At 39.0% G+C, this 144,179-nt stretch overlaps 5 protein-coding genes across 8 annotated transcripts; 4 read left to right on the forward strand and 1 right to left on the reverse strand.

The window, feature by feature from the left end:
* Window positions 1-22,743: 22,743 nt before the first annotated feature.
* On the forward strand, window positions 22,744-23,752 carry LOC143862166 (putative ubiquitin-like-specific protease 1B). The gene is made up of 3 exons (XM_077373162.1): window positions 22,744-22,939; window positions 23,016-23,113; window positions 23,197-23,752. Exons 1-3 carry the CDS (start codon window positions 22,766-22,768, stop codon window positions 23,345-23,347), a joined length of 423 nt encoding a protein of 140 aa, XP_077229277.1. The 5' UTR covers window positions 22,744-22,765; the 3' UTR covers window positions 23,348-23,752.
* Window positions 23,753-31,259: 7,507 nt separating this feature from the next.
* On the forward strand, window positions 31,260-36,015 carry LOC143861083 (mogroside I-E synthase-like). The gene is made up of 2 exons (XM_077371978.1): window positions 31,260-31,942; window positions 34,951-36,015. Exons 1-2 carry the CDS (start codon window positions 31,316-31,318, stop codon window positions 35,692-35,694), a joined length of 1,371 nt encoding a protein of 456 aa, XP_077228093.1. The 5' UTR covers window positions 31,260-31,315; the 3' UTR covers window positions 35,695-36,015.
* Window positions 36,016-38,194: 2,179 nt separating this feature from the next.
* LOC143861085 (endonuclease III homolog 1, chloroplastic-like) lies at window positions 38,195-78,933 on the forward strand. 2 transcript variants are annotated; one of them, XM_077371979.1, is made up of 9 exons: window positions 38,195-38,431; window positions 39,439-39,502; window positions 59,944-60,065; window positions 60,520-60,586; window positions 60,708-60,799; window positions 77,069-77,206; window positions 77,287-77,391; window positions 77,746-77,829; window positions 78,425-78,933. In XM_077371979.1, the coding sequence occupies exons 1-9, from the start codon at window positions 38,213-38,215 to the stop codon at window positions 78,560-78,562; spliced, it is 1,029 nt and encodes a 342-aa protein (XP_077228094.1). In that variant the 5' UTR covers window positions 38,195-38,212; the 3' UTR covers window positions 78,563-78,933. The 2 variants fall into 2 exon arrangements, with proteins under 2 accessions (XP_077228094.1, XP_077228095.1); XM_077371980.1 differs by lacking the exons at window positions 59,944-60,065; window positions 60,520-60,586.
* Window positions 78,934-81,511: 2,578 nt separating this feature from the next.
* On the forward strand, window positions 81,512-85,221 carry LOC143861352 (uncharacterized). The gene is made up of 4 exons (XM_077372280.1): window positions 81,512-82,458; window positions 82,501-82,910; window positions 83,843-84,168; window positions 84,898-85,221. The coding sequence occupies exons 1-4, from the start codon at window positions 81,512-81,514 to the stop codon at window positions 85,219-85,221; spliced, it is 2,007 nt and encodes a 668-aa protein (XP_077228395.1).
* A 5,043-nt stretch (window positions 85,222-90,264) lies between these two features.
* Window positions 90,265-96,094, reverse strand: LOC143861847 (S-adenosyl-L-methionine-dependent methyltransferases superfamily protein). 3 transcript variants are annotated; one of them, XM_077372791.1, is made up of 8 exons: window positions 95,921-96,094; window positions 94,699-94,894; window positions 94,394-94,456; window positions 93,637-93,703; window positions 93,450-93,550; window positions 92,751-92,795; window positions 91,675-92,145; window positions 90,265-90,761 (listed from the first exon to the last, which is right to left on the reverse strand). In XM_077372791.1, the coding sequence occupies exons 2-8, from the start codon at window positions 94,831-94,833 to the stop codon at window positions 90,591-90,593; spliced, it is 1,053 nt and encodes a 350-aa protein (XP_077228906.1). In that variant the 5' UTR covers window positions 94,834-94,894; window positions 95,921-96,094; the 3' UTR covers window positions 90,265-90,590. The 3 variants fall into 3 exon arrangements, with proteins under 3 accessions (XP_077228906.1, XP_077228905.1, XP_077228907.1); XM_077372790.1 differs by having other exon boundaries at window positions 95,761-96,086; XM_077372792.1 differs by lacking the exon at window positions 95,921-96,094 and adding an exon at window positions 95,110-95,475.
* Between the last annotated feature and the right edge of the window lie 48,085 nt (window positions 96,095-144,179).

The raw sequence follows: 144,179 nt of genomic DNA on the forward strand, positions 1-144,179 counted from the left end.
TCACCACAAACAACCATTAATACATACCATTGCATTTCATATGGACAGATTTCTGCGGAGGAAACACCTTGCCAACTCCAACTGGTTTTCCATCACCACTTCAGCTCTGTATTGGAGTCGCCAGATGCTCTCATGGATTATTCAACTCAAATCTTCTTGCAGCTCATCGAATAAAATGTGGAATCCTAACTTGAATTTTTGTTTTTTCATGTTGATCTGATGGTGGTAAATAAATTTACATGTGTTCTTTTACTTTTCTTTATAAATCTGTTTCGTTGAGCAGCATACTTTGTTTGTTTTTATAGCCGATATGTACTCAACTCATCTAAACTAAGCCTTTGTCCCAAACTACTTGGGGTCGGCATATGAATCCTTTAAAAAAATAGCCGATATGTAACAATATATAAATAACGGCAAAGGAGCTTGAGTACATGTCCGAAGCTTCGTAGACTTGAAATGAATCAGTACCTAGCTTTTCCAAATCTTCACTACAAGTCCATTTATCTTCACCATGAATCTCATTCTCCCACTTCACCAAGTATTGCTGATATTTTCCACTGTCTCATAATCATAGTCTTCACCCACATTACTCGCTCAATTTACTCATGTTTCTTATGAATTTGGTAGTCTATATCATTCACAATCTCAACTTGGAATTCCGACAAATCTCCATGGAGTATGACAGCTCTGGGGTATGAACTAGGGCTGAAGTATTAGGATTTTAGAAAAAATAAAATTCAGGTTTAAGGACTGATAGTAGTTTTCAAAGGGAAACAACTTGTAGGCTGAGGTTTACATCACTGGTGCATTGGTAAAGTGTAAAGGCTGCAAGGGCAGGGTTTTACGTAAAAAGTTAGAATGGCAGATCGGTTGACTATTAAGGGGTATGGGCAGATTTTCAACTACAGATTTACAAAGGATAAGGATGCCGATGAACTGTTCTCTTTTTTTTATCTACCGTACAAGTCATCTTCATTCGATTAATAAAATACTCAGAAATTATTATTCCACTTTTTTGAAGCTCCTTTGCCGTTATAAATAACGGCAAAGGAACTCAACATTTATGTACCAGCACCGTGAGAGGAGTGCCAGAAAATATAAATCATACTTTCATAGTGTTTTTTTATGCATCTTTTTTACTCTCATTTAGGTTCCTCATTAAAGGCATTGGTATAATATTTATCTTTGCATGTTGATTCGTAATAACAGAGGGATGTCCCCACAAAAGGGAGACGCCTCATGAATTCTCTCTACTCATATCTTCCTCTTTTACTTCTCATTCTTCCTCTTCCCTTTGTATTTCACATAGTTAACCTTGATACGAGTTCCATTAGAATGCAAAAGAATTTTTTTTTTAAAAAAACACGTGTTTTTGAAACCATAGCCAATTTTGTTCCATGATGGCATTAGAGAGACAAGCAAAATATCAATAACATGAACCTGTAGTGTTTAAAGGACTTTCTTACTAGGTTTATCAACAACTGTGAAATTTACTCTGCGGAAAGAAGCCTTCCACTAATCAAAATCGCTCTTGATCGTAAAATGGATTCCACTCATGAATTGCTGCATACCAAAAAAAGAATATCCAACAACTTGAAATTAGCATGACTTTTAAAAATAAAAAGGAAATTGCAAAGATCAGCAAAATAGTGCAAAACAATTCAAACTCTAAAAACCTAAACCATTCAATGCCATTCAAACCTTAAATGAAAACCTAAACCATTAAAAGCCATTCAAACCATAAATGAAAATATTTACACCCTCTCAAACCCTAAATGAAACCCTTTAAAACCCAAAATAAACCCCAAACCGACCTTCGATAGGATAGAATGGAAGAAAATTATCCATGTAGACGAACCCAACTAGTGTCAGGAGTAGACTTAGTCAATTTGACCTGGGTAGATCCTTTCACCTTCTTCATTAAAATTTTCTAAAGGATTCATTAGCTGACCCCAACTAGTTTGGGACAAAGGCTTAGTTGAGTTGAGTTGAGTACTAATGACATGATCTTTTCTTATAATTACTTGAATCCTATTTCACTACTCATCTTTTGCCTAACTTCTTTCATCCAATAATACTCTAGCATTCACGTCGTTTTCTGTAAACCTTCCAATAATACTCTAGCATCCACCTTATTTATAAGAAAACTAACTTGAGTTTTCCTATGTAATTCCTGAATACCCAATTCTGAATGTCCTCAAATTCCAACCAAGCTCTCTTAAAAGTTGAGCGTGAGTGCGTCGATTACAGGTTCTTTCAATGTTTCCACCCCCCTCCCCCCTAATTTTTGTCCATTTCTTGTTCCATGGTTTCCTTGAACATCTCCTTGTCCGGATCCGATTTAATGATTCATCACTCATCCTTTCTACAACCTTCTACTTAGGTGGCATGCCTTTCTGATAAAAAATTGTAGATTCATTGAGGAATCAAAGTCCCAGAGCTTCACCTTCCTCACTAATTCTGTCACTTAATTTTTATCCACAACCACGGCCATAATATCTTCTGGTATATTTGCTATTTTCATGCAGAGTGAAAGAAACACATAAAAACAACAAATGGTTTTTCTCCTACACATCTCTCATCATGATCTTCAAAGACAATTTCTAGCATTCTATAGTAAATTTCTCTTGTTTTTTAGAATGTTCATTAAAGATGGTTCTTTGTCGAACTCTGATTCCTCCACCCTAACACTGGATTCATCTCCTCTTTTGTGATTGGGAATACATTCTTTGTCCTTCTCTATAACACCATCAATTCTTCCTTCCGTTTGATTGTATCCCCCCCTCCCTAAAAAAAAATAAAAAATAATCTCTACAAAGATTAGTCAATCATAAGGAGAAACCATTAAATTTTCTTCCTGTTTTTCTAGGAAAACAAAGAAAAGTGTGAATGTTGAGTGTCTATATCAATAATATGGCACCTTTTTATATGCTTATAATAACTTAAGGCAATCACAAACACCTTTCTATTTTGCCTTTCTACTATCTTGCGACAAATTTTAACTCCTACCTAGACGTCAATGGCTTTCTAATATCAGTCACATTCACTCTTGGGAAGCATGCTATTTTCTAACTTAGATAGTCAAATTCAACCTAATAAACCCTTTTTAAACTCCAAAAACACAACTTCCTCTGTCTGGACTTGAATCATTTCCTAAGACAACTTCTGTATAACACTTTAACCACTAATTCAAAAGTAAAAGCAAACAACCCTATCACCGCTATTCTTGTTTTTCTGGGTAAGGCTCACCAAATGCAAACGTAGACTCAGCCAATTTCAAGCAAAATCAATAAATCCAAATATATCAAACAATACCACCCTCTACTTTTTTGTCCTAACCAAGACGTGTGTGCCCAAAAGTTCTGCGACATTTTTTATTTTATCAGTCAGCCCTTCCTTCTTTTGGTATTTTAATTCTTCTTGTTCACCTTTTTTCACTATTGAGGAATTGGGGCCGTGGTTTATCATGAGTTTCACCATGGAGAGCTTTTCTTTCCTTCTCCAATTTCTTGTCTGAAGGACTTATGACTTTGTGCTGCATCATCTATTTGTGTTCCAAGTCTTGTACGTTGATGTCTCTACTCCCTTTCATCACAATTTCCTATGAATTACTAGCATCTTCATCTCCAGTAAGGATGTGCCTTTATCGCTAAACGATCTTCCGTTCTCTTTTCAAGTTTTTGAACAAAATGACATAATAGCATATGATATAGTTTTCAAAAGATGCGCCTTGTTATACGGTTAGTGGCCCTCTCAACCATCCTACTGATGAAATATCATCTCATGCGGAAAGATTGAACAATGAATGAAGAACTGGTTCATCACCTATGCTGCCTTCGTACAAGAGTTCACCAATTTGCCAGATGGATCTTCCTATTTTGGTTATGATTGCAAGTTAGAATGTTATTTGTTGCTCCCAGGAACTGAAAGCTTCTCCTCTTTGAGGGATACAGACATGCCACACTTTGGCACCAGGTGATAGATTGCCCAAGAGGAGAGGGGACTTTATAAAAAGACATGATTGGAAACTGGTAAGGACTATTCCATGCCCGTACTCTTCTCTCCTACCCTTGGGATTTAGATCTCCTCTGATTTTCCTACTCATTATTCCCATTTAAAGCCCTCAACGAAACCCTTTGAAACACAAAATCAAAGCCCAACCATTGAAAACCTATAAACCCTATATCAAAATATTTTGTTTTTAACAATTAATGGTTCCAGCCCATTAAAACCCTAAAATTTCTAAATCTATCCAAATGAAACCCCTTGCAAAGCATTTCAAAGGCTTCAAAACTATATACTCATGCAAATCCCTCTCACAAACTACCAAAGAGGTACTTAAAACAGGTTCAGATACCAACAAACATGGTTCGTGGTGTCTGAGATCCAACCCATCACGAAAAAAACCCAAAATTAACAAAACCCTAGATGAAATGTTTAAAAATTACCTTTCTATAGTGGACGAAGCTGATTTCCGGCAAGAGGGGATGCTTTCCTGCGAGTAGGTCGTGCGTCAGCGAGATTGCCGCCGACGTATGACGGTGAGAAGTCTCGTCTGAGAAGAGAACGGTAAAAAAAAACAGTGTAAAAAGTAAAAAACGAATGTAAGAAAAAAAAAAGTAAAAAAGGGTATATTTGTCTTAAAAGACATTTTCTCTCACCTCACACCCCTTATTTTATAATTTTCAAATCCCTACCCTTTTTTAACAATTTACATAAAACTTTGCATTTTTTTAACCATTTGCCCAAAAAAAAAGAAGAGAAAAGGTTTGCACATACCCAGCTGTCTTCTTTAATCAGCTCTTCTTTAAAATGCAAACTCTATTGAAGATCAAGGTGGCAACTGGGCCGTGCCGGCCCGCAGCACGCCCGGCAAGGCACGCCACGCTTGCTACAGTGAGGTGGGCCGTGCCGGCATGGCATGAAGACGTGGACAGTGCCGGACTGAGGGTTTAGGCATGCGGCAAGAAACGGCACGCCCGGTACGACACGGTACGCCCGGCAAGACAAAAAACATTGTAAAAAGGGCTTTGTGTGGTTGTTTTCTCGTGCCGGCACGGCACGACACGGGCTGTGTTGTGCCTAACCTCAGGCACATTCTTGCCGGCACGGCCCGTGGCCGAATCGTGCCTTGCCTGGCCCGCGGGCCATGTGGGGGGTAAAATTTCGTGCCGTGCACGGCCCGTTTGCCACCTTGAATTGAAGAGATTATAGATCTCATCCGAGAAATTGGTCCCTTGTTAAGGCATAGAAGACATACAGCGAATTCGATGGCGGACACTTTGGCAAAGGACAGTGTAAGACGACAAGTGTGGAAATATTCTTCATTGAGGATTCGAGGATTTCTTAAGATATATTATGATTGTTTTTGTATATTCACAGGGACCACACAGGGACAACTTGTCCCGTGTGTTAATATGTAAATTTTATACTTATGAATTGAAATTGTTACCTTTCAAAAAACAAAATTCTAGGCAATTTGATATTTGCAAGGGCTCACTTTTTAGCAGATTTTGTCGTATTGATTTAATTCATTGATGTGGTTGTTCTCTAGTGCAAAGGTCAGCTGTGAAATGGCTTTTCCACGACAAGATGGTTTGTGAAAATATCAAAATATTGTTGTGATGGAGATAAGGCAAGGTTTAAAATGACAGAATTACCCACAACATCTCTCACACACCCACCGATGCGCACACACACTGTCTGGTCTTTTTAAGGTAAATCCCTTGGTAGGGCCCACACCTGAATTGTTTTAGTAAAGTGATATATTCAACCCATTTTATTCCTCAGGCCACCCCTCTATTGTATCTATGGCTGCTCGTTTTACACCAAAAGAAGGTGGCCCATGAAAGAAAAGGAGAATATATCGTTTTCCTTGTTTAGAGACTTGAACAAGGTATACCCATTGTATTTTAAAAAAAGTAAGTACTCATATGCACGGACATCATATAATGTATATTTCAAGAAAAATCACCTGGACCCACTTTGTTCGATTCATTTGTTGGGCCCCAATGTAAAAATGCCTTGCACCAAAAGATTATCTCCATAGGGTGATCCTAACCCTTTCAATATGTAGAGAAACATAAATGGTGTATTACATCGACATATTGGAGGGTTAGGATCATCCAATTGAGATGATTTTTGAAAGGGTTAGGACAGTACTATTTCCATGACTGTATAATAGCCAATATTTAACAAATATTTCTTAGCAATATATTATCCATTTGAACCAAAACATACAAGAAGCTATTTAATATGAAATCATATACATAAACAAAAAAATTACTCAAAAAAATTAAAAACAAAACATTTCAGAACAGTGAATGTGTCCATGTTGTTATCTGTTTCCTTTTAAGAGAGTGAGTGTATCCTTCCAAAGTATTATTCCTTAAAAAGAGGGGGAAAATACACGTAGACCCCCTGTGGTTTCTGACACATTCAACTTGACCCCAAAAGTTTAAAAAGTTACAAGCAGACCCCCTGTGGTTTCATTGGGTTTTTTTAACTGGACGGAGCTGATGTTGTGGGGGAAAAGACCAAAATGCCCTCGTCTTTCCCAACTGAAAATTAGGGTTTTCAAACTTGAAAACTAAAAATTGGGGTTTGATTCAAACCCACCCTTGTTGACTTGTCAACATAAACCCTCCATTTAGGAGTTTTATTTGTCTTCATTCACATCATTATAATGATTTGCACAAAAACCCTAATATTTTAAGGCTTTATTTTTTGTTTTTATCAAAGTTTTTTTCTTGAAATGTGGATTTGATGTAGCAATGGGGTGGGGTTCGATTGTCTGTGGTGGAGGTGACGGCGGTGGCCGGAGATGGCGGCGGTGGCCGAAGGTGGCGACAAAGGCGGTGGCTGGAGGGGCGATGGTGGAGGTGAAAAATGGTGTAACCCTAATCCCTCTGCAAATTAGGGTATTTTTGTCCTCAAAATATTAACCATGGTTAGTTTTAGTCTTTCCGTCAGGTTAAACTGATGGACAGTTGACGGAGGGGGTGCACTTGTCACGTTTTGAAACCACAGGGGTCTACTTGTCACTTTTTAAACTTTTGGGGTCAAGTTTAATGTGTCAGAAACCATAGGGGGTCTAAGTGTATTTTTTCCTAAAAAGAGATACAAGTTACTTTAGAGAGATGCACACGATACTTAGGATGTAGACATGCACTATATATTAAAAAGACAATATGCACACACATTACCTTGAAGAAAGGCACAATTAATGCACACAATACCTTGGATGTAGACATGCACTACATATCTATTAAGAAGACAATATATACACACTATGCTGAAGAAAGGTACAAAGATTACCCTCAATGTAGGCACACACTACCTTATAAGGTGACAAAGATGACCCTAACAGAGACAAACATATTATCATATAAAGAGACGCACACTACACTAAAAGATTGCACATATTGCCCAGAAAGGAAGACAACTAAAATATTTTAGGTAGTTTTTTTTTTTTTTTTTTAAGAAAAAAGTACTTTATTTGTTGTCCTCAAAATGTGGTGTGTTGGGAGTTTCTTCAAAAGTTTGGCAACTTGATAGATTTATTAATGTTGTTTAGCAACTTGGTACTCTTTCCTTTCTTTTTTTATCTCTAAATTTTTTATTTAATATTATTATTTGGGGAATTATTTTTACTATTAGAAGCCTTACTGCAAGAAGCCTGTGAGAACCGTTCCATGGCCACCACATGATATTAGTATGATCCCAACTTTCATTTCGTGAACCCAAAATAAAGGTGACATAACTAAAAAAAATCATACGGATCAAACTATCCCAACTTTCTATCAATGGATTGCAACTAGACTAGTTAAGAAAACCTGAGCAATTCCCCACATTGAATTCCATGATTGAATGAATAAAAATGCTCAAGTAGAGTGTTCATATTATATCATCAACAAGTTTGGGCCCTCAAATTGAGGATCAAGATCACATTGACAACATGTCAGTGGGCCACCACTCAAGCTACGTCTATTTGGTAAAAGTGTTGTACTCTAACCAAGTGGTCCAAGGATCAAACATTGAGTGGTGTGGAGGAAGAGGAACATGTAGGTGGTTCCAAGACAAGCTTCTACTTAACTTCTTATTTTAAGAGATTTTTAAGATATCAATTTATTCCTAGTTGTATTTATTTAGTCTATTTGTATTTTCTTTCAGGTTGAATTTAGATTGCTAAAAATCAAATTTCTATTCTTATTCCTATTTTGATTCCCTTGTAAATGGAATGGAAAAAATTCAATTCAAAAAAGTATTCAATAAAAATTTCATTCGACCGTTGTTGAATAAAAAAACCACCTTTGGGGAGGAAAACATATTCTGGCATTCCTCCCTATACCACCTCTAGGGAGGAAAACATATTTCGGTATTTCCTCCCTTTAGTTCCCCCCTAGTGTCATTTCCACTCCCTTGATTTTGTTCTTTTTTTAACCAAATTCTAGAATAAAGAGGAATCATAATAGGATGTTGATTCGAATACGTGATTCCGACAATCCAAACCAAAGGTCCTAATGACAAACGAATAGAGCTCATAGCCTTCAAATCCATATCATTTCGGTTATTATCTGAATGTCTGCAGGTTTCTTGGACTTCCTTAACAGTGCTTTGATTAGTTCTTGTTGAACCAACAAATCCCTAACATCGACTTGCCACAAATTAAAACTATTACTTCTTGTCAAATCTCTCTACTTCAAACTTTGCACTTGAAACTGTCATCGTCATTGTAAAACTTGGATCTGATATCATTTGTTATATGTTTAGGCGCAAAACAGCCCACAACGATGACCCACTAAGAATCCAAATACAAAAGTGTGTTTTCAATTTTTTGTGTCAACAATATGCAACGTTTGTTGAACTAAATTTGCAAGAACAAATAAAGCGAAGTTCAAGACAATCCTAAATAAAAAAGGTTATTTTTCAATTTTTATTTTTATTTTTCAAAAAAAAAAAAGGACAATCCTAAATAAAGCACGTAAGATATACCTAATTCACCACAATGTGTAGACATCAATGAGAAGACTTCAAAATATTTCGTCAATGTGAAGATAAAAAATGATTATACAAGAAGATCTCAAAGGATTATACAAGTCACCAATCCGATGCAATCGATGCTTGAAAACACATGTATCAGTGACTGTGTATTGTAGTCTCGTTATACGACAAACGGCTCCCGCTAGCCCTTTTAGGATCCAAGCATCAATGCTCTTTAGTTGGATATGCTTCTTCAACCTTCTTCAAGCTATCTTCAATCCAAGAGATTCAAGTCTCACACTTTTCCTCATGAAGTGTTAGTCATTTTTCTCATGTGTCCTGCGTCAAGACCTTTCACCTTTTTTTGTTTTTTTAGCTTGAAGATGTTTAACACGTTTTTATGGGTTTTGCAAGTCGTGCACAACAACCTTTTTTACATTATACATTAATGGACCACATAGATAAGATACTGTTATTTATAACTAAAAAAAAGCCTTATGGAAACCCATTTACGTAAGTTACTTTCTTTCAGAAGTTGCCTACTAAAACCTAGGCCTTTTCAATTCATTTTCATGGTCTTGCTCTCCGTACATTGTTTCTGCTAGTCAATTGTGTTTTATGCTACCAGTCTAACTCCATGTGAATGGCAACAGCAAGAGACCAACGTCACATGGTGGAGATTTGGCATGGGCAAATTACAATATCAAGTGGCATTTAATAGAGGCCAAGTAGGGGTGCAATATGGGTCAGGCTAACCTGAATCGGATGGGTTTCAACCCGATTGCAGCTCGGTTTGGGTTGGTGCTTACTCGGGTTTGGTTGAGAAAAGCCAACCCGATTTAATTTCGGGTTGGGTTAGGGTTGAGGTCTTGGATAGCTCAGCCCTACCCGTCCCCTAATTTTCTCTGATGCATAAAATCCCCCCTTTAGTGTTATTCGTAAGTTTTAAAGGCAAAGAAAAACATTAGGGGCGGTGAATTTATCCTCAAGCAGTGAACCATTCTCACAGAAACCGTTACGGGAGGGGGGGGGGTGTTTAGATGGGTAGAGTTAGGGTTGACCCTCGGGTTAGGGCTGAGGGAATGCTACGTCATGTTGGGCTAGGGTTGGCCTCAATCTGACCCAACCCAGCTGGATTTGCACCCCTAAGGCAAAAGTGCAACAACAGCAAATTGGGTAGGCAAAGAGGCCATTTCCTGCAACTAGATTCCGATTCATTCCCCCTATTAAGGCTATCTTTACTTGATAGTCTGAGGTCCTAAATTTTGATGAAGTTCATCTTCTGATTTTGATTCAAGTTTGCCTTGTCTTGTAGGTTAATTTCTAGTCTGGAGTCTTCCGTGCTTTGAAAAAGCAAAAGACCGTGACATTGTCTCACATGCAACAGACCATCTGTGAAGTGCCTTTTGCCATGGACGCTAGCAAATCCCACAAAACAATTATAAAATAAGATATGGAGATGATTTTTTCACGCCCCTTAGGATTATACGCCCCCCTTTAACTTGATGTGACAAAAAAAAACTGCCACAATTCATGTTAAAAGGGGGGCGCATAATCCTTAGGTTGGGGGGGGGGGGAATTATCTCCCTAAGGGCCCATTTGGATGCAGTGAAGATTTTGATTTGGATTTCTCACATTTGCAGCCATTTTTGCATTGCAATTTGGATCGGGATCAAATTCTTGGATTTCCAATTCAGCAAATGACAGTGAAAAAAATCAGATTTCCAAATATGCTGTGCAAAAAAGAAATTGGAAATCCACAGGTCTGCCAGTTTCCTTCACCCTCTTTGCTCCTCAACCTCTCCCTTCAAGTAGGAAGTACCCCCTTGCCTCTTTGTCTCCCTCAACATGAGCTGGCGGATCTATTCATTTTGTATTCAAAACTCAATTCCAAATCCAAATACAAAATAGGAGGTATCCAAACGGGCCCTTATTTATTATAAATCCCAGCTTGTTCCTCGACCAAGAGCCGTGTGATGCACGGGCCGACAAAGAACTGTACGGACCACGTCATAGGTTGATCCAGACCGTCCATGTGATGGAACACAACATAAATAGGTTGTGCCCCAAAAATCATTTCCACAGGCTGATCCCAGCCCTCCAATCTATAGAGGTTTTCATAATATGTTGTTCCTCTTAAATCGGATTGTTAAGATCACCCTATAGATATTAAGAAAGCATAAAGGAGGGGGGTAAGATTGAAATTATGTGGCTTTATAGGTTGATCCAAACCGTCCATGTGATGGAACACAACATCAATTGGTTGTGCTCGTAAAATCATTTCCATAGGTTGATCCTAGCCCTCCAATCGATAGAGGTTTCCATAATTGTTGTTCCTCTTCAGGTGCCCGGAATCCGTCAATATTTTGCAAGTGTCCTGCATGAGTAATATATAGTAGTTCTTTCGTCATTGTCATATGTCTTTACCTCTTCTCGGTAGTTTTTTTCCGTAATTGTCATAGACAGGTACCCTGTGTCGATACTTTTCGTATATAAATTACGATTTTACCCTCACATAGATAGCATGTACATATATGTGGGGAGGACAAAAACGGTAAAAATCATCCCCATTGACGTGTTAAATGGACAATAATTCTCCATTTTCTCTTCTGCTATATATATATATATATATATATATATATATATATATAGGAAAGTGAAGCTACACCGCCAGTGTAGCTAACTTAGCTACACCGCCGGCTTAAAATACAATGGGCCCACATTGTTTTGGTGATCCAAAGAATTCATTTGATTGGCCCTCACATAGATAGGGTGTCCACCAAAAATTAGCTCCATAGGATCATCCCAACCCTATGATTTGTGGAGGCAAAAATGAACGTGTAAAAACCTTCACAAATTTGTCCATTTTTGCCTCCACAGTTTGAAGGGTTGGGATGATCCTATGGAGCTGATTTTTGGTGGACACCCTATCTATGTGAGGGCCAATCAAATGAATGGTTTGGATCACCAAAACAATGTGGGCCCATTGTATTTTAAGCCGGCGGTGTAGCTAAGTTACCTACACCGGCGGTGTAGCTTCACTTTCCTCTATATATATATATATATATATATATATATATATATATATATATATATAGAGAGAGAGAGAGAGAGAGAGAGAGAGGAAAATGATTGTGAGCTTGAAGCTTATATAGCTTATATGAGCTTGAGGGCCCAAACACATGTGGGCCCACATTGTTAGGATGATCCAAAGCATTCATTTGAAAGGCCCTTACATAGATGGGCTATGTACAAAAAATCAGCTCCATAGGATCATCCTAACCCATCCAAAAGTAGAGGGCAAAATGGACAGACACTGTTTGCCACAAATCTGCCCATTTTTGCCCTCCGCTTTTGGATGGGTTAGGATGATCCAATAGAGCTGATTTTTGGTACACACCATATCTATGATGGGGCCTTGCAAATGAATGGTTTGGATCACCACAAAAAAAGTGGAACCCATGTGTTTGGGCCCTCAAACTCATATAAGCTATATGAGCTTCAAGCTCACAATCATTTTCCTCATATATATATATATATATATATATATATATATACTACAATAAGCTAGGATGAAAAGAAGAGAGTTTTTTCCATTTATTTGAAAATTACATGAGATTTACACATCACATTTTTTGACTTTTTTGAACAAATGAACCCATTCAACTCATATAATTTCAATCCTACCCCCTCCTTTATGCTTTTAACAAAGGCACCCATTAAATCATATAATTTCAATCCCACCCTCTCCTTTATGCTTTTAACAAAGGCACCCATTAAAGCATATAATTTCAATCTTACCCCCCTCCATAGACAGTTAAGCATACACGTACTCTCTCTCTCTCTCTAAGCTTCCGCTCTGTCAGCTTCCCCTTTCACTCCGCCACCGCCTTCGGACCGGCACCAGTATCGTCATCGCCGACGGGAAAACACTCTCTTTTCTCAAATTAATTAATCACTTCTTACTTCCATCTCTATTTCTGGTTTTTTACAGGAAAGAGCTTCGGGTGGCAACAATGGATGAGATTTATGATATGAAGTTTTTTCCATCTCTATTTCTGGATTTTCATCAGTTCAACAACAACAATATTACAATAGCAGGGGATTTCAGTCTATCTTAAACGGGCTGGTGATCAGTCATGTACTCTTATAATTTTATTTTCCTTTTATTTTACTTCATCTTCAGGAATTTGATTTTAGGGTTTTATTATTGTAACTCTCTTACGAGAGGTTTTTAATTATTTATTTATTTTTTGAATGATTAAGAGAGCTTTTACTGTAAGAACTGAGATAAATTTTGTTTTATTTCATCTCTCTGTTAGGGTTTTACATTTTTTTTATTAGGGTTTGACTCGGTATTGCTCTTTCTTTGTCATTTTTCAGGATGTTTCATACTCTTAGTCATAAATTGAAGAGAATTTTTTAGGGCATTTGATAATGGAACTGACTCTCTTCATTTTACAATGTATGCATGCTTTGGGTGAAAATTGATGTTAGGTTTGTGGTTATATTTGATGATATTGGGGATTAATAGGTGCTTCTTTATGGAATTATTACCATTTCATTTGAAAAGTAGTTTGCTATTGTAAGTGGTGTTTTTGCTCTTCTGATTTGTACTATCTAATTATAGATAAGGTGTAGGTTGAGGCAGAGGAGATTCTCAACTCCTAACATGGAAATCATGGTTTCAAGTTCCTTCACAAATTATGGTTTTTTAATAAAAAATCTATAGGGTGTTCTTAACCATCCGATTTAAGAGGAATTATGGAAACATCTATAGATTGGAGGGCTAGGATCAGCCTATGGAAATGATTTTTGGGGCACAACCTATTTATATTGTGTTCCATCACATGGACGGTTTGGATCAACCTATGACGTGGTCCGTACATTTCTTTGTCGGCCCGTGCATCGCACGGGTTTTTTACTAGTATACAATAAGCTGGGATGAAAAGAAGAGAGTTTTTTCCATTTTTTTGAAAATTACGTGAGAATTACACGTCACATTTTTTGACTTTTTTGAACAAATGCATCCATTCAACTCATATAATTTCAATCCTACCCCCCCCCCCCCTTTATGCTGTTAACAAAGGCACCCATTAAATCATATAATTTCAATCCTACCCCCTCCTTTATGCTTTTAACAAAGGCACCCATTAAAGCCATATAATTTCGATCTTACCCCCTTCCTTTATGATTTTTTAATTAAAAAACTATAGGGTGATCTTGACCATCCGATTTAAGATAAGAGGAATTATGGAAACATCTATAGATTGGAGGGCTAGGATCGGCCTATGGAAATGATTTTTGGGGTACAACCTATTTATGTTGTGTTCCATCACATGGACGGTTTGGATCAACCTATGACGTGGTCCGTACAGTTCTTTGTCGGCCCGTGCATCGCACGGGTTTTTTACTAGTATATCTATATAGTAGAAGAGAAAATAAGAGAATTTTTTGTAGAATTACACATCACTCTTTTTGACTTTTTTTAACAAAGGCACCCATTCAACACACATATTTTCAATCTTACCCCTTCCTTTATGCTTTTTAACAAAGGCACCCATTAAAGCCAAATAATTTCAATCCTACCCCCTTCCTTTATGCTTTTTTAATAAAAAATCTATAGGGTGATATTAACCATCCGATTTAAGAGGAACAACATATTATGGAAACCTTTATAGATTGGAGGGCTAGGATTAGCCTATGGAAATGATTTTTGGGGCACAACCTATTTATGTTGTGTTCCATCACATGGACGGTTTGGATCAACCCGTGATGTGGTCCGTACATTTCTTTGTCTGCCCATGCATCGCACGGGATTTTTTACTAGTATATATATATAAGCTGGATGGAAAAGCCCAAGCTTTTTTTATTTTTTTGAAAAATCTATGGAATTTACACCTCACCCACATATTTTCAATCCTACCCGTCCTTTATGCTTTTTAACAAAAGCACCCATTCAACCCACATATTTTCAATCTTACCCCTCCTCTATGCTTTTTAAAAATAGCACCCATTCAACCCACATATTTTCAATCCTACCCCCTCCTTTATGATTTTTAACAAAGGCACCCATTAAACCGACATCTACCCCCCCTCCTTTGTTAAAAAGCATTAGAAAAATATATTTAGAAAAATTTAAAAAGCATATATTTTTAGAAAAAGTATATGATACTTTATTTATTTATTTTTAGCTACTTTTTTATTTATTTTTTCTACATATTTTTTAAATAACATTTTTTCATATCATATACTTTTTTTTGGCCGTGTCGTACATATTTTTATTTTTTTTACACAAGAATTAATTACGAAATTTTGTATCATATACTTTTTTTCTACCGTATCGTACCTTTTTTTTTCTAGAAAAAAGTAATTAGAAAACTCTTTCTTTTGCATTTTTTCATTACTTGGTACGTGGTTATGCATACTTTTTTGCTTATTGTTTCTACATATATTTAACTAAATATTTTTTTTGTTATCATAGTCTTCTTTTTTTGTTGTGTCGTGCATTGCACGTCGGGTATCATACTCCTTTTTTTGGCCGTGTTGTGCATCGCACGTCGGGTATTTGCTAGTATATATTATAGCAGAAGAGAAAATGCGAGAATTATTTGAATTTCTCCCAAAATTCTATGAGAATTACACATCACTTTTTTTTAACAAAGGCACCCATTCAACCCATATATTTTCAATCCTACCCTCCTTTATGCTGTTTAACAAAGGCACCCATTAGAGCCACATAATTTCAATTCTGTCCCCCTCCTTTATGCTTTTTTAATTATGGAAACCTTTATAGACTGGAGGGCTAGGATCAGCCTATGGAAATGATTTTACGGGCACAACCTATTGATGTTGTGTTCCATCACATGGACGGTTTGGATCAACCTATGATGTGGTCCGTACAGTTCTCTGTCGGCCCATGCATCGCATGGGGTTTTTTACTAGTGTGTGTGTGTGTGTGCATACATACATATATATATATATATATATATATATATATATATATATATAGATATTAAGGAAAGTGTTTCTAGTCCGGCCGACTAGAGATCATTCTCTAGTCCGCCACCCAAAAACACATGGGTCCCACATATTTGGGTGATGCAAAGCATTCATTTGATGGGCCCTGACCTAGAGACGGTGTCCACAAGAAATTAGCTTCATAGGATCATCCCAACCTGATTTGTGGAGCTTAAAATGGACGGCTATAAACCGCCACAAATCTGTCCATTTTTTAACTCCACAAATCGAAGGGTTAAGAAGATCCTATGAAGCTGAATTTTTGTGGACATCCTATCTATGATGAGGCCTATCAAATGAATGCTTTAGATCACCCAAATATGTGAGACCCATGTGTTTTTGGGTGGCGGACTAGAGAATGATCTCTAGTCGGCCGGACTAGAAACACTTTTCTCTCTCTCTCTCTCTCTCTCTCTCTCTCTCTATATATATATATATATATATATATATATATATATATATATATATATATATATATATATATATATAACAAGGGATTTGGTAACCTCCATCGCAAAAGGCTTTTCACGGCTGGTCTGTTGCCCGTCAGACCAACCACCTCGTGAATGGAGATAAAAGTTGTTGTCTTCATTAACGAGGTGGCTAGTCTTATGTGTGACAGACCAGCCGCGATAATCCTTTTGTGATGGACGCTAGCAATTCCTATATGACAGTAATGTAATATTTTGTGTGTTGCATTCTAATTGAATTAATTAAATTTTTTTGCAAATATTTAAGATAATCAAAATAATATTACTTAAAAATTACAATCACGGCAACTGAATATTTTTAAACAAAGATATAAGTAATCAATAAATATTTAGATAAATAATAAAGAGTTATGCTAAACCCAAGGACACGCTTTCAAAAATAGGCTAAAAGGGCACCCGCAATGGCTACAAGTCGCCAAAGTGCATTTAATACTCTTTAGTCTTTAACGTGCAGCCATCGTAAATGGACGACGGTGACTTGCAGCCATCATTTTTACTAGGGCCCCTCTGAGTTTAGCCTCACTCGTTAATAAATGTTGAATTAATTAATAATTAAATTGAGTGCTATTATAAATATTAGAGAAAATGACCAAAAAAAAGGTCTTTATTATGATAATGACGTGTCCAGAGGGGAGATTTGAAAATGACTAATATTGAGTGATAGTGACTTGTTTGGGTGTTTTAAGACCAAAGTACCCCTCAGTTGAATTTATTTTTTTACTTTGGGAATGAGTAAAAAGATATTTTCACAAAGATATTTTCACCTCTCTCTCTCTCTCTCTCTCTCTCTCTCTCTCTCTCTGTCGCAATCACCGGCCTCTCTCTCCGGCCTTTCTCTCTCTTTACTCTCTCTCTCTCCGGCACTCTCCGTCGACGGCACGGCACTCTCTCTCTCGACCTCTCGACGGCCCTCTCTCTCGACCTCTCGACGGCCCTCTCTCTCGACGGCCCTCTCTCTCGACGGTACCCTCTCTCTCGACGGCCCTCTTCGTCGACGGCACGGCACCCTTTCTCTAGACCTCTCGACGGCCCTCTCTCTCGACGGTACCCTCTCTCTCTCCGGCCCTCTTCGTCGACGGCACGGCACCCTCTCTCTCGACCTCTCGACGGCCCTCTCTCTCGACGGTACCCTCTCTCTCGACGGCCCTCTTCGTCGACGGCACGGCACCCTCTCTCTCGACCTCTCGACGGCCCTCTCTCTCAACGGCACCCTGTCGCTCTCCCTCTCTCATAGGTTGGTACTCTCTCCCTCTCAGTTTTTTTTTGGGATTTTAGGGTTTTGAAAAATTAGGGAAACCAAAAATTAGGATTTTAGGGAAACCAAATTTTTGGAAAACCAAATTTTTAGGATTTTAGGGAAACAAAAAATTAGGGGTTTTGAAAACAAAAATCAGTTTGAAAATCAGTTTTCTGAAAACCCCTAATTTTTAACCCCTAATTTTTTAGTAAACCTATGGTTTAAAGTCCTAAAGGTTGGTTTAAACCCCTAAGTTTTTACTAAATGTATGGTTTAAAGCCCTAAAGGTTGGTTTAAACCCCTAATGTGTTACTAAATCTATGGCTTAAAGCCCTAAAGGTTGGTTTAAACCCCTAATGTTTTACTAAATCTATGGTTTAAAGCCCTAAAGGTTGGTTTAAACCCCTAATTTTGTACTAAATCTTTGGTTTAAACCCCTAAATGTTCGTTTAAACCCCTAATGTTTTACTAAATTTATGGTTTAAAGCCTTAAAGGTTGGTTTAAACCCCTAATTTTTTACTAAATGTATGGTTTAAAGCCCTAAAGGTTGGTTTAAACCCCTAATTTTTTACTAAATCTATGGTTTAAAGCCGTAAAGGTTGGTTTAAACCCCTAATTTTGTACTAAATCTATGGTTTAAAGCCCTAAAGGTTGGTTTAAACCCCTAATGTGTTACTAAATCTATGGTTTAAAGCCCTAAATGTTGGTTTAAACCCCTAATGTGTTACTAAATCTATGGTTTAAAGTCCTAAAGGTTGGTTTAAACCCCTAAGTTTTTACTAAATGTATGGTTTAAAGCCGTAAAGGTTGGTTTAAACCCCTAATTTTTTACTAAATCTATGGTTTAAAGCCGTAAAGGTTGGTTTAAACCCCTAATTTTGTACTAAATCTATGGTTTAAAGCCCTAAAGGTTGGTTTAAACCCCTAATGTGTTACTAAATCTATGGTTTAAAGCCCTAAATGTTGGTTTAAACCCCTAATGTGTTACTAAATCTATGGTTTAAAGTCCTAAAGGTTGGTTTAAACCCCTAAGTTTTTACTAAATGTATGGTTTAAAGCCATAAAGGTTGGTTTAAACCCCTAATTATTTACTAAATCTTTGGTTTAAAGGCCTAAAGGTTTTTTTAAACCCCTAAATGTTCGTTTAAACCCCTAATGTTTTACTAAATTTATGGTTTAAAGCCTTAAAGGTTGGTTTAAACCCCTAAGTTTTTACTAAATGTATGGTTTAAAGCCGTAAAGGTTGGTTTAAACCCCTAATGTGTTACTAAATCTATGGTTTAAAGCCCTAAATGTTGGTTTAAACCCCTAATGTGTTACTAAATCTATGGTTTAAAGTCCTAAAGGTTGGTTTAAACCACTAAGTTTTTACTAAATGTATGGTTTAAAGCCGTAAAGGTTGGTTTAAACCCCTAATTATTTACTAAATCTTTTGTTTAAAGGCCTAAAGGTTGGTTTAAACCCCTAATTTTTTAGTAAATCTATGGTTTAAAGCCCTAAAGGTTGGTTTAAACCCCTAATGTATTACTAAATCTATGGTTTAAAGCCCTAAAGGTTGGTTTAAACCCGTAATGTTTTACTAAATCTATGGTTTAAAGCCCTAAAGGTTGGTTTAAACCCCTAATGTTGTACTAAATCTTTGGTTTAAACCCCTAAATGTTGGTTTAAACCCCTAATGTTGTACTAAATCTTTGGTTTAAACCCCTAAATGTTCGTTTAAACCCCTAATATTTTACTAAATTTATTGTTTAAAGTCTTATAGGTTGGTTTAAACCCCTAATTTTTTACTAAATCTATGGTTTAAAGCCCTAAAGGTTGGTTTAAACCCCTAATTTTGTACTAAATCTATGGTTTAAAGCCCTAAAGGTTGGTTTAAACCCCTAATGTGTTACTAAATCTATGGTTTAAAGTCCTAAATGTTGGTTTAAACCCCTAAGTTTTTACTAAATGTATGGTTTAAAGCCCTAAAGGTTGCTTTAAACCCCTAATTATTTACTAAATCTTTGGTTTAAAGGCCTAAAGGTTGGTTTAAACCCCTAAGTTTTTACTAAATGTATGGTTTAAAGCCCTAATGTGTTACTAAATCTATGGTTTAAAGCCCTAAAGGTTGGTTTAAAGCCCTAATGTGTAACTAAATGTATGGTTTAAAGCCCTAAAGGTTGGTTTAAACCCCTAATGTGTTACTAAATCTATGGTTTAAAGCCCTAAAGGTTGGTTTAAACCCCTAATGTGCTACTAAATCTATGGTTTAAAGCCCTAAATGTTGGTTTAAACCCCCAATGTGTTACTAAATCTATGGTTTAAAGTCCTAAAGGTTGGTTTAAACCCCTAATGTATTACTAAATCTATGGTTTAAAATTCCTAAAGGTTGGTTTAAACCCCTAATGTTTTACTAAATCTATGGTTTAAAGCCCTAAAGGTTGGTTTAAACCCCTTAATATTTGAGAAATCAGTTGGTTTAAAGCAGTTGTTAACTTTTTTTCACCACATTCTGTTTCAACAGGTCGAAATCTGATTTAGTGGATTTGATTCCATGTTTTCCCCCTAGTGATCATCTCATCAAACCATGGTAATGCCTCCGTTATTCTTTTAGGCCTTGTATTTTTAAAAATGTTGTATATATCTAATAATGGTTTGTTTTGCAGGCGTCTTATGCTACGTCGAGATGCTGCCCCTCTAAGTTTGACGAATTCTTCAGGTCCCTTGACTTGAGGAAAGCACATACCGATATGCTAGAGCGCGGCCCATTTGGGGCCTTGCTTAATTTGGAAGGTCTGAAATTGCACAAGGCAATTTTGACCGTCCTCGTGCGATGTTGGATACCCAAGTCAAGGGCATTTCAAATAGGTGGCATATTACTCCCCTTTGAGGTAAGGGATTCAGCATTGGCATTGGGCCTAAGCTTGGTAGGAGATAGAATACGAATAGACTGGGATTCGACAGAGGAGGTCGAAGGTTGGAGGTTTTCCGGTGCTTGGGCGAGATTTAGTGAGATTGCAGATGTTATAAGGGCGGAGTCGAGATCGGATGAGATTGCATCCGTCCACGCAACAGTGAGACATTTGTTACTGCTTCTGTGCTGCTGTGTTCTTTTTGCCCGAGCTGACCCTGTGGATCACAGGACAAAATCCTGCCTCTTCCCTTACTTAGGAGCAGAGACCGTGGGAAGAATTGCTTGGGCATACCCTGTGTACGACTTCCTGGTAGACTCATTGGATTCATATTCGAAAAACGGGAAGACAGGATATATCACCGGATGCGCTATTGTGCTACAGGTGAAGAGTACATATATTATATACATGATTACTCTTTTGTAAGTTTGGTTTTTTCTTCTCTAAAGGTTGACTGTCTGTCTTCATTCCAGGTGTGGCTCTTTGAGCATACTACCTTGTGGGCACCTTCAGCACCAGATGCACATCCACGCCTATTAAAGTGGATCACAGGGATCGATACAAGGCGGACTGACCATGCAGCCTTTATCAGACAGATCCGTGATGGGAGGCTAAAGAAGACCCAGGTAAGACCTAGAGCGTCTGTACTCCCCTAGTACTCACTTCTTGTAACCGAGATTAACTATTTGATTTCAGGTTGTGAGGTGCCTACTACCTCTTCCTCGAGAAGAGGGCCTGCTATCTTTCACGGCAGATGAGGCTGATACTGTGATGGGAGAGGTAACGAAAATGACTCTCTTTCTTGCATAGGGTCGTTATATTCAAGTTATCTAAATTTTCTGTATTGTTGATACATTTATAAGAAAGAAGCTTCTGCGACCGCCCCAACAGTTGAGGAATGCCTCCAAGACATTCGGATTTTAGAGGAAGAAACGATAGCGTCTCTGAGTGATATGTTACGTAAGGTACTGAATTTTAAGTCTATATTCAATTACTATATAGTACATTCTCTGAGTGATATGTTAATAATTTTCCATTTCCACTTTTCAGAGGAGCATACCTTTTAAGGGGAGGACAGGGAGAAAAAGACATGTTGATAGGGAAGTGAAGGAAGACCATGTGTCTATAAGCAAGGCTGATTTTGATTTGTTAGTGGAGAGGGTTAGAGACCTTGAAAGGAGGTCAGTACGACATGAAAATGAAATAGCCGAGCTTAAGAGGATCATTGCCTCGGGTGGAATGGAGGCCGAATCACAGGATGAAGGAAAGGGGGAGATGATGGAAGGGGATGACGGAGGGGTGGCCGAATCGCAGGATGAAGGAAAGGGGGAGATGATGGGACGGGATGACGGAGGGGTGGTAGTCATCCCCAGCCACGATTCGTTGGAGGAGGAAATAAAACGGAATGTCATTTCCATCCCCGACAGTCCACTGAAACCTGTGGCAAAAGTGATTTGGAGTATTGAGAGAGGAGTGAGGCTGCGTTTGAGGAAAACTAAACCCTCTAAACATACTACTTCGCCGTATACGGCTTTCGGGACTAATAAGGTCAATGATAAAGCATTGCTGGTGGCAGACCCGCAATGCCATCGGTTGCTCCCAAAGCTTCTTGCGCTTCCCCCAAGGTAAATTGGATTTAAGCCCTTTTCCAAAACTATCATTTGTAAATCCTAAACTATCTAGCCTTTGTAAATCCTAAACTATCAGGTGTTTTGCAGCGAACGAGTTATACAGGTCAACGACGACTTCCTGTGTGCCGAGGACTTGGTTATTCTTAACAACCCCAATGAGTGGTTAAGTTCTCCGGTAAATAATTTGGTTATTTATGCTAAAGCTGAATTCTTTCACCATCGATATTTGTCTCAAATCTCTATATGTTATTTTACGTAGATTATGAATGTATACGCCGAATATCTAAACGTTCGGGACGAAAATAAAAGAAAGCCTGCAGAAAGAGCCTGTGTGGCCATTACTACCTTCCTCTTTGTAAGAATAGATAGTTTTTCATTCCCAATCACAAGTTATTTTTTAGAGGTGGTTGTTCACAAGGTTTGAATTTGTTTTCGTCACTCCATTAACTTCTCTTGTATTATGTTTTTAGGATTGTCTAACTAGCAAAGAGTACACTGGCGGAGATAGTCTTATGAAGTATGTGAAACGATTAAACGACTACCCGCCGGATACCCTAAAAAGAGTCTTATTCCCGCTGCATGTCCCTAACCATTGGATTCTCCTGGTCCTCGATATGGTGGATGAGAAGTTCTACATCTTCAACTCCTTGCGAGAGCAGATCTACTATAGAGATGTTCTACCATTGGTGAGTTCGGGTCCCACTTTCCTTCGTTATATTTCAATGTATATAAAATCCTTAGCTTGTATGGATTGTTTTATAGATACGATACCTTGAACGGCTATACATAAGTATGTGGGACTTCGATGTAAGCAAGTTTAGAGTGGTGGAAGTCGAGAAGAGGCCCTTACAACTCAACAGGTAATAAAGTTCACTTAAAATCAGTTTGGAAGTTTAAATTTATTGTGGAAGAGCGTGGTCGATGATGTGTTGTTGTTTTGCAGCAATGATTGCGGGCTGTTTGTGCTTAAGGAGATGGACTGCCTCGCACGTGACGTTCCGCCTGAGTTCAGTCAGGCAGATATAGCGCTGATGAGACGACAATTGTTTGAGGATTTCTTAGAGGGCCGGTGTGGCACGGTTCTGAACTTGTAGGAGTTCATGAACAGGCAGGCTTGGCGAGGTTGAATTCCATTTGAAATGTAGGTTTGTAAGAAAAAATATCCTTGTAATGTTTATATGTGGGTAAAGGCTCGGAAGAATTCGAAATCGTTTTTGATATCAACATTGTATTTGGTTTGTCTTTTTCTACCAACCAGCAGAAAATGCTGTTGTAAATAAGATAGGCTGTACACGGATATGTAAGTGGTACACATTCCAACACGAAAACATGTCATCTCTGTTGTTCTATATGTGGATCTTATCAAATACATGGATGATGGTTTTTACTCTATAAATTTGTTTTAGATTTTGAGATCCAATGTAAGCCGAAAGTTGATTACTTCAGTCAGTAATAAATTTGTGACCAATAATCAGTTTTGATCCCAGAATTCCGTGGCCAAAAATCAGATGACAAATTGTGGGCAATAATCAGTGAGAAATTTGTGAAAACATTAAGCAAGGAAAAAAAATTCGTCGGAACCTTACTGCGGAATTCCGAAAAATGCTTCGGAATTCCGACTTCGGAATTCCGCAGTACCCATATCCCAAACGTCGACATTCGAGTTGCGTACTACGGAATTCCGCGCTATTTTTCTCGGAATTCCGCACTAACCGAAATGACAAAAAAAATGTCTCGGAATTCCGCATGTTTTTTTCGGAATTCCGAGTTTCGGAACAGGCGCGCATAAAGAGTGGACCGACTCGTTTTTCTCATTTTTGTTTCTCCCTTTTTCTCCTCCATCTCATTTTGTTTTTTATTTTTTTTCCCCTAAATCCACCATCCATACTCCCTCCATCCTCGATCCTCTTCTTCCTTACGAAACCCTACATTCCTCTCCTAAACCCTACCCACACCATTTTTCTTGAAACCCTTTTCTCTTTCTCTCATTTTTCCATCTTTTAGGTGTCCCTTCCTCTTCTTTTCCCCAATCTCTCCTCTCCATCCTACATGCAACCCGTTTTTCTTCCTTCTCCCCCCTTCTTTCGTCATATTCTTCCATTTAGGGCTTCAAATCCCTCTTTTTCTCTCTTTTCTTTCCTTCTCTTCAAACCCTAATTTTCCAACCATGCCTAGAACGAAAAATCCTAAGTTTGGCCGTTCCTCCGGCGGCCGAGACGATGAAGGACCATCAAGAAAGAGAGCCAAGGCTAAAGCTCCGCTTCGGGAAACTGAGTTTATTTCCGATTCATACTTCTCCTCCGCCCAAGCCAAGAAGACATGGCCAAAACTGGCTAATCGGGGCATCCTCACCGGCCGATTCATTGAGCCCGACGTTCTCCACCATTTCGACCTTCAAGCGCGATTTGATGCCGTTGGGTGGACCCAATTTCTTCATCTCAACGAGCTTGTCTACCCTCGGTTAGTTCGTCTTTTCTATACCAATCTCACTATCACTCCCTCTTACTTCGGAATTGAATCTCGTGTCAAGAACACCCCCATCAAACTCAATATTCATCAACTTGCTGAGATTCTCGCAATTAGTTCCGACGGCTTTGACCATTACTTTTGGCCAAGCAATGGAATCCATTCCCTCCCAGATCTTGATCACGACACTGTGTTTGGCCGAATTACGAAGCACTATCGGCCCAACATGCTTGTGCGAACTTCTCACCTCATACCCGTGGCCAAAATGCTTCATAACTTCATGTTCAACAACTTCACCCCACGCGGTGGCATGACCGATGCCATCCGACCCCTTGAGGCATACATCATATATTGCATCCTTGAGGGTCGCCGGCTTTGTCTACCATACATCATCTTTCGCTTCATGTTCCAGACTCTTTCTCGACATCGCGCCTCATTGCCGTATGGCATGCTCCTTACCTATGTATTTCGCCACTTCGGTATCACTCTGGAGAGTGAGGCAACCGACACTCCCACCGCTCCTTTTGATGATCGGACCTTCCGGCGCATGGCACTTGCGAATCAAGAAGTTGCCGTTGACCCTGATGAAGAAGTTGCCGTAGACCCTGATGAAGAAGAAGACGAGGACGCTCCGGACACTGAGGCCCCTGCGGCGCCCTATGCCTCTTCGGATTTGTCTCAGGGTTTCGCAGCCATGCAGGAGGCCCTTGAGCGATCTATGACCACGCAGTTTGAGCGGCTCACTACCCATGTTGACGCAGAGATGTCTACGCGTTTCCAATCGCTCTCGACTCACGTTGACGCCCAGTTCTCTACCCTTTATCAGTACCTCACCGGTGGTCCGTCGAGTAAGCACCCGGGCAATTCCTCTTCTTATCCGCCACCACCTCCTCCAGACCAGTAGATGGATGCAGTTATTTGCTGATGGCTCAATTTTTTTGGTCCGACTCCTTTGCTATATTGTGAGTCTCTTTCTGGATGTTTTGGGCTGTATTAGCTTTATATTTCTACAGCTGCTATATGATGGTTGGATATTTTTGGAGCTTTATATTTCTACAGCTGCTATATGATGGTTGGATATTTTTGGAGCTTTATATAGCTTTATACTTTTTGACAGTGAGTGTGCTTGATCAAGGATACCCATTTTAGGCAGAACAAAACTTGCATTCATAATTGCCCCCATTTGCAAATGGCATGAAAGTAGCATCTAAAATGAAACCTGTGTTGCAAACTTCATTAATCAACCATTTTGTACGTACAAATTGAAGGCTGTACATTATAGGGTATCAAACAGTAAAATTTCTCAAAAATAGACTACACATAATTCTAGGCCATTCCCATATAACTTCATAATCTTCAGATGAATCCAAACTTCTGAATTGCGCAGTGCTTCATTGGTCCTTAGACCAGAAGTTTTCGATAAAGCATTAGATGACGACCCTCGAAACAGTTTCTATCAACGAAATCCAAGTCCCTTCAATTCAAATGATCCGAAAAATAGAACAAAAGAATCCTACTTAAAAGAACGGAGGTGGGCGGGATAGGACGGGCCTGCAATCAAATTTAGTAGAATAGTTTCAAGATGGGGCACGGATTATATTGAGGATCATAATATAAGAGTAAACAGAAGTTCAAAAATTACATACCAATTTTCCATTGCTGCGGAAGGCCCGATTGTGACCACGTTTGGTTGAGGAGTTACGATGGGCGGATTCTTGCACGATCTCTTATTATGTCCAAGTTGACGGCAAATACCGCACTTATGGTGCACTCCTCTTTGCATCCCTCTCTCCGTTCTCACTTTTTTCGGTCGGCCTGGCTGTCGTCTTGATTTTGGCGGCAATACCAACGGCAAAGGATGGGTACACTCCGGCCATTGCGATCGGTCTAACGTGGGATAAATTGCTCCATCGTAAGTCCTCCGATACGTATCGGCATGATACCATTCCCCGCAGTAACTGTATGGGTCTCGTTGGTCCAGTCCCATGGCTGCTATTGCATGGGAGCACGGCATTCCCATCGTTTGAAACAAACGACACGTACATGTTTTCTTTTCTAAGTCCACCTCATCAACGTGGTACTTGGACTTCACCTCATATACGGTCCAACCACACTGGTGCGCCATATAAGCACCTGCTAGAATACATTGTTCGGCCAACCAGTCTTCCGCGTTTGGGGTCAAACGAGTCGTCCACTTCGTACCTGCCTTCTGACGGTAATGAAAGAAGTCAGATAGTTTCCATCTTGTCTGTTCCACAAGTGCTGCAATAGGCAGCTCCCTTGCGCCCTTTAAAAGTGCATTGAAGCTCTCAGCCGCGTTAGTTGTCAGCACGTTATATCTACAACCTTCAAAATAAGAGCTGGCCCAATTTTGTTTAGGAATCTCCGATATCCATTTCTCTGCACTTTTACTCATGGTTTTAATACTCTCCATCGCATCCTTAAAAACACCCTCCCTTAGGGAATATGCAGCATTCATAAAAAGTTTCCGCAGATCTTCACTCTTAAATTTTCCATGGAAGTTGGCACTGAGGTGGTGGATGCAATAGAAATGGTACAACCCTGGGAGAGCTTCCGCTACGGCTCTAGGCAACCCCTTCATCCGGTCAGACCCAATCGTGATGACATCTCGTCCTGCCGAAATGAAATTCTGACGGAACAAATGCAAAAACCATACCCAGCTTTCATACGTCTCGGCCTCGACTACTGCAAGTGCCAGCGGGAATAACCCATTGTTGCCATCTATCGCAGTTGCGGCTAGTAGAGTCCCCCTGTACTTCCCCCGCAGATGGGTCCCATCAATTAGGGCGAGGGGCCTAACTGTTCGATTGAACGCACTAATGCTAGGGCCAAATGACCAAAAGAAACGCCCAAATGTATCATCCCCTCTTGGCCGCAGGTCTCGAGTTCGGCACAACTGCACTACTGTGCCAGGATTCCTTCTTACCAACTCATCAGCATATGCAGGCAGGATGCGATATGACGCTTCGGCATTCCCACACATAATTTCCTGTATGATCATCTTTGCCATGTGGGCTTTTCGATACGACATTGTTATACTCCAGTGGGCCTTGATGTACCGTCTTATCATAGGAGCCCTAACATCTTCTGGGCTTTCGAATAAGGCTAGAGAGCACTCAGCAGCCCACTTTGCTGTGGCCATGGGATGATCGTTCCCTTTCATTGTGCTTGAGCATGTGTGCTGAGGGATAAATGTTTTTACCTTAACATAATATGTATAAGTGGTCCCTGTGATACGCCATGGGCATGTACGATCCTTGCATCTAACGCCGTACTTTGTGGGATTTGTCTCTTGTGGGACAAACACAAACCGATGCCGGATTGCGTACTCTGTGACTTTCTTCTGAAAGACTTTAAGATTTGGGAAGATTGCCCCGACCGTGAAATCCTCAGGTCCCACGATCACATTTACTTCATCACCCCCTACAACCATTTCATCCGCTTCCATCGGCTGCCTTATATTGGTATTTCCCAAAGCATCGCCTACATAATTACTAGGTTCATCCTCCTCCTCATGACCCAATTCATCATCGTGACCGAAGTCCTCTTCATCATAACGGAATTCCTCTTCATCATAACCGAAGTCGTCTTCATCATAACCGAAGTCCTCTTCATCGTCGTCATTACTGCCATCGTTCGGTCGAACCAAATCAATATCATGAATATCACCTCCAAAATCCCTACAGAAGTCCCAATCGTTTATGCCTGGTTGGCTTTTCTCAAAGTCGGTCTCAATCGCGCCGGTCTCATTCAAAGTGGGATCTTCAAAATCCTGATTCAAGTCCACTTCATACCTGCAGATCGGTAGCCAATTAAAGTTAAAGTAATTGATGATCCAATGAAAGGAATGAATATTAATCGCACCCAACGTTCAATACTATAATTTACCGATGTATGGTATGAATACCGCCAAGCGTTCTTTTCTCTTTTCGACCAACGGCCGTTACAATCGGTGATGCAGAAACCACGGGGACAGTACTAATATTCGGCCTCGAAGCCTCTGCAAATGAGGAAGGAATCGTAGGCTCCGGAGAATTGTTCCCTCCGAATCTGAACTCTTTACTTACATATAGGCTCACAGTGTTAATGACCGTACTATCAAAGAGCATCATTACTAGATCAAGGTCGTTGTCATCTCGAATATCATATAAGATGATATGAGATGAGTCGAAAACATATCGACACTTTATAAATAGAGAAACGTCACTTCTATTGGTCCCAATTTTCCTATGAATTAGATTCTCAAAATCTCTATATTTTGCTCTCCGACCAACAATAAGAGGCAACATCTTGCCGCCCACGTATTCAAATGATAGCACATCCTTTAGAGTGCCGTCGATGTGTAAGACAAAAGAAGCCCTTCGTTCCTCTCTCCTGTAAAGACAAAATTAAACACTTATTAGAAGTTGTTTAATGCAATTTAAATGTGCTAAAAATGGAAATAGAGGAGAATGGAAAGGGAACTACATACCTTTTCATGGAAGGGAGGTTAGTATTGGTGCAATGCAATAGAATGATACTTTGGAGTGAACCAGTCGAATGGTGGTTTATGCCCCTACAAAGGAAGCAATGGAATGGGGTGTAAACAAATAATGTGTGAGGAATTATTGATTTAAACCATTCATATTTGAAAAATGAGGGGTTTTCTCAACTGAGTTCTAAATTATTAGGCGTGTAAACCAATGATATTCCACACATTATTGGTTTAAACAATTGATTGTTCAAACTTTAGGGTTGTAAACCAATAATCTGTGAGAAATTATTGATTTAAACCATTGATATTTGAAAATTTAGAGGTTTTCTCAACTGAGTTATAAAATATTAATGGTTTAAACGAATGATATCTCACACATTATTGGTTTAAACAATTGATTGTTCAAATTTTAGGGTTGTAAACCAACAATCTGTGAGAAATTATTGATTTAAACCATTGATATTTGAAAATTTAGAGGTTTTCTCAACTGTGTTATAAAATATTAGTGGTTTAAACCAATGATATCTCACACATTATTGGTTTAAACAATTGATTGTTCAAACTTTAGGGTTGTAAAGCAATAATCTGTGAGAAATTATTGATTTAAACCATTGATATTTGAAAATTTAGAGGTTTTCTCAACTGTGTTATAAAATATTAGTGGTTTAAACCAATGATATCTCACACATTATTGGTTTAAACAATTGATTGTTCAAATAATCTGTGACAAATTATTTGAAAAATTAGCTGTTTTCTCAACTGAGTTGTAAAATATTAGGTGTTTAAACCAATGATATCTCAACTTCTTACAAACTGTAGGTTTAAACCATTGATTTTGCAGAAATTACGAATTTTCCAATTGATTTTCTACAAAATTGTGGTTTAAACCATGCAGATTATGGGTTTCAAAATATACTTCTGACAAACTATTGCTTTAAACCATCTCTTAAACCATTGATCTTTGAAAAATGAGAAAATATATTAAGGGTTTTAAAAAACGATTTTTCACAAATATTGATTTAAACCATTTTTTCCAAAACTCTATTGGGTTTTACCTATTGATCTTTGACAAAAGAGAAGGAGAAAGTCACGGTGAGGCCATTTCCAAAAAAAAAAAACCCATCTCAAAAAAATAAACTCACAGTCAGAGGGGTACCAGCCTCTTTTGTGCCGGTGGCGGGGAGAGAGAGGACCGGCGAGAGAGGTAGAGAAGACCGGCGAGAAGACCGCCGGAGAGGGAGAGAGAGGTGGGTGGGTAAAGTGCTTTGCTTTTCTGAAATTTATATTTCCAACAGCTGAAAGTAATCATCATAGTTCTCAGTTGATTTGATAGGGGAGAGAGAGGGAGAGAGAGAGAGGGAGAGGGAGAGAGAAGAAAAACGTATGTAAGGAAGGGTATTCTCGTCAAAGTCACTCTATATTAGTCATTTTCAAATCTCCCCTCTGGACACGTCATTATCATAATAAAGGCCTTTTTTTTGGTCATTTTCTCTAAATATTATATATGTATGAGTGCTAGATAGATAAATATACCAATAAAATAATATGATGTGCAAAGAACGATTGAATAAGTGAATATGATGTGAGGATCACGTGAATACTGATGATACGAAGTGTTGTACTAGGGTGTAACATTGAAGAAGAAAATAAATTAGATGGAGCCTAGGTTATGAAGAGTGTTTAATGGTTTATTGCTTCTAAAGTGGATGGTGCTCTGGTATGTGCAACCAAAGTTGTGACTTGTGAGAGAGAGGTTCCTTTTTTATAAGATTATGAAATATTTTTAAATTGGAATTTGCTAGGGACTTTCACACAAAGGCATTTCGAGGCTGGCTGTTGCACGAGAGAGCAGCCACCTCAGACCATTAATTGAATCAGAAAAAAAATGCTGAAAAGTGAGCCTGTGTGGATGCTCTCTCGTGCAACATTCCCCCTACCAAATCCCTTTAAATTATCTTTTTTTTGATGCTACGTAGGTTTTCATTCACACTGACAAAAAGCTATCTTCCTCCTAATAAAATTCCTGTTTTTCTATAAAGAGTCCTCCTACATCCTCACGACCCATTCACTAAAATCTCTAGAATAGTTAGTTTCCAAAGAGATGGAGAAGAAAGATAGAGCTCACATGGCCCATGTTCTAGTCCTTCCCTTTCCAGTCCAAGGACACATATACCCAATGCTCCAATTCGCTAAGCGCTTAGCCTCCAAAGGCCTCAAAGTCACAGTAGCCACTCCTATCTACGCCCCCATGTCCATGCATATTGGAAGTGGCTTGCTCAAGGTCGAACACATTTTGGCTGGCCAAGATGTGCTAGCAAAGAAAGAAAATTCTGACTTCTTAGCCAATGGATCAGGAACCTTAACCAAGTTGGTAGAGAAACATGAAGGCTCTAGTGACCCATTTTGTTGCTTGGTCTATGACATCATTCTTCCTTGGGCTCTAGATGTAGCCAAGCAACTTGGCCTATATGGAGCTTCTTTCTCCACTCAGTCTTGCGCGGTTGATGCCATCTACTACCATATGAGCAAAGGTCACTTGACCCTCCCTCTAGAAGCCACCACCATTTCCTTGCCTGGATTTCCTGACCTTAGAATTTCCGATCTTCCTTCGTTCATTTCGGAGCCAAAATCCCACCCGAGGATACTAGAGATTGTTTTGAACCAATTCTCTAACTTGGAGAAAGCTGATTTGATCCTTGTTAACACCTTGGACAAGTTGGAGGATGAGGTAGGACTTCAACTTTGCACACTTTACACAAAGGGAAATGATATTATTAGCACGACCTTGTTTACATAATTGCACTAACCCATCGTGTCTTTTATTATTTAATGTCAAAGGTCATTACAGTTCCAAAAAGTTATCAGAAGCCAACTAAGAAACACATGACAAGCCTAGTTTGTGCAATTATTAAAACATGGTAGTGTCATTAACAGTGGCCTAAATTAATTATGGGGCCTTAAAAATTAATCTGTTTTGATGAATAACAACACATATCTAGTATATTTGGCATCAAAGAATATCAATTACTGCAGACATAGGAAAAGTATTTTTGATTAGACGATTCTAGAAGGGATAGAAATGTTTACGCATTTATTAGAAAATTTGTAAAGAAAATTCAAAAGAAACTCCATATTATGGGAAAGATTCAAATTGAGGAACTAAATGGTTGTTAATTTTTATATTCATAAAAATTATAAGCATAAATCTTAGTGGGCATTGAACCCATGATATGAGGCCCAAATTACTTCATCCTTTGGTTCAATTTTGACTTGATATTATTATTATTATTATTATCATCATTATTATCATTATTATTATTATTATTATTATTATTATTATTGTTATCATCATCATCATCATATCATTGCTCGAATTTTTGTTGTTGTTTTTTTGAAAGATAGATATTTTGTTAAAAAGAGACGAAGAAGATCCTGATCGATCGAGGGAGTCGGAGCTACATAACAAGGGAGTTAAAAGCTGGAGCTAACCTGTTTGGTTGCCTGTTAAATTTTTGTCCCAGGAAGAGTTAGTTAAATTTTGGTCCCATCCCATGTTTGGTTGCCTTTTAGCACTAGGTTTATTTTAATCCCACTCTTGTAATGATTACTTGTGGGGTGAATTTTTTAATCCCACTTTTGTAATGATTGCCTTTTCATCCCATCCCAAGATAAACCCAGGAACAAAAATAAACTCAGGAACCAAAATAAGCTTGAGAAGTAAGGTTTTCTACCCAACAGTTCAAGCAACCAAACAAAGGTTTTTTTTTTCCCCACCATAATCCGGTCAACCAAACATGGGATTCTTATTTTACCAGGATACTTCTAGGACTTTTTTTCCCAACTATCTCCCAGGGTATTTTTTTCTCCCACATAACTCCCAGGAACAAAAAAAACCTGGCAACCAAACAGAGGAAATCATTGTAAGTTGAGCCCCTGCAATCCAGGATCTCATCAATGTACGTTGCGAACCTCCAAGGGGTATGTGATCCGTCCATCCATTTGATGATGTTGATAGAGTCTCTCTCAACCATGAGATGATCCATGTCAGGCATCTTCACCATCCTAATGGCTTGAAGAAGCGACATGATTTCCGCCTCATTAGAATCTTTGAATCCAATGGGGCCGAAAAGGGCCCATCTAGTGTCTCCTGTGTCATCTCTCAGAAGACCACAAATCCCTACTGTACCAGAATTACCAACGCTAGAGCCATCGAAATTAAGGTTAGCCACTCTATTTTAGGGGTGGAGCGGTTCATCAAGGGATCAATTGATCTGGCTTTTTTGTGATTTCGTCGAACTATTTCTAATAACGTCATACATCCAACCCCAAGTAAAGGCTAAAGCGTGGGATGCAACTCACTCAAAAGACTATAAGGTTTACAATATGGACATGAGGGCTTTTACCTGTTCGTTCCCGCTTACTTTAAAGCTCGGCCCTATCTCTAAAGGGGCTTACTCACTGAACTCTTGTAAACATGGAGAGGGATTTTTATAATCTCTTGAAGATTCGAACATTTCTTTCCTTCCAAAACATCCACTAATAATGCAACCCTCTAGAGTATTCCCCCTTTCTTGGGCTATTGTACAGAGTACCATGACTCAAGGTGATTAGATAGCCTAAGGATAAAAACCTACGTCATACCAAATCTGTCCAGGATACATCATACCTCTCTGGCAAACCTACCGTGCAAAAGCAAATGGTCTATAGATTCTCACGCAAAGTATGCAATAATCAAGAATTCTGTGATTTTGAACGTGGTCCACAGTCAGAATCCAATTCTGTGATGCTGCCCAGCCAGAAGCACTAACTCTAGGAGGTGCTGGGATGCTCCATATATACTTTGGCAATGTGCGAGGATGAGGGGTATGAAGCGATGTAGATGTAGAAGAACTTAACAGTGAACTCTCCTGAAGAGGTGAATGTCCATAGTCTCATATCTCCTCCACTACTCCCAATGTATTTGGCATCTAGCATATCTACAAAGTGGGCAACTCTCTCTCTCTCTCTCTCTCTCTCTCTCTCTCTCTCTCTCTCTCTCTCTCTCTCTCTCAAAGCAGTTACGTCTAAAATCCATCTTCCAAACTAGCCGGCCATCTTCCCTCCCAAAGCATTCTCATGCCAATATATCTATAAATTGTTAAGTTACAACTTCTATAGTTATTACGAGAGTATCAATTGCCTGGATGGGCTCCATTCTTTCCTTAAATTACTCTAGTCCACAACATTTGTCTTTCCTCACCAAATCTCCACAACCATTTTCCTAGTAGTGCCTTCTTGACATTCTTTATGTTGCCGATCCCTAGTCCCCTAGACTTGATTAGTCTACACACATCCTTCCATCTTACAAGATGGGTTTTCCTCTTATCATTAGCACCCTCCATAGAAAATTCCTCTAAATCCACTTTATGTGCTTGACCACCTCAATGGGACACCTGTGCTTAACTGTCAGGCCTTGTCATGGATGGGACACATACAAAAATAATTTCCTTTTTGTCCCCCCACCTATTCTGCTCTCTTCTCAATTTTGTTCTTAACAAATCTTTGGGCCCTGTTCATTTAATATTATGACAACCTATTGTGAGTCCAAAACCAACTATGGACTCAAAATTTAATCCAATAATTGGTTCTGGACTCACAATAGGTCGTCATAACAACAAATAGGGCCTTAAGAGTAAACATTTTTTAAATTTAATAATCACTTTCTAACAAATTTACCATCTAATGACGTTTCGATAGGTGGTGCGTTGGATGGAGGGGCTTTTGCCTGTCATGATGATCGGGCCGACTTTACCATCTTTATACCTAGACAACCTTATTGAGGGTGACAACAGTTACAACATAGATCTTTCGAACCCCAACAGCGATTTGTGCAAGAAGTGGTTAGACGAGAGGCCAACTGCGTCGGTTGTCTATGTATCATTTGGGAGCGTAGCTAACTTGGAAGCAGATCAGATGGAGGAGTTGGCATATGGGTTGAAAGAAGGTAACAACAATTTCTTGTGGGTAGTGAGGGAGTCTGAGCATAACAAGCTCCCAAGCAAATTTGTAGAGGAAACAATAGAGAAGGGATTGGTGGTAACTTGGTGTCCACAATTGGAAGTGTTGGCTCACAAAGCAGTAGGATGCTTCCTCACACATTGTGGGTGGAATTCCACACTAGAGGCATTGAGTCTAGGAGTGCCAATGGTGGCAATGCCACAGTGGACAGACCAACCCACTAATGCCAAGTATATAGAGGATGTTTGGGGAGTGGGACTAAGAGTTAAGATGGGTGAGAAGGGGGTTGTGAGAAGGAAAGAGATGAAGGATTGTATAAGGGAAGTAATGGAAGGAGAGAGAGGGAAAGAGATTAGGATGAATGCAAATAAATGGAGGGAATTCGCAAAAGAGGCCCTTGCTGAAGGTGGGAGTTCAAATAATAACATTGAAGAGTTCGTAGCTAAGGTGTCAGTCTTCAAAGCTTCTCATTCTCTGCTCTGAGGAGCGTGGAACAGAATCACTTGGAGCGACTCAGAATTTGGCACAGATCCAAGCCAAATAATGTTTCAGATCCTGATATATAAGAAATGGGAAGAACGGTTTAGATTTATGGAACACTACTCTCTCTCTCTATCTCTGTTCCTTTTCTACAAAGCAAAAGGAGCAGAAGAAGCCAAGAAGGGTTAAAGAATGCAGCATAAACTTATAAATAAGTAAGATTTGAGACTTGCCATTTTATCTGCATTTATATTCTTCCAAATAAAACAGGAAAGAAAGGTTGTAGTATGTTGTGGTTAAATTAGAATTTATGAGATTTTATATCGTGTAAGCCCTTATAGAGTTATAGTTCCTTATTTTTCAGAAAGTACTGTACGGTCGACAGACATCATAGGATGATCCAAACCGTCCATGCCATGGAACACTACGTAAATAGGTTGTGGCCCAAAAATCATTTCCATAGGATGATCCTAGCCCTCCGATCTATGATGAACTGCATATTATGGAAACCTCTATAGATCCGAGGGCTAGGACCGTCCTCTGAAATGATTCTTAGGGCACAACCTATTTACTTGGTGTTCCATAACATGGACGTTTGGATCATCCTATGATGTTGACCCTACAGTACCTTTTGAAAAAAGTTCATCTTTGTTGTTGTTAATGATAGCAAAGAGATATTTCCAAGCATATCCGAGGCAAAAAGAATTGCACTTCAAGGTACTCTCTCTCTCTCTCTCTCTCTCCGGTATCCATAAAAAAAACTATAATTACCGCACCACTTGTTCTGGTTGGCCCCAATAGAATGGATTGTTGTGAAAAATATGAGATTTTAGGCCATTTCTGGCAGCCAGAATTTTTTTCATTATAAATAAGCATCTCCAAATGGTGTGATAGGGGTGTGGTTTCAAATTTCGGTTTTGGAATGCGTTTCGGGCCTCACCAAAACTGAAATTTCGGCCAAAATCTGAGGAAATCAAATTAACGGCTATTTTATCTCGTATAGAATTTCGACTGAAATTACAGAAATTTGGCCCAATTTTTGGTAATTTCGGCCTAAATTTCGAGATACTATTAAATAATTATTAAAAATCGAGACTAAAATATCTTAAATTTCCGACGAATTTCGGGGTAAACAAAATTTCAACAGGAATTTCAAAATTTCGGCCGAAATAAACTACCATTTTGGGTATTACTGATTTTGGTTTTGGTTTGGACCGAAACCCGAAATTTCGGATTTCCGTTGAAATTTAAAACCATGGATAAGGGTTGCGTTGGTGGGAGAAAGAGAGATTGGAGAGGGTAGTAGGCTAGTAATTCATGTGTTTGACAACTATTCTGATTTTGTTTTTGTTTTTGTTTCCTGATTTTTATACTAATTTTAAAGAATCAGAATCGTGTTTGGTAATTGACATAAAAATTTGAAAGCATTTTTTAAAACAACCTTCGACTCTAAAAACTACAGGGGATACGACATGGAACCCCATGAGTATATTGATTTCTCACATTCGAGGTGTTCTTTCAATTACTAATGAAATGCAAAGCAAGTTGAGTCCTCCTAAATTTCCTGACTTTTCAGGCTTTTCTTGGGCTCTTCTCACGAGTCCCTCCTGTATCCGGAAAATAAATCCCTCTCCGTCCCTCACCACCTGAAGAAGCTAATTTATCATGAAAATAAATTCATGGTAGCCAAACATGCCCTTAGAATTTATAAAACTACATGAAGGAGCAACGGACACACTCAAATGGCAACTTCACTAAAAACATGGAGTCACAAAACATATATACTTTTGTTGGATTTACTAAGGACCATCGCAGCAGCTGGCTATCGGCTATCGCATGTGAGAGCCGCCACACAGGCTCACTTTTCAGCAGATTTTGTTTTATTCATTTAATTAATCTGAGTTGGCTGCTTTCTCATGCAGCAGCCAGCCACAGAATGCCTTTATGCAAAAGTCACTAGCAAATCCTTATAAACATAATGATTGTAATAGTGTTAGAAATTATATACATTTAATGACTTCCAGCTAGGAGTGGCAATGGTTCGGTTTCGGTTCGGCTTGACCCCCAAACCGAACTGAACTGAACTTTGAATCGGTTTGGTTCTACCGAACCGAGATTTGAATCGGTTTGGTTTAACCAAACCAACCAAACCGACGGCCAATTTCGCCAACCCTTACTCATATTCATTGGAAATCGGAGGAAACGACCGAAATTGGAATCGGTTCGGTAAAAACCAAACCGAAACCGAATTTTCAGCTCAGTTTTGGTTCGGTTGGGCCAATTTGCCACCCCTACTTCCAGCAACTTGTTTGAATCCAGATAAAAGAAATTTAGCGAAAATTATATTTACGAAGAAAATTAAATGTTATTTTCCATGGAAAATAAATTTTAGGAGTTTGCAGTTTTCCATGGAAAAGATTTTAGATTTTTTTCTCCCGATGGTCTATATAAATATCTTTCGTGAAATTACTTAAATGCCCACAGTATTAAACACTAACCCCAAGAATGCTAACAAAAGAAAATGACTTTCGTTCTGATTAGAAATTCTTTGTTTCCATTTTCTTCATTACAGTTCAAGTTCAAGATGTCACGGACAAGATATTCTTCTAAAAAATCTCAATCCTCAACCCTAATCCCCAATTCAGAAGCTGAGACTCACGTGTATGTGAGGAAAAAAGGCTTGAAAAGGACACTGGAAGTTGGAACAGAGAATATGAAAACGGAACCTCCTGATCACAAAGTATGGGTTTAAAATCTGAAACTTTATTTTATTTTCTGGGTCTTTTTTATTGTTTTTGAATTTCTGTGACTTGGGTTTGATCTGCTAATTTTTTAGGACTCATCTTAGTTTAGTGATTTAAGAGAGGGTTTGCATTATCTGATGAGTTCGCATTTTTTCTTGGTCTTTTAACTTAGAGATTGTTTTATTTAAATTTTATGAAGTTTATGTGTTGGGTATTTGGTTTGTTTATGGATTTTCTTATCTCCCCATCAGTTTGTCCTTTTTAATTTATAATACTTCTCAATATGTGCAGCATTCCTCTCGTGAATTTCCCTTGATCTGCATTAATGTCTCAAATTTAAATTGGGTTTATAAAATCATTACAGGCCATATCAAACCAACATAAAACTGGAAGTTAAATTATGAGATTTTTCGGGAATTGGTATTGACACCCACAAATTTAGTATAAATGTAGTAATAATGTAAGGACTATTTAAAAAGGAAGAAGGAGGGGGGTGGGATAATACATGCCCAAATTGCTCAAACACTCGTACTCTTAACAATCCACGCCAAATTTCTAATGTATACCAAATTTACAGAGTTTCTACATTGTAAAAAGCTAAATAAAGCATCCAGACCAATTGGGCATGTGAATTGAAATAAAACCAACTTTTAAACAATCAAAGATATGAAATATTGACATCCTACTTCATTCTATTTTCATTGAGTCTCATGATGCATGTAGATTTAAAAAAAAATAAAAAATCAGATTCAAGTTAAATCACAGGCTATTTTCCATCAAATTCTAATCAAGTTGTAGGATTTGAATATATAAGGTAGGGTTGTAACAACAATTCACAGGTTCTGCTTATGTCTCGTAGCTTGTATGTCATATCATTAGAGGTCTTGTTGTTTCAGATGACATGAAAGGTCACATCTTTCCCATATTTTCTTTTCATTTGTCACATACTGTCATGCAGTAGTAAATGTACAGCTTCTGTTAGTGATGGTCTTAATCCATGCAGCGTTCTGGTTTTCCTGACATTGAGGAGTTTGCGTATGAAAAGATCAATGTATCTTCCCATTCAGGTAAGATCATATATGTTTGCTTATGTGTCTATTGCTATCTTCCAACATTAAGAATCATAAGGTCATGAACTTTAAATAATAACTTTCTGCATTTAGGAAGCTTATATATTGACATTAACCCAATTGAATAGGTTGTAAATGTATTAATCATCTTGTCCTGTTTGTTCTTTTAAATAAACGGTGTAATTGAATTTTGCTTTGTTACCTCAAGAAAGTCTAACAATATCACTGTGCACAAATCTAGTGCAGTTGTATTACTTGCAACTGACTGAATTTGCTAGCATGGAATACAGAGTCCAACCATCTTTTATTTGGAATGTGCTCTACCACACTCTCCAATATTGTCATCGGCCATGGATGATGTATGTTGAATGTAGCTTCAGTATGTGACATCCATTGGATTCTTTTCCGTTAATATGCCCATTATTTCTTTTAGTTTTGTTTCCCAGTCAGTTGCTTCTATATATGGTTTAGACACGGACAAGTATGTGAATGTTTTTTTTTGAAAGTTTACTTTTATTGATAATAGAGGAAAACAGTACAAGAAGGGGACAAGATGTTCCCAAGAAGAAAAAAGAACAACGAAATGACTGAGAACAGCCACTCTAAGCGGTACCCAATTCAGGCTGATATACAACTCTAATGCCTGATAAGTGGGTACCCTCTTTAGCCAACACATCAGCTTCGGAATTGGCCGTCCTCAAACGATGTTGAAGGGACGGGTGGATGTTCCGCACTAGATCCCAAATCTCAACTATAACAGCATGAATTCGCCATGGACCACCCCCTTCACACCTTGCCCAGCCGATGACATTGCTGGAATCACCTTCAATTATCAGCGGTCCAAGTCTATTGATGGCATATCATTTGAGGCCCGCCAAGAGAGATTTTGCATCCGCCTCGTTCTCATCACAAATTCCAGCCGGTCCCGAATATGTCATAATAGTGTGACCCTCGCTATCACGAAGAATCCCGCCAATGCCCTTCCCGGATTTCCAAGAGAGCTGCCGTCGAAGTTAAGCTTCAACCACCCCTCCGGTGGTGGATCCCAACGAGGAGTAATTTGAGATGTCATCTTCTTCTCTTTCGATACAGTGCCCCATTGTCTGGGTATAGATCCGGCTGAATAAGGAATCCCTCCCTTTGAGCGTGCCCATACAACAATAGAAAGTTTCACTTCCAATAGAATGTAGAGCCATGATTTTTCCTTACCGCGGAAAATTCTGGAGTTGCGTTCTGCCCAAATGTGCCACAAGATCGCGTAAGGCTCTGCCGACCACATACATTTTCCTAGACAACCATTAAACATGCCGACCCAATGAATGATCGTCAGGAATATACGATACTCCATCACCCATTTAACACCAAATAATCTGAAAATACCCATCCAGATTCGGTACGCGAAAGGACAGTTAATGAATAGATGGTCAAGAGATTCTTCGTCATTGAAGCACATTACACATCTATTGGCTAGATGAAAACCAAGACGCTTAAGTCCGTCTACGGTATTAATACAACCATGAGCCACAGTCCAAAAAAAACTGAAATACGCGGGGGGGGGGGGGGGGGGGGGGGGGGGGGGGGGGGGAGGGGGGAGGGTTGGGTAGGGTTCGAACCTTCATTCATCTTTTGAAAAAAAGGAGTCGATAGAGAATGATCCTCGAGGGTCGGGGCACCAAATCTAATATCCCAAAAGACACTGCCAGTTTCTTCATTTCGTGATATGTAGTCAGCAATTCTGGCCTCTTTGTTGGATACCACATGAAATAGCCCTGGGAATTTAACTTGAAGCCGTTGATCCCCAATCCAGAGGTCCGACCAGAATCGAATAGACTCCCCTTTCCCTGCTTTGAATCTAATGTGAGGTAGGAAGGAGTCACATGCCGGGCCTATAGATCTCCAGGCCCTGGATCCCTTCCCCGCGGCAAGTGTCCCACAATTCCATCCACCCCAATCGCATCCATATTTTGATAACGACGTTATGCTACTACGCCTCTTTCTCCGTCCCGAAGCGCCACAGCCATTTACTGAGCAAAGCCCGGTTCCTCAAACGGATTTTTCCAATTCCCAAGCCCCCCTTTTTCCGAGCTTTACAGACCAAATCCCATTTTAAAATATGTTTTACTTTCTTACTTACCTCTTTACCTTCCCAGAGGAAATCCCTTTGAATTCTTTCGATTCTGGAACCGACCGAGCCAGGGATCCGAAATAAAGACATGACATAGACGGGCATATTCCATAAGGCAGCTTTGATAAGAGTTATTATGCCACCAAATGATAAATACCTTTTCTTCCATGATGCCAATTTTCTTTCCGTTCTTTCAATAACAGGATCCCATAGAGATGCCTTCGGGATTCCGAACCCCAAAGGTAGCCCCAAATATTTAACAGGTAAGTCGGTTTTAAGACAACCAAGAGCATTAGCATGCTCCAATACCTGATCTGAACCAATATTAATCCCAGCCACTACGCTTTTGGTGAAATTGATTTTTAAACCCGAAATTATCTCGAACCACCTGAAGAGTCTTTTGATATTTCGCATGCTATTGACCCCTACATCTACCAATACAAGTGTGTCATCAGCGAATTGGAGGTGAGATATCGATTCTGAATGTTGGCTAATGCGAAGACCTGAGAGATACCTTTTCTCTTCAGTTTTGCGTATGGTCAAACTAAGCACCTGAGCCACAATAATAAAGAGATAAGGGGATAGAGGATCCCCCTGTCGAAGCCCTCTGGAACTCTTGAAGTATACAGTCGGTGACCCATTGATCATAATAGAGAATGAAGAAGAAGATAAGCAAGCTTTAATCCAACCTCTCCATTTTTCACGAAATCCCATATTGGAAAGGGTAAAATCGAGGAAGTTCCAATCGACGTGGTCATACGCTTTTTCAAGATCTACTCGGACAATTATCCCCCTACCCCATTCTCTTTTAACCGAGTCAATGACCTCATTGGCGATTAAAATACCGTCGAGTATCTGGCGGTTAGGAACAAATGCACCCTGATAATTTGGATATGATTACCCGCATAATAGTAGAGATTCGCCTGGCAAGAACCTTAGCCAATAGCTTATACATGCCGTTCACCAAGCTGATTGGGCGATAGTCCTTCAGCTCAACAGCCCCCAACTTTGTCGGTATGAGAGTGATAAAAATAGGGTTACACCCATCATTGAGAATGCCCCGCTCGTGAAATTCCGACATGATTGCCAGAGCATCATTTTTTATCACGTCCCAATATTTGCAGTAGAAACCCATCGGAAATCCATCGGGGCCCGGTGATTTTTCCTTCTGCATGGATCCCATAGCAGCTTCGATTTCTTCCAAAGAGAATGGTCTTTCGAGCCATGTCCTTCTTTCTACCGATATTGTTTTGAAGTTCAGCCCTTCAATACTCGGTCTCCATCTATACTTTTGAGAATACAAGCTCCGGTAGTACTCTACGGCAATTGCTCTGATGCGATCTGGATCTTCGATCAAGGCACCCTCAACTAATAAGCTATTGATGTTATTAATCCTCCGTCTTTCATTCGCCATTCTGTGAAATTTTTTTGTGTTGCCATCTCCTTCTTTTAGCCATAAGGCGCGAGATTTTTTACGCCAACTAATTTCCTCTCTTCGAATATAATCTTCATATTCGATTTTAAGATCCGTCTGTTGTTGTTTCTGCTCCGAACTCAATATGGTATTTTCTTCCATTCTATGCAGATGCTGTAACCCTAACAAAATTTCCTCTTTTCGCTGTTCGCGGGAAATGCTTTCCCGATTAACCGATTTTCGAATCTTAACTTTGAGGCCTTTTATTTTCTGATTTAAAATAAATCCCTTCCATCCTGATACTTCCATTTCCCCCCACCAGTGCATAATCTTTTCATCAAACCCCTTGCTTTCACACCAAGACATGTCCATTTTGAATGGTTTGGGCTCACCGGAGAAATCCGATAATTCAAGTAACATTGGATGGTGATAAGAGATTGGGCGTGGCAATGCTCGCTGACAAATTCGAGGGAATTTTTCCTTCCATTCTCTGAATATTAATATTCTATCCAACCTGCTTAATATTAGATTGTCTTGGTTATTTGTCCAGGTGAATCTGCACCCCTCCAAGGGAAGATCAATCAGTTCTCCCCGAGTTATGAAGTCAGATAATCTTCTCATGCTAGTAGTGATTCTTCCCGAGACATTCTTCTCCCCAGGATATCTAATTGTATTAAAATCTCCCCCAACGATCCACTGTTCCAAGAATCGTTGCCGGATATTCATCAACTCCAGCCACAGAGATCCTCTTTCCCTTGCTCGGGAAGGTCCATACACCGCCGTGAGGAGGAAGGAGCCAAAAAATGTTATCTGTCTGGACCAAATAGATACAGCATGCCTACCTATTTCGTTTTCCTCCATAGAGAACAAGCTTTCTTTCCATATTACAATAATCCCTCCCGCCGATCCACTGGCGTTCTTTGCCACCCACTGTATCCCTCCCCCATAGGTTATTGATCAACACCTCAGGAACCTCATGCATCTTAGATTCTATGATGACAATGATGTCCGGTCTTCTACTGTTGCATGTATCCCTTACAGCCATGACTTTCCGATCCGAACCCAATCCCCTAATATTCCAAAATATAATCTTCAAGGGTAACTGAGTTTATGTCCCTGTACCCGCGATGCTTATTGCAACCGCTTCAGCTCCCTCGATCCCCTTCCACGGTGTTTTTGAGGTGCCGATTTAGGATCATCTCTTTCAGATATATCAGAAATCATCCGGTGAGTAAGAGGGATGTTTTGTTTGAATTGATGCCCAAGTCTTCACGCATCACTTCCATAGCCTCAGTTTCAATTTCGAGATTTCCACCACCAGACTCCGCCTCTGATCCCCCTCATCGCAAGCATGCCATAATATTCTGATGTAGCTCCACTTCCAACGTATCATCGAATGATGTTTCGGTCCCACTAGCTGCTCCCCCCCCCTACAGAATCCTCATCCACGCCCTTTTCAACAGATTCCTCATGAAGCGTCGATTCTATATTTAGATCCGAACCTAGATTCCTCACCAGAATCTCTTCTGTTGATGGTAATTCATTGAGAGGAAGATGCAGCCCATCCATTGACCCCCATTTCTGTCTTTTTTTTTTTAATTCCCTCTTTTACTCCAGAATCCCCCGACCTCTTGGGAGAATTCCGCAATGCACCCTTTTCTTGATACGTTACCAGAGCAAGTTCCTCATCAGTTTCCAACCCCAGACCCTTTGAGGTCTCCATTTTCCTCCATTTCAGTTTTAAGTATTCATGAGCAATCTCCTCCAAATTGTTGTTAGTCTCTGGCGTGGACGCAAATTCCATGTCTTCCATTTGCCAATTGAACGTGTTCGCTACCGCTTTTTGCACAATGCGACCCGCCAGATTGTCGCCGATGTTTTCCCGGGGAGAGTCCTACCGTTCTCCTTAGATGAATTGGGTTTCTAGAATAATGGTTCATTTTTTTATTAGCCTTTTGATTCTTCGGACGCCATCTGTCTCCATAAGTGTTAATTTTCTTCGACTGATTTTCCCATGTATTGACCCAAATCGAATCATCTCACGACATTTGTTTTCAATGTCAATCGAGGGGGGGCCATCTGTATCACTCCACTGGTGTAATGGATTAAAGGTGTCAACCCGATGTTTATCTTTCCCAACCCTAGTTCAATGCTGGTTAACCACGTGTTCGATCGGTTGTTCATATGGCACGTTATCAGCTTTACTAGTACCGTTGTTACTTGTCTCGCAAGTTTCTTTTTCCCCCTGCCATGTGGTATGATCGTTGCCCAGATTGAAATTATAATCAGCGGCTCTTACTTCCTCCCGCCCATCGATTGATTTTGAATTAGTGGTCCAGATATTGTTTCGAGCCATCAGACCGTTCATCGGTTCTTTTCCTTTTCTTGATCTTTCAGATAGCCAATTAGGCCCCTACGAGTCGTGATTGGTTGGATTAAGCCGTTGGAGAAAAGACTCCTTTACCCCCGTCTTCTCCGTTTGCTCAGTTTTCGCAGGTACCCGATTTGTTTTCGACTTTGGCCATTTTCGTTCACCGTGGTGAAACGGATAATATCGGTTGCCGCCATTTTCAGTTCTACACCGAATTCTCCAGCCACCCCGATTGAGTATCAATCTCACTACTGACCGTAAAAAGGCCCATTCGGTGGTGAATAATTTTGCTTTTGCATATTCCATGCTTTGAGGGTTGTCCCCTTCCGTTTGAATTTCCATCACCGTTTCAAAGAGAGAACCCCGAGCTTTGATAGTAGATGCCGCCCAGGCATGAATAGGTATACCATAAAATCTTATCCCTATGGCCTTTGCACCAGTCTTGAAAGAATGGTTCCACCTGTATATGGATAGCAGGTTTTCACCAAGTGCACTCCCTCCTTGATAAAAAATCATAGTCACTTGTTCTTCATTATCGAATACGAATAGCACTTCATTCTTGCTGAGACTAAAAGGTTCCAGGAGCTCTGGTTATCCCCAGAACCATTTCGCCCATTCCCATATTTCCTTGAGATCCCAGTTCATTTTCTTCATTCTTCCAATAAGACAAAACTGGAGAAGCTTGATTCGTTCCTGTACCTCATCCCCATAGACTTCCACCATTTTAAAGTTATTGTCCTCCACAACAGATGTAGTACCATTTTCAGGCCATAGTCTTGGACTCTTCTCAGTATTTTTAGGCACTGTTTTGGTGGAGATTTTGACCTTCTCCTTGCATTTACCGCATCTTCTGCATTCCAAACGTCTCTAGAAGTTCTGGTAATGACATTGCAGACACTTCCAATCCCCGGGTAAGAACTGTAATCTTCGAGTAGTGTCCGTCGGTTTTCCGTTCATCCCAGTTTTAAAATTCCTTTCTGGTTTTCTGTGCTCCATTCCCAGTCCAGAACTGTTCCAAAGAGGGGCAAGAAGGGCTTGGACCCTCAATGTCGGACGGAACTAGAAGGGCTTGGGCCCTTGAAGAAATGGGACGAGTAGGGCTTGGGCCCTCGACTCACTGGAAAGAAACGGAGAAGAAACTCCTCTGCAGATCCCGGCCGGAGGGGTGGTGTCGTATGTCTTAGACCCCCTAGAAGAAGTCACGATATCAAGTATGTCAATGATAGACACATAGTTACAGGAAACTTCCTAGTTGCATGCGAAGCTCACTTCCCCGAAAACTCGCTTTGGAAGCTGTGAAACTACCAATTACTCCAAAAGCTTAGGCTGTTGGAGTAACTGCAGTTTCACTTGGTATCAGAGCAAAGGTCCTGAGTTCAAACCTCCTTGATATTAAAAATCCACATCACCCAAGAAGAAGGTGATGCAGGACAATACCTAATTTAGGGAAAATCCTACACTCTTAGTGGGATTAAGACTTTAGGACAATTTAGGGCTTATGCGGAAAACTAAACGAACACTTAACAACTTACCTAGGGCCGAATTAACGCCTAATTAATCTATGGACAGCAGCAATAATGAGACTTAAATAGCATAAAAAATTGTAAAGATTGTAATTAAGCATGAACTAAACCTTATACAAATCAATCAAAGCGACAAGAATTCGTTAAATGAATTGATAATGGAAAGATTAGTCCGAAACTAGGCCTACGCATGCAACTAATTAAAAGAACTAAAAGCTAATGCAAGTACCAATGAAATAGATGTCACACAAACATGAAAATAATAATTTCCAACGGAGAAAAACAAAAAAAAAAGTCCAGCAGCAGTAAAAGGCTCAAAATAGTCCAGTTTTGGGTTGTAGGGGTATTTTGGTAATTTGGAAGATCTGAGATTTTGGTTTAATACTGCTGTCCAAATCTTTGGTTAAGATTTAGAAGGTAAAAGAAAGGTAATTCTAGGGTTTAGGTTCTGATTTGATGGTAGGTTTGGGCTAGGGATCTTTAAAAAGGGTTTACGGGCTTGAAAAGGGTGCAAATTTTCAATTGGCTGCAAAATGGGTTTACAGTTAGGGTTCTTGAGTGGTTAGGCTGAGGTTTAATCATAAAAACAAGGGAAGATTACATTTACACCCCCTCTAGTTTCTGACACATCCACTTCTACCCCTATAGTTTAAAATGTGACAACTACACCCACTGTAGTTTCAATTTGTATAAGGTAGGCCCCCTCAGTTGACGGCTCGTCCACAGATTGAAGGGTTAGGATGATCCGATGGAGCTGATTTTTTAGGCGCACACTATCTATGTCAGGGCCCATCAAATGAACACTTTGGATCATCCAAACAATGTGGGCCCACTGTGTTTTTGGCAGTGTTTGGATTTGGGTATGGGCCCACATTGTTTGGATGATCCAAATCGTTCATTTGGTGGGCCCTGACATAGATAGGGTGTGCCCAAAAAATAAGCTCCATCGAATCATCCTAACCGTTCAATTTGTGGACGAACCGTCAATTGAGGGGGGCTACCTTATACAAATTGAAACTACAGGGGGTGTAGTTGTCACGTTTTAAACTATACGGGTAGAAGTGGATGTGTCAGAAACTAGAGGGGGTGTAAATGTAATTTTCCCTAAAAACAATCCCTCAAAATCTCATAACAAGATCTTGGAGAACAAGGGAGATAGATCTATGGATTTTGGGTTTTCTAGTTTTGGGGTTCAAGAACAAAGAAAATAGAAAATCTGATTTACTAACCTTGTTTGTGTTGATTTAATTGAAGAAATAGAAGATAATAGATGAGAGGAGATGAGAGAAGAATGGCTCCAAGCCACCAAGAAGAGAAGAGAAGAAGAAGTCCAAGCCACAATAGCTCTCACAAAAAATTCTCAATTCTATTCAATATTCCAAAGTCTTTTACATTGCTTTCATAAGATATATTTATAAGAAAAGAAATCTTAGAAGATAACATAAAGTTAAAAACTAATCTCAACTATTCATCTAATCTAAAGCAAAGTTAAATAAAGATAAAAACTTACCTAAAATAGTAATCCCGTAATAGACATATACCACTTCCTAAAAACACTCATAACTTGCTCAAAACACATTCAAATCATGTGATCTTGGGCTCATTAGATAGGTAATTGAAATCCTTTCTAATAATACCGAAACTTGCTATTTTCTTCTTCCGCTTGCACTAATTTGGTATCAGAGCTCTCAAGGATTCTTGGCACTTGTTGTGAAGAGGCGACTACCATGGCTCGTGGGCGAGGTGTTTGAAATATTCGTAGGCCCTAGATGGCAACCCAAAGTGGGGGGTGTATGGGGTTTTAAAACTTTTGCCAAAATACAAAATGCGGAAGCTAAAAACAACAATGGCAATTAAAAAACTCAAGCACAACGGAAGATAAAAATCACAAGTGCAATAAAATGTAAAGGAGACAAGAAAGAGTGCACCTGAGATTTTTAAGTGGTTCGGTCCAAACCAAGGACCTACTCCACTCCTCCAAGAACTCTTGATGGCTTCACTAGTCAGATTCCCTTAACGGAGAGGAATCAACCCAAATACATTGAGGATAGCTCTGCGTCCTCGGCACTCGCTCTGTGGAGATGGCTACGCGTCTCCACCAACACTTGCCCTTCTTACAATGATTGAAGAAAAGAAAAATCCCTCACAAGGGTTTACAAGATTGAAGAAGATGTACAAATAAAGCCTATAATCCAAATCCTTAATCTAGAGGTTGAGAGGCACAAAAATAAGCTTGAATCACTCTTAAGATGTTCCAATAATATTTTAAAGTGTAAGGATTAGTTTTGGTGAAGTTTAGAACACATATAAATAGGCAAAAACCAAATATGACCGTTACAGGGGCATAGTGGTAATTTCGCAGAAGTGGGCTATTGTTTTTGCCTTCAGACCATTCACGGAGTTCCGAGAGAATTTCTTGGAGTTCCGAGAAAATTCTTGGAGTTCCGAGACAATTTCTCGGAATTCCGAGAAAGCATCCAGGGATTGAATATTTGATCCCTGGACCATTTCTCGGAGCTCCGAGGACATTCTCGGAGTTCCGAGCTCGGAGCTCCAAGAATTCTCTCGGAGTTCCGAGAAGCCTAATTTCAGCAGATTTTGGCTGATTTGATTTTTGAGCCTTTTGGACTTTCAATTCACACATAGATGGGATTGATATGAGGGTTCCAAAGTCTTGGAACACCACAAAGGCAATCACTCTTCCATTATAAGTCTATTTAGGGGTGTGTGATTTACTCCATTTTATGCTTCTCAAAACCTAAACTAGGATTGGATTTATACAATCTAAAAAGACTTAAATTAAAACGATCTTCACTTTGCACCGCCTCAAGTCTTCTTGCGTCTTGGATCTCCAATGACTTTGGCCTTCCGAATGTGGTCCAATGAGAGCTTCTTGGCCTCGATCCAATCAACCTTGATATCAAATTAGTATGATCTACAACTAAGACATTCAAACACATTAGTGAAATAAAATTACTTGTGTTTTGGAATCATCAAAAGAAGATGGGAATGCCAAGGTAAGAACCATTGGGCTTACAGTGTTCGTATGGAGGCTTACCAAATCGATGAAGTTGAAGATTTAAGGAGGCAAATCCAACAACTTGGGAACATGTAGCATGTCTCAAAATTTGGAGAGGCTATAACAATAGTCTTGTCGTGAAAGATTTTGTCCCTTTTGATCATCGTGCTCCTCAGCGGGGTGAGCCGGGTGAAAGGGAAGTTCAAGATTGGATGGGTCCTGAAAAAAGGCAGTAATTTGCATATCTTTATTTATTTTTTGTTTTCCCATTTAGTCATTTGAATTTGCGGCTTGCAGAGGATCTAGAGGGAATGGAGAAATTGAGATGATCAAATGATGTCAAAAGCTCATGAAAGTTGATGCTTCATGAATCTATATGCCCTCTAGAAATGGAGAAAAGAGCGGTGGGTGATTCCGATAGAAAACCGGATCCACCGAGCGGAACCTTTCGGAGACCTAACTTTCTTCCGGGTGACTGGAGATGCCATGGATGCTCATATCACAATTTCAGAAGGCGATTGGACTTTAGGAGATGTGCTCCGAAATCCTTGTTCAATCATCAGAAAGAGCCTTTAAAGGCTGGCTCTAATGATTTATCTACTGCCGGAAAAGCTAAGACTCACAAAACGGAGTTTCGGAAGCCGGAGGTGGAAGATGACCAATCTATTACAGTTGAAATTTCTGGGAATCGGGTGGAAACTCGATCGAATCTGTTGAAGATGTGCCTGATTGGTAAAGTTAAAAAATCTGGGTGGGAAATCGGTGAAATTTGGAGTTGGGCGCAATGGTTTTGGGACATGCCGGATTTATCGGAACCCTTTATTCTTAGCAAAGATGAAGTTTTATTCGGGTTTGATTCCATGGCACAGGCAGAAAGTATCTTCAACAAGGGAGCTACAGTTTTTGGCGAATACCTTCTTTCTCTAAGTCCATGGCACCCGGCTCACAAAACCGGTGCTAGAGTTATCTGGATACGATTTTTCGGCATTCCACTCCATGCTTGGAGTAGTACTACGGTTGAAGCCCTTGGTAGTATCTTTGGAAATGTTCTTCAAGTGAAAATGGAAGGGGATTCTACACTGAGTCTGGAATATGCAAAAGCTAGGATCTTTACCAATGAGTGGGGTTTTCTCCGATCATGTGTTCGCCTCAAGGTTGATGATCGCTTCTATTCAATCGGTGTCGCCGGGGAATTTGGTGAGGATATAAGGATCGCAGCCAATCCTCCGAGCGAAAATCGAAATTTTTATCCGTTTGATCTTGGCATGGGGTGCAGAGAAGATCCAAATGGTGATGGAGGGGATATCAACAGGGATCGGCATGCTCGTGAGGTCACAAGGAAGAAGCCGACCTCTGGGCCGTCAGATTTGGGTGGATCGGACGTGCAGGATCAATCCAATTCCGATTGGCAGATGGTGAATCGAAGAAAAGTCAAAGGAAAGGATCCAATGGTCACAAATGATGGATGGCATCCCGACAAAAAAATTCAAATTTTGAACCTTTGTTTAATCGGGCGGAAAAACCTAGTAATGGTCACGTGCCGCATGTGAACTCTGTGGGATGGATGAGGGATGGATGTTCTCGAGATATGGGTGAAATCACTGATGGAGCAAACATTGACCCACGTGTTGAGGTGGACTTATCGAAATCAAACCGCTTGCCAGCTGCTAATAATGTCGGTCTTGCAAATCTATAGCTGGCGGGTGATGGGAACAACTCTACACACCAGTTTGATTTATGTTTGGGTAATGCCGTTTCTAACCCTGGTCAGGATGGAAGCTCACCTTCATCCTCACCGTTGAAACGATTGCTGATGAGAGATGGGGTATCAAAGCCATTGATTGAATCTTCACGTAACCATTTGAGTGCTAATCTCGATCCAACGGGTGGTATTTTGCACCGTCCAAATGAGTGTGATGACAAACTCGTGGGTGAGGTGGGGGATAACGTGGAATCATCTAGGCCCACCTTATTTGTAGCGTCTAATAGCAAAGCACGTGGCCATCAGGGTCATTTTAATCGATGGAGAGGTTTCCCCATGAATAAAAATAATAAAAATGGAAGGAGATGGGAGCCTCGCAATTCATGGTTGACCGCCCGGAACGTCGCCGTGGCACCGGCTGGCCGTGGATAGGAGGAATGCAAAGATGATGGAGGGGCATTATCCGGTCACTGAATGGGAAAAAACCGGGAAGATGTTGGCTGATGAACATACTGAGCTGATTAGAAACGAGAGGGAGAATATGTTAACTGAGGCGACGCTATCAAAACCAAACGGCGGATTATTGCCTGTTGATTTGGGAATGGAGAAATCGAACCAGATCCCGGTCATGATCATGGTGGGAGATCCAAAAAGCTCCTGCGAGAAGGGTGAATCGGAATCTAGATCATTGGAAGTATCTTCGTCACCATCGGATGATACACTTGAAATGGAACTGGAAAGCAATATCAATTCTTGTTTACTCCGTTGTCAGGTCGATGAGTCCCAGAAGCATATTGGCGATGAATTTGCTGCAATGTCCGACATGGGTGACAAGCTAGGTATGATTTACAGGGAGGATGTGGGGGCTACTAGAACAATGTTTAAGGAAATTGAGATCAGAGACTGTCCAGGAAATCAAAAACAGAAAATGTCAGCAAAGGGTAAAATGAGTCTCAAAACCTTGCAGAAGGCGAGGTCAAAAGGATTCTTTGGGGGAAGCTCGCATGGTCGAAGATGAAGATACTTCTATAGAATATTAGGGGGTTGGGAACAGAGAGGAAAATACTTGCGGCAAAGGAGATTTACCAGAGAAGAAAACCTGACATATTTGCTATTATTGAATCAAAGTTGCATGATGTAGGGGAGACGGTCATAAACAAAATATGGGGTCGAAATAATCGTCAATGGTGTGCGAAAGATGCTGTGGGATCGGCTGGTGGCATTATAGTAATCTGGAAGGATGATATTTTCTCATTGGAAGATTTGACTATCAGAAATTTTACGGTGTCTCTGCAACATGGTTTTAAATTTCGACCGAAACGTTTCGTTTCAGCCGAAATATTTCAGTTTCGGTGGAAAACGAAATGAAATTCACAGTGAGTCGGAAAAGTACCAAACTTCGCCGAAACGTTTCGGAAATTTCAACCAAAACGTTTCGTTTTCAGAAAAATTTTCGGTGAAACGTTTCCGAAATTGGATAAATTTCGGTGAAATTTTTACAAGATTTCGTACCGAAACCGAAACGTTTTGGTTTCGGTGATGATCGAAACCGAGATTTAAACCTTGCTCTGCAATTCTCGGCTGTCTCAAGTGACTTTCAATGGCTATTAACAGTGGTCTATGGGCCCGCAAGAGCGCGGGATAGGCATTCTCTTTGGCCGGAACTGGAACTGATTCGTAATGGATGGTCGGGTCCGTGGATTTTTTTTTTTGGGGGGGGGGGGGGGGGGGGGAGGATTTCAACACAATCAGGCACCCTGGTGAAAAGAATCGAGCGGGTGGTATTACTGCTAGTATGCGTAAACTGTCTGAGATGATAAACAAATGCGAGCTGATTGACTTGCCTTTGGAAGGGGCCAAATATACTTGGACAAATAATCAGGTGCGGCTTGTTCAATCTCGCATTGATCGTATTTTAATTTCGAAGGAATGGGATGATATGTTTCCAAGTATTTATCAGCGGGCTCTCCCCAGACCTATATCTGATCACAATCCTATGTTGCTGGAACTTGGCAAATTCTCTGGTGGGCCTACTCCATTTCGGTGGAACATGGCTATGTGTGAAGATCCGTCTCTTGATGAAAAGATTGGGGAGTGGTGGATCACAGAGTCTTTTAATGGATGGGCGGGTTTTGTCGTATGTAAAAAACTCCATGTGATTAAAGAAAAGGTTAAGGCTTGGCTATCTCTGGATCGGATCTTAAATCATGGCCGTAAGGATGAAATACTTATCGAGCTAGAAGACCTTGAAAAGAAAGAGGCAGATTGGACTCTCTCGGATGTTGAGAAGCAGGGCAGGGCGGAGATTCTGTTCGAATTTGAAAGCATCATCCGTAGGGAGGAGATGACATAGAGACAAAAATCGCGGGCGGTATGGTGGAATGCGGGCGATAAAAACACTAAATTCTTCCATAAGATGGCCAATGCTAGGCGAAGGGTTAACTCGATAAACTGTTTACTGATTGATGGTGCTCTTGTGGAAGATAATCAAAGCATATGTGATCATATTGTAGGGTATTACAGGAGGCTATATACCGCGCCGCATGATTGGAGGCCTAAATTGGGCAATTTACCTTTCAAAAGAATCAGTGAGGAAAAAATGGGTTGGCTGGAACGGGTTCTCTCGATGGAAGAAATCGAAGCGGCATTACACGTATTAAAGAAGGACAAGGTGCCTGGTCCGGACGGTTTCCCCGCAGACTTTTATACTCAGTATTGGGATATGATGAAAACTGAAGTATGGCGGTTCTTTAATGAATTCCATGCGACAGGCATATTGAATAAGGGGATTAACACCACTTTCATAACTTTGATACCCAAAAAGGAGGGTGCTATCGAACTCAAGGATTTTCGGCCTATTAGTCTAGTGCACAGTCTTTACAAACTGTTATCAAAGGTGCTGGCCATGAGGATGTGCATGGTGATGGCTGATGTTATATCTAAATTTCAAGGTGCGTTCGTCTACAAGCGGCAGATTCTGGATGGGGTGCTGATTGCGAATGAGGTTCTTGATACAATGAAGAGACAGGAGGGTTGTGGTATAATAGCGCGCATAGACTTGGAAAAGGCGTATGATCACGTCGACTGGGGGATGTTGGATATTGCTTTAGGCAAAATGGGTTTTGGGGATAAATGGAGGAAGTGGATGAGGTCTTGCGTGTCCACTGCTCCGTTTTTTATTCTTATTAATGGGTCTCCCTATGGATTCTTTAACAGTTCTCGTGGAATCCGCCAAGGTGATCCGCTTTCACCTTATTTATTATTGTGGTTGAAGTGTTAAGCCGACTCTTAATATTGGCGGAAGGAAAGGGATTCTTACGGGGTCTTGCAGCTTCAAAAAATTCAGGATTAATATCACACCTGCAGTACGTGGATGACACTCTAATATTTTTGGAAGTGGGACTACCATATATGTAGAATCTGAGGAGGGTCTTTCGATGGTTCGAGATGGCATCTGGACTCAAGATTAATTTTTCAAAAAGTACCATTGCTGGGATTAATTTGGATGAAGTATCGGTGCGGCAACATGCTGATGTGCTTGGATGTGAGGAGAGTTCCTTCCCAATAACTTACCTCGGGTTGCCTCTTGGTTTTGGCATACCGAAAATTGGAATGTGGGATCCGGTGTTGACATGAATTGAGAAGAAGCTGGCTTCTTGGAAGAAGCAATACCTCTCCTTTGGTGGGCGAATTACTCTCATCAAAGCGGCCCTCGCAAATATGCCAGTGTACTACATGTCACTGTTCAAAATTCTGGCAAAGGTAAGTGCCTGTATCGAAAAGATTCAAAGAGACTTCTTATGGGAAGGTAGGGAAGGAGGGAATAAGAAACTCAAACATTTATTAAAATGGCAGCAAGTATGCAAATTGAAAAAGCAGGGGGGTTTAGGCATTGGAAGGATCAAGCTCCGTAATAAGTCCCTATTGGGCAAATGGTTATGGAGATTTGGGGTGGAAAAGGAGGCGTTATGGCACAAGGTTATCGGGGATAAGTTTGGAAGGGGCTAGGGAGATTGGGAGATCGGAGGTTCGTCAAGTAGAAAGGGATCGGGAGCTTGGCGATCGATTATACATGTAAGGGATTTATTTCGTCCATGAGTAAGATTCAGGCCTGGAAGGGGAGATGTGGTGCGCTTTTGGATTGACCTTTGGGTCGGTGAATCACCTCTGTCTGTCGCATTCCTGGACCTATTTCAATTAACCACAAACCGCGACGCAAGAATTTCAGATTATCTGCGTTCGGAATGGAATCACGGGGAGATTTTCTTGGATATCCGCCTTCGTCGGAATTTAAAAGATAGTGAGATCGGGTCCCTGGCAGAACTTCTTAAGTTGCTTTCAACCCAATATCTCTCTCAAAATACACATGACAAATGGATCTAGATTCCAACCACTGATGGCGGCTTTTCTGTTAAAAGCTTTTTTATGAAAATCTGCGAGGGGAATGATAGGATGTCAGATATATGGCGAGTGTGGAAAGCTTTCATACCCCTGCGGATAGCGGCCTTCACCTGGACTGTGACTCATAGGTGCATTAACACTTGTGAAAGATTGCAGAGAAGAGGTATTCGACTTGCTAGCTGGTGTGTGCTATGTCACAAGAGTAGGGAATGTTTGGACCATGTACTCCTTCTGTGTCCCTACTCTTTTGCTGTGTGGATGGGGGTGATAAGATTTTTTGGGATGCAATGGGTAATCCATAATAGTATTTCGGAAACTATTATCAATTGGCCGAATGTTTTTAATGGTTGTACCAGACAAAAATTGTGGAACTGCATCCCATATGCCGTAAGTTGGTTTCTGTGGAGGGAGAGGAATGAGAGAATTTTCAATAACAAGTCGAAGCCCAGTCAACACATATGCCTTGCAATTATCGTTACCATAATTTGGTGGGGCCAGGGGAAGAGGGGATATCCATATTCGATAACTCATATTTTGAGAAATGGAGTGACGGTGTTGTCTGAAAAGCGAAAAAAAAAAAAACACTATCAAACCTCGCTGGAGAGCACCGGAAGCCGGTATGTTAAAGCTTAACATTGATGGAAGTTCAATGGGTAACTCGGGGCCGGCTGGGATAGGGGGAGTATTATGGGATTCAAATGGGACTAAAATCATGACATTCTCTGGTCCGTCCGGAGTGTGCGACTCTAATGAAGCGGAGGCACATGCCCTATTATTTGGTCTTCGATGGTTCCGGAGTCACAATTTTGGGCATCTCATTGTGGAGGGAGACTCATCAAATGTTATTTCTTGGGCTACTAATCGATGTGTGGGACCATGGAGATTATCAAATATTATTGATGAAATCCGGGATTTAATTCAGGGTATTGGGCCTTCTTTTGAGCACCGTCGTCGAACAGCAAATTTTGTGGCGGCTTGTTTGGCCAAGGAGGGCGTTAGCCTCTCGGATGTCATTGTCCATTTTTCTGATAGGAGAGAGGAGGGGGTGGTTTCAATAGATTGATGTAATTTCGATAAATGGATGCATGTATTTCACCGGGACATCTTGTCCCAAGTGTTTTTTACACCCTTTATTGAAATAAAATTGTTATCGTTTAAAAAAAAATAAAAAATTGGATGGGTCCTAATCAACTCAAAGAGGAATTTGATGAGTTGGTCGAATCGAAGGTTCTAGATGAACAATCACAACTAGATTTGGTCGAAGAGTTGGACGAGTTGGTCGAATCGACGGTTCTAAATGAATAACCATGGTTTGATGACTACAATGATGATGAGGGTGACATGATTACTTGGAATGATCGTGGCGAGACGTTGGTTACTCGGCGTACTACGAATAATCTTATCCTCGATAGTGGAAAGTTGCGAGGATGTGGTGACACAAGAGATGGCTATTGTGTGCTATGAAAACATGAACGAAGAACCAAAGGAAATTGGATCTGAGGGCATGAAGGTCGAAGTGGAGGGTAAATGGCGAAATACTAATTTGATTTCTTCATCAATTTTTTTCGATCCATTTTTATTAGATCATACATTGAAGCCTACTTTGGATAAAAAAAGATTATCTTTTCGATTATGTAGAAGAGTTTGACGCTCTAGAGTTTAGATGATTATCGTTCTTAGATACTTCAAAATTCGAGGACGAGTTTTCCTGAATCTTGGAAAAATGATGGCGTTGAAAATGAGTAAGAACGTGCACTCTTCAAAAATTCAAATCCGAGGATGGATTTTCTCCAACCCGGGGAGTATGATGCAGACTCATCCTATAAGATGGGCATGCTGAAAAGTAAGCAGCAGAGAGATGTTTGGATACCCACGTATCTTAGAGATTATGTTTAGTAACTGCCTTTTCTTTTCTTTAGTTAGCTACATATTAGTATTAAGAGATTATAGGATATCTTTTAGGTGGCTTATTTTATCTATTCCTATATTTTAGTATTTTGGAGTCTTTCCTTCATTGGATTTTAGAATGTATAAAAAGAAGTATGTGACGTTAGATTAGGGATGTTTTTTCTGAGATTACAAGATTTTATGTAAAGAGGCCGTGAGCCTCCTCCTCTCTCTTTTATGTTATGGTTTTGTAAAAACCACATATCAAAGGTGAGAAAATTCTATTTGGTTATTGGCTTTGCTATTTTCTTCTTCCGCTCGCACTAATTTTTAGTGCGAGTGGAGAAAGAAAATTGGCAAGAATGAATAAAATCCAATAAACTTCAAAGTTCGGTTCTGTCTTGTAAAACCGTAAGAAGAAGAAAAGGCAAGTCTCCAAAATCTTATTCTCCAAAAATTAATTCCCCAATACAAAATTCACGTATGCTTTTATACCCACCCAAAAGAAGAGTCCTAGAAAAACTATATTACTAAATATAAAATATCTAAAAAGTTACCTGTTTAATCTTCTAATCTAACAAAAGTTCCCAATGCTTTGTAAACACCTAAAAAGTAAGTATCCTACTTGCTAACTCAAGATGGCAGTTAAGAGGAAATATAATCTGTCATATATGCAGATTGCCGAATAACTCTCTTGAGAGATATTTGGGATATGAATAGATGATTAGATGCTGCATCATGTGGTAACCCTGGTATGCCCTAGAGGACGGTGAAATTCCCTTGGGGCAGATCTCTGTAACCCGGTGTACCTCCGAGGACGGTGAAATTCCACGGAGAAGATCTCGTAGTTCCGACATTGCCGTTGCGTGGAGGGGCAAGATTATCCACATTGCTTCCGTGTGTTCTACTCGGGTCCCTACAGAAGCTAAGTTCTTCTCGTTTTCCAAATTTAGGAGAAGCTCGCTCCCAGACGCTTCCTATGTGTTTCCTCTTAATCAAGAGAATGCTTTTTATTCAGGTGATTATTTCTTCCTAAAAGAATATTTTCTCCTTTTGATAATGCTGAAGGATCTTATTGGAAAAAAAGACTGCATTTAAAACATGAAAACTCATCTTAAGTTTCAAATGAAAACTGTGGATCTTTTTCCAAAAACTGAAAACTCAACATTAGATAAACATGTGGAACTGTAAGTTCCTAAAACTAGTAATTCTATTTAGTCACGAAGTCATCTTTTCTACTTGTAATCATCACCTATATTAACCCTTCTTCCCTAACCAACTTCATGTTGACTTTCAATGACGCTTTCTACACATTTTCTCTCTATTTTCTTTAAGACTTTTTCCCTTCCCGCATTTTCCATTTTTTAAACCCCTCGCTTCTCGATTTCGCTTCCTGCATCGCTCCTGTTAAAGTATAAAAGATTAAATAACACCTTCTCCAACAGCTTAAGCTTTTGGAGTAACTGGTTCTTTCACATGGTCTCAGAGCCAAAGGTCCCGAGTTCAAACCTCCTTGATGGCAAAAATCGACATGCAATGGCCAAACCCAAAAGAGGGACCACACGTGCCACGTGTAGGCCAACCCTAAAAAGAGGAGCCACACATGAGGGGGAGTGTTTAAGTAAAAAAGATTAAATAACGGCTTCTCCAATAGCTTAAGCTTTTGGAGTAACTGGTTGTTTCACAGCTTCTAGCACTCGCTTCCCACTTTGGCAACTATGGAATAAAGTCTTTCTTTTCCGATCTTGACTCGTCCAACTCACATCTTTTTTGTGAAAATTGGTATATTTGATCCTGACTTACAATTCTCTTGGTATAAAATCTGAGTTTGGAGTTGCTTGAATCCAGCCAAACTAAATTGACTTGCAACCAAGTTCTGAGTCAGTCAATGAGTTCTAAAACGTAACTTGTTACTATCAGCTGGAAAATGATTTTGATGGTTTTTGCATACAAAGAAGATAAACTTTCTAATTGATATCCATTTCATCTGAGACAGTGAATCCTCCGGCTAAATGGACAAAAGTCCTCGAAGGTATTCGGCAAATGAGGTCTCCTGAAGATGCTTCTGTAGACTCTATGGGATTATTTGAGAAAGCTGGAAGCTTTCTTCCACCGAAGGTAATATAACAGCCTCTCATTTGGTGGTAGATATGTATTCATAGATAATGCAAGTAGTTGTCATTTTAATCAATTCTTCCTTAGGGTTTGTGAAAAGTCAGGTGTTCCAAACATGAGATAAGTTGGGAACTTATGTTCTATATCTTTTATGAATGTTTACTATATTATGATTAAAAATGAATGTTTTCTCTATTGTAACATCTTGCAGTGCTTCATAGAAATGCAATTTAACTATATATAATACACAGCCTAATATTTTAGCTGTCATAAGCATAAGAAATAGATCAGTTTTTTCAACAAAATCATATTGCATTATCTTTCTTTGGATATTTTCAAAATAAAGATGTGATGCCATAATTCTTCACTTTATAGTTTTTCATCTAGAGATTTCCCATGAGTTCCAAATTACAAATGCTTAGTAGTGAGTGCATAGTCCTTTATCCTTATATATCAGGAAAGAAGATTTGCAATTTTGGTGGGTTCACTCCTATCAAGCCAAACCAAAGAGGGAGTTACGCATGGCGAGTTCTAAAACCATGTCATTTTTGCTGTCTTACTACATAGTATTCGTGGAAAACATAGATGTTTTCCATTTCTTTTGTAGTTACAAAGTTGATTTGGTTAATTCAATTAGGATTGCAGGAGCAGTGCAGCGGCTCTTTCAGGATGGTTTATTGGTTGCCAATGCCATTGTTAATGCTGACGAAGCAAAAATCAAGAGCTTGATCTACCCGGTATGTATCTTACGAGGTAACTCTTAAAAAGTCCAACTGTGCTTACATTCTTTGCATCATTTGGATGCTGTTGATAATCACGGACATGGTTTTAAATTTCGGCCGAAAACTGAAATTTCACTTCCGAAATTTCAGATTTTGGCAGGGACCGAAATTTAAAACCAAAACAGAAATTTAAGCTTACATTCTTTGCATCATTTGGATGCTGATAATCACGGACATGGTTTTAAATTTCGGCCGAAAACTGAAATTTCACTTCCGAAATTTCAGATTTTGGCAGGGACCGAAATTTAAAACCAAAACAGAAATTTAAAAATTTCTGCTGAAATTATAAGATTTCCACCGAAATTTCAGCCGAAACCGAAATTCAATTTTCGGCTGAGGCCAAAACCAAAACCGAAACTGAATTTTCAAACCTTGATCACGGGGCAGCAATTAGATCCATGGCAGAACTGATTATGTAGCCCAATAGTTGATACTTATGTAACATGAGTATGGGTATGTGTTGATGTGAGATAGAGGAGGAAAACTAAACAAGCTGACTTGCGGTCTAGATATCCCCTGTTGGTGGAAGTCTCTTAGCTTCACTATATAAGATGACTTCATGATGACTGTATATCGTTGCTCTAAAAAGAGTCAAATCATAAAATTATAAGTGCACTATCAAACCAAATCAAAGTCATAAGTAGACTGGTTAGACTGAATGGAGTCATAAACCATGTCATTTGTTTTCTCATATTCTAAGTTCTAACACATCTCACTGTTGCAGTACCAGCATTTCATTATAGTATGAAAAGTATGAACTGTGAATTAAATGATCATCCAGCTTAGAACAGGCATTGGAGAGAAAACATCATTGATATGGTTCACATTTGATTCATTTCATAAGATAAAACTACAAAACTATTACCAATCAGGAAAACCTGCACTATTCCATTTCTTAGTGAATGTAGGATTCATGGTTTCGTATATGATTTTTTTTTTCAAGAATGATTGAAGTTGAATCTAAATAATTTTCAATGGGATTCAGATTCTCCTTGTCCATGTTTGGTTTGGGGGTGGCTCAGAGAGTAGTGAAAAAAGTAGGGTGTCATTACCAATATAGAGTGAAGAGAGAGAGAGAGAAAAGACAAAACCTATTCCACTATTCTTCTACCAATATTTTATCATTTTGGTAGAATTTGGTTGGAAGATGAGTAGGGAGTGTTAGAGATTTTCAAAATGGTATTGGAAAATTAAATGAATTTTCACAAGTTATTTTTAAAATAGAAAAACAATTTTCAAACAGGGCCGGTCGACCGGGGGCATTGTTGTAAATTCCGTTTCGTTTCGTCCGGAATGGACGAAACGAACCGGTTTCGTTACAATTCCGGAACGAACCGGTGGAAATTTCGTTCCATTCCGGACGAAATTTTCCGAAATCCGGAATAGACGAAATTCTCCATTCCGGCCGGAATCGTGCATAACGGCTAGTTTGACTGGATTTTGCAAATTTTACAACAATGCCCCTGGAACCTGGTGCGCACCACGCGTACCCGACACGTCCTGCTTCTTCCTGCTGCTTCTCTTTCCTCTCCTGTACTTCTCTCTACTTTCCTATACTCGGTATATTTACATGTAAAAAATGTCTTTACTATTTTATTGTCCATTTACTTAAGATTTACATGTAAATAACGGAATACCCCCCTTTTGGATTTATTAAAAATAGTTTCAACACCCAAATCTAAAAGGAAAAAAAGTCAACTCTTCAGTTCTAGTACAAAATTCAAAGAAAAATGGTCAGGTCAAAATTTTAACTTTCTTAACTTCCAAACGGTGGGGTATTTTTCAAATTTTAAAAATTCATAAAATTTATTTTGTCCTAACATTATTAAATCCCAAAAGTCCGGTAAAAAAAATCTCATAATTTGGCCTCTAAAAATTATTCATCTTATCAGGCACTGGTCAACACACTGGTGACAGACTTTTTTTCTAATGAATGATGTATTGATGCCTCATGTTATGAAATATGGAACTTAATCACTTATGAAATGAAGAGTAATATTAGAATTTTCAATTTTGGTGATGTTATTGTTATTTGATTGCTCTATAATTATTTTTTTTAATTTTTATAAATATATACTAAAATATTAAAATATATTATTATATTCGGCGTACCCGAACGTACCGCACCCGGTTTTTTTGGCAAATCACGTACCCACATACCCGTGTCGTGTCGTACCCGCACCCGTACCCGTGCTTCATAGCCTGGAACGGCTCTTTTTGGTTTTTTATGTTTTTCTATGTATCAGACTATCAGTTGGACTTGTGCAAGACTTTATGTGTTTAAGTAATAAATATGCCTTTTGGGACACATATTTTGGACTATTTATTAGTTTTTCATCTTTTTCTATTGATTTTTTATTTTTTTTGGATTTTTCTCATTTTTTTAATATATTATTTGTGTGAACGAAAAGTTTCGACCGAAATGACCGAAACGGAATTTACAACTAAGACCGGGGGTTCTCGGGCGACCGCGGATTGGTTACTGGAAATGTAAACGATTTCCAGAAAGGTATGGGCGGTCGACCGCGGCTCTTTGGATCGGGAAAAAAATAAAATGTCCAGAAGTATGTCGGCGGGCGATCGCGGATGTTCGAAAATCTATCCGTTGGGAGAAAATAGACATGGCTTTTCACTTCCGTTTTTCAAACTTCTTTCATATTTTTCGATTCGTCAATAGTCATAGATGATTTTCAAACACAAGGGACACTTTGTGGATGATCCAAAACACTTAAATCGCAAAGAGGTACGATCGAATGGTCATTATTCAAACCAAAACAAGAGATGTCTTGAAGGGATGTTTCTCTTAATGAATAGACATCAAATGCTCTATTAAAGGAGCATAAATCTGTCTTTCCAAACACACAGAAAAACAATTAGTGCTGTATTCTTTTTCTTCTCTTGCAATCTCCTACTTTGTTGTTTTCTCAAAGTTTAGTTTACCCAAAAACAATGCACTAAACACTGTTTTTAGCAGAAACAGTTTTAGTGATTTCTCCAAGGCTCGAAGTTCCTAAACAGGCGTTTTAGGTTTGATTTCACTTGTGCAAAGTGTCATCAAACATCTGTAGGATTTCCCTACAAAGATTCATTGTATCTTGGAGGCAATTCGCAGATCCCCTTTGCATACAATTGGTGGGGGCGAAATTTGTCTTAAGGAAATCGATTACTCGCCTTGAAGCAACTCTACAAAATTCTATCTTCTCAACGTTCCCACCAACAATCTTAAGACAAATTTTGTTGTTTTTGAGTGCTTCAATGGTGTTTTCGATTCGTCAAATGACTCAAGATTTTGTCAAACTTGAACGTTTTGACAAAGGGAATTTCAAGCGGTGGCAGAAGAAGTTGCACTTCATTCTCACTTCGCTCAAAGTGGTCCGTGTTGTCGCAACCCCAAAGCTGGTGGCAGTTGAAAATGAAACTCTAGTGCAGGCTCGTGCAAGGCTGAAATGAGAACAAGACGACTACATTTGCAAAGGACACATCCTCAACGCTATGTCAGATACTTTATTTGACATATATCAAGGAATGGAATCAACGGGCGAGATTTGGAATGCACTTGAAGCAAAATACATGACGAAAGATGCAAGTTGCAAGAAGTTTACTGTAAGTCGGTTTTTGAATTTCCGCATGGTAGGATGATAGGTCAGTCATTGATCAATTGCATGAAATTCAACATATAGTAAGTCAAATACATTTGCAAGGCATTCTTCTTGATGATTCTTTCATTGTTCCTTCGATAATTGACAAACTTCCACCAACTTTGAAAGACTTTAGAAAAAGTCTTAAGCACAAGAAAGAGGAAATGTCTCTTGAAGACTTGGCTCAATGCCTTAGGAATGAGGAAGAGTCAAGGATAAGAGATAACACAGAAGAGCATGAACCTCTATCCTCTAAAATCCATTTGGTGGAAAATGTTAAGGAATTGAACCAACAAGGGAAAGGCAATCGGAAGAGAAACAAGAATCCTGAAAAGAAGTTCAATAAGAACAAGAAAAGAAAAGGGGCTTGTTTCAATTGTGGCAAACCTGGCCATTACAAGAGTGAGTGTCGACTTCTTAAAGATAAGAAGTCGGGTGCACCAACAGACAAAGAAAAGTTTGTGGCCATGATTTCAGAGGCAAATGTCCTTGAAGATGTCAATGATTGGTGGATTGACTCGGGTGTGACGAGACATGTCTGCAAAGACAGGAATCTATTTTCATCTCATGAAATAGTTGAAGATGGAAGTGTGCTCTACATGAGCAATTCGTCGACAACAGAAGTCAAAGGAAGAGGAAAGGTGGAACTAGAATTCACATATGGAAAGTGTCACTCTAACTGATGTCTATCATGTACCAAAAGTAAGAAAGAATTTGGTGTCTGGAAGCATTCTTAACAAGAATGGCTTCAAACTTATGTTTGAATCTGACAAGTTTATTCTTTCTAAAGGGGGTACCTTTGTAGGGAAGGAATATATGTATGAAGGAATGTCTAAGTTGAATATTAATAAAGTGAATGTATTTGCTTATATTGTTGATTCTTCTTTATCATTATGGCATAGTCACTTAGGACATGTTAATACTAGGAAAATGGATGATATGGTTTAGTTAGAATTGATTCCTGAGTATCAACATGACTTAGTAGACAAATGCAAAATATGCATGCAAACTAAGATTATTACAAAGTCATTTCCTAAAGTGTATAGGAATAATAACTTGTTAGACCTAGTTCATAGTGACGTGTGTGATACACATAGTGTCCCCACTAGAAGAGGCAAAAAGTACTTTGTCACTTTCATTGATGGCTATTCAAAGTACTGTTATGTATCTCTTTAGTCACAAAAATGAGGTTTTAGAAAAGTTTAAGGTGTATAAAACTGAAGTTGAAAACTAATGTGGATCAAATATTAAGTGCTTAAGATCCGATAGGGGTAGTGAATATTACTTTCCTGATTTTTGTGAATCGGAAGGCATTATTCATGATACTACCGCCCCTTATACTCCACAACAAAATGGAGTAGCTGAAAGAAAAAATAGGACTTTAACTGAAATGGTTAATGCAATGCTTGTATATTCTGGTTTAAACAAGAGTTTTTGGGGTGAAGCCTTACTTACGGCTTGTCACATCTTGAATAGAGTTCCAAGTAAGAAGTCTAATATAACTCTTTATGAGTTTTGGAAGAAAAGAAAATCAAACTTAAGTTACCTTAAAGTTTAGGGTTGTAGGGCTATAGTTAAAGTTCCTAAGCCTAAGTTAAGAAAGTTAGGTGATAAGGGTATTGAATGTATTTTCTTAGGATATGCCATTCATAGTAAGGCCTATAGGTTTCTAGTGATAGTACCCAATGACTTTCTTGAGGTAAACACTATAGTTGAGTCAAGAGATGCTATTTTCTATGAAAATAGATTTACTTCTATTCTAAAGGAAGTTGAATCTAGTACTTCCATGGACCCCCCTCTAGAACTTCAAAAAGAAGTCGGAGAAACTAGTGAAATAAGAAGAAGTAAAAGAGATCGAATAGAAAAGAGTTTTGATCCAAATTTTGTTACCTATCTAGTAGAAAGAAGAAGAGAAAAACTCCATACTTCGATCATGTTAGACTTAAACATAGAAAGTGATCCTCAAACCTAAGTAGAAGCCATAAAGTCACAAGATGCTGCCTTTCGGAAGGAAGCAATTAATAACGAGATGGATTCTATCATGGGAAATAAGACGTGGATTGTGGTTGACCTACCACCAGGGTCAAAACCAATAAGTTATAAGGGGATTTTCAAGAAGAAGATGAGAATAGATGGATCAATAGAGAAGTTTAAGTCAAGACTAGTTGCAAAAGGGTTTAAACAAAAACCCGATATTGATTACTTTGACACTAATGCACCAGTTGCTAGGATTACTACCATTAGAGTCTTGATAGCTCTTGCTTCCATATACAAACTTCATATTCACCAAATGGATGTTAAAACTGCATTGTTGAATGGTGAATTGGTTCTTGAATGGTGAATTGGATGAAGAAGTATACCTGGAACAACCAAAAGGTTTCATATTATCAGGACAAGAGCATAAGGTTTGTAAACTAATCAAATCTTTGTATGGCCTTAAGTACGCCCCTAAGCAATGGCATGAAAGATTTGATAGTCTTAGTATCAAATGGCTATAGAATACATGAGTCAGATAAGTGTATTTATAGTAAATTTGAAGGTAATAAAGGTGTTATAATATGTTTATATGTTGATGACATGTTAATATTTAGTACAGATATTGAATATATTCAAAGTACTAAATCATTTTTGTCTCAAAACTTTGATATGAAAGACATGGGTTGTAATGACTGCGATTAACTTTTCTTTAATAACCCTAAGATTTAAGCTTTGGATCGATGGATCTAAATTTCAAGACTGAATTGTTAGAATTTTTAAACAAAATAATAAAAAGATTTGAAAAGTCAAAGATGCTTTTTCTTTTTTTGTTTAAAAAATTTTGGAGGGAAGATTCAAATTATGTTTCCCTCTCTTGTTTTAAAGCAAAAGACTTGCATATGTGGGGACTTGAACCCAAGACCTTGGTGAATGTGCTTGTGGTGTGTTTTCAAAACCAAAACCGTTTAATGGTAATTAAGAGAAAAACGTTTTTGTCTTTTAATGGTAATTAAGAGAGAAACGTTTGTCTTTTAATGGTAATTAAGAGAGAAACGTTTATGTCTTTTAATGGTAATTAAGAGAGAAACGTTTTTGTCTTTTAATGGTAATTAAGAGAGAAACGTTTTTGTCTTTTAATGGTGATTAAAAGAGAAACGTTTTTGTCTTTTAATGGTGATTAAGAGAGAAACGTTTTTTATCTTTTAATGGTGATTAAAAGAGAAACGTTTTAGTCTTTTAATGGTGATTAATTATCCTCCAACAGTCATATTCTCATCTATAAAAAGAAGAGAACAGCACCATTGGAGATATAGTTTTTACAGAAAACATCAAAGTTTCTGCTTGTCTTCTTCCTTTCCTCCGTTCTGATCTGAGCACAGTTCTACGGTGATTCTGGGTGGACCAGTCAGCGAGTGCACGTGGACTGGAGCCAACTTTGGCTGTTTTATCTTGGAGCGTCACACAAAGTTAAATTATTTCATCAATTCAAAACCCTTGTGTGCGTTGAGACTTTTCAACCCCTTATCAATTCTTTACATCTACTTAAAAGAACATGGATATGATTTTATCTTCAGGCTGAATCCCCTCACACTCTCACTTAGAGGCCGTCCCAATATATACATCCGAGGTCTTTACAAGGCAGGTGATACCTAACTTTGCTCGTATGGCTTTTAATTTATCCAACAAAGAATGGTGAAGTATTTGATTTATATTGATTCTAAGTTATTCTATAAATAAATGAAATTATGTCTTTTATATTATATGTTGAAATGGATTCTGAATTCTGATGAAAATATTCAGTTTAAATTGTATTTCTTGTTAATCATATGAAATAACGTGGGAGCCGTATGTACACTTAAGAAATACCCAAAGAAGAAATGGGAAAGGGTGATGGGAAGCCATTGAGCTATCCCCGTAAACAAAGGTATACAACTTGGGAGAACCGTGCAACTCCAAGTTGATGTCGGAATCCTACGGAGACCAAGAGTCCCTAGGCGGTATGATCTATCGTAATAAGTCCCCGCGGAATCGACCGTGTTGGCAAGGGCAACAAGCTAGTGGGAGCTGGAGTGCCCTGGGAATTAAATTAAATCGTTATAATGAGAACGTAACGAATTTGTAATTATTCTGGTTGTTAGTTAATTATTCTCGTTCAAGTAAGTTGTTCACTTTAAAAATGATCTTCTTATATTTAAATTTGCAAGTAGTTGTATTTCTTTAAAATGAATTCTCTTATTCTGGTTTAGAAAATCTCTATAAATTATCATGTTGGAAAAGTATTTGTTCAGTTTATTTGAATTGATAAATAAATATGGATCTTGATCTGTTGTTTAGATTGAACTATCATACCTGCCAGGTTACTATCACTCTGCTTGACGTTGTTTTCTCCCCAGGATTAGAGGATGCCCACGAGGGTGCGTTTGCGCACAAGGACGTTTAGGAGCATAGAGCGATGGGAGAAATAATTGAAATGACGATACCTTCGTCGACGTCTCGGTTTTATTTAAGAAATTTCTAGTTTGGATTTTATTTAGTAGAACATGTTATTGAAATGTCGATGTTATTGTAAGGAACATTTTAGTTATGGAATAAGAATGGCAGTTGTATAAGTTTCATAGATGGTTTGTTAAAAAAAATAAAAATACTATGGGTATTTTGGCAGGTTCGCTTGTAGCGATCCGGTCATGGAAATCGGGTCGTTACAGTTGTGGTATCAGAGCCCGGGTTTACGGAGAACCTGATGCTTGTGGGTTGAGTCGTTAATTTGGGTTAGATAGCTAATAGGTGACATATGATATGTCACACCTTTAAGTTAACCGAGAATTTGAACGAGATAGGAGAACTACTCTAAAAACTTTAGTAAGTAAACACACGATTAGAGACTTCATGGTACCTCGAAATTTTAGTTAAGAAATGAAGAGATTTCATTCTGACCCATAGTTTTCTCCTCATTCCATGTTATTTTATATTTATAGATGTATCAAAGGAGGAAGATAACTGGCAATGCTAATCAAGCTCCTGCACCTAACAACAATACTCAGAGCCCAACTCAGACTAAGAATCAAGATGGTCTGCAATTACTGGCTGAAATCCTCAAGACAAATCAAGAGGCTAATCAAGCTGCCCTTCAGGCTATTGCAGCCAGCCTTGGGACTCGTCAGGAGCCGAGACCCCGTGACAATGCTTCACAGGTGCACCGTCAGTTCCGAGATTGCTAACCATCCGAATTCAATGGGACAGGCGACCCCTTAACTGCAGACCATTGGCTTACAGAAATAGAAGGGATCTTTACTGTAATTGACTGCACCGACGTGCAAAGGATTCGTCTTGCTTCCTTCCTATTAAAGGGAGAGGCGGGTGTCTGGTGGCGGACTGTGGTTCAGAACTATCCCGCAGTCTTGTCGGGAACTTGGGGACAGTTCAAATTCCGTTTCAACGAGCAATTCTTTTCTACGCGCATCAGGGATCATTTGGCGGGACAATTCGCTGATCTAAAACAGGGAATCTTGTCTGTGGCTCAGTATGGAGCCAAATTTAGAGAACTTTCACGCTTTGCACCCGGCTACGCAGCCACTGAATCTGATAGAGTCCGAAAATTTATTAACAGCCTTCGCCCTTCCATCAGGGCGAGTATTATTAACCTTGGATCACGAACGTTGGCCGAGGCATGTGAGAAGGCAGAAGTGGCAGAAGACTGCGAAAAATCTATGCAAGTAGATAGATCTCAGTCGATTACTAGCAGAAGTCAGCAACCTCCACCCAAAAAGCCGAGAACGGATAGTGGTCCACCATCAAAGAACTTGTGCCCCCACTGTGGAAAGATCCACGCTGGGCAATGCTGGAGGACCATGACAGTATGTTTTAACTGCGGAGACCCTAATCACAGGAGGAGGGACTGTCCTAAGGCAGCAACTTATAATCAAAACCGCCCACCTCCGCCACAACAACAGCCAGCGCAGCAACACCAGGGAAGAGGAAATCAGTACCGTCCTCTGGCCCAAGATAAAAACGCACCGCCGGGAACTGAGAGGCGTTTCTTCGCCCTTGTCAACGACGACACTGAGGTACAGGATGGAGCGACTGAAGGTCAGAAATTTACTTATATGATTTCTTAAAATTATTACCCCTGTTACAATTTACAGCTATATTTAGTTGGAAATTTCGTTAAAAGCCTGGATTATGGGAAAAAGGGATCGTTGGGGGTAGAATGTCTACCTAAATTAGAAAGTTAGTAACGTTTACAAGGCAGTGCTTAATACATCGGAATTTTGGATCAGTAAGAGCGTATGATCTATGGAGCTAAGGAACTAAGAAGTAAGATGTTGATCAATATTGGAAGGAAGGGTTAAATCTTTTACGCCTAGGATCACCTGAAAAGGAAGATTTTGAGGATAACTCGAGGGAGTTAAAAGTTTAGGTGGATTGCACGAGGAATCGACTTTAATCATAATTAGGACTCGCAAAGTAAAAATGGATGATCATAAATCTGTCATGAATTGGGATGATAACTAACAATGTACCTAGAAGTATCATCGTACTATAAAGAAAACTTTGACGATTTAATTCTACATGATATGCTACAAAGAAAATTTGATGATTGCTTTCTACGTGTCTATAAAAATTTTGGATGATGATTTATGAGTATGTTATGAAAATTGAAGATGATGAGAACATAATACATTGAGATCTTATCAACAAAGATATTTTTAATTATGAAGATTTTCCTTAAGAATGGTGATATTTTAGATGGTATGTTGCAACCTCTGACAACCTTGTCATAAAATTTTGAAATTTCAGGATGGCACGTACAAAGTTGACAGCTAGAAAATGTATGTTGAAACCAAGACTATGGGATAGGCAGAGGGATCGTGAGCTAAAAGAAATTGCAAGGAGAGAAATGATTGCAGCAAATGAAATAGAACCTATTGAAATTTCCTCTGACTCCGAGGAAGAACCTGAAGAACAAGAACTGAAGAGGAGGATCCAGAAGAGGAACCTGAAGAAGAGGATTCAGAAGAGGAGGACCCGGAAGAGGATCCTGAGGAAGAACCTGTTACTATCAAACAAGAAAGCATCAACTTATCATCTTACTCAATCGGTGATCAGACACCCCCATATTCTGAAGACGAGGTCACCAGCAAACGCCGCAGATTGTCAGTCTTCGGTAATGTACTGGACGTATACGAGGATGACGATTACGACAGTGGCAGTAACTGAAAGGTAGATAATTAATTTTAATTACATCATAACTGATAGTTCAATATGTTGCTTGGAATAAGAAAGAGCGGAATTTCGGGGACGAAATTCAATTAAGGGGGGTAGATTGTAATGACTGCGATTAACTTTTCTTTAATAACCCTAAGATTTAGGCTTTGGATCGATGGATCTAAATTTCAAGACTGAATTGTTAGAATTTTTAAACAAAATAATAAAAAGATTTGAAAAGTCAAAGATGCTTTTTCTTTTTTTGTTTAAAAATTTTTGGAGGGAAGATTCAAATTATGTTTCCCTCTCTTGTTTTAAAGCAAAAGACTTGCATATGTGGGGACTTGAACCCAAGACCTTGGTGAATGTGCTTGTGGTGTGTTTTCAAAACCAAAACCGTTTTTTTTCTTTTAATGGTAATTAAGAGAAAAACGTTTTTGTCTTTTAATGGTAATTAAGAGAGAAACGTTTGTCTTTTAATGGTAATTAAGAGAGAAACGTTTATGTCTTTTAATGGTAATTAAGAGAGAAACGTTTTTGTCTTTTAATGGTAATTAAGAGAGAAACGTTTTTGTCTTTTAATGGTGATTAAAAGAGAAACGTTTTTGTCTTTTAATGGTGATTAAGAGAGAAACGTTTTTTATCTTTTAATGGTGATTAAAAGAGAAACGTTTTAGTCTTTTAATAGTGATTAATTATCCTCCAACAGTCATATTCTCATCTATAAAAAGAAGAGAACAGCACCATTGGAGATATAGTTTTTACAGAAAACATCAAAGTTTCTGCTTGTCTTCTTCCTTTCCTCCGTTCTGATCTGAGCACAGTTCTACGGTGATTCTGGGTGGACCAGTCAGCGAGTGCACGTGGACTGGAGCCAACTTTGGCTGTTTTATCTTGGAGCGTCACACAAAGTTAAATTATTTCATCAATTCAAAACCCTTGTGTGCGTTGAGACTTTTCAACCCCTTATCAATTCTTTACATCGACTTAAAAGAACATGGATATGATTTTATCTTCAGGCTGAATCCCCTCACACTCTCACTTAGAGGCCGTCCCAATATATACATCCGAGGTCTTTACAAGGCAGGTGATACCTAACTTTGCTCGTATGGCTTTTAATTTATCCAACAAAGAATGGTGAAGTATTTGATTTATATTGATTATAAGTTATTCTATAAATAAATGAAATTATGTCTTTTATATTATATGTTGAAATGGATTCTGAATTCTGATGAAAATATTCAGTTTAAATTGTATTCTTGTTAATCATATGAAATAACGTGGGAGCCGTATGTACACTTAAGAAATACCCAAAGAAGAAATGGGAAAGGGTGATGGGAAGCCATTGAGCTATCCCCGTAAACAAAGGTATACAACTTGGGAGAACCGTGCAACTCCAAGTTGATGTCGGAATCCTACGGAGACCAAGAGTCCCTAGGCGGTATGATCTATCGTAATAAGTCCCCGCGGAATCGACCGTGTTGGCAAGGGCAACAAGCTAGTGGGAGCTGGAGTGCCCTGGGAATTAAATTAAATCGTTATAATGAGAACGTAACGAATTTGTAATTATTCTGGTTGTTAGTTAATTATTCTCGTTCAAGTAAGTTGTTCACTTTAAAAATGATCTTCTTATATTTAAATTTGCAAGTAGTTGTATTTCTTTAAAATGAATTCTCTTATTCTGGTTTAGAAAATCTCTATAAATTATCATGTTGGAAAAGTATTTGTTCAGTTTATTTGAATTGATAAATAAATATGGATCTTGATCTGTTGTTTAGATTGAACTATCATACCTGCCAGGTTACTATCACTCTGCTTGACGTTGTTTTCTCCCCAGGATTAGAGGATGCCCACGAGGGTGCGTTTGCGCACAAGGACGTTTAGGAGCATAGAGCGATGGGAGAAATAATTGAAATGACGATACCTTCGTCGACGTCTCGGTTTTATTTAAGAAATTTCTAGTTTGGATTTTATTTAGTAGAACATGTTATTGAAATGTCGATGTTATTGTAAGGAACATTTTAGTTATGGAATAAGAATGGCAGTTGTATAAGTTTCATAGATGGTTTGTTAAAAAAAATAAAAATACTATGGGTATTTTGGCAGGTTCGCTTGTAGCGATCTGGTCATGGAAATCGGGTCGTTACATGGGTGAAGCAGATGTAATCTTGGGAATAAGAATCATAAGGAATGACAATAGTTTGATTCTAACCCAATCTGTTTACATAGAAAATGTGCTCAAAAGGTTTAACCATTTTGAGTGTTCACCTGTTTCAATACCTATTGATCATAGTAGGAGGGTATATCCTAATCATGGTAGGATCATTTCCCAACTAGGGTATGCTAGTGCCATTGGTAGTCTCATGTATGCTATGACATGTACTAGATCAGACATAGCATTTGCAGTAGGTAAACTTAGTAGGCTTGCAGTCGGTAAATTAGTAGGCTTACCAGTAGTCCTGGTTTTGCACATTGGAATTCAATATATAGAGTATTTAGATACTTATAGAGGACTATGGAATATGGTTTATGTTATAGTGGGTATCCAACAACGATAGAAGGATACATTGATGCTAGTTGGATAACTGAGCGTATAGACCATACATCAACCAGTGGGTGGTACCAAGCACTTTACCTTAGGATGAAAATAATGTATATTATAGTGCTTGCAACCACTCTATATGATGTACTTGGATTCATTAGCACTTTACCTTGAGATGAAAATAATGTATATTATAGTGCTTGCAATCACTCAATATGATGTGCTTGGATTCATTGAACTCAAGACTTGATGTTTATTCAAGTGTTGAGTCAAGGTTCCATCATTGGTGACTATTGGTTAATGGCTTTAACCCCATCCCTACTGATGTTTTACACATCAAATCTCTTGCAAGAGCTTTAGTTAAAGGATCAGCCAAATTTTGGCTTGATCTCACATAATCAATAGTTACAATACCATTGGTTAGTAACTCTCTTATAGTACCATGTCTAAGTCTTATATGTCTAGACTTACTATTATTAACATAATTATATTCTCTTAATAGTGTGGCCTGACTATCACAATAGACATAAGTCGATGGCATTGGTTTAGGCCATAACGGAATTTCCAATAATGAATTCCTAAGCCATTTTACTTCTTTACAACATGCAGCCAAGGCTATAAACTCTGCTTCCATAGTAGAAGTAGTTATGCATGTTTGTTTCTTAGAGACCCAGTGTGGGAGTGGTGCCGCTTCCTATGAGACTTGGCTAGTCTCTAGAGCGCTCGTGAAACTAAGATATAGACACAAGGCCAATACATGTGTCGACTCTTAGAAACTGCCTATAAAGACGAAATCTTATGTGTGAAGATGTGTCTGGTTAGCCTAGTAGAATAGCTAGTTCAAAGATACGTCTACTATGCAATTCTAGCTAATTTTGATGTGTTTTCACTAAGTAAAGGTTTAAATCGAGAGATATCTTCATTTATGCATAAGGTTTCCAATACCTGATGAGAAAGTTATTTTCATTTTGAAAATGGTGGGGGATTGTTAGAGATTCTCAAAATGGTATTGGAAAATTAAATGAATTTTCGCAAGTTATTTTTAAAAGAGAAAAACAATTTTCAAACAGGGCCGATTGACCGGGGGTTCTCGGGCGACCGTGGATTGGTTGCTGGAAATGTAAACGATTTCCAGAAAGGTGCTCTATGGATCGAGAAAAAAAATAAAATGTCCAGAAGCATGTCGACGGGCGACCGCGGTAACCCGGTCGACCGCGGATGTTCGAAAATCTATCCGTTGGAAGAAAATAGACATGGCTTTTCACTTTCGTTTTTCAAACTTCTTTCATGTCTTTTGCTTCCCAACAGTCATGGATGATTTTCAAACACAAGGGACACTTTGTGGATGATCCAAAACACTTAAATCGCAAAGAGTTGCGATCGAATGGTCATTATTCAAACCAATCTGTTAACTAACCAACTTCTCCAAAAGATTAACCTGTTGGAGAAAGGCGTTATTTTATCTTTTATACTTTTAACACTCCCCCGCACGTGTGGTCCACTTGGCAAACACGTGGCACTTGTGGTCCCACTTCGGGCTGACCATCGCATGTGGATTTTTGCTATCCGGAAGGTTTGAACTCGAGACCTTTGGCTCTGATACCATGCTAACTAACCAACTTCTCCAAAAGCTTAAGCTTTTGGAGAAAGGCGTTATTTTATCTTTTATACTTTTAACACAATCCAAGAGATGTCTTGAAGTGATGTTTCAATTAATGAATAGACATCAAATGCTCTATAAAAGGAGCATAAATCTGTCTTTTCACACAGAAAAACAGTTAGTGCTGTATTCTTTTTCTTCTCTTGCAATCTACTTCTTTGTTGTTTTCTCAAAGTTTAGTTTACACAAAAACAGTGCCCTAAACACTATTTTCTGCAGAAACAGTTTTAGTGATTTCTCTAAGGCTCGAAGTTCTTAAAGAGGCGTTTTGGGTTTGATTCCACTTGTGCAAAAGTGTCATCAAACATCTGTAGGATCTTTCTACAAAGCTTCATTGTATCTTGGAGGCAATTTGTGGATCTCCTTTGCACACAATTGGTGGGCGCAAAATTTGTCTTAAGGAAAGTGATTACGTGCCTTGAAGCAACTCTACAGAATTCTATCTTCTCAACATTCCCACCAACAGGGAGGACATTAGTGCCACCTGAGCACCACATCGGAAAAAGCAATAATGATGTCTGAAACATGTCGGGGAGTCAAGTAGAAATTTCATTGCAATTTTGGCAATCAAACAAGGAATCAGCATTCATTGGCATTTGAAATTCCAATGACTGCCGAGCATTTGTGCAACCAAACATTGTGTTTTCATTGAAGATATCAGTTTAACAACTTTGACACTATTCCATTTCTTAGTGAATGTAGGATTCATGGTTTAATACATAGTTACCAGGGTGGGAAACAAATTCGGGAAACGGAAACGGGAAACGCATGGGAAAAAATATAGGGGAAACGAGAAAATGATAGAAAATCGTATGAGAAATGTCTTAGGAACCGCATTAGAAGCGTTTCAGTGATAGAAACATTACACATGAAACACAAGGAAACACGAAATATGTGGTGTTGTTGATTTAAACACGAAAAACATTTCTCCAAATTTTTTTTTATCATGTTTATGAAACGTTTCTGAAACGCGTTTCCCACGTTTTATGGGAAACGAGTTTCCCACCCGCGAGAAACACGTTTTAGAGGAAACGGGTTTCCCACCTGCCCAAGGAGTTTCCGGCAACTATGGTTTAATATATGATTTTTTTAAAGAATGATTGATGTTGAATCTAAATAATTTCCAATGGGTTTCAGATTCTCTTTGTGTTTACATTATAGCTCGATATTAGTTTAACAACTCTGTTATTTTTCACAATTAGGTCGCATTTTACTCGAGAAAGGCAGGGTACTTGAAGAAAATTTCAGAGATCTGTCTGAAAAAGTATGAAGGGGACATACCAAGTTCTTTAGAGGAGTTACTCTTGCTTCCAGGAATTGGTCCCAAGATGGCTCACCTGGTATGATCAGTTTCATTCAGTTCCATACATTAAATTATTGGTCTCATTCCCTGAATTTTCTATATTGTGTTATGCCGTAGGTTATGAATGTTGGATGGAATAATGTTCAAGGGATATGTGTAGACACACACGTGCATCGTATTTGCAATCGTCTCGGGTGGGTATCCCGGGTAGGCACACAACAGGTATGCTTTTACATATATCATGTTACTAGCAAGGTTTGAAATTTCGGTTTCGGTTTCGGCCTCAGCTGAAAACGAAATTTCAGTGCAAATCTTATAATTTTATCCGAAAATTTTAAATTTCGGATTCGGTTTTAAATTTGGGTCCTGACTGAAATTTAAAACCATGGTTACTAGGCAACCCAAAATGGGTGACATTGCCAGGTCAGATGAAAATATTAGCATGCATGGGTAACAAAGTTCACATGTCTAATGATCCCATGTCCTCTTAAATAGTTTAACCATGTATTTAAACTTCTACCTTCTTGATATACAAGGAAGATATGATATCATTGTTTAATCCTCCCACTTTGCTAGAAAACATCGTCTCCGGAGGAAACGAGAGTATCTTTGCAGTCATGGCTTCCGAAGGAAGAGTGGGTCGCGATCAACCGATTATTGGTACAAATAACACCCTTTAATTAGCTTGTGAATACCTATTTGTTATATTCTGTGTCATTGAGGCTCCGTTTCTTTCGACGCAAAATTTGTTATATGCTCATTTTTGTAACATAAAACAAATTTTACGCCCATTTTTACGTCGAAAGAAACAGTCTAAAATGAGTGCTACGGGTAGTCATGACAGCCCCAGTTTTAAGGTGGATGTGCATAAGAAAATAGCCATGTCATGAGGACTAAACATGTTGATCTTTTTTTAGGCAATATGGCCGTTTCATATGTGCAATACCCTTGCGTGGGGGTGTTGTTCCACTCCCCATAGCATTTCTTGTTGAAGGTAAGACAGTCAAGGCAGACCGAAACCCATTATATAGATACTGAGTGGAACTTGATAGGGTTCCAACCTTTTCACATTCTATCATTAAATTTAAACCATTCATGACGTCTGGGCTCATCAGAGCGTGCTCCATGTAGCTTTAATTTAATTTAATTTAATTTTAACCCTCTTCTTTCCGCTGTATTAAGGGAAAAAATGTGCCTACCATCATCTTATATTGTCGTTTATTAGAATTTTGTTCATCATGTTTATGATTTGCAGGTTGTGTTTGGACAGACAGTATGTACTCCCCTCAGACCTCGCTGTGGAGAGTGTAGTGTAAATAACTTATGTCCATCTGCTTTCAAGGAGTCTGCAGCAAGTCCCACATCTAAAACAAAGAAGTCCAGCCCAAAGTAAATAAATCATGATGAAAATCACTTACTGCATCCTCACTTTTCTCATTGTTGAAATCCTTATTTAATAAAAAAAGCTTCTCAATGTTAGTTGACATGTTTCCTTGTACTCTGATTTTTTTATATATGTATTGTTCATTTGTGCACTGCCGACCCCAACTAGTTTGGGACAAAGGCTTTGTTGAGTTGAGTTGAGTTGAGTATTGTTCATTTGTGCACTAAAGAAAAGATGCTTATCATCATTGGACTGAAACTAGTTCAATATGTTCTGTAAATGGAATTATCAGAGTTCGAGGCCCTTTATTGTATTACTTCAATGGAATTGTGATCCAAAGGTTAAATTATATAAGAAAGGTTATGCAATATTTCCCTTCATTATCATCCTGCAATGTTTTCTTTTCTTTTTATGTGGATTTTGGTGTTTTAAGCAGGAAGCTCTCAATGACATAAAAAAAAGAAGGCCGGAAGCTCTCAAAATATGAAGCATGAAGAATGCTTGAGTAGGATGCAACCTCATTGTATTACATTGAGGCCAACCACTATTGTGTAGTGGGGTCCCACCTTCGATTGATCTGAACTGTCAATTTGACCAGCCTTGTGTTGGTTCTCATGTGGCCAAAAATTCATTTATATCATCAATCCTAACTTTCAACATATGAACTGTTGCCTGTAAGTAGTTTTCTTTTTTAGCCATCTAAGATCCAAAGCAAGGTCTATCAAGTGGATGGTTCAGATCAGTCTAATGTGGGGCTCACTATACCATAGTGTGTAGCAACGTCTCTCTGAGAAGGGTAACGTTGACATCTTTCACAGCATCCATAAGTTAAGAGGAGTTACAAATGAGCATGTTCTAGTCATGATCCACCAATCTTTACTGAAAATGAACAGGCAAAATCACTACCTTCCAAGGTGAAATGGAAATTCAGACCCATCTTAAAATTGGCATAACCAAGAATAAAAAAGTACTAGCTGCAGTACTTACAGTCTTAACATCCTTACAAGAAATGTTCGCTACATAGATACATGGAAGGCATTTCGCAACTCAATTCTTTCATATTAGTAAGAAGTCAAGTAATGGTTTTCATTTTCGTAGAAATTTTTTTAATCTCTATAGGTACCATCACAGGCATTTGGCAACTCAATTCTTTCATATTAATAAGAAGTACAGTAAATGTTTTCATTTTCGTAGATTTTTTTAAATCTCTGTATGTGCAATTCCTTCTGAACGGCTGTTGAGAAAGCAGCCACCTTGGATGAATTAAATAAATGAGACAAATCTGACCCTATGTGGCTGCTTTATCATGCAACAGTAAGTCCCAAAATGCCTTCTGCGACTGTCCCTAGCAAATCCATTCTAAAAAAAATGTATTTTTGATTTCCTAAAAGGGAAATGATAGTAGCACAACCATGTTTTAATAATTGCACTAACCCAGCTTTTCTTTTATTTTTTAATTAGCTTGTGAGAGCTTTTTGGTAATTGTAATAGCCTTTGACAGCTCTGTAAATAAAAGACAAGATGGTTTAGTGCAGCTATATAAAAACATTGTGGTGCTAGTATCATTTCCCTTCCTAAACTTGGACAAACTTTTTGACTGATCATTACTTAAGAAAAACCATCGTAGTGTTGATATGGACCCAGTGTGTCTACAAACATGGTGTTAGTATTTTCATATAAAAAGTGAGTTTTTTTTTTTTTTTTTTTTCATTCTTCTTAGTTTGGAGTTTTGCCACTCAAATTCAAATATTTGAAGGATGCTCTCATCTCTTCCAAAAAGTTTGAAAGAAAATTTTGCATCTATATAAGAGGTAGTGTAGAGGGAAAGGCTTGGGCCTTTCAAGAGGCATAGTAGATCAACTCTACAAGGTTGATGAAAAGTTGAAGGAAGAAGATAATATGATTTTGCTTGACTCTATTTGTATGGTAATGATACGGTAAATTTAGAGAAGCTCACGACAATGCTCTTATCGAATGAGATGCAAAAGAAACTATGGGAGTCAAAATCATGAGCTGTTAGTATTTTAATACAAAAATTTTAAAATAGTCTTTTGCTTTTTTGAAAAGATTCTTTTTCTTTTTGAACTTCCCACCCAAAATTTGAAGTTCTCAGATTGATTCTTTTTTTTTTCTTTTCCCACTAAAAATTTGAAATCTTTGAAGTGTGCTCTCTTTTCACTTGTGAAATTTAGTCATAGATGGGAAAGTGAGAAAGATTCCCACACCCATATAAAGAGGGAGTGTTGAGATAAAGGCTTGGGCCTTTCAAGGGCATTCAATTTGTTTGCCTTGCGAGTTTTACAAAGAACAACAAATAAAAATAAAAACACACACGTGCGCCAATGCCGTGTCTGGGTGGGGTGCGGGTGGGTTTGGGTTTGGGTTTTTCCTAAACATAATTATCTTTTTATACACGAAGGGTTGTGTCTTTTAGTTTCTTTTCTAAGCGGAATACGTTTTTTGATGTGTTTCTTAATTTTAACGGGTGTCTTTTAACAGACACGTTTTTCCTTTAAAAACAGACTTTCTCCATCGTTTTTAGATACACAATTTTACTGCTTCCTGTTTCTGTTCTTAACAGAACAGTGCTCTCTTCTTCTGTTCTTCTCTACTGTTTTGTTTTTTGGGCAATTGGAGTGTTCACTGTCTGGTTCAGATCTGTCTGATCGTGCACTTCAGAGAGATAGCGACGGTGTGTCGGGCTGTTGTATCTTGGGGGTGATTGCGTTCGGATCTGTTGCACCTGTGGTTTTTCCACAGAGGCACAAAATCACCTTAAAGAGAGCGACCTTGTCCGTGCCTCATCTCGCCGCATCGAAAAGGTTCTACTTATCAGTTTCACTTTTTTGTTGTTCACAGAAATCAGTAATCAGGTACGCCATATTATTTATATTTACAGGAAAATTTCACAACAATTTTAAGGTGATTTTCCGTTTCTGTTTTTCCTCTTTCTAAAATATGGCATCCCATGATGAGCTTATGTCGGATTCTTCAAATCCGAACAAGCCTTTTCGATTTAGTGGTGCTAATTTTAAGAGATGGAAGAAGAAAATATTTTTCTATTTATCCACTAAGAAAGTAGCCCATGTTTTAGATAACCCAAGGCCTTGGAGATCAGAACTTGAACCCGTTAGGTCTGTCATGAAAAGGAATTGGACAGACTCTGATTTCCTTTGCCAAAATTTCATTCTAAATTGCCTCTCCGACGAACTATATGATTTTTATAGTGACTGCAAAGATTCCATTACACTTTGGAAAGCCTTACAAAAGAAGTACGATACAGAAGAGGCTGGGTTTAAGAAATATGCGGTTAGTAAGTATTTTAGATATTATATGGTGGATGAGAAGACGGTGATTTCTCAAACCCACGAGTTGCAAAAACTTGTTCACGACACCCTTGTAGAAGGAATGACTATAAGTGAACAATTTCAAGTTGCAGCCGTGATTGAAAAATTACCCCCTTCTTGGAAAGAATTTAGAAATTTTCTTCTTCATAAAACTAAAGAACTATCGATGGAGGGTCTTCTTGTTCATCTTCGGATCGAAGAAGAAAACCGTAACCAAGATAAGAAAGAAGGGAATACTGAAAATGTAACTAATGTGAATGCCATTTCTGTTGTTAATAATCAAAACCAGAAACCGCAAGTGAATCTGAAGCCCAAAAAGAAGTTGAAGAAAAGGCAACAGAACCAAAACCGGGGTACTTTTAAACGTCAGAACCAAAACACAACTTCTGAAAAGAATGACTATTCCAAAGTTGTGTGTTTTATTTGTGGTATCAAGGGTCATATTGCACGGATGTGTCGACGTAAGAAGAATGCGCCATTCCCTCAAGCCAACGTGACAGAAGAGCCACTTGTGGCTATGATCACTGAAGTTAATATCGTTGGAGGATCTGAAGGGTGGTAGGTCGACACTGGTGCGTCTCATCATGTGTGTTTTGACAGGAAGTGGTTCAAGACATATGCTCCTGCAGATAATGAGAAGAAGGTGCTTCTAGGGGACTCGCATACTACAAAGGTACTCGGTGTTGGGGACGTTAAGCTTTGCTTCACTTCAGGGCGGAAAGTGATGCTGAAGGATGTTCTTCATACTCCAGACATGAGGAAGAACTTAGTTTCTAATTTTCTTCTTAACAAGGCTGGTTTTAAACAAACCATAGAATCTGACCAGTTTATTGTAACCAAGTTTGGATCCTTTATTGGTAAGGGATATGCATGTGATGGAATGTTCAAACTGAATGTTGAAATAATGAATGAAAGTGATTCTTCTGTTTACATGCTCTCCTGTGTTAATTCATGGCATGTTAGGCTGTATCATATAAACAGAAAATATGTACATAACATGAGTGTACCAGGTATGATTCCTAAAGTAGTATTAGAAGACTTTAAAAAATGTGAAACATGTAGTAAGGCTAAAATTTCTGGAAAACCTTTCAAAAGTGTTGAAAGGAATTCAGAATTTTTAGACTTAGTCCATAGTGATATATGTGAATTAGATGTTATCTTGACCCGTAGTGGTAAAAGATACTTTATAACCTTTATAGATGATTTTTCTAAGTATACAATCATCTATTTAATTAGACATAAGAGTGAAGCCTTAAAAATGTTTAAGGAATACCTATTAGAGGTAGAAAACCAATTTAATAGGAAGATTAAGAGACTAAGAAGTGATAGAGGAGGTGAATATAAGTCATTTGAATTCACTGACTTTGTTAAGTCATTAGGAATTATACATGAAACAACTGCTTCTTACTCCCCCGCCTCAAATGGGGTTGCAGAAAGGAAAAATCGAACACAAGTAGAACTTACGAATGCTTTACTCCTAAGTTCAGGAGCCCCTTCTAACTTATGGGGAGAAGCAATTCTAACTTCTTGCTATGTTCTTAATAGAATTCATAATTATAAAACTAAAGTCTCACCTTTTGAATTATGAAAAAATAGGAAACCCAATGTGAGTTATTTTAGAGTTTAGGACTGTTTAGCCTATGTAAGGCTTCCTGATATTAAGAGACCCAAACTAGAAAGTAGAGCCATAAAGTGTGCTTTTATGGGGTACTCACTTACAAGTAAGACATATGGGTTTTTAGACATTAAGAACAATGTAATAGTAGAGTCTGTGGATGCTGAATTCTTTGAAGATAAATTTCCTTTTAAATCTAGACATAGTGGGGGTACTGTGACTATTGGAGATAGTGGGGGTACCAAGCCTAGGATTGGGGCAAACCTCAAAGTAAAAGAGCTAAAATAGCCAATGATTTTGGCTCTGATTTCTATGTCTTTAGTTTAGAGGGAGATCCTTCTTCTTTAGAGGAAGCTTTGTCCTCTTCAGATGCCGACTTTTGGAGAGAAGCCATCAATGACGAGATGGAGTCATTGATGTCAAACAGAACTTGGAAACTAGTAGATTTACCACCAGGATTTAAAACCATAGGATGTAAATGGGTTCTTAGAAGAAAATTGAAACCAGATCAAACCATAGACAAATATAAAGCTAGGCTTGTTGCTAAAGGCTTTAGGCAAAAAGAAAATATAGACTTCTTTGATACATACTCTCCAGTTACTAGGATTACATCCATTAGAGTTTTGATTGCAGTGGCTGCAATCCATAATCTGGTAATTCATCAAATGGATGTAAAGACAGCCTTTTTAAATGGTAGTCTAGAATATGAGATATATATGGACCAACCTAGTAGTTTCATATCTCCAGGTCAAGAAAATAAAGTATGCAAGTTGATGAAGTCACTGTATGGTCTTAAACAAGCACCAAAACAGTGGCATGAGAAATTTAATAATGTCATTATATCAAATGGTTTTAAAATCAATGAAAGTGATAAATGTATATATTATAAGTATTTTGATACTTATTGTATTAGTATTTGTTTATATGTGGATGATCTTTTAATTTTTGGTTCAAACTTAAAAGTGGTTAAAGAAACCAAAAATTTGTTAATGCAAAACTTTGACATGAAAGATCTAGGAGAAGCTAATGTAATTTTAGGGATTAAAATTACAAGAACTGATAATGGTATATCTTTAGATCAGTCTCATTATATAGAAAAGATACTTAAAAAGTATAAGTACTTTGATTGTAATCCTGTATGTACTCCTTTTCATCCCAGTATTAGACTATATTCTAATGAAGGTGAAAGTATTAATCAAAAAGAGTATGCTAATATTATTGGTAGTTTAAGGTATGCTATAGATTGTACCAGACCTGATATAGCATATGCAGTAGGTATATTATGTAGATATACTAGTAATCCTAATATAGAACACTGGAATGTTATATCAAGAGTCATGAGATATCTTAAACGAACCATTAATAATGGGATTCACTACTAGAGATTTCCTGCTGTCTTAGAGGGTTTCAGTGATGCCGATTGGAATACTTTGTCAGAAGATTCCAAGGCTACCACTGGTTATGTTTCCACTATTGGTAGTGGTGCAGTTTCTTGGAGACGTAAGAAACAAACTATTATTGCTCAGTCCACTATGGAATCTGAGTTGAGAGCACTAACCTCTGCGTGTGAAGAGGCTAGTTGGTTGAGAAACTTTTTATCTGACTTACCTATTTGGGAAAGACATGTTCCTGCTGTTTTGATTCACTGTGATAGCACAACTGCTATTGGAAGAGTACATAATAAGTACTATAATGGAAAGTCGTGACAGATACGACGAAAGCACAGTACTGTGAGAGAGTTGATCTCTAATGGATCGGTCACCATTGACTTTGTGAGATCTGGTGATTATTTGGCAGATCCTTTAACTAAGGCCTTGTCAAGGGAGAAAATCTGCAATACATCGAGGGGAATGGGACTAAAGCCCATTTGTAAATGGTTACCTATGATGGATACCCAACCTAAGGACTGAAGATCCCAAGAACTAGGTTTTCAATGGGAAAAACAAGTCATAGTGTAATTAGTGGACGATCATGCTGATTTTGAGTTTATCTCAATGTCCATCCCTATGGTGTAACCCAAGCATGATATCCTGAAGCGTTTGTAAGGTTGAGTTATTACTCTTAATGAGATCTATAGCTTGTATGAGTGGGATGTCTACAAGAGCATCTTTGATAGACTCACCTACATGTTAGTGCGGAAGTGGGCCGCTTCCAAAAGAGAAGAGGGCTTATTCCCTTATGCTTACATGGAAATTGGGATGTAGCACATGGCCGTAATGTGCGAGCTTTTTGGAACCAATTGAACATTTTAGTATCATGTGTGTGGTGCACGTCTCTCTGTACCCAAGGATTGTAGTTCAAGACATAGTCACTATCAATTCCTTACAGTTAGAATGCACTTAGACTAAGTAAATGTTCAAGACATAGTCACCTTTATTATACGTGATACTTTGCTGATTGCCCAGCGTTAAGTTTTACTCGTAATTTTTCTATTAAGATAAGTGGGGGATTGTTAGTATTTTAATACTAAAATTTAAAAAAGTCTTTTGCTTTTTTGAAAAGATTCTTTCTTCCCACCCAAAATTTGAAGTTTTCAAATTGATTCTTTCTTTTTTTCTTTCCCACTAAAAATTTGAAATCTTTGAAGTGTGCTCTCTTTTCACTTGTGAAATTTAGTCCTAGATGGGAAAGTGAGAAAGATCTCTACACCCGTATAAGAGGGAGTATTGAGACAAAGGCTTGGGCCTTTCAAGGGCATTCAATTTGTTTGCGTTAGGAGTTTTACAAAGAATAACAAATAAAAATAAAAACAAACACGCGCGCTGAGCCGAGCCGTGCCGTGTCGGGTCGGGGCGCGGGTGCGGGTGTGGGTGTGGTTGGGTTGGGGTTTGGGTTTGGGTTTTTCCTAAACATAATTATCTTTTTATACATGAAGGGCTGTGTCTTTTCTAAGTGGAATTATTTTCAAACCCAACAGCATGTCCCCTAAATCTGACCGTTAGATATCTCGTTAATAACGTTTAAAAACGTAAGGGATGCGTTCATATGTTTTTAAAAGGATGTGTTTATTAATTTTAAATGGTGTCTTTTAACAGACATATTTTTCCTTTAAAAACAGACTTTCTCCATCGTTTTTAGATACACAATTTTACTGCTTCCTGTTTCTGTTCTTAACAGAACAGTGCTCTCTTATTCTATTCTTCTCTACTGTTTTGTTTTTTGGGCAATTGGAGTGTTCACCATCTGGTTCAGATCTGTCTGATCATGCACTTCAGAGAGATAGCGACGGTGCGTCGGGCTGTTGTATCCTGTAGGTGATTGAGTTCGGATCTGTTGTACCGGAGGTTTTTCCGCAGAGGCGTAAAATCACCTTAAAGAGAGCGACCTAGTCCGTGCCTCATCTCGCCGCATCGAAAAGGTTCTACTTATCAATTTCTCTTTTTTGTTTTTCACAGAAATCAGTAATCAGGTACGCCTTATTATTTATATTTAGAGGAAATTTTCACAAGATGAGCTGGTTGTTCATGGTGGGGATAAAAGAAAAAGATGGTCTAACAAGTGGTTAGGAAAGAGCGGGTTGAGATCTAGGGTCAGCAACAAGGGCGTGCAATGTTATCATTGCAAGGAATATGACTACATCAAGTGAGATTGTTCGAAGTGACGTGACAAGTCGGACAATCATGCTACAAATACAGTGGCTGAAGTGACGAATGAGCAGAGCGAAGTTTTTAGACTCGTTCTCGCAGTCTCCACAAGTAACTACACTTCTTCTCATGATAAATGGAGTCTAGATTCAAGGTACTTTATTCATATGTGCTCTAAGAAATATTGTGTTGATATGTTTTAGGAAATAAGGGCAGGTGTAGTATCATTGGGTGATGGGTTTACTTGTGACGTCATGGAAATTAGGACTGTGGATATCTAAATGTTCGATAGAGTAATTCGTACTATGGGTGGTGTAATGTTTGACCTAATGATACAGATGAATCTAGTGTCACTTGGCCAGTTAGGCTTCGGGGGTTGTAGGTATTTAGCTGGAGGTGGAGCCGTGAAAATCACACGCGGTTGTATAGTTCTAATGAAATGAGAGAAGTGTGATAGATTGTATCGTCTAGTTGTGGACATATTGACTAGTATTCCTAAGATCTTGATAGTTAATTGGAAACGGGGTGGCATGGGCACACATAAGGTCTCTTTCACAGTTGGTGCAAAGACGAATTTTCGAGTTGTAGATGGTTTTGAGGAAGTGACAGTTCTTGCAATTGGTGTGGGGGGGGGGGGGGGGGATGGATCGAGATCACTCTCTAGGGTTGACTACATGAGTCAAATGATTGACAGCTACACATGTGTATTACCCGTGTTGATCGAGACAGGTGGAGTCAGAATAAAGATGATTCGATGCTGGTACTTCGAAAGGTCAATAGGGTGGCTGGAAAACAAACCAAGATGGAGACTGTTGGGAGTTGCCTTGTTTCCCACACATATACATTTCCTAATATAATTAGGAGAGTGAGGGTTTGGTTTCATAAAAGGGAAAAACCCATGATCAAGGTGTGTGTGGCGGCTACAAAAACAAGAGATGGTTTTTCTCTTCGTGGGAGAGAGAGAGAGAGAGAGAGAGAGAGAGAGAGAGGATTGCAGTTTGCGGGCTAATCCCATCTTAATAATCCGTGTAATTTCATTTTTCTCATAAGAAGAATGTGTTCTCACTCGTGGACGTAGGCATCTTTGCCAAACCATGTGAACTCACAGTGTTCTTGTGGCCAAGGTTTTAAATTTCAATTTCGGTACTATTTTCGGACCCCACCAAAATTCGAAATTTGGTACTTCGGTTTGAAATTTCGGACCGAAATACCGAAATTTGGTAACATTTTTTTTTTAAAAAAAAGGCATTTTGGACCGAAATTTGGTAAAGGCCGAAATTCAGAATTTCGGGAAATTTCGGTTTCGGTCCCCACCAAAATCCGAGATTTCGGATTTCGGCCGAAATTTAAAACCATGCTTGTGGCTTGTTTTTATTTCTATTTTCCCGTTTTCTTGCGCGCAGCTATATCCAAATTTGCTTGACGGATTTCCTCAACATTATTACTTCCTATAGTCTTTTAAAAATGATGAATCTTAGATTTGCAACATGTGTCTTCTTTGTGGCGAAGAGGAGTTTGCTGATCAACTTTACATTCACTTCAAGGTGGGATACAAGTTATTTTCTATTCCCAAATTTATTGGCATCTAGCCGACAATTACATGTAGCTCCTTTAGACTTTACCGGGTAGTGAGGGTAAAAGGAAAAGTTATATGGAAAGAGAGAGATGGGATCTTTACTAGAAGATTTCCACACCATGGTCGGTGGCGGATTGTAAGAGAGATGAAGTTACAAATTATTCATTGGGGGATCAGAAGAAGATTTGGGGGTTGTTAGTGGCAGATATTTGTTGCCTTGACCTTAACTTTGATGATAGCTCAACTTTGATGTTAGCTCTAAAGCTAATCCGGCCATCCGGGGCACGTCAGTATCAGTGGATGCCTATAAATGAGATGGTAGACTGAGAGTTTTATAGTAGAGTCTTAGAGCTCTCTCCAGATCTGATTGGCATCACAGATTCTAACCAAGGTTTTAAATTTCCGTTTCGGTATTATTTCGGTCCTCACTGAAACTGAAACCGAAATTTGGTAGAAGCGCTCAAAATGTTGGTTTTTTTGGCAGAAAGTACCAAAATTTCGGCCAAAATTCTGTAAAGAACTAGAAAATTAATATTTTATTGAAAATTTTGCCAAAATTGACAAAATTTACAATTTTGGTTTCAGAACGTTTCGGTCCTGCAAAATTTCGGATTTCGGCCGAAATTTAAAACCATGATTCTAACAAGGCGGAAGCACATGCTCTCCTAATGGAGATTTGTATTTTTAAAGTCTCTCTCTCTCTCTCACATCGAAGGCGAGTCGTCTGATGCCATCAAAGAGATGGCAGATGATTGTGGCGAAGTTGTTTTTTCTTCTTCCTTTTTTTTTTTTTTTTCTTCGGCTTAAGCCCTTTCTCTTTCATACTTCTTATTTCTTATACCATTCTTCGTCATCTTATGAATAAAATAGAAGACTTCCATTGCCATTCTTGGCTTTAGATATGATAAATCAGTCATAGAACATTATCAACATACATGGTTGTCATACTAATTCTTCTCTTTGTAGTTAGTTGAAGAGTCTCATCTATTAAATCTTAACATAGCAATGTATTTTACCTTGAGATTTTTATGGACGACTTGAGGTTTTACTTGAGACTAGACAGATTCAGCTATACTTTGCAGCAACTACTGCCCTGGTGGTAAAAATCTAGATCATAATTCATAAGTAAAAATATTCAATTAACATCTTAGTTTTACTGTATCTTAAATATCCCGAGAATCAGAAGTCTCTTAAGTAGGGAAAAATGGCCGAACAAACGACTTGCAAGGACTTTTTCTTCTTCATCTGTTGTTTTTTTGGGTAAATGTAATGACACATGGAAGAGCTTTTTAAGTAGTTCACACCATTCATGGCAATCTTGACTTTGCTGCATTGTGGGAAAATGGTATGGAGAAGACTCAATGAAAATCCAAGCAGACATGTGGCTATGTAACAATGATCTCAGAATGTAATGTTCCTCATTTCTTTTATCATTTTTCAATTTGTAATCATCTTGACCTGTATTTGTAGCTTCTGAAAAAGTTTAACAGTTAGGTGACCAAATTTACTCTTAATTTATGTGACTTAGGTGTATTCTGTAATTTGTATTTGTATCTCAAAGCGTATATATACTTGGAAAACACAGATCATCCAAACGAATCCCACTGGAAATATCTCAATTTAAAATTCAAACATATATAAATCAACCTGTAATAAATTTCTGTATAAGTTACTATATGAATGAAAGAAGAGAAAGAACAAAAGGAAAATTATACAGACGGTGGGATGTAGAATTATCGAAACCTCACCGATCTACCAAGTCTATGACCTTATTATCAAAACGAAAAATCACCATGAAACTTAAGCTATTTGTATATTTTTACAGATGGGAATGGTGATCTAATAGAACTCTGAAAGGGCGAGCAATGAGTTTTTGCTTGGGGTGACGCTAATCTTTCTTTTCTTTTTTGTTCTCTCATTTGAGAAAGAACTTCCAGATCTCTCTGTCAGCCATCTCTGTGACCATGTGGGCGCCAAAAATGCCTTCCTCGTCAACCATACCTCTCAATTGCCGTGCTCCACCGTTGAAACCAACATAATTCTTCTTCGTTGCAAGGTACAGTACCCCATAAGGCGGCCGCAAGCACTGATTACAGAAACAAAGGTTATGGAAACCAGTAAGGAATGTTTCAACAACAAAATGAGCATTGCAATCAAGAAAAACTATGGAACAATGGCTCAAAACGTTGTATATGAATTTGTTTTTTATACTTAAGGGCCTCTTTGGATACCTCTAAAAAATCTGTAGTCTTATATGCAAATGGTTCTCAAGTTAAATATAGTTAATGCAGTGTTTCAAAACGCGGATGAGGGTCAGAATGCGGCCAAAGCAAATCCTACTTGACACGGTCGAGTACTCAGTTGACACGGCTGAGTACTCGGTGGTTGACATGGTCATACCTTGGGAGAGTCAAAGGAGTTTTGGTTGACTTTGTAGGGAAAAATGCGGACTTGGACAAGAACATGACCAAGGTAAAAGGGAGTCAATTCGGGGGAGTCCGCTCCCCTGATGACGCAGAGTTTTTAAACTGAGAGTTAATGGCTTCCGAAGAGGTCTGCCCTAATGTTCTATTTACAAATTAAGATTATATTGAAACAATGTTATTTACAAACAACAATTTTGTTCACATCCAAAGAGGGTCTAAACCAATGTGATGCTACACCAATCAAATGCTAAATCTTCCACATATTGGAATTTCATGATAACTCTTAGAAAGCTCCTCCAATCATTTTGGGGGAAGCTAAGCAGCAACATTCTTATTTCTAGTAGACTAGTCACTGAATATTCAAGAGCAGTTATGAATAATTAGGTCTAAATCACCCTTAAAATGGCCATAAAATTTGTTATATGCCAATTTTACGTCAAAGGAAAGAGACTGAGGTGTTTCCATGATCTGGTAAATTCAGTAACAAACGCATATAAAGTTTTTTCTACGAGAATGTGTATATGTGTGTGGGGGGGGGGCAGAGAAAATCAGAAAACTAACCAAGCAACTGACCTTTTTTATTAGTGAATATAGCTTCCTCAGAGAGGTCACCGAGTACGGGATCTCAGCCATCAGAATCACATCATAGCCACCTTCACCTGGGTCTGTTTCACTTGCCCTCTCCCAAGCACGGCTCCCAGAAAGCTTCCTCGATCGCCTTGAGGACGAGTCATGACCAATGACACTGCCATCCTGGCTGCTACACCCATCCATGAAATCCTCCTCGGAGAAGCTCAGGCTCATCACTGGTGTCATCTCGAATCCTTCCCTTCGCACAACTGACAAGACCGTGTGAAGTTCTTCCCAGTCTCCGGCATAGAAATGGACATCTGGGGCCAAAGGTTGCCTTGATGGTGTCAGATGGCCCTCAGGTTGCCTACTCTGCTTGTCCCGAGCCTGCTCGAGATTGGCTAGGACATTGGGTATGGTTGTGCACCTCAAGGTTTCCGCATTCAAATCCTGAAAATGTACCGCAGAAGCACCCTGTGGTTTGTTGAGAATAAGAGTTAGAACATGCAGGCTGAAGAATATTTTAAATTTAGCAATATTTGGACTCCTAACCTCAATGTTACACTTGAGGACTGTTTGGATACATGGATTTTAGAATCCAGGTTTTAGTTTGAAAGCAAAGCAATCCAAACCTGGACTGTTCTAGTAACATTTAGGGACTGTTCTGGAAATCTGGATGTTAAAAATCCAGGTTTTAAAAATCTCTCCCCCATTCTGAGATTTCTAAAACCTGGAAACACGGGACGATCTCCTACTCTCTCGCTCGACGGAAAGAAGGACAACAAATCAGAAAACGACGGACGGTCTCCTTATTCTCTCGTCTCCCATCCAAGATTTTGAGGAAATCCAAGATTCTAAAATCCACATATCCAAAGGGCCACTTGAGGTCATCAATCACCACCACTAAGACATAAGCTCAACTTCAATATAAATATCTCCTATCTTATTTACTTTTGGTTTGACATATATAAATTTAATGGTATATTTTTATCTATTTTTTGAATGGCAAATTTAATGGTACATTGAATCAAATAATAAGAAAAGCTTATTAAATGATCATGTTAGTTCATGAAACATACCTTGAGACAAGCAAAAATCCCAGGAAGTCCATAATTGCAGCCGAGCTGTACAAAATCACCAAAGAGAAAAATTAACCTCACATGAAGCATAAACAGGAAGTATCACTATCTAAATGATAATCCAGACTTCATTAGCAACATAGTCCAGGAGCAGGTGTTAAAGACTATTATTGTGCACCGAAAAAACTAGTGAATTACGTAACTAAACTAGATCCAGATTTGGGTTGAGTTAACTAATGTTTTCTGAAAACCTAAAAGAAAACGATACAAGAGCACAGAGAACCTCAATGGAGTACTAAAAAAACTTGAAAAATCAGACTACATAACCTCGATTGAGTCCTCAACAAAGTTATAAACCAATGTTTATTAAGAAAGCATACCTTAATATCCATGAACATAATTGAGGCTAATAGTGGTATTATTAATTATTCTTGCTATATGTACATTTTATTTTACACTAATTGATGAAAATGCTACAACAAAAATAGCATAAAGTTGTAAATAATGGAAACTTTTAAAGTAGTAAATGTGAGAAAACATAGCACGTTAGGCAATCCAACAGATTATAGATCTGTGTTTGATATTCACAAAATACAACAAAAAACCCTGTTTTGAAGCCTTGGAGAAGAACAATAAAGAGCAAACCAGAGAAAGTAGCAGAAGATATAGTAGGTTACAAAGTTCGTTGTCATCAATTACCTCCAGAATCCGCTTGCCTCGAAAGCTCAATTGACCATCACGAATTTCATGCTTAAGGACATTGACAAGATCAATGGAACTCTCCCAAGATTTTAGGCCCCCTGTAAGAGAAGAAGATTTTTAGGGTCGAATGAACACAGACATTTGTCACAAGGTCAATCCAACAACCGTATAAATGTGTGTTTACCTTCAGATTTCGAAGACAACATTTCTGAACTAGTGAATCCAATGATGTCAGAGACACTGACTCTCCCCTGTAACATGAATAAATATGGTCCATGTTCAATATTAATTGATAGAAAATAAGCAACCTAAAAAAACCAGCATATAATTTACAAGGTCAAACACCGAGTAAATGCTTTCTAAAATAGACAATATACCAAGAAACAATATTTCAAAACATTTTATCGATTCATAACTCAGCCAAGTAAACTGAGTTTATTCAAATCTCTGAGTACCGAAGTCCAAACTCTGATATAAAAAAGTTCATCCCGGTAGATAATCAGCCAATGGTTTACAATAAAGAATCCCATCACTGATTCATCAGAGTAGAATGTGAATAACCTATGATGGTAGTACCCTTGAGTCGGATAATCCATTGGCACATATCAATACCATTTGCCAAGAGTTGCCTTTGATGGCTGATGTTTGGAACTCCTCTCCCCTTTTCACTTTTGTTTAATAAAGTTTTCCTTTCCTTAAGGCTCCGTTTCTTTCGATGTAAAAATGGACGTAAAATTTGTTTTATGTTGTAAAAAATGAACATAAAACAAATTTTCTGTCTAAAGAAACGGAGCCTAAAAAACCATTTCCAAGAGATGACTTATGATGATGTTTGATGTCTATCTTCTCTATGTGGAATTCAATCCTTCCTAACGAGTTTCAAAAATTGAGTACAAAAGAGTCCATGATTGCAGCATAAAACCAGGTGAGATATGAGATACCTTGAAGATGTTGAGACCTTGCACGTCAACATTTTCCCCAGCATACTTGTATGGGTGAGCAGTCTGTACAAAGGTCAAGCACATGTATGTTTAGATTAGATCATATGGAGTTTGAATCCTAAAAAGAAAGGAGTTTTTCATTAACATGCTTAAAATTATTAAAAAAAATCCATTTATCATGATTTTCCCTCCAATGCAAATCCTAAGAACAACAATCAAAACTGTCCCAAAATCAATAGAGAACAAAAAACATGCCATTGCTAATATCGAAATGTTGTGAATTGGGCATTTGAGAGGAAAAATACCTTTGAAGGGAGAATCTCAACGGCGGGAGAAGGAAGATGCAATTCCCTTTCGGAGATGGTTGAAATGGCGTGATTTGCCTTGTCGTGAGGCAACAAGCCTGGCAAGCACTGAGCGAGGATCGATGGTGCACGCATCCTTGCCTAAACTTTGAAAGCTTAAATTTCCTTCTTAACCTTTTCTAGTAAACAAAAAACCCTGCAAAGACCACCGATTCAAATTCAAAATCTGAACAAATGTAACACAAAACCCCACCAAGACCATAAGACTTGGTAACACTTTCTCCTAAATGCAACATAAAGATCTGTAACGAATTGAACTGGCACATAAAAAGCATACATTTCCTGACTTAAAAATATCAAAAACCATCTAATAAATCCTACAATTCCACCAAAGAGGGGGAGAAAATCAACCTTTCAAAATCTTCAAAACCCAAATAAGAAACCTTGAAATCCCCTTAAAATTGGGCAAAATCTTAGTTTCCAAAACTCATAGAACCTAAAAAGTAACTTCCTACATAACAAAAGAGATCAACAAAAGTCTGGAACCATAAAAACTAAAAAAAAATGACAAAAAACAAAGAAAGAAAGAAAGAATAACCCTACTGAATTGTACAATGCAGAGTTAGAGACAAAAACAAGAACAATAAAACCTAGAAATCATACAATACAAAGACAAGAAATCTCGATTTTAAAAGACATAATTGAAATCCTAAAATCATTAAAAAATTACCGAGTTACAGGGTCAAATGCAGGAAGAAACCCTCCATAAAACCCACAAAAAATTGAAGAAAAATAAAGAATATAAAATTAAAAAACGCAAACAAAAATAAAAGAAAACCCAGAAAAAAAAAGTAACAAAACCCATCCGTAGAAAGAAGAGAGAAACAAATTATTCAATTCAGTGCCCAAACAAAAACACACAAGCCCATCTAAAGATAAAACCCAACCCAAATATTCAAATCACAACAAAAATCATTGAACAAGAAAAATGCATAGAGAGAGAGAGAGAGAACAATAAACCCAAAAGAAGAGAAGAAGAAGAGAGTAGAGATGAAAACCTACCACAATAGCACAAAGAAGAGAGAAAAACGTGGATTTGTGAACAAGGCACTTGTCTAAGTATTGGAGCTTTTAATTAAAAGATCAACAACAGCTGGAAATTTCAGCGAAGAAACCCTACTCTTGAGTCAAAAATGGAAGAGAGTGGGAAGGGAGAGAGAACCTTCCACATTGCTAAAATCTCTGAGCTTTTTCTAAACAAGGTCAAGAGTTCCCACAATACCCTTCCTTTTTTTTGCTGTTAATATCGAAGATGCCGTTGAATAATGCGGTGGGAGAGATCCTCCAAATTGCAGTTCTCACCTCATCAGAAACATAGGTGCAACTCGGGTCGGGCTCAACCCGAACCTGATGGGTTCAACCCGATTTTGGCTCGGATTGGGTTGGCATTTTCTCAGGTTGGGTTAGGTTTGGAAACAGCCATCCTGAGCTAAATTCGAGTTGGGTTAGGGTTGACGTTTTGGCAACCCAATCCGACCCATCCGAACCCAACCTTCGTCCTCTAATTTTATCATGATTTTTTTAGGATTATGTTTTTTTTCTCTTGTATTTTTCTGTGTGGCTCTAGATGAAGCCGAACCCAACCTAACCCAATTTGAAGGTGGGTTGGGTTAGGGTTGACCATCTCAACCCGAAGATCGGGTTGAGTTGGGTTAGGGTTCAGGGAATGTTATCTTGGGTTGGGGTAGGGTTGGACCCAACCCGACGTGAGTTGCATCCCTATCAAAAATATTAGTTTAAAATGGTGGGTCCTACCAATGCATGGGTTTGAGCGGTTTTGGTGGGATATACATTACAAAAACATGGAGTAAAATGGTGGGCCCCACTACATTAATTGAGGTGGAGAAAGTGGGTCTGTCCATATGCGGGTTCGGGCAAGATAGTGGGCCCTACTCTACCAAAACATTGAAGTGTGAAATAGTGGGTCCCACCCATTCATGGGTGTAAAATGATGGTCGCACCTTATCAAAAGATGTGTTTGTGTAATGATGGGCCCTACTCATGATATGCAAGGTGTAAAATAAAATCCATCATAGAAATATTCTAGTACAAATTTTCCATGGAAAAAGTTTTTCAATAAAGATTTTCAACGGAAAGTAAACGAATGGAACCAGGACGATTGAGTTGCCAAACGATGTTCTACTAGATCAATGGTCTCGATCTCATATCTATGCCCCTATATGCTTGCCTCTCTGTAGAACCCAAAAATTGCCTTTCACCATTGATTATAAAAGTGACTTTGTGGGTGGTCCTTCTCTTTTTTTTATTGTGGGTTGCTAAATGCTTAGGATAATTCCAATGTCTCCCCCCCCGCCCCAAAGGTGATTCTTGGTGGGACAAATTCGCCGAATTGGACGGTCCAGATCGATATGTTGTTTGCAACAATTAAGGCACAAAATGTATGCCAGAATAGCTTAGTTGTGTTTATAATATTGATGTGAAAAAGAGTATATTGCTCTCCCTTGTTTTTATATTATTTTCACGTGTTCTCGAGAAACATGCCTAAGAACAATTCCAACTGTGAGTCTACTTTTCTTCTTATTTAATTCTATATTAGAACGCTGTGCCCCCGGAAAATCAGCCATTCACTTTTTTGTGAATGACTGAGATTAAAAAAGAAGTTAAAAGGCTGATTTTGAGGCGATGCAGTCAGTCACAACAGAAGTGAAACAGGCTCCTAAATTAGATGTTCATCTTTCATGTTCATGGAAATGATATTTCCTCCTCCCTCCCAGCATTTACACATTTTTTATGTTTGATTTTTATTAAAAATGGCATTATTTTTCACTAAATAGCGAATCTTATTTCCCTTTGGGAGGTGATATATTAGCCCAATTTTTTTCCCGGAGCTACCCCTATAATGTTATAGATGAACTTAAGGAGGTTATCTAGGATGAGATGCCGTGGTGTATGTTATTTGCAGATGACATAATATTAATCGACGAAACGCAAGCAGGAGCTAATGCTAAGTTAGAGTTGGAGAATTATTTTGGAATCCAAAGATTTTAGACTGAGTAGGACTAAGACAAAGTATATGGAGGGCTACTTTAGTAATGTAAGGAGGCGGGGTGAGTATGTAGTAAATATGACTCGACAGGAAGTACCTAAGAGGGAGATGTTTCACTATCTTGGTTCAATCTTACATAAGGAAGGAGAGATTGAACAGGATGTTAACTACAGAATAATAACAGGTTGGTTGAAGTGGAAGCATGCTTTAGGAGTTCTGTGCAACCATAAAATACCTACCAAGTTGAAGGAATTTTTTTATAAGACAGCTGTGAGGCCAGCAATGCTATATGTCTCAGAATGTTAGGCCACCAAGAAGTAACAAGTGCATAAGATGAGTGTAGCGAAGATGCAAATGTTTAGATGGATGTGCGACCACACAAGGTTAAATAGAATTAAAAATGAAGACATCCGTAAAAAGTTGGGGGTGGCACCAATTGAGGAGAAGATGAGAGAGCACCGATCCAACGTAGGCCTTTGGATGCTTCAATGAGAAGAAGTAATTTGTTCCAAGTTGATGGAGTAAAAATGAGTAAACCGAAAACAACTTGGGTAGAAATTGTAAGGAAAGACTTGATGGCTAGGAACATAACAGAAAACATGACCTTGGATAGGAGAGAATGGAAGAAAATGATCCATGTAGATAAACCCAACTAATGTCAGGATTAGACTTAGTCAATTTGAGCGTGGTAGACTCTTTCACCTTTTTCATGAAAATTTTCTAAAGGATTCATTTGCCGACCCCAACTAGTTTGGGACAAAAGCTTAGTTGAGTTGAGTTGAGTTTAGTTGAGCTACCCCTATAATGTATGTATGACTACTCTTTTTGCACACTAGAAGTGAGTGGCCCAATGAAGAAAAGAGGGCAAATATATCATTTCCATTTCCCTTTCCCTTTATTATCGTATTATATTATTGGCATTATTTTCTTAGATTTAAAATTTTGAATGGAGATGGCCGACCCCAACTAGTTTGGGACAAAGGCTTAGTTGAGTTGAGTTGAGTACAAATATTATTATTTATATCTTGGCATAAAATGTTGGATCGTGTCGCCATCAACCTCGATCGAAGATCCTTGATTATCTGATTGTGGCCATTGGTGAAGATCATCACATGGCAAACCCTCAACACATATTGCACAAACCTACACGTGTATTGATTTTCAAATTATTTGTACACCTATTATTTGTATAAAAACTGATTTTTAAATAAGTTTCTTTGGTTAAGTACATGGCTTGTGCATAGGGGTGTAAACGAGCCGAGCTTGGCCAGGCTCGGCTCGGCTCGTTAAGCTCAAAAGCTCAGCTCGGTAAGGCTCGCGAGCGGCTTGTGCATAGGGGTGTAAACGAGCCGAGCTTGGCCAGGCTCGGCTCGGCTCGTTAAGCTCAAAAGCTCGGCTCGGGCTCGGGCTCGGCTCGGCTCGGTCAGGCTCGCGAGCGGCTCGCGAGCCTTACCGAGCTCGAGTTATATTAAGTTCACACCCCTCATCTTCCCTGGACAGCCCTATCTAGTGTAATTTGACTACTTTTTTTACACTATGGGGGGTGGTCCAAGTAACAAATGAGGTTCCAAAAATGAAGTGACATATTTTGCCTCCCCCTTTCACTACCTGGACAACCCTTTTAGTGTATATATTAATATATAATATATATATATATATATATATATATATATATATATATATTTAAATATATTAAATTCTTAACGAGCCTTAACGAGCCTAGCGAGCCGGCTCGGCTCGGCTCATTAAGGATTCGAGCCAAGCTCGAGCGAGCTTCCGAGCCCGAGCCAAAATTGACACCCTTACTTGTGCATTGAGTACTTTGAGATATGATTATTCTGCTGCATCAACTGTTGAGTCAGTTTGATGTAGGTTACTCAGTGCAATGGTAGCATGAATGTCACCCTTGCAAAAACCACCTTCAAAGACGTCCCTATTGGTTGATTTTCTAAAAAGTACATTAGTGGTGGCGTCGAAAAGAGTGGATGGCACCTTAAAAAGTGGAAACCGTGTTGAGTTAGTAGAAACCAACCAATAGGGGCGCCCTTGAAGCTGATCTTTGCAACGGCATCCTTCATTCTATCATTCCTTGGGTTACTCATCGGGTAGTTGACAAATATCCCATTTAATATGAGAGGGTATTTGTATTAGATGAATGTGTGTGAATAGTTGATACAATGTGTCTTGATTTTGGCTCTCAATATGATATTGAAAGGAGCTAAAACGATAGGCCATACTAGAGTCAAAAAGTTTTCCTAGGTCGGAGATGACTCCACTCCAATATTTTGATAATAGTACTCTTTATCTTTTATCTTTGATAAACACCCATTTTTCTGGTTGGATGTTTCGGGGGCTTTAGGGGGTCAATGTAGGTCCTTTTACGTAAGTAACACCGACCATCAACATAAAAGAAAGAAGCTTGCACATGTTTTTATATGGTGTGGCCCTATAGCCGTGTGAACGGTGACTCTTAAAAACTTTGGGTCCTAGCATGCACAACATACGTGTTTTTATATGGTGTGGCCCTATAGACGTATAGCAAATATACGACCCACACCATAGGATGATCCAAACCATCCATTTAACGTATCACAATCGAAATAGGGTACAACATAAAGAGAACCCATTAAGGACGATCCCAACCTGCGATCTAAAGAGGTTTTCATAATATTTAGTTCCTCCAGAGATCGGAGGGCTAAGATTATCCTATGGAAGAAAATGATCCACGTAGAAGAACCTAATTAGAACCAGGATTAGATACGGGTAGATTCCTTTTTCCTTCTTCATGATTTTTTTTCTTCTAAATGATTCATTTAGCCGACCTCAACTAGTTTGGAACAAAGGCTTGGTTGAATTGAGTCGAGAACACATTAACGCCGTGACCCGTCAAATGGAAAGTTTGGATCATCGTATGGAGTGGGCCCTAACTTTTTGAAAAATACTGGACTACGTGGCCACACACCTTATAAAATCCCCACAACATACAATCAATTAAAGAGATGGTATTTTCGTGGTTTTGGAAAAGATGAGGGGTATTTATGTAGAACTGCCCATTATTTATTTTCCTTACGATGCAGAGAAAAAACCGGTAAACTGGTCGGTTGGTCGGTCCATCGATCAAGTGGGACCCACGAGCCAGGTGCCCTACACGTCAGCATCTAAGCTTAATTAATGTTCCCTGGCCTAACTTTCGGGTAACAAAGATTACAAGTCCTGATAGGATGATTTTAACACTTTTAAGGCTATGCGAATTATATCTAAACCGTTGATTTTTTTAGTCCTTTATCTTAAAGATTGGGTGTCATATGGGTGGCCTCATGATGGTTTACCAAACCAACGGTCTTGATCACAGATATACATGCCATGTGGGACCCAAGTTTTGAACCCATAAATTTAATTCTCAATTCGACAATTCTTCTTGCTTATATTTTTACCTGGTACACAGTAATAAAACACATATTTTTTATAGCACCAAACTTTTTTGCACATAAAACACATTTTTTTATCTTACATAGTACATAGTAATTTGTTTAAGATAATGGGAAAAGTAGAGAAGTTTGCGTGTCAAAGGTGTTGAAAATGGAGAGGAATATGCCTTAGTAGACAATATGGAAAACATGGAATAAGGAACAAGAAAAGACCAAATCTCGATATTGAAAGTGGACATATGGCGTGATTTGAGCTTATATGGACTCATTCAACGGTCCAAAGTTGATCCCAAACAGTGGGTTCAAATTTGTACAGCAAGCCATTGGGTGTTATTATTGAATTATTGAGAGTAACCCTAACTTTTCCCTTTTGATATCCACGTGGGAGTTGATAAACCCACTCCTTTTTTAAATGTGAATGCTTGGGAGCCTTGCTTAGAAATGAGATATAAATCCCAACGCTGAAAGGGACTTCAGCATTTTAGGTATATGGGCCTGGGTTCTTACAAATTTCAGCTTGGCAGTCCACACTAAAGAGAGTTCAGATAATGAAGAAACACAGAAGAGAGTTCAGATGGCTATTTATGCTATGCGTCCTCATCAATTGGATTTCATTAAGGCCCTGTTTGGATTTTCTGGAAAATTAAAGGGTAAATATTCTTGAAATTTCCTACTTTTTACACACACAAAACTGTAATTTCAAGTCCTAAACAGTTAAACCAACCCTACTCAATTTTTACTTGGAGGGACCTAGGATTTGTTTAATATCCATCTAAATTAACCATACTTGTTGCGACTCGGATTTGACCTGCTCGGATGGGCCCTGCAGGTAGCTTTGGAGAGGGATGGCTTGCTCAGCTGGATGATCGGCACTCAAAGAACATGGTTAAAATGCCAGTAGTCGGAACTCTCGAGAAAAACCCATGCTTAAGTAAGATGAGGCTACATATATGAACTGAACAGGAAAGGAAGAGCTCGTAGTCCGAGGTGCAAGGGGCGGTTGTGTGTAAATGCGTTACAACATTAGCTGTAAATCGAAGTTGGGGTTTCCCTTTTATAGGCAGAGGTTCTAGGAATCACAGGTCAGCAACGTAATGGCCGGCGTGATGCTGGTATGGCCTCCGGTGTGGGGCTCATACGGTATTCCGCGTGATGGCCGGCTTGGTGATGGTATGATCAACAGTATGGGGCTCGTACACCCTTCTGGGAATCAGGGGGGGGTGGAATCTTGGGCCGTACTGTCGTATGCCCGGATTTCCGTCGAGCCTAGAGATTTTCAGGCCCCAACTGGTTGAGCAGTGGGATTTCTGTAGGCTCCGTAATTTGGTTGTGTTGTGTGGCGGCTTCATACAGGTGATCAATCTGGGTCTCACGCCATGTGTTGGCACCTGAATGGAGCTCGGATTTAGCCCCAACGATACTCATTATTTCCCTCTGAATCAAGGATATACTCATATTATCTCCCTCTAAATCAAGGAAAGAAAAAACATTTCCACGGAGAAACTTTTTGTCTGAAATGTTTATCATCCAATCAGAAAAGGGCCTAAAGGAATACTAATATCTCACAATAACAGCATGGCTGATGTGCTAGCTCACAAATTTTGGTTTACAGTATGAGTGGTTTATGTCCATCACGTGAACATTTCCAAGGCATTTGATAATGAGTTAGAATTCATTGTTGTTTTGACCAAGGTTTTAAATTTCGGGTTCGACCAAGGTTTTAAATTTCGGGTTCGGTTTCAGTTGGAAATTTTGTTGGAAGCCCTGCAAAATCATAGAAACATAAGGATACATATGCAAATGATAGAATTTATAACTGAAAGTTCAGGAATTGGTAGAATAAGGACAAATGCAAACTTAGAAACTATCACATAAACAAAACAACTATCTATAATGGTTTAAAAATATCGAATACCTAGTGACATGCAGTGTTGCACATGTCTATTTTATATGAAAGTATTCTAAATACTTAAGCACAATACATGTTCTACATTTTATATGCAATTCATATAAATATAATTGTGTAATGCATACAGATATAGTATACCGCTATTAACTTACAATTTTGGTTTATGCATTTTGATTTTGGTTTTGGTGAGGATTGAATGGAAACATTTCGGTCATTTCGTGTCAGTTTCGGCAGAAATTTAAAACCATCGTTTTGACTAAGTTTGGATTTGAAACTAAATTTATTAATACACAGATGATTTGTATTTCTATTGTAATGTTTTCAATTCACATTAATGGCAGTCCCTATAGATATTTTGGGGCTTCTATTGGTAGTAGACAGGGTTTGTTACGTAACTTATTTATTTTGATGGAAGAGATTCTTAACAAAATATGAAGTTGGTTTAGTTTGGAATCATCAAACTGCTGTTCAATCCCTAGAGCTCGATGTCAATCCATCACTTCCTCTACACTAATGGAGAAACATAGGTTCACATGCCAAATGAGTTTGTGATAAAGGTACCTTTCGTTCAAAAAATTTGCCTAGAGAGAATCCGATATTATTTCCTTCCAACTGAGCTTTCATTAAACAAGCAACCCCAACCACCTTCTAAGGCCCTGTTCTTTTTGGATTTTGAGAATTGATTTGGAGTCCGAAACTGATTATTAGACTAAGATGATATTTTTGACGACTGCCTCTAGGATCCAACTATTAGATCTTACGTGGGCAACCATTGATCTAAGATCAACGGTCTCGATTAAAGAGTGAGAGTGAGAGTGAAATTAAAGGAGTTACCCAATGACCAAAGTGATCAGTAAAGGATATAAGAGTAATCATTACATCTCATTGTTAGTGAGACACGGATGATTAGTGGGGCCAAATTCAACTACATCATCATGTAGGTGTGGATAATATAGTTGGTTAAATGGATTAAGAGTCATATTGTGGGTGGAATTCTAAGAGTTATTTTTCTATTAATAAGGGGTTCATATTTGCAGATTGAGAGATAAGTTCTCAATCAGCTTTTGTATTCTAGATTTTTTATACATTGTTAGATTAATTAATTTGTTGAGAGATGATCCCCCCCCCCTCCCTCTCTCTCTCTCTCTCTCTAACTTGACTTGTGGACAGACTACGCTTTTTGACGTCAAATCACGTTAAACGGGGGGCACATTATCCTAAGGGGGCGAAAAAATCATCTCCCAATTTGTTTCCTATAAATCTTTAATATAGTTTCTATTAGATCTATTGAACAACGATCAATTTTAGCTCGAATGGTTTGTAGGGAAACCCTACCTTCTCTGATCCATTCGACACGTTGGTGATCGTGGCATATCGAATGCCCTGATCCTAGGTTTACACCAACAACCTGTAGCTTCAGAATAGTGTGTACTCACGTAGTCCGTACAATCTTTTATACTTCAACACTCCCCCTCACGTCTAGCCCCTCTTTTTTAGAGTTGGCCTACATGTGACACATGTGCCCTTCTTTTTGGGTTTGCCATTACATGTGGATTTTTAATATCAAGGAGTTTTGAACCCAGGCAATTTGCTCTAATACGTTAATACCATGTTAAACAACCAATTACTCCAAAAGCTTATGCTGTTACAGTTGGAGTTTATTTAATCTTTAATACTATAACATCGACATCATTGGGAACCTATTGTGGTTTTGCTATTTCCTTTTTTATTTTATTTTTTAACCCGGAAAAGAATGCCGCCTTGGGGCGGACCTTGAAAGTAGAAGAGAAAACCCCAAGAAAAAACAATAAAAATAAAAAAGGTTTTGTTATTTCCTTCTCTTACTACTTTATTTAAATGAGAAAACGGTTTCCACACACGAGTGTAGATAAGTTATCTACACGCTAGCTTAAAATACAGGAGAAAGCATATTGTTTGGGTGATCCAAACCATTCATTTGATTGGCCCTCACATAGATAGGGTTTACACAAAAAATTAGCTCAATAGGATCATCATAACCCTACGATTTGTGGAGGTAAAATAGATATATATAAATCTTCACAAATCTGTCAATTTTTTGCTTCCACTGTTCGAAGGGTTAGGATGATCCTATGAAGCTGATTTTTTGGGCACGCCCTATCTATGTGAGGGCCCATCAAATGAATGCTTTGGATCACCCAAACAATATGGGCCCCCACTGTATTTTAAGCTAGTGTGTAGAAACTGTTTTCTCTATTTAAATATGCTTAAGAGTTTTATTTGTCTTAACACGTACACTAGATCGACGGCATCACCACACAAATGTGCCTTGTAATTTGTGTATACGTTTGAGGGCTAGGTAGTAGGTACGCAAAGAGCGAGTCGGTGGTCAACTTCAAAATGCGTAGTAGGCAAACAAAGAAAATTTATCTTGACTTTTTGAGCCCAGGTGGTGGTCAACTATATCCTACCATTATAAATGTAGTGACATTTTAATTTGGAATTTGTATCCTCAGTCCCTTGTTTTAATAATGACACTCCTCTTTTCATTTCCACATCCTATATCCAAGAACACACCTTAAATAGGTTCCCCAAAAATTATTTCCGTACGAAGATCCTAGCCCTCCAATCAGTAGGGGTTTCTATAATATGCAGTTCTTCTATAGATCGGAGGGTTGGGATCATCCTATAGAAATGATTTTTTGGGAACAACATATTTATGTTGTGTTCCATCCCATGGATGGTTTGGATAAATCCTATAGTAAGATCCGTGCAGTACTTTTTGAAAAATACAGGACTATAAGGGCTTACACTATATAAAAACTTTATAAATAAATACATAAAAATAAAAATACTTTACTAGTGAATACAACGAAGCACAATATATTTAAATCTATCCGTCCAATGCAATCGGTAAATGTATCCGTTGATCCCAATTGTCCAAATAGAACGTAAGCCCTATAGATCTACCCGTTGTTGATTGGAGATTGGAACCAGATATTAGAAAGAAACGATTGCTTGAATATTAGACATTAGATAAAGGGAGTGATATCAGCACAACCATATTTTGATATTTTCATTAATCCATCTTCTCTTTTAGTATTTAAAGATCTATCAAAAGGTTATTACATTTCTCAAAAAACTGTCACGAGCCCATTAGAAAGAAAAAACAAGCAGGGTTAATTGTGAAAATATCACAACATGGTTTTGCTGATATCATTTCCCTAGATAAGTTCATCACTTCTTTTTGTGGTGTACTGCACTAAAGTTTTTGCTAATTGTCAAGAACAAGCTGTTGATTAAACGGATAAGGAAATCCCATCAATTTAATTTTTGTCTATGGTCCACACCAAGCATATCAATCCGATGACCCATCAACCATTTGGTTTTAGTGATACTCAATCCATTTAAATTACTTAAATATTATTGATTATAAAGTATTGTTTAATTTGCATCACATTGTAGTTACTTTTCCTACAATTTTTATTTCCCATTTTAGTCTTGAGAAAGAGGAAAGTTTTTCTGAGCTCGAGCTCAACTAAGCTTACCTGAGTTCTAGCTCAGAAACTCATGTGGGCCCACTTTTTTGGGGTGATCCAAATCATTCATTTGAAAGGCCCTTTCATAGATAGGGTGTGTACAAAAAATCAGGTGGTTAGGATCATCCTAACCCTTCTATTTGTAGAAGGAAGAATTAGGCAGATCCATGGAGAAATAATATTTGTCCAATTTCCCTCCACTTTTGGATGACTTAGGATGATCCTAAGACATGATCTTTGGTACACACTCTATCCATGTAAGAGCCTTTCAAATGAATACTTTGGATCACCCAAAAAATATGGGCCCACATGAGTTTCTGAGCTCGAACTCAGAAACAATTTCCTCTGTACGAAAACCCAAATAATTAAAAATAAAGCATTTCCCTAATTAAATGAGAATTTTCTGAGTTAATTAAACTCAAAAAATTTCTGAATTAAATGCGAATTTGATGAATAATTCAAAAACATTATCATACAACTAGCAAGAAATTCTAGACAACAACGGAAGTCACACCCAATCTAGCAAATATGGGTATTTAACCATTCTTCCTTGCTTTTTGTTCTGTTTTATTTAGAAAAATTAGTATACATTAGATATGTTTGTAGTAAATAGGTTAGAAACATGCATTTTTCCCAAAATTTTTTGAAACTCTTCCCAAACATTTCCCGAATTTCAGAACATTTGCCTCATTTTTATTCCTGAATCCGAACTTCGTACCTATGTGTTTTGAAACAATTCACATGGACACGCGGACGAATCACGATTGTTGGCTCTACGTGGGACCATGTAGTGGGCCTCACTGCTGATTTTTTACCCTAATAATGAAGAAAGCGAAACCCAGCCTAATTGCGCATATATTACTAATGTTGATCAACATATGCTTACTTTATACACATAGGAGTTGTTTGGTTGTTGAATGAAATAAAGATACGATATTTTATTTTTCTTCACCTAAACTCCTTTCTAGAAACCTCTAGAGGAATATTATCACATATGTGCTTCCAAACTTATCACATCTCTACCTGCAATGACAAGAGAAAGATGAAGAAAACAACAAGAAATTGTCAACAAAATCAAATCACAAAGAAAATGAAAAGAGATACGCTAGAAGACGTCCCAAATTTTCTAATGGAAACATGGAAGTCTCGAACAGGTGTCCCATTATTACGTAACGAAGAATTTATAAAGAGACATGATATCGACACCCCTTTTGTTATTATGCTCTACTCTCTGTTTTATGCTTAGCCAATATGTTGTTAAAGGCTCTTATAATTCGTCTAATGCCATCAATTATCAAGTGAATTTGTTGAGAGAGAGAGAGAGATGTTAATGAACATATGGGCCGGGGGACTTTATGGCTAATGGATTAGTTTTTTAATTCTTAAAAAGGCACACACGACTAAGGCATGGCTCGTCAAGTCTGCAAAAGGTCACACAAATCCCTCACGGTCAAACCGTCATTAAACTAGTTTGTTGGTAGTTCAATGACATTTTAGCCATTTTAGGCATTTTAACCAATTGGAAGGTAGAGGTGAAAAATATGAAGACATAATTATTAGGATTATTCTCTTAGGGTCACCCTTAGGCCCTATGTGTATACGTTGAATTTTTCCATAATAAATAAAATATAACTTAGATTTGTGCAAGCGGAAGATCGGATCCTAGATTTGGACGTTCTGAATAGTCGACTAAAGCAATCCACTCCATATTCACCTTGGAAATTGATGGTGCTCACTAGGGCTGCAACTTGGGTCGGGCGGGTCGGGTTTTGGAGAACCCAACCCTACCCGAGAAATATCTCGGGTCGGGTCGGGTCGGGTTATTTTTCGGAAAACCCACGATTCCCAAACCCGGCCCTACCCATGATAAATCTCGGGTCGGTTCGGGTCGGGTCGGGTTTTTTCACGTTGACGCAATTTTTTAAGGAAAATTCTTGTTTGGCAAGGCAACTCAACTCATAGAAGCAGAAATTACACTCACATTACACTTGAATCAAACAATGATGTAATTGCACTCACATTACACTTGAACCAAACAATGTTGTGGAACAATGTTGTAATTACAATCAAACAATGCTGAATGAAACACTTGAATCAACTCAACTCATAAAAGCAGAAATTACACTCACATACAGTAACAGTGGGTGCGTGGGTTTTCACTTTTAACTTTTAACTAACAATAGAAAAAAAATGTACATACTATAACTTATGTAACTCGGGTTGAGTCGGGTCGGGCCCCTTCAAACCCGGCTCGACCCAAGATTCATGCGGGCTTTTGAATGCTCAACCCGGCTCGACCCGAAACCCATGAAACCTGAACCCAACCCAGGGTATTTTCGGGTCGGGTCGATGCGGGTCGGGTAAAACCCTAAAATCCCAAGAATTGTAGAGTTCTCAAAGTGCCAATGAATGGGTTCTCTTTGGCTTCTACAGACCGTCCTTAAAAACTTGGATTTTAAGTTTTCAATTTGTAAAGGGAAAATTAGTCAACCCGTCATCAATTGGTAATTACTATGAACCCATAGCTTGCACTAAACCCTCATATAGTCTCCCAATCAAATACATTTATAAACCCCCATTTTTATTTTAGTTAAACAAAAAGATTCTACACTTTTTTCTAATTTTCCATTTATTTTTGCATTTTCTCAAAATGTTCCTCTACTTGATCAGTCATTTTGCAAATTCCGGCGACGGAATCACACTTGTCAGATATTTAATAGCTATAAAAAAAATTACATTTATAAGCTATTTAATAGTTAAAGACGTGTTTAGACTTACAAGGTTTTAAATAACCTTTAGTGGCCACTGGGGGTACAATTTGGGCCAGGTTGAGTCTGGTTGAGGCCAAATTTAGCCCAATTCGATATGACATTCCCTCATTCCTACCCTAAGCCTCGGGTCGAGGATGGTCAACCCTAACCCATCCCGCTTCTAAGTCAAACCTTAACATGATTCGTTACAGGTCGGCTTGAGTCGGTCGGGTTAGGTTCGAGTTAGCCTAGAGCAAAAATAGGAAAAAAAAAAATATAACCCTAAGATTTTGAAAATCATGATAAAATTAGAGGATGGAGGTTGAATTTGGGTCGGGTTTCCCAAGGCGTCAACCCTGACTCATCTCGAAATTTAATTGGGCTTCGTTTTCCCAACCCAACCTGGGCCAAAATTGGGTTGAATCTGTTGGGTTCAGATTGAGCCAAACCCAAGTTGCACCCTCGTGGCCACCCAAGTTTTTCCATTATACATAGTATAGATGTCACTTATACATTAGTATATATAGATGATTTTAAGTTGTTTTATCATGATCTTTTGTGATTTTCAAGTAGAATTTTATTTTACTATTCATTAATGATGGGACCCAGAATCGATCATCCAATCAGTAAGCGACACGTATCATCTGGGGGGTGCCCAAATTACCCCCGCTACAAGAGAATAATTAAGAGCCTAATCTCAGAAGAAAAAAGAAAACATACACTCTCCGCCCAACCACAGGGCGACACCTATCCAAAGGGCAAAGAGGTAAATCAGCCATGACCACCTACTATAAATAGCCGTTCAAGGCTCAAAGGTAAGGGTCTAGAACCCGAGAAATCACTATTCATTGCAATTATTGTCTTGAGATGTGGTCATATACTGACTTGAGTGTCGAAGGGTCAATCAGGAGCAACGACTCCGGGTTGGTCTTCTGACCGGGTGCTGCCTTGTGTAGGACTCATCTGAGCGGAAGATACTCTCTATAAGACGATCAGATCAGCGTTCATCTCTCTCTCTCTCTGATCAGAACCCGATCAGGTTTGGCGATCGCCGTCGCCAAGTCGAAATCGTCGACGGGACTAGTCGAGCTCAGTAAACCTGCGACAATATCTAAAAAATATCACAGAACAAGCAAGGCACTAGAGTCACAAGAGAAGGTCCGAAAGTCAATCAGATTTGTTTCTGGTCCTCTACAAGAGCGTAAAAGACGCAGAGAAAGAATAGAGGATAAGAAAGACGAGCGTGTAGAGTGGAAGCTTGAGGAAATTGATCATCGAATCAAAGAGTTGGCCAGAGAAAGTTAAAATCCCAATCTCAAGGCTTTTAATAGCAAGCCTCCATTTACAAAAGCGCACCAACTCCTGGAGACTTTCAAATGCCGCTGATCCCCCGATAAGATGGGCAACTGATCCTGTGGACCATCTGGAGACCTTCAGTACCATGATGCTTTTACATCAGGTCTCAGATGGATTCCTGTGCAGAGCATTCCCAGCCACTCTGATCGGTGTTGTCAGAGATTGGTACGTAAGCCTAAAACAAAACTCTATTAGCTCATTCGACGATCTCGCAGACAGCTTGATTCAACACTTCATGAGTAGTCCTCGACCCAAGAAGACGGCCGTATCACTCATGGCACTAAGGCAGGAGCACAGCGAGTCTCTAAAAGACTTTGTGCGCCGGTTCAACAGAGAAGCCCTGCAGATAAGTAATCTAGATCGGTCAGCAGCCGTGAATGCTCTGCTATCGGGAGCTAAGTCAGACGACTTCAAACAATCAATAGCGCGGAAGGCGCCAACTTCCTTGGCCGATCTGATCGCGAAGTCTGAAAAATACATCTCGGTAGAGGACACAGTGGCCGCTCTGAATAGTAATTACAATGGCCAATCTGAAAAGAATGGGCAATCATCGAACCAGAAGCACAGGCGAGAGGATGGACCATCCCGAAAGGATAGAAGCCCACTTCGAAGAGAGGAGAACTACACCTCACTCAATACATCCAGGGCCAGAATCCTGGCAGCCATAACAAATGAAGACTTCCTCAGGTGGCCAGACAAAATGTCTACTAATAGCAACAAGAGAGATAAGTCCAAATATTGCATATATCTCAAGGACTACGGGCACGATACCAACGAGTGTCGACACTTGAAAGAGGAAATCGAACTGCTCATTAAGCGGGGGCATCTGAGAAAGTATGTCAAGAATGGAGGCCAGGAAAAGAGAGAACCCCAAATTCCCAGTCCGGGCAGAAGAAAGAGTCCACAAAGGTCACCGTCACTGGGAAGTCGAGCCAAATCTCCAGCCCCGTCGAGTGCTCCAGCAATAGAACCATCCTTCGAACCAACTGGGATCATTACGACCATAGTGGGAGGGATGGCCGCTGGAGGAACTTCCTCAGCTTCTCGCAGAGCTTATGCCTGCCAAGTCAATTCAGTGCACATTCTTGACAAGAAATTGAAAACGGACAACACAATTTCATTCTCCGATGCTGATCTGAATGATGTGATCTTACCACATAATGACACCCTCGTCATCACCATGTTGATCGCCAACTTCGAGATGCCAAGAATCCTGGTCGACAATGGAAGTTCCGCTGATATCTTATACTATCACACCTTCAAGCAGCTGGGCATCAAAGACGACCTCCTGAAGCCTTCCTCCACGAAATTGTATGGGTTCGCAGGAGAGGTCGTCAGGGTAGTAGGATCTATAGAGCTGCCGATCCTCATGTGGAGCGCGCCACCGCGAGCTACCGCAATGGTCAACTTCTTGGTAATAAACACCCCTTCAGTGTATAACGCAATTCTTGGGAGACCAGGACAGAACTTCTTGAAAGCGATACCTTCAGCCTATCACCAAAAGATGAAATTCATCACTCCAAGAGGGCTCAGCGAAGTAAAAGGTGACCAGATTCGCTCTAGAGAATGCTATGCACCGCTCTTAAGGGGAAAAGGTCACCGGAAGCGATGCCCATTGAAATGCTGGACCTACGAGATGAAGCCCAAGCTGTCGTCAACAAGCCCGTGGAAGAACTTGTTCAAATCCCGTTGTACAAGGATCAGGCTGAGAAAACTGTGCAAATAGGATCGTCACTAGATGAAGAAGTCAAAAGTCAGTTGATTCAATTTCTCAGAAGCAACGCTGATGTTTTTGCATGGACTTCGGACGATATGCCAGGTATTGACCCAGAGGTCAGTGTCCATAAACTCAGCGTAGACCCAACTTGTTAGCCAATCAAACAGAAGAAAAGACACTTCGCCCCCGAGCGACAAGCAGCTATCAGAGAAGAGGTTGAAAAACTTCTCCCAACGGAGTTCATTCAGGAGATCAAATATCCCGACTGGCTAGCTAATGTGGTGATGGTGAAGAAATCCAACAGAAAGTGGAGAATCTGCATAGATTTCACTGATCTACATAAGGCTTGTCCAAAAGACAGTTTTCCACTCCTCAGGATTGACAAGCTTATTGACTTCCACATCATGCCACGAGCTACTAACCTTTATGGATGCCTTTTCAGGATACAACATGATCAGAATGTACGAAGCAGACATCCTAAGGACATCCTTCGTCACTGTGGGACCCGATCCCGCGAGAGGGTTGAGAGCGCGTGAGGCGCTACAACAAGATGTGATGGAATGTAGCTTACTGGAAGAATTTTGCAGATTTTTACATTAAGCTCCTATTTAATTTTGATTTAACAATAATGAGACCAGATTGCAAAAATAACACAGAAACTACTAGAAATAGAAATCTAAATTCATTGAAATTTCTACAGTAGTAAGATATGAGTAAACGTAGCATGCTATGAGGTTTTCATGAATTTTAGAAACTATTTACTACCAATTTCGGATTTGTCAATTTTAAGACCAGATTATGAACTTACACTACATCCCTTAGGAATCGAGATCAAAACCAATTGAAAATTTTACAGCAGCAAGAAATGGAATATAAGACTACTGTAAAAATTTTGAGAATTTTAACTGTGATCTGATGTCAGTATAAATTCTCTCAAAATCGGATAATTTTCAAAGAAAGCATCAAATAATATACCAAACAAAATCCAAAAATTCTTAAAAATTCATGGTAGAATGTATCAGCATCATGTTATTTTTCCACGAAATTTCATTAATTTTGGAATCTGTTTAGTATATATTTTATTTTTCTTCGTAAAAAAGGATATTTTTGAAGAGTTTTCTATTTTTAAAACATGATTTTCGAGAAAATTACGACTCCAGAAAATGTCCTATAATCTTGTTCTGATATGATGAACACAAGAAAAATTGAAAATTCCAAAAAATAGATCATCTTGAGATAGCTATTTTTTCGAATTTTGTAATTTCTCAGCCATTATTTTATATGAAATTCCACTCTTCACTCAAATTTTTGAAACCCTTTGATTCAATGTCCGATCCGATCCGATGGTTATTTTACTCTATTTAAATAGATCATTGTATTAAATTTCGAGACGAATCAGAATTGAAACCCTCATGCAGATCATGATTTTTAGCACACACATATAATTTGGAATTAAATATAATTAAATGCTAAGAATCATGCAAATATATATAAAAAATGCCAAATAATCCTGGAAAAATCTGAGAATAGTGTACCTACCTGTGGTGGAGATCCCCGCCGAATCCAAGAGCCGAAAAATCCGAGAAATCCCGCCGACGCTCGATCTGCTCCGCTTTCTCTTTCTTTCTTATTTATTTATTTTTTTTCTTTTTTACTGAGAGAGAGATAAAGAGAGAGCTTAAAATGAGAGACAGATGGAGAGATAGAGAGAGATATAGAGATAGAGAGGGTTCAAGAGAGATAGAGAGTTCGAGGGATAGAGATATAGTGAGAGAGAGAGAGAGAGTTACAGAGAGACCGAGGGATAGAGATATAGTGAGATAGGGGGATAGTGAAAACTTAAAAAAACAGAGGATGGGAGGAGGAGGAATGAGAAGCTGAGAGTCGGCTGACAATGTATAAACTATGCTCTGTTTTTTTCGTTTCTTCTCTTTTCTTTTTTTTTGCTTTGTCTGCTGCAAAGGGAAGGTTGCGGCTAGGTGAGGGAAATGCAGAGATGGTGGAAGAACAGCGAAGGCAGAGAGTGGTGAGATCCCAGAGAGAGCACCGAGGGAGGGAGAAGAAAACCAATGGAGAGAGCTGCTGTCTTTTTTTTTCCTTTATCACAGATCTGTCGTCGGAAAGTTGCCGATTCTTTTCTTTCATGAATTATATTCCACTTCCTTAAAACAGATTCTTTCCTCATCCTTTCTTTCTTTTTTTCTTTCATTGTGCTATATTCGTCTCGATCTGAAAATAGAATTGCTTAAAAAATATTTCTTTTTCTCACGTCTGCTCAAAAACCTCTTTTCTAAAGATGAGATTCCAATATTAGGTTTCCTTTTTTAATAAAATCACTCCAGTGAGACCCCCCAAAATCGCATGCAAGAAAGAGAAGGTCGGTGGGAAAGGTCTATCAAATGGGTGGTTCGGATCATCCCCATTGTTTGGTCTATTCACAGGTTTCAATAAATTAATATTTGGCTCACAAATTGAACTCCCTGAGACGATCCTAATTGCTCATTAGATGGGTTAAGACATAAATGGGTTTAAATGTAAATTGGTCACGCCCTTAATCTTTTCTATAGGATAATCTGAACTTATTCATTTGAATGAGCTAGGGCATAAACGAGTTACGCCTCCTGAACCAATTCAATGGGTTGATCCGAGCCGCTCAAATAACCGGCTAGCAAGTGATTGGCTTGGATCACTCATAATGTGAGCCCCCTAAGTCACTCCCATTGGATGATCTAAATTGTCCAATTTGACGAGCCACAACTTTAAATTTTAATTTTTCACAATAATGGGCCCATACCAGATTGGCAAAAATACGCTACGCCCACCACGGAAATTGATCTTATTCATTGGATCCAAATAAATTCAAAACCCATATTCTTTGTTAATATCAATGTAAGACACAATACGGGATCTCACTTTAATAAGAAATGCTCAATGCGGGCCCATCAAATGGGTCCAAATTCTCTCTCGCTTAGGTTTTTGTAAATAACCCTCCTCAACAATTGGCGGAAAAATGCAAAACATGGCGGAAATGATTGAAAAGATCGAGAAAGCATAAGGGACGGACACGGGAATGGAAAACACCGAAAAAGACCGATAGCAAAACACTAACTTCTTTGTTCATTAAAGCGGAGCAAAAATGGGGTGTCTACACAATCTGCTTCCAACATTGGCCAATAGTACCCTAGACGTAGGATCTTCCTTGCCAACATCTTTCCATTCATATGAGGTCCACACACCCCTTCATGAATATCTGCGAGAATTTCTTCTACTTGATCTTCAGTGACACATAAGAGTCGAAAGACCGTCGATATAACTCTCCTCCACAAATGACAAAATTAGCTGCCAATCTCTGTAAAGTCCTCCTTTCTTTATTCGAGGCCTCGTCGGGATGCTCATGGCCTGAGATGTAATTCTTTATGTCTGTGTACCATGGCTTACCATCAGGACATCTTGCAGCTATTTCTCTAGCATCAACATATGCAGGAGCCCATTGCTCCTTAACCGTGATGGGTCTCATCTTCATATTGTGAGGTATGTCAATCATAGAAACCAACGTCGCTAAGGCATCAGCGAATCTATTCTTCAATCTTGGTAAATAACTGAAAGTGATGCACCAGAATTGTTGAACAAGAACGTCCAAGTATTCATGATATGGCTATAACTTTTCTTCTCTGGTTCTCCACTCTCCCTGAGTTTGGCAAATGATTAACTTCGAATCTCCATATACGTCAAGATTCTCTATGCCTAAGGCCAATGCGGCCTCAAGCCCAACAATGCATGCTTCATACTCTGCCATATTGTTGGTGCAATTAAATTGAAACTTAACGGCAAGGGGAACATGCTCATTTTGGGGTGACACAAGCAATGCCCATACTCCTTGCCCTGTTTGGTTTGCTGCACCATCAAAATAGAGGGTCCAACCAGTTTTCGGATATTCATCTTCTACCATCATGATCTCTTCATCTGGGAACATTGGCTTGGAAGGCTGACTTTCTTCTCGGGGTGCTTCTGCCAATTGTTCAGCAATAGCTCGACCCTTTACTGATTTTTGGGTTACACGGCTGATGTCAAACTCAGATAACAACAATAACCATCTGGCGGTCCTGCTTGTCAGGGCTGGTTTTTCAAAGAGATACTTCAGAGGATCTATCCTTGACAAAAGCAGAACCTTATGTGATAAAAGATAATGTCTGAGTCATTGAGTAGCCCAAACCAAGGCTAAGCAGGTTTTTTTTAGGACAGTGTACTTCTGTTCATACTCCAACATCTTCTTACTAAGATAATATACAGCACTTTCATGCTTGGTTTCTGGATGTTGCTGTGCTAACATACAACACATGGTGGTTTCTGTTACTGACAAGTAAAGCAGCAATGGATGTCCCGGTATTACTGGTGCTACTATCGGTGGTTCAGACAAACTTTGCTTTATCTTCTCAAAGGCCTGTTGACATTCCTCTGTCCATTCTTTGGAAGTATTTTTCTTTAAGAGCTTAAAGATAGGTTCGCAAGTTGATGTAAGATGAGAAATGAATCGTCTTAGGAACTGTATCCTTCCTAGGAATCCTCGAATTTCCTTCTCGGTTTTAGGCGGTGGCATCTCCTGGATAGCCTTAATCTTCTGAGGATCTACCTCTATGCCCCTTTGGCTCACCATGAATCCTAGCAACTTACCAGAGGTAACCCCGAATACACACTTACTCGGATTCAGACGCAACTGATATTTGAGTATTCTTTCAAAGAACTTCTTAAGGTTCGGGATATGATCGCTCATTTCTTTGGCTTTCACAATCATATCATCGACATAGACTTCAACTTCCCTGTGTATCATGTCATGGAGTAAGGCTGTAGCTTCTCTTTGGTATGTAGCACCAGCATTCTTAAGACCAAATGGCATTACCCAATAGCAATAGGTCCCCCATTGTGTAATTAACGAGGCCTTAGTCATGTCCGCAGGTGCCATTTTAATTTGATTGTAACCAGAGAAACCATCCATGAAAGATAGTAATTCATACCCGGCTGTATTGTCCACTAGGATATCGATATGTGGTAGAGGAAAATCATATTTTGGACTTGCCTTGTTCAAATCCCTGAAATCTACACACATTCTCACCTTTCAATCTTTCTTTGGTACAGGTACTATATTTGCGAGCCATTCTGGATATTCCACTACTTGCAGGAACCCAGCATTCAACTGCTTAGTAACCTCTTCCTCTATTTTCAAGACCCACTCGGGCTTCATTCTCCTTAGCTTCTACCTTTTAGGTTTAATTCCTGGTAACAAAGGTAGCTTGTGCTGAACAATGTCTTCGCTCAACCCGGGCATATCTTTGTAGGACCAGGCAAAAACTTCTTTATATTCCCTAAGTAGGTTTATTAATTCATCGCGCTCTTCAGGAGATATAGTATTTCCAATTCGTATTTCCTGTATTAAACCTTCTGTTCCGATGTTTATAATATTGATTTCATCTTTAAGAGGCTGGGCTCGACGCTCCTCTTCTTGTTTGAGCATATGCTGCAATTCAAGGGGAGTTTCGTCGATCTCTTCTTCCTCGTCTGAGGAGGGAGTGTTATTATTATTATTAAAGTCAGAAGCAAACACAGAGACATACTGAGAATCAGATTTCATTGGATTAAAAGAAATTACATCATCATCATCGGACTCATCCTGAACAGGCTCAGGATTCACATTGAACATAAAATTAGAAAATGACTCGCCTGGACTAGGCATCGACACAGACTTAACAGATTTGGCTGGACTCGACTTAGTAATAAGATAAGTAGGAAAAACATCATAACTCTAGTTTGAAAGATTTTCTGTTGCAGGTGCAATCTGACTCTGAGGTTCAGTAAAGGTAGCATCGCTCTGAATAACCGCTACTAGCACATCTTCACGGTCTGTCTCTTCTTGTCTTCAGAATGGTATAAAAATGGCAACTCTTGCCAAGCAACATCAGGCTCATCTTCTTCAAACAAGGACCCCAACATATCTGGCTCAAGGTAGACTAACCAGTCCTCAACAGTTTTCTCAACATAATGCACCGGCGGTTCTGTTTCTGGGAGAGCAAGGCCACTAAATATTTCAAAACCAGGTATCATGATTCCTGTCACCGAGTCATACCATGGTTCGAAAAACCCATAGTATGGTGAAGTCTCGCCTTCTTCGACAAAATGACCGTTCATCAATAAGGAGTATGGAGCCATTGGGAGTACCCCTCCAGTGCGGCGGATTTCTTCCCTCAATTTCAACAATTCTTCCATGGCTTCTTCCTCTTCCTCAGTAGGTATATATTCGAGACCGAAAGTTCCATGGTTTGCTTTGATTGGGCGCCAGTGAGACTCCTTGCTTGGATCACGGCCCAAATTCATGCCAGGAAAGTAATTCATTTTTCTCATTATCTTGGCAACCACAGGACTGATGGCAAAAGGTAAACACAACTCCTCCGGAGAGGCATCTTCATAGGAAATAGCAGCAACGTCGAACGCGAAACCATTCAAGTTGTAGTCTTCTGCTTTTGCAACTGGGAGGATCAGAGTTTCTCCTGTTATTTGTCCTATTTCTAGCTCTTCATCACCTCTGACAGTGATCAACTTTCCATCTTTGATGAACTTCAATTTTTGATGAAGGGTTGAAGCAACAGTGCCTTCCTTATGCAACCAGGGACGTCCCAGAAGCATATTAAACGAGGCCTTGATGTCAATAACCTGAAACTCAACTTCAAATTCTTGACCACCTACAACAATCTTGGTGGTAAGGACCCCGACTACATTTCTGCGGGTGTTGTCGTATGCGAGGATTCCAAGGGTTGATTCGGCAAAATCAGTGGGGCCGAAACCCAAGGTAATGGCAGTTCTCAACGGACACACATTCAATGCAGATCCGTTATCTACTAACACAGATGATACTTTCTTGCCTTCATAGACAATAGTGACATAAAGAGCTCTAGCATGATTCCGACTTTGAGGAGGCAGCTCCTGATCTGAGAAACTAATGACTCTGGCGGCCTGGGTTAGAGCAACAACTTCAACCAGTTGCTCTGGAGATATTTCTGAGGATACCTGTGTAGTATTCAATTCTTTTAACACGGCTTCTTTGTGTTTCTTTGACGCTATCAACAATCCCCAAACAGATATAACAGCCTGAGTTTTCCTCAACTGCTGCACAACCTCATCATCTAGGTCTTTCACATACTGCGCTTCTTCTCCTCGAGCTAATGCCACTGGATTTTCAACTCTCAATTCAGCAGGCTTGAAAATTCTTCCGCCCCTAGTAACATGTCTGACCTCATCTAGCTCCGGCTCGTCATAAGTAATAACTTGAGGAACTTGTAGCTCATAGGTGATCACCAAGGGAGATACAGACTCTCTTAGGTATGACTCATCACAGAAGATGATTTGAGGTTCAGAAACGGGTTCTAAGGCACAGAGGAGGGTGAGAGGGTCAAACTCAGAATCTCCTATGGTTATGGCATTAATGGCAGCAAGAGGATTGGCATGACCAGGTAGCGAGTTTTGGGTAACATTGGGTCTTAGAGTGGTGGAAGTCGAGAAGAGGCCCTTACAACTCAACAGGTAATAAATTTCACTTAAAATCAGTTTGGAAGTTTAAATTAATTGTGGAAGAGCGTGGTCGATGATGTGTTGTTGTTTTGCAGCAATGATTGCGGGCTGTTTGTGCTTAAGGAGATGGACTGCCTCGCACGTGACGTTCCGCTAGAGTTCAGTCAGGCAGATATAGACCTGATGAGAGGACAATTGTTTGAGGATTTCTTAGAAGGCCGGTGTGGCACGGTTCCAAACTTGTAGGAGTTGATGAACAGGCAGGCTTGGCGATGTTGAATTCCATTTCAAATGTAGGCTTGTAAGAAACAATCTCCTTGTAATGTTTATATGTGGGTAAAGGCTGGGAAGATGCCAAAAATCATTTTTCATATCAACATTGTATTTGGTTTGTCTTTTTGTAGCAACAACCGGAAAATGCTGTTGTAAATAAGATAGGCTTTACAAGGATATGTAAGTGGTACACATTCCAACACGAAAACATCTCTGTTGTTCTATATGTGGATCTTATCAAATACATGGATGATGGTTTCTACTATATAAATTTGTTTAAGATTTTGAGATCCAATGTAAGCCGAAAGTTGATTACTTCAGTCGAACTTATAAAAGTAAATTGTGGCCAATAATCAGTTTTGAACCCAGACTCGGTTGGGGAAACTTAAAAAAAAAAAAAAGTAAAAAAAAATCTGCAGAACTCCGAAAAATTTGTTGGAATTCCGCAGTAGCCATATACAAAACCCCAACAGAGGAATATGTTACTGCGGAATTCCGCAAAATTCTCGAAATTCCGCGCGCTCGGAATTCCGCAGTATCCCAATTACGCAAAAAAAAGGTGTCGAAATTCCGAATTCTTTTTTCGGAATTCCGAGAGTCGGCCCAGGCGCGCATAATGTCTGGAGCGACTCGTTTATCTCATTTTAATTTCTTTCTCCCTTTTTCTCCTCCATATCAAAAATCTCACTATCAGTCCCTCTTACTTCTGAATTGAATCTCGTGTCAAGAACACCCCCATCAAACTCAATATTCATCAACTTGCTGAGATTCTCGCAATTAGTTTCGACGGCTTTGACCATTACTTTTGGCCAGGCAATGGGATCCATTCCCTCCCAGATCTTGATCACGACACGGTGTTTGGCAGAATTACCAAGCACTATCGGCCCAACATGCTTGTGCAAACTTCTGACCTCATACCTGTGGCCAAAATGCTTCATAACTTCATGTTCAACAACTTCACCCCACGCGGTGGCATGACCGATGCCATCCGACCCCTTGAGGCATACCTCATATATTGCATCCTTGAGGGTCCCCGGCTTTGTCTACCATACATCATCTTTCACTTCATGTTCCAGACTCTTTCTTGATACCGCGCCTCACTGCCGTATGGCATGCTCCTTACCTGTGTATTTCGCCACTTCGGTATCACTCTGGAGGGTGAGGCCACTGTGGGACATGATCCCGCGAGAGGGGCGTGGGGCGCGAGCCGCCGCGCGCTCTCCTTTGGTCTCTCGTTCCCACGCGATTGGCGTGTGCATTTTAATATTGATTTGAATTCGTCTTTCCTGTGGACTTGGGATCACTAAGGCAATCCGAATTCCACACGAAAGAGACTGACAGAGTCGCCACCTAGATGTGGGATCTAGGACCCATAATTAACCAGAAATCTAGACTCGCTACCTGGTTACGAGAATGGAAGGTATGGGGAGTTATCCACCACATGCACCATTCTTGTCCGATAATCGGTCTTCGATTCCAAAAGCTAACTCTTTTAAATTTATTTTAAATGGCTCATTCAACTCTATGTTAATGTGCGAACTAAGTGACATGCATCATAGAATCTAATTTCAATGTGAATCCTAGATGTGTATCTTGATTTATTAATTTGTCTGGATTCATTCTAAGTGAAAGTTCTCCTAGAATTCTAATTTCATGGAAAACCCTAACTGATTTGATTAAGTATTTACAAGAAAATTAATCTACAAAACACCACAATTTGTTGTGGTGCCGACTCGCGGGTGGTATGCCGTCAGACATCCAAGCTGCCTACGTACCCAAGCCTCACTGGGATCAGAGTCGACGTAGTTCGGTGCACCTAAGCTAAGCTACATATGCCTAACTCAACTAGGACACCGACTTAGACGGATTTGACTGTTTCAACAGTTTTAAGAGGAATTATTTAATTCAAGTTGAGGATTTTATTATCTTAGGATTTCATCTAAGATGCTATATGATTCTTATCTGAATGCAAGTTGTCCCTTAGACTAATGCAGGTTTTGCCTACATCCTAGTTTACTAGGCTTGTCCTAGGGAAAGATCGGGTGACTAGTGTAACTAGACCTATGGTACGGTTGCTATTCATAGCAAGCGTCCGTGATGAGGCTGGACTCCTAACTCTAGGACTCCCTAAAACCTAGGACACGGCACGACACCAGTGTTCCTAAATTGGGCTCTAATGGTTCTTAGATTGGAAACCATAATCCAATGGTTCCGAAAGACACAAGATAAATCGATTTAAGTTCTCGAGGTTAATGAGTTTCAGATTTCGAAGATTTTCAGTTTCTAGACATTTAAGGATTACCAATGGTTCTAGGGTTCACCAATTTCGGCCTTGAATGGCATCCAAAGGAGGGAATCGTGCGCTCTTTCCTTGTGCAATTTAATACTTAGGTTATAGCATCTTATTGCCTGGCAGAATCTCAGGATTTCCGTGGACACTAACCTCGGAGCCAACAACATGCTATAACTTAAATATTCAAATTGTCAAAGATCAAGTTGCAATTGGGATACGATTATGGATGCACGGGCCATTTTTCCAGGAAAATCTAAAGATCCTAAAATTTCTGTTTCAATGGATTAAGGAGTGAACATGTGACAGAATTTTAAAGTTCTTTAGGAATTTTTATATGATTTTCAATTAATTTCGAATTTTCCATGGATTTTATCAATTTTAAGCATATGAGCGGTTTTACAAGTGAAATTGTTGCAAATAAATTCGAAATGATTTGAAATTTCTACAGCAGCAAGATGAAAATGTATGTAGCTTACAGGATGAGTTTTGCATATTTTTACATTAAATTCACATTTAATCTTGATTAAACCATTAAATGTCCAGATTGCACAATTAACACATAAACTAGTAGAAATATAACTCTAAATTCTATGACATTTCTACAGAAATACTATATGAATCAACATAGCATGCAGTGAGATTTTCATGAATTTTAGAAATTATTTACTACCAATTTCGGATTTTACAATTTCCAGACCAGATTATAAATTAACACTACATCCCATATTAAAACAGATCCAAATCACACGAAACTTTTACAGTAACAAGTAATATAGAAGATAAGACTACTGTAAAACTTTTATGAATTTTAATGATGATCTGATGTTAGTAATAATTCTCCTAAAATTTGATAAGTTTCAAAGAAAATATTAAATAATATACCAAATAAACTCCAAAAATCTTTACAAATTCATGGTAAAATGAATCAGTAACATATTATTTTCCCACGAAATTTCATTAATTTTAGAATCTGTTTGGTATATAATTTAATTTTTCTTCGTCAAAAGATGTTTTTTGACGAGTTTTCCATTTTTAAAACACATTTTGCGGAAAAAATCAGAAAAATTCGGAAAAATACAGAAATATTTTGAGAACAATGCACCTACCTGTGGTGAAGATCTCCGCCCAATCCAAAAAAATATAAAAAATCCTGCCGCCGCCGATCCGCTCCGCCGTCTTTCGCTTTCTCTGGAGTGTTTAGAGGGAGTGATTGAGGGAGTGAAGAGATAATGGAAGAAGAATATTAGGGAGAGGGATGGAAGAATATATTGAGGAAAGGGATTGGAGGGAGTGATTAGAAGAGATAAGAGAAGAGAAAGAGATAATGGAAGATAAATTTCTTTTTTTTTTTTTTTCCTCTCTTATGGATGGGAAGGGAGATATATATAGGGAGAGAAAGAGAGAGAGAGAGATATGTTGGTGGAGAGCTCATCATGTTGTCCCTCTTAGTGGAGAATCCATCATTATTGTTCTTAGTGGAGGGCCCATCATGTTTCTTAGTGGAGAGTCCATCATTATTGCTCTTAGTGGAGGGCCCATCATGTTTCTTAGTGGAGAGTCCATCATTATTGCTCTTAGTGGAGGGCCCATCATGTTTCTTAGTGGAGAGTCCATCATTATTGCTCTTAGTGGAGGGCCCATCATGTTGTCTTAGTGGAGAGCTACCATCATTGCTCTTCATAAGAGGCCTCACAAGAGGCCCCACTGAGGCCCCACAACGCGGGCCCCACAATGTGGGCCCTCGGTTGATTCGATTTTAAACAAATGTTCAGTGCGGGCCCACCAAACGAGTCCAAATTTAATCAAAATGCATCATGCGGCCCCACCAAATGGGTCCAACTTTCTCGATCCAAATTTAATCGAAGCACCCAATGCGGGCCCACCAAACGGGTCCCAATTCTCTCTGGTTTAGATTTTTCTGAATAATCCTTCTCAACATTTAGCGGGAAAATACGAAACACGACGGAAACAACCAAAAATATTTAGAAATGTAACAAACGCGGGAAGGAAAGACATTGGAAAACCGATGGAAAAACCCTAATTTATTTATCGATTAAGGCAGAGCAAAATGGGGGTGTCTACAGATGCCCCTCTTTGGTAGAGATGACGTAGTCATTGAATACCAAAGTCAAAATGACAGAACCATTTTGCGTAGCTTTAATCGACAAAAGACTCTACACAAAACGGAACTTAGACGCAAACATTTACTACCTAATGCAAGGCCCTAAATGAAATCCTAGAATTAGAACATAATAAGAAATCCTGATGCGGTGCCGTTCACAAACGAGCAACGAGAGAATGAGATACCACTTTCGAATGGATTCCGAACAGAAAGAAAAAAGATCGTTCTCAAGCGGTTTTTTTTTTTTTTTTTTTTTTTTTAAAAAAAAAAAAAAAAAAAAAAAGAAGAAAATGAGACATCTTTCATAAGCGGGCTCAAGGAGGATAAGAGACCATTCACAAATGGACTCAGACAATGAGGTACCATTCACAAACGGCCTCAAGGAGGATATGAGACCATTCACAAATGGACTCAGAAAATGAGGTACCGTTCACAAACGGGCTTAAGGAGAAGACGAGATCATTCACAAATGGACTCGAGAAACGAGGCACCGTTCACAAACGGGCTCAAGGAGAATAAGAGACCATTCACAAATGGACTCAGAAAATGAGGTACCGTTCACAAACGGGCTCAAGGAGAAGACGAGACCATTCACAAATGGACTCGAGAAACGAGGCACCGTTCACAAACGGGCTTAAGGAGAAGACGAGACCATTCACAAATGGACTCGAGAAACGAGGCACCGTTCACAAACGGGTTCAAGGAGAATAAGAGACCATTCACAAATGGACTCAGAAAATGAGGTACCGTTCACAAACGGGCTCAAGGAGAAGACGAGACCATTCACAAATGGACTCGAGAAACGAGGCACCGTTCACAAACGGGCTTAAGGAGAAGACGAGACCATTCACAAATGGACTCGAGAAACGAGGCACCGTTCACAAACGGGCTCAAGGAGAATAAGAGACCATTCACAAATGGACTCAGAAAATGAGGTACCGTTCACAAACGGGCTCAAGGAGAAGACGAGACCATTCACAAATGGACTCGAGAAACGAGGCACCGTTCACAAACGGGCTCAAGGAGAACATGAGACCATTCACAAATAGACTCAGAAAATGAGGTACCGTTCACAAACGGGCTTAAGGAGAAGACAAGACCATTCACAAATGGACTCGAGAAACGAGGCACCGTTCACAAACGGGCTCAAGGAGAACATGAGACCATTCACAAATGGACTCAGAAAATGAGGTACCGTTCACAAACGGGCTCAAGGAGAAGACGAGACCATTCACAAATGGACTCGAGAAACGAGGCACCGTTCACAAACGGGCTTAAGGAGAAGACGAGACCATTCACAAATGGACTCGAGAAACGAGGCACCGTTCACAAACGGGTTCAAGGAGAATAAGAGACCATTCACAAATGGACTCAGAAAATGAGGTACCGTTCACAAACGGGCTCAAGGAGAAGACGAGACCATTCACAAATGGACTCGAGAAACGAGGCACCGTTCACAAACGGGCTTAAGGAGAAGACGAGACCATTCACAAATGGACTCGAGAAACGAGGCACCGTTTACAAACGGGCTCAAGGAGAATAAGAGACCATTCACAAATGGACTCAGAAAATGAGGTACCGTTCACAAACGGGCTTAAGGAGAAGACGAGACCATTTACAAATGGACTCGAGAAAAGAGGACCGTTCACAAACGGGCTCAAAGAAACAAGATAGCTTTGATTGATGAATTCAACAACGAAGAATTTAGAGTTTTTTTTTTTTATGAACTTGAATTTGACATAGGATTGGATTTGATGAATTTTTGATTTTTCAGAAATAAGGCACCGTCCACAACCGGGCTCAAGGAGGACATGAGACCATAAACAAATGGACTCAGAAAATGAGGCACCGTTCACAAACGGGCTTGAAGAGGATATGAGACAATTTACAAATGAACTTCAGAAAATGAGACACCGTTCACAAACGGGATGAAGGGGAACATGAGACCATTTACAAATGAACTTCAGAAATGAGGCGCCGTTCACAAACGGGCTCAAGGAGAACACGAGACCATTCACAAATGGACTCAGAAAATGAGGCACCGTTCACAAACGGGCTCAAGGAAACAAGATAGCTTTGATTGATGAATTCAACAATGAAGAATTTAGAGATTTTTCATGAACTTGAATTTGACATAGGATTGGATTTGATGAATTTTTGATTTTTTGAACTTAATGAAATCGGGGATGTTACAGATCATGCTTGACAAAGATATCGGAAACTAGGACTTTGACGAATGATGAAACGGCAAACCGTGACGAATGATGAAACGGCAAACCGAAGAACCATTACTAACAAGAATGGATTAGAAACACTTTTATTAAACTTCAACAAGATTTTTCTCAAAGAGACTGCTGGTCTTGTCTTTGGGGATTTGGATAACTGAAACCTTGAACAAGACACTTAAAATTGGTAATCTAGAACAACGGCTCTCTTGGATATAATCATGGAAAAGTGGGACTTGCCTCTTGATAGGTGTTTAGATAAACATTTCTTGACCAGGATAGTATTTAACTAACTGGAAGGAAATTCTGAATTTTAACGGTTCATCTTTCTGAGAAATTGGCTCGACCATCATTGCATCTGAGGCTCTTCCAAGCTTAAGATGCCTTTTTGAGGTATGATCTTTTTACGGAAGCTGGGCTTTCTGATGTTTCTACTTCTGAACTCTTCTGAGTTGATCATCTTTGAAATGAAGCTGTTTGACTGGATTCTCAAGCTCTTTCAGGTACAATCGAAGGGAGCTGACGAAGCCGGGCCTCCTTCACCGAGACAGTTGCATCATTTTGGACATAGGAACGACGATTGGCTCTTTCTAAAGAGAAAACTTAGATGAAAGGCACTACTCAAAGGATTGAGCAGCTCTGAAGGAGTGAACTTAGAATGACAAAGAATGACTAACGACACTGACAGACACAGTAATGCTTCTGACTTAGTTAACGGTTTATTTGGTAAGTCTATCCTTTCGAAGAATGCTTTTTCTTTTTTTTTTTTTTTTTTTTTTTGAAATCGTAAACACTGGACTTCTTCCTTGAAACAGTAATGCCTCAAGAATTTAATTATGACCCCTAAGATTGCTTAGCTTCAATGCCCCCAGTTTTGAGGATGTCACTTGAATTTGTTTGAACTTCAATTGATCTTCAGTCCTGATACCGGCTGTAACTTTCTTATAAATTTGCTTGAACTTCAGTTGATCTTCAGTCTTGATACTGGCTGTAGCCTTCTTATAATGATTCTCTTACCGTGACCAAGTCACCTCTTCAGGGTTTTTAACTTGGCGGACCGTGGTAGCCTTAACTTTTGCCTGAACCGTCTTTCTAGGTTTTCGATTCAGCAGGCTATCCCCTTAGCTTTTGCCTAAGCCGCCCTTTCGGGTTTTCAACTTAACAGGGGAATGATCTTAAATTTTGCCTAAACCGCCCTTTCAGGTTTTCAGTCTAGCAGATTTTCAAACTCCATTTTTTTTTATTCATCATCATTTTTGTTTTTGTTTCGGGACCTAGATCATTAGTTCTGAACATCGGAAGGACTTTATAGGTAGGATAGGGCTTTTCAAAGAATGGCTTAAGGTTCAACAAAGATTTCGACCGAACCTGTGAATAGGTTGCCTACATATCCCAAGGTAGGAATCAGGTCGTGTATAGTTCAGGGCGAATGCCCCTAGTTTGAAGATAAATTGTTCGAAAGTTTATTGATTTTTCTTTTTTTTTCTTCTTTCTGGAATAATTGACTTCTCTTCTTTAGGAACTTGTCCCCTTTTTTTTTCTGAAAGGATTGAATTTCTTTTTTTTTTTTTTGGATTGATTGAATTGCTTTTCTTTTTTGAATTGACCGAACTCAGTTTAACCGAGCTGCCTACGTACCCCAGTGTAGGGATCAGGTCTCGCGTAGTTCGGGGCGAATGCCCCTAGTTTGATGGGTTTTCAAGAAAATTTCATTTAGGCTCGAAGGGTTTGCAAACCAGTATTCTTTTGACGTTGGGTTCTGATTTTGGGATTTATTCGGCCAAAGGAGGCCTTCCGATGTTCAGATTGGGAGTCGATCTAGTTTACTAGAGTCCCTCTGGTACTGATTTTTTTTTTTCTCTTTTGTTTTTTTTTTACGGAGCTTGACGGCATTTCCAGGTAAGATAATGGATCTTCTTCTTTCAAGATTCTAATGCGTGCTGTAGACTTTCATAGAGCGAAACTTGTTATTTGATATCCTCCATCTATGGATTCGTACTCTTGATATCTGATGATCACTTTTCAATGCTTGCTCTTGAACTTCTTATCTTGAATTTGTTGGCTTTATGTTATGAATTTGAGAACCAAGGTCATTGATTGGAAATATGAAAGTTGTTTCCACTCTATGCCCCTTGTACAGCATATATCTCTCACTTTCTTCATTCTCTTGAGCTTTCCATCTATGTCTTGCCCCTGGTATCGGTTGTAGCTTTTCTTGACAATCTTCTTATTCTTGAAGTAATTTTATCAATTCTTCACACTCCTCAGAGGGTAATGTATTTTCAATCGGCATTCACTGAATCAAAGTTTCAGTGCCAGTGTTTACCACTTCAATTTCATCTTTGAAAAGCTGGGATTGGCGCTCCTCCTCTTGTTCAAGTAATTGCTGTGACTTAAGTGGAGTTTCGTCAATTTTGTCCTCATTTGAGGAGGGAGTCTTATTTTAAGATCAGAAGCACACTTAAGAAACAGACACCAATGAACTTTTGGAACTGAAATTTTTATTTAAAGAAAAGGCTATTACATCTGATGACCTATCCTGAACATTCTCAGGATTCACAACTCTAAATAAAAAAGAGAAGCAGAAGATATCTTGCCTGGACTAGGCATTGACCTTGAAATGTAAGACCGGACTCAACAATTATACTGACCATGATGACTGACTCAACATAAAATAGTAAGTGACTAAAACTTTAACTGCTGCAACTGTTTGGCGTTGAAGGCTCGGCGAAGGCTGGTTCGTTCTGAACATCATCATGGCTGATACTTTCAATTTTGGACAATGATGACTGATTCGCATATGGAAATGCCCCTAGCTCAAGGATTCTGAGAGTGAACTCTGAAGGACTTAGCAAAATAATCTTGAAAAAGGTAGCCCCTAGAGGAGGAACAGACCAGGGGTACAAGCAAGATTGGATTATCTGGACCAGGCATGATCAGATCATGAGAACGCATAATCGAAAGATTGTGAGATTCTGCATCTGCCAGTTAGGGGATGGCATGAAGATACGATCGAATCGTATGACAGAAGAACGAAAGACGCACGATCAAAAGATTAGATGAGATAGCATAAGATTGCTTTCAACGGATAGATCATGAATGACTAATCCTATGAGATCTTTGGAAATGATGGGATTTATATCCTAACCCAAAGGGAATTTTTTTTTTCACATTTTATCAGTGTTACCTGAAGGCATCAACCTTAATCCTAATCTATCGGAGTGGAGAGAGAATCTCGACTCATGACTTTGTTCGTGTATATAAGGACCGATCGTGACCATTGGAAGATGGACCACGGCCTAATCTAGACACCAATGGGTAGGATATCCTAAACTAGGCTCACACACGTGATGCACATGTGTTCGTATACTGCATGCATGTGTGGGTTAATCTAGGGGTAAGGCCAAGAGTCCCCTTAGCGCGAATCCATGTTCGATATACTGTACCAGTGTCCGGCGTATCAGTACGTGAACAAGAGATCCGTTTACGCACCATAAAGGTACTAGGCTAAGGGTGGAATGCTTCTCTAGCACAGAGGCACCAGGTGATGAAATCCCAGTCAACCATGCTAGATAACACTCCGGGTTCCTAAAATAGGACGTGTGTGCATGTGAAATGCAAGGGTTTAGATGCAAGTGATGTAAGTGTGTGCAATAAGTTCGCGCAATCTATGATGCCTTCAGGTTTTGTTAAATTAAGTTCGAGTAAAATATGATGAGAAAATAAAACGAGACAAACTAATCTAACAAGTATAGAGTTTTTATGAGCCAGTTAAATTAAATTCAAATGAATTATCTTTTGAAATTTTAATGAAGTTAGGTGGTCCCCAGCAGAGTCGCCAGACTGTGGGACATGATCCCGCGAGAGGGGCGTGGGGCGCGAGCCGCCGCGCGCTCTCCTTTGGTCTCTCGTTCCCACGCGATTGGCGTGTGCATTTTAATATTGATTTGAATTCGTCTTTCCTGTGGACTTGGGATCACTAAGGCAATCCGAATTCCACACGAAAGAGACTGACAGAGTCGCCACCTAGATGTGGGATCTAGGACCCATAATTAACCAGAAATCTAGACTCGCTACCTGGTTACGAGAATTGAAGGTATGGGGAGTTATCCACCACATGCACCATTCTTGTCCGATAATCGGTCTTCGATTCCAAAAGCTAACTCTTTTAAATTTATTTTAAATGGCTCATTCAACTCTATGTTAATGTGCGAACTAAGTGACATGCATCATAGAATCTAATTTCAATGTGAATCCTAGATGTGTATCTTGATTTATTAATTTGTCTGGATTCATTCTAAGTGAAAGTTCTCCTAGAATTCTAATTTCATGGAAAACCCTAACTGATTTGATTAAGTATTTACAAGAAAATTAATCTACAAAACACCACAATTTGTTGTGGTGCCGACTCGCGGGTGGTATGCCGTCAGACATCCAAGCTGCCTACGTACCCAAGCCTCACTGGGATCAGAGTCGACGTAGTTCGGTGCACCTAAGCTAAGCTACATATGCCTAACTCAACTAGGACACCGACTTAGACGGATTTGACTGTTTCAACAGTTTTAAGAGGAATTATTTAATTCAAGTTGAGGATTTTATTATCTTAGGATTTCATCTAAGATGCTATATGATTCTTATCTGAATGCAAGTTGTCCCTTAGACTAATGCAGGTTTTGCCTACATCCTAGTTTACTAGGCTTGTCCTAGGGAAAGATCGGGTGACTAGTGTAACTAGACCTATGGTACGGTTGCTATTCATAGCAAGCGTCCGTGATGAGGCTGGACTCCTAACTCTAGGACTCCCTAAAACCTAGGACACGGCACGACACCAGTGTTCCTAAATTGGGCTCTAATGGTTCTTAGATTGGAAACCATAATCCAATGGTTCCGAAAGACACAAGATAAATCGATTTAAGTTCTCGAGGTTAATGAGTTTCAGATTTCGAAGATTTTCAGTTTCTAGACATTTAAGGATTACCAATGGTTCTAGGGTTCACCAATTTCGGCCTTGAATGGCATCCAAAGGAGGGAATCGTGCGCTCTTTCCTTGTGCAATTTAATACTTAGGTTATAGCATCTTATTGCCTGGCAGAATCTCAGGATTTCCGTGGACACTAACCTCGGAGCCAACAACATGCTATAACTTAAATATTCAAATTGTCAAAGATCAAGTTGCAATTGGGATACGATTATGGATGCACGGGCCATTTTTCCAGGAAAATCTAAAGATCCTAAAATTTCTGTTTCAATGGATTAAGGAGTGAACATGTGACAGAATTTTAAAGTTCTTTAGGAATTTTTATATGATTTTCAATTAATTTCGAATTTTCCATGGATTTTATCAATTTTAAGCATATGAGCGGTTTTACAAGTGAAATTGTTGCAAATAAATTCGAAATGATTTGAAATTTCTACAGCAGCAAGATGAAAATGTATGTAGCTTACAGGATGAGTTTTGCATATTTTTACATTAAATTCACATTTAATCTTGATTAAACCATTAAATGTCCAGATTGCACAATTAACACATAAACTAGTAGAAATATAACTCTAAATTCTATGACATTTCTACAGAAATACTATATGAATCAACATAGCATGCAGTGAGATTTTCATGAATTTTAGAAATTATTTACTACCAATTTCGGATTTTACAATTTCCAGACCAGATTATAAATTAACACTACATCCCATATTAAAACAGATCCAAATCACACGAAACTTTTACAGTAACAAGTAATATAGAAGATAAGACTACTGTAAAACTTTTATGAATTTTAATGATGATCTGATGTTAGTAATAATTCTCCTAAAATTTGATAAGTTTCAAAGAAAATATTAAATAATATACCAAATAAACTCCAAAAATCTTTACAAATTCATGGTAAAATGAATCAGTAACATATTATTTTCCCACGAAATTTCATTAATTTTAGAATCTGTTTGGTATATAATTTAATTTTTCTTCGTCAAAAGATGTTTTTTGACGAGTTTTCCATTTTTAAAACACATTTTGCGGAAAAAATCAGAAAAATTCGGAAAAATACAGAAATATTTTGAGAACAATGCACCTACCTGTGGTGAAGATCTCCGCCCAATCCAAAAAAATATAAAAAATCCTGCCGCCGCCGATCCGCTCCGCCGTCTTTCGCTTTCTCTGGAGTGTTTAGAGGGAGTGATTGAGGGAGTGAAGAGATAATGGAAGAAGAATATTAGGGAGAGGGATGGAAGAATATATTGAGGAAAGGGATTGGAGGGAGTGATTAGAAGAGATAAGGGAAGAGAAAGAGATAATGGAAGATAAATTTCTTTTTTTTTTTTTTCCTCTCTTATGGATGGGAAGGGAGATATATATAGGGAGAGAAAGAGAGAGAGAGAGATATGTTGGTGGAGAGCTCATCATGTTGTCCCTCTTAGTGGAGAATCCATCATTATTGTTCTTAGTGGAGGGCCCATCATGTTTCTTAGTGGAGAGTCCATCATTATTGCTCTTAGTGGAGGGCCCATCATGTTTCTTAGTGGAGAGTCCATCATTATTGCTCTTAGTGGAGGGCCCATCATGTTTCTTAGTGGAGAGTCCATCATTATTGCTCTTAGTGGAGGGCCCATCATGTTGTCTTAGTGGAGAGCTACCATCATTGCTCTTCATAAGAGGCCTCACAAGAGGCCCCACTGAGGCCCCACAACGCGGGCCCCACAATGTGGGCCCTCGGTTGATTCGATTTTAAACAAATGTTCAGTGCGGGCCCACCAAACGAGTCCAAATTTAATCAAAATGCATCATGCGGCCCCACCAAATGGGTCCAACTTTCTCGATCCAAATTTAATCGAAGCACCCAATGCGGGCCCACCAAACGGGTCCCAATTCTCTCTGGTTTAGATTTTTCTGAATAATCCTTCTCAACATTTAGCGGGAAAATACGAAACACGACGGAAACAACCAAAAATATTTAGAAATGTAACAAACGCGGGAAGGAAAGACATTGGAAAACCGATGGAAAAACCCTAATTTATTTATCGATTAAGGCAGAGCAAAATGGGGGTGTCTACAGCCACCGACACTCCCACCGCTCCTTTTGATGATCGGACCTTCCGGTGCATGGCACTTGCGAATGAAGTTGTTGCCGTTGACCCTGATGAAGAAGTTGCCGTAGACCCTGATGAAGAAGAAGACGAGGACGCTCCGGACACTGAGGCCCCTGCGGCGCCCTATGCCTCTTAGGATTTCTCTCAGGGTTTCGCAGCCATGCAGGAGGCCCTTGAGCGATCTATGACCACGCAGTTTGAGCGGCTCACTACCCATGTTGACACAGAGATGTCTACTCATTTCCAGTCGCTCTCCACTCACGTTGACGCCCAGTTCTCTACCCTTTATCAGTATCTCCGGTGGTCCGTCGAGTCAGCACCCGGGCAGTTCCTCTTCTTATCCACCACCACCTCCTCCAGAGCAGTAGATGGATGCAGTTATTTGCTGATGGCTCAATTTTTTGGGTCCGACTCATTTGCTATATTCGGAGTCTCTTTGTGGATGTTTTGGACTGTATTAGCTTTATATTTCTACAGCTGCTATATGATGGTTGGATATTTTTGGAGCTTTATATTTATATAGCTTTATACTTTTTGACAGTGAGTGTGCTTGATCAAGGATACCCATTTTAGGCAGAACAAAACTTGGCTTCATAATTGCCCCCGGTGCAATAAAGATCAAGGATACCCCATTTGCAAATGGCATGAAAGTAGCATCTAAAATGAAACTTGTGTTGCAAACTTCATTGATGGAGAAAAATATAGAGAGTAAACAATTTTCTTACGCGCAAATCCAATGCCGGAGCTGTTTTATAATCAACCATTTTCTAGGTACAAATTGAAGGCTGTACATTATAGGGTATAAAACAGTAAAATTTCTCAAAAAACATATCTACACATAATGCTAGGCCATTCCCATATAACTTCATAATCTTCAGATGAATCCTCACTGGTTGAATTGCGCAGTGGTTCATTGGTCCTTAGACCAGAAGTTTTGGAGCTGCGTCTAGATGACGACCCTCGAAACAGTTTCTATCAACGAAATCCAAGTCCCTTCAATTCAAATGATCCTAAAAATACAACAAAAGAATCGTACTTAAAAGAACGGAGGGGGCCGGGATAGGACGGGCCTGCAATAAAATTTAGAAGAATAGTTTAAAGCTGGGGCACAGATTGTATTGACGATCATAATATAAGAGAAAACACAAGTTTAAAAATTACATACCAGTTTCCCATTGGTGCGGAAGGCCCGATTGGGACCGCGTTTGGCTGAGGACTTACGATGGGCGGATTCTTGCACAATCTCTTATTATGTCCAAGTTGACCGCAAGTACCGCACTTATGGTGCACTCCTCTTTGTATCCCTCTCTCCGTTCTCACTTTTTTCGGTCGGCCTGGCTGTCGTCTTGATTTTGGCGGCAATACCAACGGCAAAGGATGGGTACGCTCCGGCCATTGCGATCGGTCTAACGTGGGATAAATTGCTCCATCGTAACTCCTCCGATACGTATCGGCATGATACCATTCCTCGCAGTAACTGTATGGGTCTCGTTGGTCCAGTCCCATGGCTGCTATCGCATGGGAGCACGACATTCCCATCGTTTGGAACAAACGACACGTACATGTTTTTTTTCTAAGTCCACCTCATCAATGTGGTACTTGGACTTGACCTCATATACGGTCCAACCACAATGGTGCGCCATATAAGCACCTGCTAGAATACATTGTTCGGCCAACCAGTCTTCCGTGTTTGGGGTCAAACGAGTCGTCCACTTCTTACCTGCCTTCTGACGGTACTGAAAGAAGTCAGATAGTTTCCATCTTGTCTGTTCGACAAGTGCTGCAATAGGCAGCTCCCTTGCGCCCTTTAAAAGTGCATTGAAGCTCTCAGCCGCGTTAGTTGTCAGCACGTTATATCTAGAACCTTCAAAATAAGCGCTGGCCCAATTTTGTTTAGGAATCTCCGATATCCATTTCTCTGCGCTTTTACTCATGGTTTTAATACTCTCCATCGCATCCTTAAAAGCACCATCCCTTAGGGAATATGCAGCATTCATAAAAAGTTTCCGCAGATCTTCACTCTTAAATTTTCCATGGAAGTTGGCACTGAGGTGGTGGATGCAATAGAAATGGTGCGACCCTGGGAGACCTTCCGCTACGGCTCTAGGCAACCCCTTCATCCGGTCGGACCCAATCGTGATGACATCTCGTCCTGCCAAAATGAAATTCTGACGGAACAAATGCAGGAACCTGTAGACACCCCCATTTTGCTTTACTCTAATCAACAAAGAAGTTAATGTTCTTGTTATCAGTCTTTTTCAGTGTTTTCCATTCCCGTGTCCGCTCCTCTTGTTTTCTCGATCTTTTCGGTTATTTCTGTCATGTTTTGCGCTGTCCTGATAATTGTTGAGAGAGGTTGTTTGCGAGAATCCAAGCCAGGGGAGAACTTGGACCCATCGGTAGGCCCGCATTGAACATTTGTTTAAATTCGGATCAATCAGGAGGCCCGCATATGGTTTTAATGAAAAATGAGTTTTGAGCCTGCTTTGATCTAATGAATAAAGATGTCCATCAAGGGAGCGGTCAGGATCTCAGAGACGTCGTTTTAACAACCAATGTTGTTACGATCATCAAGTTAAGTTATTCGGATAAGCCTACAGAAATGATTTAGAGGGGCGCAGCCAATCTACATTATGTTGCATCAAATGAACAGTTCAGACCATCCTATGGAAGTGATGTTGGAAATACAACCTATGTTTGCCATGGCTCAATCAAATCTACGGTTTTGATCGCCCAATAGAAAATGATTTAGGTGGTCACAATCAACTTGAGTTGCGATCCGTCAAATTGAACGGTTTGGATTAGCCTATGGAAATGGCTTTGGAGGTACAATTGAATATTATGGGGCATGGCTAATTTTTATTACTGACTCGCAAAATTGAATGGTTTGGATCACCCAATGGAAATAATTTGGTGGGCACATCCTTAATATTGTGACCGAACAATTAGATGGTTTGGATCGTCTTATGGAATTGACTTGGGGGTGTCGCATATTCACATCGCGGCCCATTATTCGGACCGATCGAATCAGCCCATGGAGAATGATTTTGATGCATTCGCCCATCAGATTGGACAGCTAGGATCATCCCAAAGAAATGATTTAATGGTCCCAACCTAATTACATTGTCGCCCATAAAATGGACGATGTAGATCATCTGAGTGTGAGGGAGAATCAGTTCTCCTAATCTCAAGGGTATTATTATCAAAGAATTGTGTGGAATGAATGGTTTGGATCATCCGAGAGCGCCCAAAGAGATATAATCGAATATATCATTTCTCCATTGAGGTGCAAGTGGGACCCATCCAGATTGTTTTTTTTTAAGAAGCATGTAAAGTCGGTCAAATTTTGGATGTGTACAAAAAGAAAAATAGGAAAGCTTTTTATTGGATGTAACCCACGTTGCCATATCTTTGCATGCTATTTTTTCTTTTCTAGTTGCCAATTATGCATGCAAAGCAACAGCCACTCGATTGTTTTTTTTTGTTATTATCATGTGCAAGTAGTTGTGGTTAATGTGATATGGAAATTTCCATTATCTTTTTCAAGGAGGATTCGGCAACTCTATCTTTATGTGCTTTAGGAAAAAGGATCCGAAGGGATTTCACTTATTTGGTGCAATTTTTTTAACAGCCACCCATTATTGGAAAAGAAGTTATTGGATGTATTGCATGGATAAGTGGCAACTCTATGGGAATTAGGAACGAATCTTTTGGCATACCACTTGCTTGAAAGGCCATGTTCCATATTGCCTTCTTTATTTTATTTTATGAGATCTTATTATTTACTTCTTTGGAGAGCTATCAATTGAAAGGAAGGGTTGTCTTCTTTGGTTAAAGAGGGAAGTTGCTATGTGGGGTTTGATTGGTAAAGGAAGGATGCATTGATTTTCTTATTATTTCCTTTTCTAAAAGAAAAAAAAACAAAGCAATTAGATATACTATTAAATGTGAAGGAAGGAGTGGTGGCTTGGGGGGTTCGGAGGTGAAAGTCTGGGCAAGTTAAAAAAGAGAAAAAATTACTCCCGCGGCTCTGATCCGATTGACCCATCCCTTGTTATTTTATTCAAAAACGGATCTCCCTCTCATCTCCCTGATAGACCAGCAGCCATTTCTCACACCCACCGTCCATGTTGGCAGCCTTCTCCATTATTTGATGTTAATAACCCTCTTCCTTGCTAGGGTTTCCAGCCTTCTCTCTTGCTGATATTGGAAGCCCTTTTCCATGTATTAAGAAAAATGTCACTCTCTCTTTTACGCCACTATGCATTCTTCATTGGTTGATTCTATCTCAAAGCATGCAGCCCTCTATCCTCCCTACTTTGAATTCATTAAACCCATTCTTGTTCCCTCTCTCATCTCATAATCTCATATCTCCTTTCATCTTCTATTTCACTTCTCATATTTCATATCCTTTATCTCACTTCCCTTGTTGCCGGATTAGACTTTCTACTTTCATTGTCGAGCTGCTTTCTCCACCTTGGCGTGACTCCGTTGTTTTAGGCTTGACCTGTTTCATCTTGTCGAAAGAACTGTCAAGTTCGCTTTGGTGGAATATTGGAGACGAATTCACTTGGAGCACTATTGTTGGTGATTGAGATCTTTGTGGAGTAAACATATAGAACCGAATCCATCATCTCAACTTTAGTCGGATTTTCCAAAAAGTTCAAAGAAAAAAAAAAGAAAAAAAGAAAAAAAGAGAATAAAGCGGAGCGGACTGCACGTCGGTGGGATTTTCGGATTTTTCGGCTCTTAGAATCGGCGAGGATCTCTATCACAGGTAGGTGCACTATTCTCAGATTTTTCCAGGATTATTTGGTATTTTTTATGAATTTTTGTATGGTTTTTAGCATTTAATGGAATTTAATTGAATATTATATGTGCGTGCTCAAAATCATGATCTACATGAGCGTTTCAATTCCGATTCGTCCCGAAATTTAATACACTGATCTATTTAAATAGACTAAAATAACTATTGGATCGGATCGGACATTGAATCAACGGTTTTTTAGAATTTGAGTGAAGAGTAGAATTTTATTTAAAATATGGGTCGAGTAATTACGAAATTCAAAAAAAATAGCCATCTCAGGATGATCTATTTTTTGGAATTTTAAATTTTTTTTGTGTTCATCACATTAGAACAAGGTTGGAGGATATTTTTCGGAGTCGTAATTTTCTCGAGAATCGTGTTTTAAAAATAGAAAACTCTTCAAAAATATCTTTTTGACGAAGAAAAATAGATTATATACTAAACGGATTCGAAAATTAATGAAATTTCGTGGAAAAATAATATGATACTGGTACATTCTACCATGAATTTTTGAGAAGTTATTGAATCTGTTTGGTATATTATTTTATGCTTTCTTTGAAAATTATCAGATTTTTGGAGAATTTTTACTGATATCAGATCACAGATAAAATTCCCAAAAGTTTTACAGTAGCCTTATATTCCATATTTCTAGTTGTTTTAAAAGTTTCGATTGCTTTGGATCTTGTATCATATGGGATGTAGTGTTAATTCATAATCTGGTCTGAAAATTGAAAAATCCGGAATTGATAATAAATAGTTTCCAAAATTTATGAAAATCTCACAGCATGCTATTTTTACTTATATCTTACTACTGTAGAAATTTCATTGAATTTAGATTTCTATTTCCAATAGTTTCTGTGTTATTTTTGCAATCTGGTCCTATTATTGTTAATTCGAAATTAAATATGAGCTTAATGTAAAAATCTGCAAAACTCTTTAAGTAAGCTACATTTCATCATATCTTGCTTCTGTAGAATTTTCAACTCATTTCGAATTCGTTTACAACAGTTTCACTTGTAAAATCACTCATATGTTTAAAAGTGATAAAATTCATTGAAAATCCGGAATTAATTGAAAATCATCTGAAAATCTCTAAAGAACCTTAAAAATCTGTCACATATTAACTCCTTAATCCATTGAAACAGAAATCTTAGGATCTTTAGGTTTTCCTGGAAAAACGGCCAGCGCATCCATAATCGTATCCCTATTGCACTCGATCTTTGACAATTCGAATATTTAAGCTATAGCATGTTGTTGGCTCCGAGGTTACTGTCCACGGAAATCCTGAGATATGCCAGGCAATAAGATGCTATAACCTAAGTATTAAATTGCGCAAGGAAAGAGCGCACGATTCCCTTCCTTGGATGCTATTCTGGGCCGAAATTGGTGAACCCTAGAGCCATTGGTATTCCTTAAATGTCCAGAAACTGAAAATCATTGAAATCTGAAATTCATTAACTTCAAGAGCTTGAATCGAGTTGTCTCGAGTCTTTCGGAACCAATGGATTATGATTTCCGTCATAAGTACCATTAGAGCCCAATTTAGGAACACTGGTGTCAGGTCGTGTCCTAGGTTTTAGGGAGTTCTAGGTTTTAGGGAGTCCTAGAGTTAGGAGTTCAGCCTCATCACGGACGCTTGCTATGGATAGCAACCGTGCCATAGGTCTAGTTACACTAGTCGCCCAATCTTTCCCTAGGACAAGCCTAGTAAACTAGGATGTAGGCTAACCTGCATTAGTCTAAGGAACAACTTGCATTTAGATAAGAATCATATAGCATCTTAGATGAAATCCTAGGATAATAAAATCCTCAACTTGAATTAAATAACTCCTCTTAAAACTGTTGAAACACTCAAATCCGTCTAGGTCGGTGTCTTAGTTGAGTTAGGCATAAGTAGCTTAGCTTAGGTGCACCGAACTACGTCGACTCTGATCCCAGTGAGGCTTGGGTACGTAGGCAGCTTGGATGTCTGATGGCATACCAACCGCGAGTCGGCACTACAACAAATTGTGGTGTTTTGTATATTAATTTTCTTGTAAATGCTTAATCAAATCACTTAGGATTTTCCATGAAATTAGAATTTTAGGAGAACTTTCACTTAGATTGAATCCAGACAAATTAAGAAATCAAGATACACATTTAGGATTCACATTGAAATTAGATAATAGGATGCATGTCCCGTAGTTAGCACATTAACAGAGAGTTGAATGAGCCATTTAAAATAAATTTTAAAGAGTTAGCTTTTGGAATCGAAGACCGATTATCGGGCAGGAATGGTGCATGTGGTGGATAAATCCCCATACCTTCCATTCTCGTAACCAGGTAGCGAGTCTAGATTTCTGGTTAATTTCGGGTCCTAGATCCCACATCTAGGTGGCGACTCTGTCAGTCTCTTTTGTGTGGAATTCGGATTGCCTTAGTGATCCCAAGTTCACATAAAAGATGAATTAAAACCAATAATAAAAATGTGCACGCCAATCGCGTGGGTACGAGAGACCAAGAGAAGGCGTGGCGGCTCGCGCCCCACCCCTCTCGCGGGATCGGGTCCCACAGAACCATACCCAGCTATCATACGTCTCGACCTCGACTACTTCAAGTGCCAGCGGGAATAACCCATTGTTGCCATCTATCGCAGTTGCGGCTAGTAGAGTCCCCCTGTACTTCCCCCGCAGATGGGTCCCATCAATTAGGGCGAGGGGCCTAACACTTCGGTTGAACGCACTAATGCTAGGGCCAAATGACCAAAAGAAAGGCCCAAATGTATCATCCCTCTTGGCCGCAGCTCTCGAGTTCAGCACAACTGTACTACTGTGCCAGGATTCCTTCTTACCAACTTATCAGCATATGCAGGCAGGATGGGATATGACGTCTCGACATTCCCACACATAATTTCCTGTATGATCATCTTTGCCATGTGGGCTTTTCGATACGACATTGTTATTCTCCAGTGGGCCTTGATGTACCGTCTTATCATAGGAGCCCTAACATCTTCTGGGGTTTCGAATAAGGCTAGAGAGCACTCAGCAGCCCACTTTGCAGTGGCCATGGGATGATCGTTCCCTTTCATTGTGCTTGAGCATGTGTGCTGAGGGATAAATGTTTTTACCTTAACATAATATGTAGAAGTGGTCCCTGTGATACGCCATGGGCATGTACGATCCTTGCATCTAACGCCGTACTTTGTGGGATTTATCTCTTGTGGGACAAACACAAACAGATGTTGGATTGCGTACTCTGTGACTTTCTTCTGAAAGACTTTAAGATTTGGGAAGATTGCCCCGACCGTGAAATCCTCAGGTCCCACGATCACATTTACTTCATCACCCCCTACAACCATTTCATCCGCTTCCATCGGCTGCCTTATATTGGTATTTCCCAAAGCATCGCCTAGATAATTAGTAGGTTCATCCTCCTCCTCATCACCCATCTCATCATCATCACCGAAGTCCTCTTCATCATAACCGAAGTCCTCTTCATCGTCGTTATTACTGCCATCATTCGGTCGAACCAAATCAATAGCATGAATATCACCTCCAAAATCCCTACACAAGTCCCAATCGTTTATGCCTGGTTGGGTTTTCTCAAACTCGGTCTCAGTCGCGTCGGTCTCATTCAAAGTGGGATCTTCAAAATCCTGATTCAAGTCCACTTCATACCTGCAGATCGGTAGCCAATTAAAGTTAAAGTAATTGATTTACAAATGAAAGGAATGAATATTAATCGCACCCAACAATTGTTCAATACTATAATTTACCGATGTATGGTATGAATACCGCCAAGCGTTCTTTTCTCTTTTCAAGCAACGGCCGTTAGAATCGGTGATGCAGGAACCACGAGGACAGTACTAATATTCGGCCTCGAAGCCTCTGCAAATGAGGAAGGAATCGTAGGCTCCGGAGAATTGTTTCCTCCGAATCTGAACTCTTTAGTTACATATAGGCTCACAGTGTTAATGACCGTACTATCAAAGAGCATCATTACTAGATCAAGGTCGTCGTCATCTCGAATATAATATAAGATGATAGGAGATGGGTCGAAAACATATCGACACTTTATAGATAGAGAAACCTCACTTGGATTGGTCCCAATTTTGCTATGAATTAGATTGTCAAAATCTCTATATTTTGTTCTCCGGCCCACAATAAGAGGCAACATCTTCCCGCCGACGTATTGAAATGATATCACATCCTTTAGAATGCCGTCGATGTGTAAGACAAAAGAAGCCCTTCGTTCCTGTCTCCTGTAAAGACAAAATTAAACACTGATTAGAAGTTGTTTAAAGCAATTTAAATGTGCTACAAATGGAAAGAGGAGAGAATGGAAAGGGAACTACATACCTTTCCATGGAAGGGAGGTTAGTATTAGTGCAATGCAATAGAATGGTACTTTGGAGTGAACCAATCGAATGGTGGTTTATGCCACTACAAATGAAGCAATGGAATGGTGGTTTAAACCAGTGATTTTTTAACAATTATGGGCTTTGTCAACTGATTTGTCAAAGTTCTGTGTTTAAAACAACTGATTTCTCAAAAAAAATTGGTTTAAACCATTATTTTTTTATTTTTTCCAAACTTTTGAGATTTAAACCTATAATGTCTCACAAATTATATGTTTAAACCATTGATGTGTGACGAATTATTGATTTAAACCATTCATATTTGAAACATTAGGGGTTTTCTCAACTGAGTTAGAAAATATTAGGGGTTTAAACCAATGATATCTCACACATTATTGGTTTAAACAATTGATTGTGTGGTGTAAACCAATAATAGGTGACCAATTATTGATTTAAACCATTGATATTTGAAAAATTAGAAGTTTTCTCAATTGAGCTCTAAAATATTAGGGGTTTAAACCAATGACATCTCACACATTATTATTTTAAACAATTGATTGCTCAAACTTTAGGAGTGTAAACCAATAATCTGTTAGAAATTATTAATTAAAACCATTGATTTTTGAAAAATAAGGGGTTTTCTCAACTGAGTTTTAAATTATTAGGGGTTTAAACCAATGATATCTCACACATTATTGGTTTAAACAATTGATCGTTGAAACTTTAGGGTTGTAAACCAATAATCTGTGAGATATTATTGATTTAAACCATTGATATTTGAAAAATTAGTGGTTTTCTCAACTGAGTTCTAAAATATTAGGGGTTAAAACCAATGATATCTAACACATTATTGGTTTAAACAATTGATTGTTCAAACTTTAGGGGTGTAAACATATAATCTGTGAGAAATTATTGATTTAAACCATTGATATTTGAAAAATTAGGTGTTTTCTCAACTGAGTTCTAAAATATTAGGGGTTTAAACCAACGATATCTCACACATTATTGGTTTAAACAATTGATTATAGGGTGTAAAC

The sequence above is a fragment of the Tasmannia lanceolata genome, unplaced genomic scaffold (genome assembly GCF_043159265.1).
Source record: "Tasmannia lanceolata isolate RefF3 unplaced genomic scaffold, GAP_Taslan_0.1 ptg000037l, whole genome shotgun sequence".
Lineage (NCBI taxonomy): Eukaryota > Viridiplantae > Streptophyta > Magnoliopsida > Canellales > Winteraceae > Tasmannia > Tasmannia lanceolata.

What these genes read in the sequence shown, in the direction of transcription:
- LOC143861083 (XM_077371978.1), top strand. Translation starts at nt 31,316, where the DNA reads ATGGAGAAGAAAGATAGAGCTCACATGGCCCATGTTCTAGTCCTTCCC. An exon ending in TGGACAAGTTGGAGGATGAG is followed by an intron (nt 31,943 to 34,950) that starts GTAGGACTTCAA and finishes ACGTTTCGATAG; the next exon opens with GTGGTGCGTTGGATGGAGGG.
- LOC143861352 (XM_077372280.1), top strand. Translation starts at nt 81,512, where the DNA reads ATGGCATCCCATGATGAGCTTATGTCGGATTCTTCAAATCCGAACAAG. An exon ending in GTTGGAGGATCTGAAGGGTG is followed by an intron (nt 82,459 to 82,500) that starts GTAGGTCGACAC and finishes GTGTTTTGACAG; the next exon opens with GAAGTGGTTCAAGACATATG. An exon ending in ACATAACATGAGTGTACCAG is followed by an intron (nt 82,911 to 83,842) that starts GTATGATTCCTA and finishes TCTTTAGTTTAG; the next exon opens with AGGGAGATCCTTCTTCTTTA.
- LOC143862166 (XM_077373162.1), top strand. Translation starts at nt 22,766, where the DNA reads ATGAAGTATGTGAAACGATTAAACGACTACCCGCCGGATACCCTAAAA. An exon ending in ATAGAGATGTTCTACCATTG is followed by an intron (nt 22,940 to 23,015) that starts GTGAGTTCGGGT and finishes ATTGTTTTATAG; the next exon opens with ATACGATACCTTGAACGGCT. An exon ending in AGGCCCTTACAACTCAACAG is followed by an intron (nt 23,114 to 23,196) that starts GTAATAAAGTTC and finishes GTTGTTTTGCAG; the next exon opens with CAATGATTGCGGGCTGTTTG.
- LOC143861085 (XM_077371979.1), top strand. Translation starts at nt 38,213, where the DNA reads ATGACTTTCGTTCTGATTAGAAATTCTTTGTTTCCATTTTCTTCATTA. An exon ending in CAAAGAGGGAGTTACGCATG is followed by an intron (nt 60,587 to 60,707) that starts GCGAGTTCTAAA and finishes TTAGGATTGCAG; the next exon opens with GAGCAGTGCAGCGGCTCTTT. An exon ending in TCAAGAGCTTGATCTACCCG is followed by an intron (nt 60,800 to 77,068) that starts GTATGTATCTTA and finishes TTTCACAATTAG; the next exon opens with GTCGCATTTTACTCGAGAAA.
- LOC143861847 (XM_077372791.1), bottom strand. Translation starts at nt 94,833, where the DNA reads ATGCGTGCACCATCGATCCTCGCTCAGTGCTTGCCAGGCTTGTTGCCT. An exon ending in AAGGTCTCAACATCTTCAAG is followed by an intron (nt 93,704 to 94,393) that starts GTATCTCATATC and finishes TTCATGTTACAG; the next exon opens with GGGAGAGTCAGTGTCTCTGA. An exon ending in GGATTTTTGCTTGTCTCAAG is followed by an intron (nt 92,146 to 92,750) that starts GTATGTTTCATG and finishes AACAAACCACAG; the next exon opens with GGTGCTTCTGCGGTACATTT.